This window comes from Hoplias malabaricus, chromosome 7 (genome assembly GCF_029633855.1).
Source record: "Hoplias malabaricus isolate fHopMal1 chromosome 7, fHopMal1.hap1, whole genome shotgun sequence".
Classification (NCBI taxonomy): Eukaryota; Metazoa; Chordata; class Actinopteri; order Characiformes; family Erythrinidae; genus Hoplias; species Hoplias malabaricus.
Window position 1 is genome coordinate 16704885 of NC_089806.1, and position 141799 is coordinate 16846683.

The 141799-nt window shown below is 38.4% G+C and overlaps 11 protein-coding genes and 1 long non-coding RNA gene across 21 annotated transcripts in view; 8 read left to right on the forward strand and 4 right to left on the reverse strand.

Annotated features, from left to right (window-relative positions):
* The first annotated feature begins 1934 nt into the window (after positions 1 to 1934).
* On the forward strand, positions 1935 to 16495 carry LOC136702207 (E3 ubiquitin-protein ligase pellino homolog 2). The gene is made up of 6 exons (XM_066677161.1): positions 1935 to 2220; positions 8451 to 8580; positions 8770 to 8871; positions 10232 to 10429; positions 10550 to 10735; positions 12040 to 16495. Exons 1-6 carry the CDS (start codon positions 2147 to 2149, stop codon positions 12637 to 12639), a joined length of 1290 nt encoding a protein of 429 aa, XP_066533258.1. The 5' UTR covers positions 1935 to 2146; the 3' UTR covers positions 12640 to 16495.
* A 23038-nt stretch (positions 16496 to 39533) lies between these two features.
* LOC136702317 (homeobox protein OTX2-like) lies at positions 39534 to 44205 on the reverse strand. 2 transcript variants are annotated; one of them, XM_066677328.1, is made up of 3 exons: positions 44053 to 44205; positions 42159 to 42310; positions 39534 to 40430 (listed from the first exon to the last, which is right to left on the reverse strand). In XM_066677328.1, exons 1-3 carry the CDS (start codon positions 44147 to 44149, stop codon positions 39864 to 39866), a joined length of 816 nt encoding a protein of 271 aa, XP_066533425.1. In that variant the 5' UTR covers positions 44150 to 44205; the 3' UTR covers positions 39534 to 39863. The 2 variants fall into 2 exon arrangements, with proteins under 2 accessions (XP_066533425.1, XP_066533424.1); XM_066677327.1 differs by having other exon boundaries at positions 44029 to 44205.
* A 14411-nt stretch (positions 44206 to 58616) lies between these two features.
* On the reverse strand, positions 58617 to 61867 carry LOC136701774 (uncharacterized). 2 transcript variants are annotated; one of them, XR_010803863.1, is made up of 3 exons: positions 61719 to 61867; positions 59110 to 59181; positions 58617 to 58848 (listed from the first exon to the last, which is right to left on the reverse strand). It is a non-coding gene; the product is annotated as an uncharacterized lncRNA (long non-coding RNA). The 2 variants fall into 2 exon arrangements; XR_010803862.1 differs by lacking the exon at positions 61719 to 61867 and adding an exon at positions 60463 to 60607.
* On the forward strand, positions 61112 to 67564 carry LOC136701773 (N-alpha-acetyltransferase 30-like). 2 transcript variants are annotated; one of them, XR_010803861.1, is made up of 5 exons: positions 61112 to 62058; positions 63469 to 63592; positions 63799 to 63854; positions 64083 to 64287; positions 65098 to 67564. XR_010803861.1 is itself a non-coding variant. In XM_066676477.1 (4 exons), exons 1-4 carry the CDS (start codon positions 61276 to 61278, stop codon positions 64218 to 64220), a joined length of 1101 nt encoding a protein of 366 aa, XP_066532574.1. In that variant the 5' UTR covers positions 61112 to 61275; the 3' UTR covers positions 64221 to 65079. The 2 variants fall into 2 exon arrangements, 1 of the variants encoding a protein (XP_066532574.1); XM_066676477.1 differs by lacking the exon at positions 65098 to 67564 and having other exon boundaries at positions 64083 to 65079.
* A 136-nt stretch (positions 67565 to 67700) lies between these two features.
* On the reverse strand, positions 67701 to 80266 carry LOC136701772 (armadillo-like helical domain-containing protein 4). 3 transcript variants are annotated; one of them, XM_066676476.1, is made up of 9 exons: positions 80174 to 80266; positions 78270 to 78833; positions 76454 to 77457; positions 74652 to 75032; positions 73575 to 73706; positions 71669 to 71815; positions 71073 to 71104; positions 70862 to 70996; positions 67701 to 70171 (listed from the first exon to the last, which is right to left on the reverse strand). In XM_066676476.1, the coding sequence occupies exons 3-9, from the start codon at positions 77382 to 77384 to the stop codon at positions 70100 to 70102; spliced, it is 1830 nt and encodes a 609-aa protein (XP_066532573.1). In that variant the 5' UTR covers positions 77385 to 77457; positions 78270 to 78833; positions 80174 to 80266; the 3' UTR covers positions 67701 to 70099. The 3 variants fall into 3 exon arrangements, with proteins under 3 accessions (XP_066532573.1, XP_066532571.1, XP_066532572.1); XM_066676474.1 differs by lacking the exon at positions 80174 to 80266 and adding an exon at positions 79214 to 79388; XM_066676475.1 differs by lacking the exon at positions 80174 to 80266 and having other exon boundaries at positions 78270 to 78901.
* A 245-nt stretch (positions 80267 to 80511) lies between these two features.
* actr10 (actin related protein 10) lies at positions 80512 to 87250 on the forward strand. The gene is made up of 13 exons (XM_066677009.1): positions 80512 to 80717; positions 82162 to 82234; positions 82321 to 82403; positions 82517 to 82625; positions 82740 to 82847; positions 83502 to 83569; positions 83933 to 84012; positions 84453 to 84488; positions 84600 to 84679; positions 84775 to 84848; positions 86064 to 86145; positions 86313 to 86514; positions 86608 to 87250. Exons 1-13 carry the CDS (start codon positions 80641 to 80643, stop codon positions 86787 to 86789), a joined length of 1254 nt encoding a protein of 417 aa, XP_066533106.1. The 5' UTR covers positions 80512 to 80640; the 3' UTR covers positions 86790 to 87250.
* A 5588-nt stretch (positions 87251 to 92838) lies between these two features.
* Positions 92839 to 97531, forward strand: pgfa (placental growth factor a). Its single transcript, XM_066677964.1, has 8 exons — positions 92839 to 92905; positions 93193 to 93269; positions 94493 to 94526; positions 95632 to 95828; positions 96263 to 96342; positions 96430 to 96459; positions 96548 to 96625; positions 97292 to 97531. Exons 2-8 carry the CDS (start codon positions 93213 to 93215, stop codon positions 97311 to 97313), a joined length of 498 nt encoding a protein of 165 aa, XP_066534061.1. The 5' UTR covers positions 92839 to 92905; positions 93193 to 93212; the 3' UTR covers positions 97314 to 97531.
* A 1659-nt stretch (positions 97532 to 99190) lies between these two features.
* On the forward strand, positions 99191 to 108753 carry cipcb (CLOCK-interacting pacemaker b). 2 transcript variants are annotated; one of them, XM_066676970.1, is made up of 4 exons: positions 99191 to 99313; positions 102291 to 102438; positions 102532 to 102707; positions 104294 to 108753. In XM_066676970.1, exons 2-4 carry the CDS (start codon positions 102330 to 102332, stop codon positions 105146 to 105148), a joined length of 1140 nt encoding a protein of 379 aa, XP_066533067.1. In that variant the 5' UTR covers positions 99191 to 99313; positions 102291 to 102329; the 3' UTR covers positions 105149 to 108753. The 2 variants fall into 2 exon arrangements, with proteins under 2 accessions (XP_066533067.1, XP_066533068.1); XM_066676971.1 differs by lacking the exon at positions 99191 to 99313 and adding an exon at positions 99593 to 99640.
* A 3078-nt stretch (positions 108754 to 111831) lies between these two features.
* On the forward strand, positions 111832 to 117095 carry znf410 (zinc finger protein 410). The gene is made up of 12 exons (XM_066676716.1): positions 111832 to 111987; positions 112648 to 112736; positions 112840 to 112892; positions 113760 to 113892; positions 114059 to 114229; positions 114324 to 114515; positions 115074 to 115233; positions 115437 to 115618; positions 115998 to 116087; positions 116394 to 116513; positions 116733 to 116852; positions 116961 to 117095. Exons 3-12 carry the CDS (start codon positions 112860 to 112862, stop codon positions 117059 to 117061), a joined length of 1302 nt encoding a protein of 433 aa, XP_066532813.1. The 5' UTR covers positions 111832 to 111987; positions 112648 to 112736; positions 112840 to 112859; the 3' UTR covers positions 117062 to 117095.
* Positions 117096 to 117154: 59 nt separating this feature from the next.
* entpd5b (ectonucleoside triphosphate diphosphohydrolase 5b) lies at positions 117155 to 127434 on the reverse strand. 2 transcript variants are annotated; one of them, XM_066676719.1, is made up of 14 exons: positions 126717 to 127434; positions 124542 to 124818; positions 124274 to 124353; positions 123849 to 123992; positions 123572 to 123647; positions 123018 to 123053; positions 122273 to 122361; positions 122059 to 122138; positions 120673 to 120734; positions 120450 to 120551; positions 120190 to 120333; positions 119776 to 119832; positions 119152 to 119267; positions 117155 to 118637 (listed from the first exon to the last, which is right to left on the reverse strand). In XM_066676719.1, the coding sequence occupies exons 2-14, from the start codon at positions 124762 to 124764 to the stop codon at positions 118554 to 118556; spliced, it is 1293 nt and encodes a 430-aa protein (XP_066532816.1). In that variant the 5' UTR covers positions 124765 to 124818; positions 126717 to 127434; the 3' UTR covers positions 117155 to 118553. The 2 variants fall into 2 exon arrangements, with proteins under 2 accessions (XP_066532816.1, XP_066532815.1); XM_066676718.1 differs by having other exon boundaries at positions 120450 to 120557.
* Positions 127435 to 132588: 5154 nt separating this feature from the next.
* On the forward strand, positions 132589 to 136273 carry LOC136701460 (sterile alpha motif domain-containing protein 15-like). 3 transcript variants are annotated; one of them, XM_066676012.1, is made up of 5 exons: positions 132589 to 132672; positions 134746 to 134844; positions 135388 to 135549; positions 135993 to 136045; positions 136130 to 136273. In XM_066676012.1, exons 1-4 carry the CDS (start codon positions 132601 to 132603, stop codon positions 136011 to 136013), a joined length of 354 nt encoding a protein of 117 aa, XP_066532109.1. In that variant the 5' UTR covers positions 132589 to 132600; the 3' UTR covers positions 136014 to 136045; positions 136130 to 136273. The 3 variants fall into 3 exon arrangements, with proteins under 3 accessions (XP_066532109.1, XP_066532107.1, XP_066532108.1); XM_066676010.1 differs by having other exon boundaries at positions 135997 to 136045; XM_066676011.1 differs by lacking the exon at positions 135993 to 136045.
* A 656-nt stretch (positions 136274 to 136929) lies between these two features.
* lrfn5b (leucine rich repeat and fibronectin type III domain containing 5b) overlaps positions 136930 to 141799 on the forward strand; it is an 11060-nt gene continuing 6190 nt past the window's right edge. The window contains exons 1-2 of the mRNA XM_066676709.1: positions 136930 to 137881; positions 138002 to 138196. The gene's annotated coding sequence lies outside the window, so the exon portion shown is untranslated. The remainder of the gene's footprint in view (positions 137882 to 138001; positions 138197 to 141799) is intronic.

Consider the following 141799-nt stretch of genomic DNA (forward strand, 5'->3'; position numbering starts at 1 on the left):
AATATCAAGAATTATTCAGTCATATCTTCAAGATTTCAGCTGAATCTATGACTTTCTGTATGTCTACAGAAAAACATAGCTGTAGCCAATATAATGGGTATCTGCTTGTAATGCTGTACATGAGCCTAAGGTCATCAGGCCCCATGTTGAGCATCAGTTGGAAGGGTATAAAGCAATGGACAAGTGAGGAGCACCTTCTGATACCTTTGGGATGATCTGAAGTGGAAGATCTATGAAGTTTATAATCTGTGTCTGAAAAACACAGGGATGTAATTAGTGCTGTTGGTGAATGCAGTGAATTCCACAGCACCAGAAATCCCTGTCATGTACAATGGTGTCTAATACAACAGCTATTCGTACTGTGTGATTTTATATGTTCACACTGTACAGAGAGATGCATCTGTACAGATATGGTTTGCAGGGTTTGTTCTTTATTTTCTTGTACATTCTTTAAAATCACTGAGATAGACCTACAAAGGTTACAAAGACAATGTTTGCATGTCAGGGGTTATGAACTCTGAAAAGAAGGAAGCACAAAACTGTCCATGACGTCAGCATTCTCTCTTTCCTGGCTTTAACCAGACCTTGTTCTCCACAGAGATTATCAGGGCTGTTGACTCAATGTAAGTATGTTTAAATACAGCTTTGACTGTTTGTTCAAAGACCACCTTTTCCATTCGCATAATCAGCCATTTCTGATTTCATGATGTTCAGGATGTTGTAGTAACAGTGTATCAGTCTTAAATGCCCTTGATCAACAGGCAATAATTATAATGATTTACTTGTCTGTTCTCCGAGGAGGCTTTTGCTAGTGAAAAATTGTGCTTATAATTTAACTGATTAAAAGTTGGGTCACTTGAAGATGAATAATGTTACACTAACATGGTCCTTGCAGAAAATAGCAGTACAACAGTAGTTGAAATGATATAAAATATGACACCCCACCCATCCACATACCACATACACACACACACACACACTTTTGTCGAATTAAAAAAAAAACTTAAAAAGACATTCGGTGTCTTCCGGTATTAAACTGTCACTAATGCAGGCCTTATTACTGAATTCCTCTAGAACAATAAAAAGCCTGCTTTTGGGAAACTTATTTATTTTGTGGAGCACAAAGCAAACCCAGTGTGTGGCACACAGTGAATGTCAACGTGTCCAACGTGGACATTGAGAGCTTTATGTGTTGATGAGTTGCTGCGCCTCCCAGTGGACAAGACTCTCCTTTTCATGTGCAAATGCAGCATCTTTCTACCTGACACGAGATGAGATCAGACTATTAAAGTAACTGAATCAGTTCTATCCTTCTGAGACGTGTACTTAACATAAATCATTCCCCTATGCCTTAAGACTGACTGCTGATCTCCGTTTTTCTGAAAGCGTATGAGTTCATCTAATGCAGTATTTACTCGGAAATTTTACAATTCTATGAATGGACCTTCCTCGTGTATTTTTTCAACTTACCAAACGCAGCTAATTCTGAAAACAGAGGTTTTTAAGTTTCTTGAACTTGTTACTAATGAAAAGCAACTCAACGTAGACTTCCTTTGGGAGGGAGTGAGGTTTATTCAGCTGTAAGGCGGCCGGATTTATCACCTACTCCATAGCTGAAGCTTACTATTAGAGACTGACGTAATGGTTAAAGGCAAGTTTCGCACTCAGGCCTCAGCATTCAGTCCACTGGAAAGGGAGAGACACAGCTTTAAAATAATTAATGAATACATATAAGAACGTTTGTTCCTCATCACAGTGTGTATGTGCCTTATAATTATTACTTTAATGAGAAATAATACCTAAATCTAGCTTTAAAAAGAGTATACGTTCTTTTATATGTCTCACTCGTGACTCTTTCACCCCTACAGTGATAATGGTTCGGTCCACTCTTTTCTGAGCCGTTTTTTTTTCCCTCCGCCGCTGAGACTGACTTGGTTCGGGTATTGCTCCACGTTTCCCGCACAAATTCATAAAGGGAGATGAACCTAAATAAATCCGCCTACCACACCTGAATCCTCTACTCCGCTTGAAATAGACACCCAGCCAACGACACCTGGCATTTCAAGTTACTTATTCGTGGCTCTAGACGGTTTATTTGGTCGTTTGTTGTAGAGGAAAGCGGAGGAAAGCGACACTCTTGAGTCCCATGTTGTCGCCGAACCAGGACGAACATGCCCGCTCTAAAGATCCGGTGAAATACGGGGAACTGGTGATACTCGGGTAAGTAAGAGCTCAGTTTAGTCCACATGGCCACCCTCTCACATTAACCCACTCTAAAGACTAGAAGTGAAAGCTAAGATAGTGTCTGATATCCACGGTTTCTTCGTTCAAGGAATGGTTTAACCGTTAGTACACGGAGCTTTAACATTAACGTTAGCTAGCAGCGTGTTCAGAAGTAACGTTAACGTTAGCTTGAGCCACTGCTGTTTGATATGCTTAGTTGTATATGGTGTATGATAGCCTGCAGCTCATATATTAAAGGGTGTGTTAAGTAATACGATTAATGTTAACACTATTGACTCATTGGTCAGTTTCTGTCTGTAGTTGTCTATTTAAATATTACCAACTTCAAAGTAAATAACGTAAACTGAGGTCATTCTACATGCAGCTAGAGCATAGCCATTACACCTAGGGCTAGGTGATCTTCTGGGGTCAGTAATAACCCAGTGCTAGTTTTTCGAATAACGATATACATTTTAATATTTTCTGAGGCACATGTACAAATAAACAAATCGAAATTGATATCAGAACATCAATGGAAACAACTGGGATATCACATTGGACTGATAAATATCATGCTGCCATCATATTTTTGTAAAGTAGAGCACAAACTAACGCTGGGTAAAGTGGAACATGAATGTAGTGAAACAGATTTGAGTCGTTAGAATATGGTTAGTCATGTTTTTCTGTTCATATAGATCCATCTAGATACAGATTTTAATGGCATTTATTTACTATAGAAGCAACTTCTTAAAGGTGCATTAGACAATTTAATTTAGTTTTCTAACTAGTTCTATTAAACTGTAAAATATGAAGGAATTGATTAAAAATAGTTGTGCTGCTGCAATTGCTAAACAAACAAACAAACAAAAAAGTAATAATAATAATTCTCCGCTTGAGAAGACGTGTTTGGAAAACAGCACTCCAGACCGGAGTGCCTATTTTTGTTGTGGTTTGCCTACGTGGTCACTGGTATGTATCACACATTTAAACCTTGCTTTGTTCAGGATTCAGGATGTGCATCCTTCTGGTGAATGTGTGTTGGAAATACAGTCGCACTGGCATGACGGTGAAATTGAGAAGTGCACCTTAAAATCATAAGTTTTACGTGTACAAGTCACTAAATTATTTTAATCTTCCTCTTTCTTGTTGTGCTATGTCACCATCATGAAACCTGTTAACAAATCACAGTATGAGTTGGGTTAAACCTCAGCCTCCACGCGTTGGGGTTATTTTTAACACTCTCCAGCTAAGCCTTTCAAAGTAAACAATATTAATTGTTATCCTCCATCTCTTTCCATATAGATTCAGATTGTCAATTTGGAAGTTTCAGTTAAGACTAATCAACAGTTACAGATGTAGATATCAAGCAGCCTAGATAAAATAAGTTTCTTCCTCAAATTATTTAAAAATTACTCAGCATAATATCATATGGGCTGTTTTGTACCTCATACTGAACAAATCTCAAACATTTCAGAACATGTAACAAAGTTTTGTTCCTTTTCTATAAAAATGCAATAACTATAATGCACAATGTACACATTATTGCAAACCATCACTGCAGCACAAATATTGTGATATTGGTCACTCCTAACTCTTCAAGCGGCACAATGATAAAATCTGGGATATTGTTCTGGACACATTTCTCTGTTAAAATTCTCTTCTAAGATTAGTTCATGCCTCTTACTTTACTGTTAATAACATTTAAATTTGTGTTCTTACTCTGTGTGACACACATGAGATGTCTACTGCAAAGTAAAGTGTACATGAGTTGGCACCATGACAGAAAAGTGTCAATTTATGGCAGCATGTTGGAAAAAGACGTTAATCTCCCAGAACGAGATCAACCTGCAATGATTCATTACTTGTTAAAGTGTACTTTTGTGTAAGGCAGTTGTGTTAATAGGCCTGTAGCCCCACCTTTTTAGCCTCTGGTTGCAGTACCAGTTATTGGACCTTTGGCTAGGCCTGTTTTAGATACAGATGTTTTGAAGAGTCTGTCTATGTAGAAAATTGACAGTTAAACATAGAAGAATTTGTTGCTTATACATTTTCACTGCTGCTTAAGACTTTAGGACACACACTTCATTTTTTATTCCAGATCTTTTCTTTGTACTTGAAATGTGTTGCTTATTGTCTTGTAGGATATCATACTGATATGACAGTAGGTGGATGTGATGTATTTAGAATTCAATGTGATAAAATGTTAAATCCATGTTAAGGGTTTGACTTGATGTTTTATTACCAGTTTCAGGCATCATTTTCTGTTGCCTAAGTAAATGAATATCACTCTTAGTCAACAGGAAACCATAACTTCCTAGAGCTGGCAAGCTCAAAATGAATGCCCCTCCATTTGGAGTGAAAATAAATTGAAATTTGCCTTATTACTTCCCATTAGCTTCTGTAGCCTTATATTTAAATTCAGGCTCTTTGAAACCCATATTTCTCTTAATCTGGTCATACACTTTGTAATTAGTGTTGTAATTAAGCTATTGAAACTCAGTATTATGTTGCCTAGAATATCAGTTTCAATAGATCATGTCTCAGCAGTCTTTCAACATTATCTAATTTTATTATATTTTTAAAAAGAAATAAACAAACTTCCTCATGTCAGTCCTTTAATAAACATGTCAGCCATATACGAGATTGTTTGAATGAATGAAACTATGAATAAATCTTCACTTCTTAAGTAGCCTGAGTACCATTTGCTTTAATAATGTTAATTGTCGCAAGTTGTGGGAATTTGTATTTTCTTAGTAAGATAAGGTAATTATTTATTAGTGCCAAGCTAGCACTGGTGTGCATCTTTTTTTAAACTGCAAACTAATTGATAAACGTATTGACCAAGAACACTTATTTTTAATTGATTAATGAACACTTGCATATTTATTCTCAGTGAAGAGATCTCAATAAATTAAAGGTCTTAATAAATATTTTAAGGCCTACTGGGAGTATGGTGACATTTCAGGAAGCCCCTCTTTCTTAATGTACTTTTGGGACATGCTGTAATCTTTAAAATAAACAAACAAAAAAAATATTCCTAGACAATGCATAGGTTCACAAACGTCCTGATATTGAAGTGAGTTTAATTTAAGCCATAGCCTGAATCCAGTTGTGTGCCGGAAAATGTCCAAGCAATACTGTGGCACAAAAATCGAATCTAATGACTAATTGGATGATGCTGTGTATTGAGTGAGTGGGCTGGATTTCAGCAGGGTGCATGCCTGTTTTAAACAGTTGTATTTTTACCACAGTCCTAGATTTAGACATGGAGTTAGAACAAGTCCAAACAGACAGTTAATATGTCAGCAGATTGTGTTCCTTACTTTACAATAAAACTTCAGCAGTTTAATTGTGGTAGTGCGCAGACATGCTGTAATTTGTTTTGTGGACACAGAGGTGCAATATTGTGGTAACTATAATTAGAAACATAGGTCATAGATTGTTGCATTGGTGAAATCTGTTAAGTTATTTTAAGAAAGTTTCAGAACCAGTGCGTATTTGACTTCAGCACAGCAGTGAAACATGGTTTTTATAACTATTTCGTGCGGCCAACTTGTATTTTCAAGGTTGTTTCTCTAATAAGAAATAAGACTGTCTTCTGCAGTGATTCATGTAAACTTGTCTGTGTTGATATACAGAAAAATGGTTCAAGGGAGCTAAACAGTACCAGAATCAGAAGTAGAGCAAAATTAAATGAAAGGGTTCTTTGCTAGAAGAGGTTTTCTGTTAGAAACATTAAATCCCCATTGTGAAAAACACTGATGTGGGTCATTTTAAAGCTGCCTCTCAATTCCCTTTTAACAGGGGTTTGCTAACTTCGACTGTAGTCGAACATGCATGAGAAGTGTCTACTATAATAATAATAATAAAGTGGCTACTAGCAACATAAGAGGATGAGGGGACAGGGTAGAGGTTGTATATTATCTGAATGAACTCATTTTGCTTGGAATTCAGTCTTTGCTGTGCAACAAATTTTCAGCAGAATATTGAGCATAGTGTTTAGAATTTGTAAATAATTGCTCTATCATTGTACAGGCCTTGGTAAATACCAAGATCAAGTAAATACCAAACTGAATCCGGGCAAATTGCATGTTGTAGTTTAAAATAGTAAGTAATATTACAGACGTTTACTGCTATGACTTCAAAACAGTTGTCTTTATTATTTGGAAACTATTGCTTTATGTTTGAGGTGTGCTGGTGACAGTAAAGGCTCCTGTAGTAAACTACACTTGTGCTAATAATCTGATCGTATGAAACGTGATGGCATTAGGGAAATGGTCATGATAAAATTGATCAAGGAAGGTTTAATCTGGTATTAAATATGGGCAGTTGGAGAGAAAATGTGTGTGTGTTTTTTCCCTATAGAAACAAACTATTAAAACAGCTATATGTGTCTTCATATGTAATTCTGATATATATATATATATATATATATATATATATATATATATATATATATATATATATATATATATATATATATATATATAGACACACACACAGGAGGTCCTCGGGTTACGTCAGTCCCGAGTTAAGATGTTTCACGGTTATGACACATCTCCCATTTACTGTATAAAGCCTTGTTTCGATTTAAGTGGTTTCGTGTCGCAAATGTCGTAACGCGAACTTCGTGTTTGGTGTGCGCGGCGAAAGAATACACGGTTGCGCGGCTCGGACAGAGGTGTTTTTTGATAATTACTGTGTTAGGATATGTGTTAGGATAGGATAAGTGCTTACAGTATGTTATTTACGTACAGTATGTACGTATGTTCCAACTTGCACCGAAAATTGGTTTACGATCGACATCGTAAGTCGAGGACCCTCTGTATATGTTTCTGTGTGTATGCACTCGTCCATATGCTAGTTCTGCTGTGCTGCTCTTCTGTCTATGCTGTCTGACTGTACATTGCTGAACTGGCACATTGAACAGTCTGGACAGTGAATTCATTTGCACCACTGCTTACCATGCAGATATTTAAAAAAATAAAAAATAGGTCACACAAGTGGCACACTGAAGCTTGTGTGGGAGATGCAGCAAATTTATATATTTAAAAAATGTGCTTAAACAACTTCGAAAGACAAATTCACAGTTGAGCCACATTAAAAGGAACCCTGTTGTCCACATGCTTGATTTATGCATGCTGTCTTTTTATTAGTTTATAAGAGGTTATTTAGTGATAGGATTTTGAGGTTCCTTTTTTAAAAAGGAATTCATTATTTTTAACATTTTTTAAGTTAACAGTATGGTGTACTGACATCCAATCAACTGTTACTGTACTGTATTTATTTTGGTCTATACGATAAATCTGTTATTGCCTTTAGGGCCTTTAAAACAGTAACTGGGTAAATGTCTCATCATTTTCCCATGCTTTGACTCACTTGTGTTGTTTGTCACTGATAGCTGCAGGAAGAACAAAAGTCTTTCTGTGGCAGCAGCAAACTGCAGGCTGTGGAGACTGGATGCCAAACTGAGTTAATGTGTACAAAGCATTCAGATCCCTTTGAGAAATGAAGCACATGGGACACTGAAGCTCTGTATATCTATTAAGGGTGCCACGTGCATCTGATTTGCTCAAAATATCTCAAAACCTCTTAACTGAAACTTTTCCGTGGTCTTATAATCCAAGGACTGGCAAAAATTCCCCTGTTTATTTTGTAAAGGCATGCAGCCTAACCACTAAGCCTAAGACGAGATCAGACATGTTTTCTTTCTAATACCATGTGAAGTGGCATTCAGTGTGTGGCCAGGTAACACCACCCAAGTTGTGTAATGGAACAAAGGTGTTTTTTTTTTTGTTGTTGTTTTTTTAAGATAAGATAACATTTTTCAGTTTCTGTCTGCCTCTTTGTATCTGTGTGTGTGTGTGAGACCACATCAGTGGATTTCAGTTGTCAAATGCCCTCCTTGAAATTATACCTTGTCACAGCACATTTATGATCTTAATATGGAAAAATACTTGAATATTAAAAATAGCAGAAGATAGTCTGGTGGCATTAAGCATACCATTTCATAGCTTTGTGCATATTGGGAGTGTTTGTTTCTAAATGTGTTAGTAAATGACTTTAACATAACAGTAGCAGTATTAGTAATAAATGAATAGTCTCTGTATATATATAAATGTATGGTAGCCTTTGTGTAATTGTAACACACACTTTATCCAATATTAAAGCACCCACATTTTCCTAGTAGGATTAACGTCTCTAAATTTTTGTTTTTTGATCTCCAGGTACAATGGCTCCCTCCCTGGTGGAGATAAGGGTCGAAAGAGGAGTCGCTTTGCACTGTACAAGAGAGCAAAGGCTAATGGCGTCAAGCCAAGCACAGTGCACATCCTCAACAACCCACAAGACAGCAAGGTGGGTAGCTTAATGTAGCAGGAGTGGATGGACAAGTCAATATGAAGTAGTTTGAATAAATTAAAGGCTGTTTAATACACTATTATCTCCTGCCTTTTTAAAAGAATGTATATGAAGTTTTGGCCATAATGGATTATAATAATATAGATCTGGGTTTTGTTTAATGAATGGCTTTGACCTTTCTTTCAGGCAGTAAACAGCAGGGGTCAGCACAGTATCTCCTTCACCCTCTCGAGGAATCAGACTGTGGTTGTGGAATACTGTCATGACGATGACACAGATATGTTCCAGGTGAAAAGCTGAAAACTGTAAAACAGCATATGTCATTTCAGAAGTAATGCTTTTTAAGGCTTTGACTGATTTATTTATTACCTGTATATTCTAGATTCATTGCTCAGTTGTCTAGTTAGTTTTTAGATTTTTAAGAAAATGTAAATCACAATTTAACTCCTTCCAAATAACAATAATTCATTCATTCATTATCTGTAACCGCTTATCCAATTCAGGGTCGCGGTGGGTCCAGAGCCTACATGGAATCATTGGGCACAAGGCAGGAATACACCCTGGAGGGGGCGCCAGTCCTTCACAGGGCGACACAGACACACACACACACACTCACATCTACGGACACTTTTGAGTCGCCAATCCATCTGCAACATGTGTTTTTGGACTGTGAGAGGAAACCGGAGCACCCGGAGGAAACCCACGCGGACACGGGGAAAACACACCAACTCCTCACAGACAGTCACCCGGAGCGGGAATCGAACCCACTGTGACTGCGACACTACCTGCTGCGCCACCGTGCCGCCCTTCCAAATAACATTTGTTACTAATTTATTTTTCTTACTTATTTACTTACTTACATATTACACTCTTTATCCAGCAGTTATCACAGTTCTGGGGTCTACATGAAATTCCACATGATATGCTTTGTTTAAACTACCACAAGGATCAAACACAACAGTACAGTTCTTTCCCTGAGAACAATTGAGCATCTTTGTCATCAGTGGGTGCATTTAAATAAATGTAATTCACTAATTTAAATATTTCTTGTCTAAGTTACTGTTTAATGAAATGTATTCAGAATACCAAGTGCTAAATATATTTAAAAAGTCAAATAACCTAAATAGACTGATGTGCACTTTTATTTTTTACATTTCATCTGTACAGTTTTTATACTGCAGTTCTGCTGCATGTTTTAAAACATTGTCAATACTTCATGTATAATGAGTTCAAACCATATTAAGAAATTCTGGTATCTAGTTTTAATCAATGCATCCAGATGTACATACATTATCAGTGACCAAATAACATGGAGATGTTCAGTGATTTATGTTCTCCCAGTGTCCGCGTGGGTTTCCTCCGGGTGCTCCGGTTTCCCCCCACAGTCCAAAAACACACATTGGTAGGTGGATTGGCGACTCAAAAGTGTCCGTAGGTTTGAATGTGTTTGTGTGTGTTGCTCTGTGAAGGACTGGCGCCCCCTCCAGGGTGTGTTCCCGCCTTTCGCCCAATGATTCCAGGTAGGCTCTGGACCCTCCGCGACCATGAACTGGATAAGTGGTTACAGATAATGAATGAATGTTCAGAGATTTATTTTTTATATTTGAATAACATGTTAATAATTCACTTTTCTTGTCCTTGCCTTTAGATTGGCCGTTCCACGGAGAGCCCCATAGACTTTGTGGTGACTGATACACCTGGAGGATCCAAAGAAAGTGAGGACTCTTCAGTTGCCCCCAGCACCATTTCGCGCTTTGCCTGCAGGGTAGTCTGTGAACGGAATCCCCCCTACACTGCTCGTATTTATGCAGCTGGCTTCGACTCTTCTAAAAACATTTTCCTTGGGGTTGGTATTCATGCTAAAATATTAGAATCTTTTGGTAAAATATAGAAAAGTTTTACTACACACAATAGTGCTGCAGCATAATAATAGTCATTCTTAGACTGATTTGTCTCATTCTTGCAGGAAAAGGCCACCAAATGGAAAAACCCAGATGGACACATGGATGGGCTCACCACCAATGGAGTGCTAGTGATGCATCCTTTGGGTTTCCCAGAAGATTCCAAGCAGGGCATGTGGAGGGAGATTTCTGTCTGTGGAGATGTCTACACTCTGAGAGAGACCAGATCTGGCCCCATACGTGGACAACTGGTAAATGTTTTCACTAAATTTCAGAAATTAATCATTACAATAATTCCTTGAATACTGGCTCGGTAGTCTTAAATAGATACAGGTCAGGTTTGTTTATGGTGGAATCACAAAAATTAAGAGTTTTCTAAAAAATGGAATGGCAGTGAACCTAGACAATATTCTTTAAAAAAAAAAAAAAAAAAAAGAATGAACATGCATAACAGTTTTGTGAACTGTAATTTAAAGGTGTTTGAAAACTACTCAACCCTTAACCTCAGTTAATAGCACCTTCTTCCACTGTTCCAGGGGCATGGGGGGGGGGGGGGGCATAAGGCAAAATCTGCATTTTTACATGAGCTTTGCATGCTTAAACAAACATAATCTAAAATAGAGTAAAATTTATAGAGAGTATACAAATAACTACACCTTAACTGAATTTTTAGACATATAACATATAAAATGTATGAAAAATAAGTGTAATAAGTGTTATAAAAAAAATTAAAAACAAGATGTGAGGTCAGTTTAATATCAGTTATGTGTTTTAATCGGCTATAGGTTAAAACAACGTGGCTCAGCGGCTCTACGCACTTGTATCAGTAGGTCAAGGCATGGAGCTTATAGTGTTAAACTGTTTTAGGATTCTGTTGATATATATATTACATTACATTGTTATTTACACATTTATTAATACATTCCTTAATAAAGTAGATATTTGTCTTCCCGGATACAGCTTCCTCCTGCTTTACTTACCAACAGTTTGCAGTTTAAGAACCACTGCTCTAAAGTTCATTTTTGACATGTTTGCCACCCATGCCGGTTCTGATACATAGCAAAATGGCTGACACTGAAACTTCATATCTTGTTATATGCCACCACATCCTTAGGATATCCTGTTTTTCTTTTGAGAATGACGTACAAGGAAAGCCACAAGCTGGTCAAGAGTAGTATGGTTTAAGACCTTAGAATCTGGGTCCTAGTACAGTACAAAAACAAATAAGAAGGCTCTGTGCTATTGTGCTCATCTTTTCTCTTCTCTTTTCTGTGATTACCACAGACATAATTGTAAGAGCATTAAAATAACAGGTTGTAAGAGACAGGGTAGTTGTTGCTGTGTAATGATCTCAGATAAAGTCATGAGGATGGTGGTGAGGATTTGTATTATTATTATTATTAATTTATTTATAACTAAAAACAAAGTAAAGAAAAAATATGGAGTTGTGTTAAACATTTGATAAGATGAGAATTTCAAAGAGATTCTGATTTGTGATAAAAATGTAATTTGGCTCTTGGTAGATTTGTTGATCATATTTCCTGGTCTCTGCTAGGCTCAGGGTGAGAGCAGTGCCCTTCAGGATGGCTCTTTGGTGGACCTGTGTGGAGCCACCTTGCTGTGGCGCACAGCTGAAGGCCTGCTCAAAGCACCGACTTTGCGGCACCTGGATGCCCTGCGTCTGGAGCTAAATGCAGCTAGGCCCCAGTGTCCTGTGGGCCTGAGCACTCTGGCCTTCCCCAGTCTGCCACGCAGCCACAGCCTGGAGGAGAGGCAGCCTTGGGCTTACCTTGCCTGTGGCCACGTCCATGGCCGGCATGACTGGGGTCAGCGGCCAGAGCGCAGCCGGGAGAGAGAGGAAGTGGCTGGTGGGGGCACAGGGGGACGAAGAGAGTGCCCCCTCTGCCGAACCGTGGGGCCTTATGTGCCCCTGTGGCTGGGCTGTGAACCAGCTTTCTATGTGGATGCCGGTGCTCCCACACACACCTTCGTGCCCTGCGGCCACGTGTGCTCAGAGAGGACGGCCCGGTACTGGGCAGAGACGCCACTTCCCCACGGGACCCACGCCTTCCGTCCCGCGTGCCCTTTCTGCTCTGCACCACTGTCAGGAAGCCCGGGCTTCACACGCCTCATTTTCCAGGGGCCAATAGATTGATGACGTGGCCACAGGAGGGTAAAAAGCAGGACAGGAGTGCTGTCGAGACCAGTGCTTGTCTAAGGACTGTGTTCATTCTGTAGATGGACATGCTGCAATTTAGGTTCCTATGCAAAAGTTTGGACATTCCTGATCATATTACGTATTACAAGTACACATCCTCTACAGAGGATAAATCTCTCACATTTTAATAAATAATTACTGTTTATTTGTTGATACTTAAAAAAAATGTTTAAACATTTTTAGATTTTTAATTCTTTATTTCTTCCAATGTGTTAAACTCAGCGAATACATTTAAATTTTGCATTTAAATGTGCAGAGAATGTTAATTCCTGTCAAGGATGTATTTATTTTTTTCTATTTAGAAAGTCAACAGAATGTAAATAGACAGGAGTACCCAACTTCTTGCATTACACATAAACTTGCCATTGATGTTTTAGGATTTGCACAAACATCAGTTTCTGCATTCTACCTTTGAACACAGTCCTAAATAGCCTGGTCAAAAATCTTGAAATGGTTTACACTACGTTCTTTAAATTGGCACTGACCAAATATTGGGAAATCCTGGCTTTGCTTGCTTCATCTTCAAAGGGTGAAGTGACCACAGTTGATGTAAAGAACAGTCTTAGGACTGTGTTCATACTTTAGATAGACATACTGTAATTTACATGCAAATCAGCCATTACTTCTTTAAATTATGCACACACTCTTCTCAGTATGTGTATTCTGTTTGATTACAGTCCTGATTTAGCCTGGTCAGGTTTTCCCTATTTCCCTTCTTTTCCAGCTTTCTAGGATAGAAAAATAGGGAAGCGAGCACTTTCTATTTATTTTTGTTTTTTTAGTTATTAGAAGACATGAAATCAGAAGCTAGCCTGCAGCAATATAGTCAAATTGAAAGGAATAATATTGGTCCTCTCCCAAAAAAAAAAATGCATCTCCAATACATTTTACAGGGGATGGCCAACTAATTCTTAATTTTAAATGGAAGTCTGTGTAATCAGGTTTTGTAACGTTACATTTACCATTAAATGTTCACATGTAAGGAACAATTGCTGTGTTCATATATTTCAAAAACACAAAAATATACATGGAGATGCATTTTTTTTGGACAGAGAGGAAATGGGAGTTCATCAACATTTTAATTTTATCTAACGTCTAGTCAGTCTATGGAATGAAATGTCCATATTTTTGAACTCCCTCCTCTATAGCCTCCTTTTTACCCATCTATGGCCACTTTTAATGCTTTCAGTACATGACCTGTGATTTCATCTCACTACACACTAGAAAGGACACAACCCCTATACAACACTCATCTTAAGCAATAAGCATTACTAGAATTAAGCTATAGCTCAAATGAGAGATGCAATGACTCGAGCGTGTACTACCTGATTCAAGTTTAAACATGGCTGAACTCGGCCTTGCGTCGAAGGGCTTTGCCAAGTCATGTATAATGTAGCCCTTGTGATTTCCTTTGTTTGTTTGTTTGTTTTTTAATATCTCTTCGTATTATGATTGTTTTAGCATTTAAATGAGAATTGAAGTTGTAGCTGCAGTATATACCGTAGTTGTTTGAAAAAGTCAAGATGTCATATTTTTCTACATGATTGTGTTACTAAACTTTGGCCGAAGGTCAAATTTTTTTATATACAAGTGTTTCACATATAGCAGTATATTTACAATATATATAAATATTATTTTATTGTGCAAATATAATTTGAATCCTGGAGAGCTTGCAGCTGATAGTAGGTTTCACTGTGTCACGCAAATGGCATAGGAATCCCTAAACACGAAAATAATGATGAGTATGATGAATGTACTATTCCAGTGCTTGGCTAATATCTCTGCTCTCCCTGGTGCTATCATTGATCTTAAATGAGTCTTATATATTTTTATCTAAACTTCACTGCACTCCTTGATAGTATTTGATTGTTTTGGTTATCTTAAACTGAAAAAAAAAACCACTCACCCAGTGAATCTCCCGTAGACATTCAGGCCTTGCACTGTGCTTCTCTAATTTTTATTTCTATGTAAGCTGATCACATGAGAAAGCTTTTTAATTGCAGGGTGTAAAGACAGATAAGCTCTCCTTTACCTCACACGCAAGAGAGGAAACCTCAATTTAACATATTTTTATATTAACAGAAACATCGCTGATATTTCACATTTCCTGCTTGTTTGACTGTAATTACAACTGCTAAATTTCCTCCTCAATTTTTTCTCTCTCTCTCCTCCCTCCGGGGCTGAGGTGTTGTTGATATTTTATGCATCGTGCCAATGAGAGTGTGCATTTACTTTTGCTCCTGAGTTATTCTGCCATTGCAGGCCACTAAAAATCGGCTCAAACAGAAACCGTGTTTTTGCTTATATTCTTTCCACCCCATTAATATTTTCATTAGTTTTATGTCTGAGACAGTCTTTGTTGCATGATTTCAGTCTTTTGCCAGTGTAGACATGGGCTACATTCACATTACCTCCTCAAATAAAAAGAATGCACTTTGTTGCTTTACTGCAACAAACATCTGATATTTTCACAGCAGTGTAAAGACAAATAAGACTTGAACCACTTAAATGTGGTTCCTGACGTGATATCTGAACTCTTTCCACATTTTTGGCCACACTATGATCATCTGTCAAGCTCTTCTGAGTAATTAGTCTTTATTATGAAGGCTTGTGCTGCTAGTTCATTTATTTATCGTTCATAATGCGTGTAACATTATTCACTGAGTATATACATGGAGTATAAAGTAGAGGTTTATTCACTTTCAAGGGATGCTGGTGTATTTCTTTTAAACTATTCAATCCATACATCTTTAAACGTGAGGAGAACCCACGTCTGATGATGAATATTAAAAGATGGATACACATTTTTAGGCCAGACAACTCCTTTAAAAACATATGATCACTGAGCAAAAAAAAAACTGTAAGCAAGCAGTTAGGTTTGTAATGTAAATGTAGCCCAAGTCCAACATGTTTAATGCTGAGGTGAGGCCACGTAGGAGGCTGTTCCTCTGATACTGATCATTTCATGTCTTCCAAATGTCTCAGAAATGCTGTTCTGCCCCCATTCTTAACCTGCTATGGGCACTTTAACTCTTTGGGCCCCTGCAGACTGATAATGGGTGACCTCAGGTTTACACAAGTCAAAGTTTACACTCTTCCCAGGGTCTCTTTACGCTCAATGCACAGGGCACTGTTAGCAGGGCTAGAGATGTGTTTGCGCTTGTATGTGTGTTTGTGTGTGTATGCTGGTATCATTTAATATCCCCCATTGCTCACAACAGGGTTTTACCTCAGAGGAGAACACAAATCTGGGGCGTGTTCAAGATGTAAGAAATTGCTTATTAGTTTAAGTCCAGTGCAGTGTCTGCTTTACGGTTGTTTTCTCTTATCCAGAGTATTTTGCCATGCTTGAAAGCCTTGTTACCCACGAAGGAGAGTATCCTTATCCAGTCTGTAACCAATATTTCATAATTTAACTCTTCTCACAAGGGTCCATGTTCTTCAGTTGGAGAATTTTGTATAATCACAGTGGATTATTTTACTGATATAGTCCCACACTGGATGAAAGGGGCCTCTTAAGAAGGTTCATACCTTATGAGTGGGATTGGTGATAGTAGACACGTGATTGAAAATCTGAGTGTTGTCAGTATTGGTGTGTTCTATTTGAATGATGATTTTAAAAATGATGCACCTTGTGTTTGACCCCTGTTAACAGTTTGTGACCTTTCAACTGTCACATTCCACTGAATAAACTCAACACTCAAGCAACCAGCTCTCAGACCACACAGTCAACACAGATACACAACTATGCTTAAACCCAAGGTGCACTGACAATCACAAATCAAAAACTGAATAAAAGATGTTAAAAAATATACTGTGCAGTTTATTGATCGTGTTACCTGTATTTGCTGAAAGAAAGTTATTCGCCTTTTCTTCCGCTAGGAGGCAGCATTGCTTTGTTCTCAAGTGATGTGTGAGATAGATATATAACATATATCGCTTTTCAGGAACTCAAAGACGCTTACAATAATTAATACATATAACACATTCAAAATAAACAGAACAAGCATGAAAAGATTAAGTTTGAGGTGTATTATAAGCAAGGGTGGTAAGATGTTTTTCTGAGGTTTGATTTCAATATAGAGAGTTGTAGAATATTGGATATAATTTTGTATATTTTTGTATAATATATATATATTTCCCCTTTCACAAAAAGTGAATAAAGTTGACTTTATTGGGTTGTCCCAAACCACACAAACCCAAAGGAAATAAATGTATATGCATGTGTGAAAAGAGTTCTGGGCTAGGACGTTGGTAAAGTTCGGTTGGATACCCGTGTTTCGTCTCTACTCATGCTCACAAACCATGTCCTAAAATCTGTGAAGTTTCGTTGGCGGAACAGAGAATATATTGTAGTCATGTCTTCTCAAAAACAAAAGTCACACACACTGAGTTTCTTGGCATTTTTATGCACTATTTCCTTGAGTTACAGGTCGTACAATTACCGTTCAGTCTTGAAAACAAAGAAGGCAGGACTTTTTTTTATTTATGAATGTCCACTGTACAAACGTAGCCATTTTATGTAGCCAGTCAAACTGCAATAATTTTATAGTTCTATATTATTTGCCTTAAAACACTTCTTCACTGACTGGGTTTTTAAAATATTTCAAATTTGCACGTTTTCCTTGTAATATCACCAACAGCTCTGACTCAGTAAGTTTCACTTCAGACTGCTCTATAAAACTAAGTTAAATGAATTAAAAATGCTCCTATAATATTTTGCAGCTTCAAAGAAAAATCGCCTTCGTTTATCTAGTTTTCTCACACACTCGTGTGACGCAATAATTTGCGTCACACGAGTGACGATCACTCTAATGAGAGCTTGCACATGATCGTCACTAGAGGGCAGTATTTGAAAGGACACGTTCTTTAATAACGGTAGAAGTGACTTTAATTTAGTTTGTTATATTTATTATATTTGTATTCATCCTGATATTTTTATAAGTATTTATGTTGGACCAGAATATTTAATATGTATTTATTCAGGATTATTACTAGACTGATAAATGTTGGTCAAGAAGATGATCGTTTTTAACGTAATGGTTTTGCAAAATTTCTACCTCCTAACATTTTCACACCTCCACACCCCATCTTCCCTACTTATTTATTCATCTAATTAAATTCTAGTGCTCATTTTATTCGCTTGAAATGATCAATAAGTCATTTTAAGTAATTAATATTTTCATGTTAGCAAACAGCATTATACTGACACAAGAATGTGTCAAATGTGTACTAAAATATGGCTATCGTGAGCAAGGCCTGCATTAACAGGTTAATTTAATATATTTAATTCTCACGTTGATGTGAATTGAATAAAAACAAAAATACCACTTCACTTTCCTAAATTTTTTTTGCAAAATCTGGTTAAAATGAATTCTCCTTTGGTAACGCCTAGGCGTATGTGCCTTATATATATAGTGCTGAGGGTCTGATGCTGGATAAAGAGAGAAGACTTTAGATGTGGTCTCTGTGGGAGGATTTGTGTCCTTATCCACCCTCATTACTGGCAGTATTGATGTGGGGAGAGGCTGAAGGGTGGCAGTGATCTCTCCTGCTGTCCCCACGGCCCCCAGTCGGGAACAAATCAGGGACAGCGGGTATTAGCTCCATTGTCCCAGCAATTTGCTCATTAACGTTTAGAGGAACGTTCAATTAACGTGGGGAAAAGAGCAGATTAATTATCTTTAAGTCAACTTCCTGCTCTTGTTCTGTGAAACACTTCTTTCTACGCTGAGTCAAAGTCACAGAAAGTGTTAATTTAACCTCACACTAAATAAATCCAATTAAATTCAATGGCAGAGCTTGTACAGCCAGTGTTACACAATATAGAGTCTTACATTATTATTTTCCTCTGTGTATATTAGAGAATGTGTGTGTGTGTGTGTGTGTGTGTGTGAGAGAGAGAGAGAGAGAAGAGAGAGAGAGAGTCTTGGTAGATTGAGCTAAACAGGGTGAGTTTATTTAATAAGTTTAAAATTAAATAAAGTTCATTATGGAAGTTATAACGTTAGTAAAACAGGTTTGTGGCAGTAATCCTATATGTTTTGTAGATATTTTCATTAGCAGTGTATTTATAGGCCTCGCTCTTTGGCTCCAATGTTACATCTCACTCTAATCCATACCTAGCCTTCTCCAATGTGTCAACATAATTTACTTTCATTATAGGTCCAAGCGCTAAACTGCTGCCCTTAGAGAATTCCTTCAGATCTTCTGAGTGTCTGAGTGCCTGGCATTTAGAGTCCTAGCTCTTCAAGATCTGCAGCACTCTTACTGAAGTTGAGAGGAATAGACTTCTGTTTACAAAGAAATCTGTTGCCTAATGCTGTGACATATCTATTATTGAGAAATATGTGGATTTTATTTTCTCTTAATTATCTCATAATTTATCAGATCTGTTCATGTATAGATTTTTTTTTCTCAGATGCTTTCAGAAGTAATTTAATGTTTATCCTTATATTGGTTGTATATTCCTTACTGAAGAATGGTCTGATTTAGGGCTGTCAGTTAAGTAAGCAAAGGTGATGTGAAATAATAATCAATTAGATGTACCTTCTCCATAAATGAGCACAGTGGTTATTTAGTGAATATTAGCAACAGAGTAGATTTTGTAAACACCACTGAAAGCAAGGAAACTGACAGCGGCAGGACCTCACGAATATGCTGATCCTTGTTTCTTTGCTCTTTTATCTCTTTGTCCATTTTATCAGCTCCACTGATCATATTGTTGCAGACTGACAGACTGTAGTCCATGAGTAGCTCTGCATACTTTGTTAGTCCTTTTCACCAGTGGGTTTAGTTTGGGTGGTGGACTATCATCAGCACTGCATTGACACTGACATGGTGTGTTAAGCTGGGGGTACACTACACGACTCTGACAATGATTTCCAGTCGGGCTGAGTCTGTGCTCTCAAGTCTGCAGCCTCTGGTGCAGTTGCAGGTGTCAGTTGGAGGGGAAAAGCCGTGTAATGTGCAAGGGGCTCTGACTCGACTTTTTTTTGACTCGACCTGGGACGTAATCCTGTAGTGTAAACTCTTCACGAACCCAAGTCTGAAATGAAACAGCCAATGAGAACAGAGCACAGAAAGTAAACACAGGGGCATGCAGTGGAACTCCACAGTGGTGGATGGATTCAAAGGCAAAACTGCCCTGTGATAGTCCTACGGGGCCTTGACCATTAAAGAACAGGGTGAAAGGAGGCAAAGAAGTATGAAGAGCAACACATGGATTACATTATATAATCCTCAAACTCCATTGTGCACTTTTGGTCAGTTGAGCTGACAATAAAATGGACAATGAGTTTTAAAAGAAAAAAAAGGAGTGTGGTTTTAATGTTATGGCTGATCTGTGTATGCCATTGTGAGCAGTTTTGTTTACCATGGGTCTTAATAAAGGTTTGTGACATACTGTAGTACCCTCTCCCCCTGTCTGAACAGCCCTGTTTAGAGTTGCTTTAAAGGTGAACAAGCCACAGCTCAGTTCAGTGTGAGAGCCCAAGAGTTAGGAGCCGTTTTAATTAGGGGTTTCCTTCTCTGTGCTCGTTTTTCACTGTATTTAATGAGTACTCATACCTCGCCATTTGTTTGTTTGTTTTACTGTGTTTAACTTTGTCTTTGAGCTCTCACATAAATGTAACCACAGCACTGATCTGAGAGACCCAAGGAAGTGGGTCAAGTCTAAAGTGCCTGCAGTCTAGATAACACTGTATATAGTAGAGCAGTAGTTCTTAACCTTTGTCACACTGCGACCCTTTTATAGGGTTAAAAATATTTCATAACCTCCATCCCATTTAACCCCCGCCCTCCAACAAACACACACACATAATGAAAATGTACTGCTGTCGAATAATAATATAATAATACCATAGTCCAATTACTTTTGCAATGAAACGGCTCTGAATAAGATCCGGATCGGATTTTTCATTTTGCGGAATTCATAAGTGAAAACGGCACATTCTAATCTCCATGTGTTTTATCTGCAATAAACAATTATTACTGAAAAATAATTTGGATGCATTACCTGATTGTTAATATAAGAACCGAAAGACTATTAACCTCACACATACTAACACAAGGCAGTAAGCAAGTGCCCAGTGCATTCTGCATGCAGAACACAAGAGAATAATCTTCTAACATATAGAATGATAGGTCTTTGTGTGAGGATTTGTTTCCCTCAGGACCCATTCACTAATGCAGTGCAAATGAAGCTTAATGGAGCTGTTATTTCCTCATTAGAGAGCAGCACTGCTCCTTCAGATGGCATACACTCAATGCCTGTGGGCTAACATTTCATATTATACTTGACTCTGAATATTAAACATTCTCTCTCTCTCTCTCTCTCTCTCTCTCTCGCTCTCCCTCTCTCGCTCTCTCTGCCTTTGGTCTTTAGGACATTTTCTTGAGACAAATATAATCGCTGTAAACTAGATGTCTACAAGATTGTGTATAATATTGTCTTCCACCCTTTCTTCCAAAATCAAAAGGGTTTGCCCTCCTTTGCTGCACTGAGAACCTCTGTCTAAAAAGGCTTTACACTGGATGTTGGAGCATTTCTGTGTGAGTACAATAGCATTCAGCAGTCATTTGTGAGGCCCTGATGTTTGGTGATGAGCTTTGGATACCAAACCCCACTCAAGCTCACGCCACAGGTACTGAATGGAGCTTGAAAACTCCACTGAACACAAATACAGTACTTTACACTGGAAATGAAACCCCTCTGTCCCGCATTTGACACTGGGTATGATGACCACTGACTTGTGTGCAGCTGCACTAGAGCATCAATAATTTCATATCGTCCTGTTTCCACTGTGTCTCTTGCACTTAAAAAGTATCCACTGCTTCTAATGGGTACATCCTTTCCCTGTTAATGTGTCCATAAATGTGTAGACAGCTGTTTATCCAGTTTTCCTGTTCAGGTGTACTAATGTGTGCAGCAAGGTGTTGTTACAAGTAGAATTGCTGGAACAAAGCTCCAGGGTCCTGTGGTAGTGGGTCCCTTCCCTCGTGATACAATCTCTGAGGAGCTGCTGTTTCTTCCGACAAGCCAAATGCATGTGCTGGAAGGTGGATTGGCTGTGGAAATTTAAACATATAGGCGTGAGGGTATGAGTGACACTGAGAGTGTTTAGTAACCTGTGATGTACTGCTCAAGTGTCCAAGGTGTGTTCTTGTTTTGAGCACAGTGTTTCCATAGGTTCACAGCACACTATGTCCATAATCAGGATGAAGCAGTTGCAGAAAATCAGTTAATGGATGATGGTATTAAAGGTGACGTTCATGCTTTTAATAATAACATTTTATAAAAAAAAATTAAATAAAGAATACATTTCTGAGGATGTTATTCACCATTTTCTGCTTTAAAAATGCAGTGGGGTTTTTTTTTTGTTTGTTTGTTTGTTTGTTTGTTTGAATGTTTGTTTTTTGCATGCTCAAAACCCATGTACTGTGTTTATGAAGCTCCAGTGACAGGAAAAAAAAGTGTCTGTCCGGCATGCTAGGTTCTCTCTCTCTCTCTCTCTCTCTCTCTCTCTCTCTCTTTCTCTCTCTCTCTCTCTCTTTCTCTCTCTCTCTCTCTCTTTCTCTCTCTCTCTCTCTCTCTCTCTCTCTCTCTCTCTCTCTCTCTCTTCTCAGGGCAGAACAAAAGGCATCCAGAGGGGTTTAGATGGTAATGAGAGCTCCAAACATTGAAAAGTACAAACCAAGATAAGGGTATTACTCTATTCCTGCTTCGTAGGTGTGTGACATTGATGTATTTTTTCCTGTCTCCAATTATTTAATGTGGAAATGTCTCCAAATTGGGGAGAGTGCTAAGTACATGCAAGTAAACACAAACCGAAAGTGCTATAGAACTAAACAGCTCCCACTACAAATGAGTTTCTCTGGTAAGCAGTTCAACTCCACCCACATACAAACAACAGTCATCATCATTCCAGAGAATGTAATCAACCCCTTTTAAGGATTCTCCAGAGAGATTTGAAAATGTAGCCCGGATTACAAATCATGTAAACAAGGACACTCACCTGTACAGCGCTTCCGCCAAAGTCTGTACTGAGCTTTTCTAAAGCAAACATGAGGGAAACCCCTTTGATAATGCAGGGTGTCTGAAATGGTTGCTGTCTGAGATGTGTTCAGCACTGTGTTGTGATATGCATTATTAATGTGGAAATGATGCACATATCCGAGTCAAATTCATTACTTTGCTGCTGCTCGTGCACTGGTTACTGCTTTGCCTCGCCGGTGTTTACCAGCGTGTCGAGGGTTAATGACTTTCGCAAGAGCTATTTGAGCGCGAGTGAGTAGTTTTGAGAGTGGGTTGGAGAGGAGAGCACATTGCTGGGAAAATCCCCAACCTCCTGACTTGCAAATCCTCTGACAAAGTGTGTGTGTGTGTGTGTGTGTGAGAGAGAGAGACAGGGGGGCGGAGGGTGTTGGGGGCGGTAGCTGATAGAGGACAGAAATATAAATGCTGTTTCTTAGGCCCATTACATGTAAATACACTCACGCGTGCGGTGTCGGGTGCCTCTTTTTCCGCGCTCCGTGCTAAACGCTGCAGATGAGAGCCTGCTGGTGGCGGGCAGCAGACGCCTCTCGCGCTATCACTCGGCAGATTAATAACGGCGGTGGGCCTGTGATAACAGACCGCGCGCTCAGTTTCAGATAGCGCTAATGGAATCTGTCCCGCGCGATTGTACTGCGAGGGAGATTCATTTGCTACGGAGCTCGCAGCTGTCATCCCCGCCGAGGCGCGCGCCGAGGATGCCACTCCTGCTCGTCACCGCTGCCGGTGGGTTACAGATAGCCAAAGCCCCCGGAACACACATAATATTTTCTTAAAACCCGTATTTATTAATAAAACATAGCAAAATAGTATGAAAAAAAACTATAAATTAACGCCCCTTGTGGAGTACTTTCATAAATGTGAGTAAGTGATTTAAAAACAGTTCCAAAAGGGGCCTCAATTTAACAATAAACACCTCAGGACCTTACCTATCTAGTGAGTCTTCTTTTTACCCTCCAACAAACCGTTCAAAGTATAGCAGGGTAGGAAATTTTTTGTTTTTGTTTAATAAATTCAGTCATTACTTTCCTATAGAAGGTTTCCATCTACTCTTCCAATATTCAACCCAAAGTTACGCCCCTGGTGATTATGTGGTAGTGGGGGTGGTGTGTGGACACGTGAGGGGGGCACGGTATGGGGTCAGGAGGGAGATGGCAGAGGGTTTTTGGCCTGCAGCGCCTGTATCAGGCTCTTGTGAATGGAGCAGACTTCTCTGTCTGTCAGTGAGCTGATAGGCTGCCTTGCGCTCCTAAGCCTCTGAGCGCTGTCACTCACTCCTCTCCCGAGTGCCAGTTTTGGCCCTTTGTGAAGTGCTTGTCCACGGAAAACGCTGAGCATACGGGAGTGCCAGACAACAGGCGGAGGAAAAGAGGACACACACATCAAAGAAAAAATATAACAGAAAAGCACTCCTGTAAAGTGTTACTAAACTGTAAATAAACAGTGTAACTGATGGGAAATGTGAAGTGCCAAAGCTATTTAAATGCTAATGGTGCCCCCTTGTGGAGACTCTTCAATGTGCTAAGCATGTGTGAGTGAGTGAAGCACTTTTCAAAGTGTGTGTGGACACAAGCAGAGGAGTGAACAGTAACTTACTTACACAAAGCTGAATGCAGTGCCTAGATATTTAGCCGCTTGTGTGTGATCAGAAGCCCATTTATATAATTTTGTTTAATTTCACGAGTGAATATTGCATGGTTTATTTTGTACTTTATGTTGTAAAGTAATGGCAAAAACATTCCCCACTGTGTGGACATGGCTGGATACTAACATGATACAGAAAAGCAGAGTTTTCTGATGTGTTTCCAGTGATTTTTAGAGAGAGAGAGAAAAATGTGTGACTGTATTTTTGTTCAACCACTGCTTTTGGTCTCGGTGATATATATTTACCAAAATACTAAATATATTCAAGGCTGTTCGTGTAAATTTCTTGATAGATTTGCTTTACGTTTTCTCCTAAATCTAACTTAAACCATAAGCCAAAATGTAACATCCAGAAGTTTAGAAGATGTAGTTTGTTTAACTGTTTTGTTAAAACCTAACCCTAACAGAAACTATATAACCTTAAACTGAACTGAGCTGTAAACCCAACTCCTAAAGCTTTTAGAAATGGCAGCATTTGGTGTTTGTATATTGCTAACACATGGCCCTAAACGTAAACCTAACCCCAAGCATAACCCTAGGCCTAACTCTAAACTTAACTGTAGAACTAATATTAAGTTTCAAAAGATTAGAGACTGCAGTGTTTTGTGTAGCTATTCTTCAGGTACATAACAGAAAGTTTGAGTGTATTTACCACAACAGGAAGACTAGTGAACAGGAGTTTGCTAAGTGTACATTAAATGACTACAACTTATAATGATTCAGAGTGGGTTAGGAATATCTGGAATATTATATTACATTCATTCATTATCTGTAACCGCTTATCCAGTTCAGGGTTGCGGTGGGTTCAGAGCCTACCTGGAATCATTGGGCGCAAGGCAGGAATACACCCTGGAGGGGGCGCCAGTCCTTCACAGGGCAACACAGACTCACACACACATTCACACCTACGAACAATTTTGAGTCGCCAATCCACCTACCAACGTGTGTTTTTGGACTGTGGGAGGAAACCGGAGCACCCGGAGGAAACCCACGCGAACACGGGGAGAACACACCAACTCCTCACAGACAGTCACCCGGAGCGGGAATCGAACCCACAACCTCCAGGCCCCTGGAGCTGTGTGACTGCGACAATACCTGCTGCACCACCGTGCCGCCCCATTATATTACATATATTAGAAATATATGTAATAATTTTAGGATAATGTTTTTGTTTTGTACATCGTTCAGAAATTAAATTAGCAATTACTTTGCTCATAATGTTTTAGACTCTTCAGGAAAAATACTGAAAATAAATGAGTTAACCTAAAACACTTGCTAATCGTATTAAAAATGTCATTACGTGTTTGTCTGAGATTTGAGAAATTGACACTAGGATGGATGGATATTCCTTGTCACGGTTTTTCTGTACGATCTGGTGCTGTTTCCTGATTATATTTAATATAACTGCTTCAAAATGAAACTTTTAATTAATCAATTAAAATAAAATGTATTTAAATTATTAATTTATTTATATAAAAGAAATCTTGGTGAACTTTCTGAAGGCTCAATAAACAAATGACACATTAAAATAAAATAGTGACACACTGCTCACAAACTTTCCTTTCTCTCTGAGAGAATTGGGAAGGAGTTCAAGGAGCTTGAGGGATTAGATTATAGGGCGTTAATCTGGAGCTGGATTGGAGAAAGTGCCACTGATTCTCTCGTCCTAAGTTTACTATCAAAGGTCACTGTAGTGAACACTGGTCTGTCTGCTGTAGCTGTTTCTGATTAGGAGTCTTGGCTTCTGCTTCGGTTTTGCTTTTTCTGGGCTCTCTTTTTTCTGGGTTATGGCTCTGAGCATCCCAGAGTCGTTCGGCTTGTGAACTGTTTGCGAGAATTGCACTCTTTAGATGGAAGTCAATCAATGGGTTAATAAATTAATGTATAAGTAGTTTCGATGCCTCATTTGTGTCAGGGACATAATGGTGTTGGAAATGAAGATTTTCACTGTGTACAATTTCAGTAGAAAAGTTAATCATTTAAGTCAATGAAGTGTAGATTTCAGACAGATGTTATACCAGAAATATGAATTAATTCTCTTGTGAAACTGTCTGGAATGAATGAGAGCAAAGAAGCTGTCATTGACCATATAAATATAAAGGGGCTTATTCTACACTGGATCCTTCACAATGAACATCTGCTCCATACACAGTCAGGAACAGTACAGTTTTGTTTTTAAGTATACAGGGGTTAGACAATGAAACTGAAACACCTGGTTTTAGACCACAATAATTTATTAGCATGGTGTAGGGCCTCCTTTTGCGGCCAGTACAGCGTCAATTCGTCTTGGGAATGACATATACAAGTCCTGCACAGTGGTCAGAAGGATTTTAAGCCATTCTTCTTGCAGGATAGTGGCCAGGTCACTACGTGATGCTGGTGGAGGAAAACGTTTCCTGACTCGCTCCTCCAAAACACCCCAAAGTGGCTCAATAATATTTAGATCTGGTGACTGTGCAGGCCATGGGAGATGTTCAACTTCACTTTCATGTTCATCAAACCAATCTTTCACCAGTCTTGCTGTGTGTATTGGTGCATTGTCGTCCTGATACACGGCACCGCCTTCAGGATACAATGTTTGAACCATTGGATGCACATGGTCTTACTGCTGCAATGTGCAATTAATGAAGATTGGCCACCAGACTGCTCCAATTTAGCCATGAAACCCCCCACACTAAAATGACAGGTGTTTCAGTTTCATTGTCTAACCCCTGTAACCACTTTAGTACCAACACTCTTCACCACTTCTATGAAAGTGTGAGCTAAACTATGGTTGGATGAATCTGTAGGTATGTGCACATACAAACATGTTCTTGTGTACGAGTTTAAGTCTGTGTTCAGATACTAATTCAACATGGGGTTGATTTTCTGAATGGACTACATTTCCATTCATAGATTTAGAGATTTCATTCATAGACTGGTGCCATCTGAAACTACAAAACTACACTTTAAAGATACATAAAGCTTAAAAAAAAGCAATGCCGTGTTCTCGGCTTTGCTTTAAAGATCTCCCAGCCTTGAAGCTGCGAAGAGACTGGTCTCAAACAGCTTTCAATTGAACACAAATGTGAGTTCGATAGTAATATAATCAGTTTGTAGAAAGAGTGAGTGCAATTAAATATTATTAATGCTGAAAGGGGAAAAAAAAGAGAGAGCAAGAGTTGAGTGCAGAGTGAGAGAGGGTGGGGGAGGTAGAGACAGTGAGGCTGAGGGAGGGAGGGAGAAGCCGAGGCTGCTGGAGATTTGCAGCAGCGAGGAAGCCTCTGCCTACTTTGCATTTCATTTACATGCCTGGCCATATCGTTCAATCGGATTGGAAGCAGAGCCGGCAGCTTAGGAAAAGGAATAAAGACTGGAAATGCCATCACTGCTCTCATCCCTCTCTCATCCCATGCTCATAATACCCTGTCTGCTTCTCTTTTCTTTCGCTCGGCTCTTCTCGCTGTCATAATACCCATTCTTCCTCCATTCTCCTCTCCCCAGCACAACTCCGCACTCTATAAGTAGATCCTGTCCAAAGAAACCCAAGCCTTGCAGCTGTGAATGGGAGATAGAGTGGGAGAAAGAAAGAGGAAATGGAAAAACAACACAGCAGGACATACAGAACCTTTCCAACACTTATGGATGTGTTTGTATGCATTAATTCAGGAGCATGATTCAGTATTGAGTCACCATCACATCAAGTCAAGTCTGAAAATGTTATACAGGCACCATACATATTAGATCACTGTCTCAAATTCCACTTTAAGAGTGGAGCACTTCTTGTGCACCTTTAGGTCTTGGTGGTGTTTTAGTTACTCCTAGGATAGCCATAGCACCTCCAAGAATGTGTGTATCATATATATTCATTTGGAAAACAATAGTGCATTTATGAAAACTAGCAATTATTTTTAAATGAAAAACATAAATCCAATGGGTGCAACCCTCATTGAACTTTTGACCTTACGTTCACATCCTGCAATCCAGAGCACATTCAATTTGTAACTTAGCTTTAGTTAGCGCTATCATAACCGAACGTTTTTTTTACTTAATAACATCCATAAATAGAGACTCAAGCAAAAGCAGTCAAGAGTGATGGTGAACCTAATATTAACAAGTCTCATAAAGTGCTTGGTCAGAGGTCAGAAATGGGGAAAGCAGCAGTGGGGACTCTCGAAGCAGAAACCTAGCACAGTTGGCTATAAACACAGAGAGAACAAGCGCATTGATGTCTTTGCACTCAACCACAACAGGCACATTGTTTCTTATGAAGGTGTCTATGGTTAAATGCATGGATTTTTTTCCCTCTGTTATGAATGTAATGCATTTGGCAGTTGAGTCACACATTCACACCATGTAGTTATCTCATTCCTATAAAATTAGGACTATGGAATAGAATAATGTTGATTCAATAGTCAAGTTGTTGGTAACTGAAAGCATGAATTTGTGATTTCAGAATCTGAGGCTGAAATTTGCACAAAGCTGTGTCTGTTGCTTGCTGCTGGTGAGCAAGCCTTGGCCATAGTGTAACTACAGTATCTTCAAATTTGTGTTCAGAGCTGTGAACCTTACATGCATATCTCTATAACTCAATGCCATTGTAGTTGTTGCAGAGCTGGTACTGTGTATGTGTTCATGTGTAAGGGATGTTTCAGAAGTTAAACTGTGGCGACAAGGACATTAATAGGTAACCCTAAATATCAGAGCATTCTCAAAGAAAAATGAAGCTTCCACATAGCACCAGCAAAAGATAATCTGTACTTTAAATGCCCAAGACATGTTTTTGGGTCCATGTTTCTATTCCTCACTCATATAAAACAAGAATAACTTAGTTAAAGTGTTAAAGTGTTGTACTTACATTGCCCTGGGATTAGGATTCAGTAGTCTACCTATATGGGGTTTAAAGCTTTAATTGTCATCCAGCGCATGGCTTAAAAATTAGGTTAAATGACCTTAAGTGGTTGCAAAGACTGAGGTTTTTGTGAATACTCATCTTATACAGCTTTTACTTTCACCAGCTTTTTGTGGAATGTTTCAGAACTCGAATATTTAATGAACTTTTCCCTCAGTGTGTTACAGGCATCAAAGTTTTATTTGTTAATATTTACAAAGTAAAATTGTTAGTCATTTTTGTTTAACATCATCTGTCGTGAAGGTCAAGAGCTATAATTAACCTGTGCCATAGAATATTTTTCTCAGTGGGTCGTCTAATCACAGTCATTAAGCATTAAATGTTTTCATGTTAAATGTGTCTATAGCTCACACTTTACAGACATGCACTGTGTTTCTAACACTAACCATTTGATATTCAAATGTTTGTATGGATTTAATTACAAAGCACTTTATTATCTGTGATGTGGGGTATGATAAAAAGCTGTGAATGTCATAATTGAGGTCTGACAAAATCAATGGCTTCAACAGCTTGACCCTGCTGTAGTCCCTTCATGCTTCAGTAACTTCAGTAGAAGAGAACAGGAGGATCCCTCGTCCCAAGACCACACCGCCACCGCTATTACTAGCACACAACAAAACAAAGCTATATACGACAAGAGTGCGATGTTAGGGCTGAGTGTTCACTTTACAGCTGTTATGACTCTGTCCTTCTGTCAGTTTAACTTATACATACGCTCATCGAAATGATCAGACTTTCAAAGACAGTTGAATGGAATATTATACAATGATCCATCAGAGTTATGGCACCACATGGTAGTAGTAGCTGAGAATGAGACTTTTTGTTCTACAGTAATCAGAGCATCACTAGAGGTCCCTTATTCTAAAGCTAAACACTCATGGTACAGAGTAAACAGTGCAACTAAATATGTGACTAGAACAATGCCCATAAATATCTTAAACATCAGAATATTATGAAGCACACATTGGTGTACTGCAACAATGCTGAACTTTTATTCAATTTCTCTTATTTTACACATGTATTATTCTGTTTTTTTTAAATAACTTGACCCCCATTACTCATACACTCCTTGACCGCCATCAAGCGTTTTTGTCTCTGAATGTAGGCCATGGGGTTCTTATCAGTCACAATTAGACCCCTCACGCACCAGACATACAAATCCACACAAGCCAAACAAAAACTGTCTGAAACCTGTGAATACATTTCTGTTTAGTGCTAATTGCTAATTGAAGCACTTTAGAGGTTTGAAAATAATGTATATATTTGCACTCATACACTAACAGTTCACAGTGGATTACCAGCTCTTCAGTAAGGCTGATGAACATCAATAATAACAGTGTAACTAAAACAGACTGAAAATGTATTGTTTGAAATGTAGCCATAAAAATTAATGCAAATAACTGTGAACTATTATCTGCAGGATTGATACATCGCAGGGGCCTGCTGTAAGGGCTTCCTTTGTTGGTCCATGCGGCATATTTTCAGTAGTGTATTTCTATTGTGACGCGTGTAATCCGCGTGCACCCTAATCCCAGAGCAGGTGGCCAGGCGTGTGGCCGCAGCGGGGGTCTGGAGAGGGCACACTCGCCCTGCTTCAGTAGGCAGGGGGGCAGGGGGGACGCCAACCAGACCACGCACTTATATACACAACGCACAACCACACTCAGACAAACACATTTAATATTAATATTAATATGTACAGTACGTCCTATATGTATTTATTCATGCAGTTTTTTCTATGGGAATTAAAGCAGAGAGTGTATCCAAATAAACACAAGCAATAGAAACTTTCTAAATCTAACTGTGAATTTAATAAAAATGCATTTTCCTTTCATTTCTATTAAATTAAATATGTAATATAGGTCTGTTTCCTTAAAAAAATGCTCAGGTACATTTCTAAACCTCACTCTCAGGAGTTGGTGAGATTATTTGCTTTTCATAAGACTTTTTGAATGGTTTGCCAGTTTTCTTTGTTTTGGTTGGAATTAATTTTTTAAAATTTTCTGAAAATGTCAAACAGTTACTGTCCTGAATATGTACAAAAACAAACCTCTCTCACACTGCTCTGACCACTACACACAGACGCATAGCCAGGCCCCCTCTCTCTCTCTCTCTCTCTCTCTCTCTCTCTCTCTCTCTCTCTCTTTCTCTCACTCTCTCTCACACACACACACACACACACACACACACACACACACCCTCAAACTCCATTAATAAAGTCTACACATGGCATGAGCAGTGCCGCCACGCTGACATAAGGGTCCACACGTGCCAGCATTCATGAGCCTAACATCCAGACATACACAGAGCCACAGAGACATGAGGGCCATCCACAGCTATAAACAGGTGGGCCAGAAAAGGAGGGAGGGCTGGAAAGGGGCATCTGTTGACAAACCCAAAAACCAGCATCCCTCCACTATGACCTCTCCATCTGTTCAGATGTAGACGTGTGTGTGTGTGTGTGTGTGTGTGTGTGTGTGTGTTTGTGTGTGTGTGTGTGTGTGTGTGCGCACAAACTCAAGATAATAAGGTACACAAGGTCACAGTTATTTAGTTTTACTTATTTTTGCTTTGACCATGTACTTGTACTGTACAGTACTGTGTAAAAGTTTTAGGCACCAGAGATTATGAGATTTAAAAAGTTATTTATCTGAGCAGTAAGTGTTTATTTGCTACAAACAAACGAACATTCAACAAATAACGGCCAACATTAGAATAAAACCAAACCAGTGAGTGTGATACTCTGTGTGTGAATGTGTTGGTTTAACTTTTTCCAAATCTCTCCTCGTGGAGTCAGTATTATTTGAGATTATCTTCCAGTACCTAGTTTTACTGGTTAATAAATAATGATTATAAATAATGTGTGCTGTTGATTTAACACATTCATCCAATCAAGGAGAATCTGAACAAATCATTGTTCTTCAAAATCACTCACACCCTCTACTTTATAGAAAGAAAATGATCTTATGTTTCTTATTAGTTTTATATTATTATTATTTTTTATTATTTTTTTTTTTTACTCTGATTATACATATCTTTATACAAGCACCACACTCATATATATATATGTGGGGTACCTAAATAGAAATATGGCTTTGTGAGAATAAGCATGACCTCTTTAATTTCATCCTGGAGACAGTATTCTACAGTAAATGTTACTTTCATTATCCATCCATTATCTGTAACCGCTTATCCAATTTAGGGTCGCGGGGGGTCCAGAGCCTACCTGGAATCATCGGGTGCAAGGCGGGAATACACCCTGGAGGGGACGCCAGTCCTTCACAGGGCAACACAGACACACACACTCACACCTACGGACACTTTCGAGTCGCCAATCCACCTGCAACGTGTGTTTTTGGACTGTGGGAGGAAACCGGAGCACCCGGAGGAAACCCACGCGGACACGGGGAGAACACACCAACTCCTCACAGACAGTCACCCGGAGCTGGAATCGAACCCACAACCTCCAGGCCCCTGGAGCTGTGTGACTGCGACACTACCTGCTGCGCCACCGTGCCGCCCTTACTTTCATTATGAATAACAGTATTTTTTCTAGGTCACCAGCATCACACACACTATCGTGAGTTAATTGTCCATGGACCTAAGAAGCAAAGACAAAAAAGATAATAGATTTTTTAATATACCCACCCTTTGCCTTTTTTACAGTTTTCATTAATTTCGGTTAACTTGTGTTCAGAAATCTGCAGGTAAATTTCCACACCTATAAAGTTCCTTTATAGAAACTTGTTGCATTTTGTGCTTCTCATGGTCCAAGTAACTCAAAACTCATTCAATAATTTGCTGTTTATTGCCAGCGTGTTCCTTTTTTTCTACACAACTTCCAGTGGATTATATAAATAAACATATTGTACTTAATAACAACTTTGATTGGAAATTAAATGAAGAATGGATGAATTCTGGCTTATACACATTACTCTAGATCAAAAATTCAGTTGGCATCTTTATTGTAGAAATGAAGGATGTATTTAAACTGGCAACAGCTTGGAACAGTCCTTGTCTTTGTGTGCAAGGACCATGTTTTGGACCAGCCTTATTCACAGTGTACTGAATGTCTGGGTACGCACAGTGGTGGCACAGATGATTGCTCTGTGTGTCTAAAGCTTGGACATGAAAATGGTACTGAATTCCAACAGTTCAATGACAAAAACTGAGTCGTCCTGAAGCACATGGACCATTTATGTGTATCATGTCTAAGCCGTTTACTGCGCAATCCTATTACAGCAAAGAAACAACTCAAAAGTGTCCAATAGCAATGTGCAATTACAGAGCTCGACCTGACCTTTTATCTCCATATCGAATTACTTCTGTGAGATCTTTGGTAACAATTACAATTCTAATATGTCAGTTATATGACACTGAAGAACTGAGGTGCAGGCCAAAAGACAAGCCCTTAGGAATATTAATGAGTCAAAAAACTATCTGTAAACTCGTGGTTTTCTGCTTTGGTCCCAAATTAAAACTTGGTTAAAATCTATTAAAAACAAAAAAGGCTGTCTTTTTCAAAAGGTCCCTTGATTGTCCAGGTTTATAGTTCAATAAAGATGGGTTGGACAAAATGTGGAAAGCTTTTCAGTTCACAGTAACCTCAGGCATGGCAAATTTCACCCATTAGATGCATGAAATCTGCTATGAGCCTGACACTTCATTTTGCATTTAAAGAGATTTATCACTCTCTCTGTTTTTTTATTTCCCTAATGGCCTCAGGCAACGATGGTCCAAGTATTGATCTTGGCTTGACTATGTACTCTCATGCCCTGTAATCCCAAATTTAAAGGTTTCCACACTCACCACTCCTCCCCAGCTCCTCAATAATGAGGTATTAACCTCTTTAAAGCTCTTCCACTCAGATGGCATTCCATTTTACATATGTTGAAAACCTGTAATCAGCTTACAGCTTTGTGTTTTCCTGATCTGTGGCACAGTGTTTTTTATTGAGTGCATATGTGTCTGTGTTTGCGAGGATAACAAGCACAATCCTTTAAAAGTACCTGCTGTAAGTGCATTTCAGATGTAAAAAGCAGCCTCGAAATAAACAGAGATATGTGACCTACCTTCACAGATTGCTTGGGCTTTGATTACCATGCCATAATTAACCTATGACATAATAAGACACTATTAAATGAAGCATATTTAAAGCCACCCTTGTTGATAGCTATAATGGTGCTAACATTATCTTTGCTTATTGGAGGATTACACCAGCCACTATCAGCAGGATTACTGAAGAACTGGGCCTGTGTTGGGCTTGATAAAGCTCTTAATAAATTGCCTTGTAACTGTTGAGAGCTTCCATGGATTTTTCTCCATTTAGAGTCCCCCTGCGCTCAACACCTTTAGAGCTCAGTTATATTGAAATGGATCTGGAAGTCATATGGAGCGATCATATATACAATTCTTACTGGCAAAGCACCAAAGATTACATCGGAATGTATTCACTTTTGTAATCTCCAAAGAAAATAATGAAATGGGACACTTGACAGCAGCCAGGTATGAACCTAAGGCCACCATGACCAATGCCAAGTTTGGGCTACATGGGTATGAATCCCCCAGCTTTGTAATAATTTAACTCCATTTTCTGGAGTGACCTTTGAGATTGAGTTGTCCCTGATTCTGAAATCCCAAACCAATCATCCAACTTCAGTACCTGACCTCACTGATGCTTCTATGGCTGAATGCAATTAAATCCTCAAAACAGTGTCGCTATATAAACATTTCTGAAAGAGGCCATAGACTTTTACTTAACCGTAAGGAGGTTGTGGGTACAGTGCTTGCCACAGTTTGAATAATCTTGATTATGGAAAAAATATTGGGTGTGTCTATTGGTTTTGAAACAGTATTTGAGTTGGAGGATTTATAATTAGCTTAAAATCACATTCAGTTCTACAGTTCAAAATGTTTTTAGTTGTAGTCATGCATTTAACCACAGTCTTCGTTTGTCCCCTGAGAAGGAAGCATTTTTGTACATTTCCAGATGTTTGCATGTTTGAAGTGCTTCCCACTGATGAGTTTTGGAAGGATTTTCACATACTGTATATGTAACTGGCTTAGGGTTATTTTGGCAGCATAGAAGAGTGTATGAGTTATGATTATGGAATTTGATTTCTGTTTAAAAGGCAGTAGCCCTGTGACTAAAGAAGAATATTGAATGTGATGTACATGATTAAGTTGGTCAATTTTGTATGGTACTGAGACATTTAGTATGGCACAACTAAGGCTTTATTTGCTCAAATAAAATATCTGAATCTGTATACATGTATAAATGGCCTTCAGAGCTATGTCCATATCTGAAAATATTAAAAATATTAAATTGATAGGGGCAGTACATTGTAGCATTATATTTTTTCCTTTTCATTGTAGAGCATACGTGTGATATTATTTTTATCATTATTTCCTACCAGCAGTCACACAGCTCCAGGGACCTGGAGGTTGTGGGTTCGAGTCCCGCTCCGGGTGACTGTCTGTGAGGAGTTGGTGTGTTCTCCCCTTGTCCGCGTGGGTTTCCTCTGGGTGCTCCGGTTTCCCCCCACAGTCCAAAAACACACGTTGGTAGGTGGATTGTATTCTCAAAAAATTGTCCTTGTGTGTGAGCGTGTAAGTGTGTGTTGCCCTGCGAAGAATTGGCGCCCCCTCCAGGGTGTGTTCCCGCCTTGCGCCCTGTGATTTTGGATAGGCTCCTTGAACTGGATAAGCGGTTACAGAGAATGAATGAATGAATGAATGAATTAATGAATTAATTAATTAATTAATGTGTTTTGTACTGTGATGGTCACAAGGTTTTAGTCTGAGCAATGGTAAGTACCTACCAAAAGTGGTTCCAGGAAGGAGAACCTGCAACAGGGTCATGGGCGTCCAAGGCTTACTGATGCCCGTCTGGTCTAATCCCACAAGAGCTACTGCAGCATAAATTGCTGAAAAGTTCGAGCTGGCAGGTTTTAGAATACACTGCATCACAGTTTACTGAGTATGGGGCTGTGTAGATGCAGACTGGTCAGAGTGTCTAGGCTTACTGCCAGAAGTGCTGACATTAAGCATGAGTGCATCAGAACTGAAGCATGTAGCATTGGAAGAAGGTGGCCTGGTCTGAGGAAACTGGTCTGAGGAATGTTTTCTTTTACATCATGTGGATGGCTGGTTGCGTGTGTCGTTTATCTAGAGAAAAGCACAACAGGATGCACTGTGGGAAGAAAGCAAGCTGGCAGATGTAGTATGATTCTCTGGGCAAATTTCTGCTGCGAAACCTCCTGTCATTAATGTGGATTTTACTTAGACATGTACCATCTACCAAAACATTGTTGCAACAGTATTACTTGCAATGGCATTCCCTAATGGAAGAAGCTTCATTCAGAAGTGCAGTGTGTTTTGAGTGATTTGCAGAACAAATATGAAGGAAGGTCAGTCTACATGCCCACTCTCACCTATGGTCATGAGCTCTGGGCAATGACCGAAAGAACACGGTCATGGATACAAGCAGTTGAAATGTGCTTTCTTCAACGGGTTTCTGGGTGTACGCTCCGTGATTGGGTGAGGAGCCTGGAGTAGAGTCACTGCTCCTTCGCGTTGAGAGGAGTCATTGAAGTGGTTCGGGCATCTGATGAGGATGCCTCCTGGACGCCTCCCACTGGAGGTATACCAAGTATGTACAACTGGAAGGAGGCCCCGGGGTAGACCCAGGACACGCTGGAGGAATTATATCTCCCGGCTGGCCTGGGAACGCCTGGGATCCCCCAGGAGGAGATGGTGGAAGTTGCGAGGGACAGAGACGTCTGGGCTTCTTTGCTCGCCCTGTTGACCCTGAAATAGATTAAGTGGAAAACATGATGATGATGATGATGATGATGAAGATGAATTACTGAATAAAATTTGATTCCTTGACTCACACATGATGATTTTAAATTAATTTTAAAAAGTATGGTTTGATACTCAGGAACACATCTAGTACAAATCTATCAGTATTTTATTAATGTTCATGTACTACAGTAAAAACCTATACCTAGGTGTATGACCTGAATCAGGAGTTATTTATAAAGGGTGCAGAAAGCTGACCTCTGTTTTGTGAACTGTGTTTACAAATGATCTGAGGTGTGTGTCTTTGTGTGTGTGTGTGCGTGTGCGTGTGTGTGTGTGTGTGTGTGTCTGTGTGATGTGCAAAGAAAGAGAGATTCCTGGGTGATCCTCCCTTTGAAACTGGATTAACTTCACTTTCTCACACTGAACACTCCCTGAGCTCCCACTTCATAATGAGGGTCCTAAGAAGACCTTCTGAGATTAAACCCCACTTTAATGGAGAAGTATGTAAATTCCAAACGTTTCCCCTAATATTTTCTACAATTTCTAGGTGTTTCAGACATCAGAAAAAAAGAATGTATCTCCAAAATACTGACGTTAAATGGGAAGTCAGAATGTTCTTAATGTTCATTTAATGAAAAAAGATTTTAGCATTTTTATCATTTTCAGTAATTCAAAACAGATCAAACCAAGGGCATCTACTGTAATGAACCCATGTCCCTCATGAACCCATGAAGGATATTAAGAAACAAAATGTTACGTTTAAATAATAATAACATGGAACAGGAGTGGAGAAAGCCATTTTCTCAAATTAAGAATATTTTAATATAAGTCTAACATTCGGGGGGAAATGTACAAGTCAAAGAATAATTTATCCTTATCAGTAACATAAAACTATCAAAATTACAGCAGGTCTTCACTGAGGAGAAGCTTGAAAAGCCTACAACAGATCACAGTATAAAACCAAAAATAAAAATATACAGATGTACACAATAGAAACACGTACACTGATTGTCTCTTACAGCAGAAAAACACCTCTAAAAGTTCCTCATAAAATGTGCATTAAAATTCGGCACTTTTTTTCCGGTTTTCTTATATTACACCTGTTTGAGACAGGCTCCGCCCACCTGTGCTGGGATTGGTTTATGATGTTTAACCACTGACACAGATGAAGTCTGTCTGAAAGGAATACATTTTCAAGAGGTTTTAAAGGACCCATATCGTCAGGTAAAAATAATTTTCCCTACCTTTTTAATAAAAGGCTTTAATGTTTTTACGGCTCTGTCAAACTTTTAAAATGTAACATTTACCCCACAGAGTCCACATATGACAAAATATGCAACACCTAATTTTGAATTAATTGTATTTGTGATTTCAAAAAACAAAAAGAAAAACAAAAAAAACAATGCATTCACATGTCATAGTCATATGCAAAAGTTAGGGGATTGCAAAGTATAATGAGTTTTATTTCATATGGATGTTTTTCTGTTACATTCAGTGAATATAAGTGGACATTGTACACTACAGTTAGCAGAAAATCTAAATGAAAGGCAAATTAACGCAGGACGTTTCCCTGTTGTATACAGAATATGTCGATTTTTTGTATTATTATTCCAGATATCTCGTGTTCCAAAAAAATATGTGCTGACTTTTCTTGTTAACTGTGTCAAGCTCCAAAAGTAAACTGAATGTTAAATTTGCCCCCTAGTGGAAAATCATCAGCTGCTAAATGTGAGTGAGTGAGTGAGATCCCAGGACAATGAGGTGGTTCATATTTAAAGTTTTTAGGTTTCATTTGTCTGTGGTGGCATGGATATTTACCATGACAGTGCAAAAAGATTTTTTTTTTTATTTTATTTTTTTGATTTTACAGTATATTCATTTAAAACAAATCCATAACATGTCTGGGTTCATTCATTCATTCATTATCTGTATCAGCTTATTGTCTGGGTACAATATATATATAAAAAATATTCTATATTACTGAATATTTGTCTTTGATCATAAAGTACTGAACCACCATTTGATTGTAAAAGAAACATTTTTCACAACTCTCCATTAGAGAAGAGATACACTCTCAGAAAAAAGATATGGTAGAGGTAAATTATTGTTCACTAAATGTAGTGGGAATTTACCTTTAAAGGTACAACAGTGGTGTTAAAGTCCAGTACATTACATTCTCTTCCCCAGAGGAAGAGGTGACTGTTTGTAATCTATCATTACAGAACAGTGTAAAATAAAAGCACATGGTAAAAATCCTGGAGATGAAACTGCGTGTATGAAATCAACACAATTTTAAAATCTACAATTATTATAGCATAAGGTACAAATACGCTCCCTAATTCAAAGTATTGAATATGTACCCTTGAGGGTGCCACCGGTTTTTCTGACAGTGCATTATCCCTGGCAAAAGTCATGTATCCATTCTGAGTATCATAGTTGTATTACTGTATGTAACCAATTAATCACCTTTCAAGAACGTCCTTTTTGAGGAAGAGAGCGGACTTATGGGGTGGGGAGGGGTGGGGGGTAATGTAAGATATGGGCCCTTTAAAAAAACTGAACCCTGAACTGTTCAACATCTCCCCCGTTGATCAATGATTATATCCGTGTTTTAATAACAGAGAAAACGTTTCAATAAGTTAAAAGGTGAAATACTGAACTCCATTGCATTGGTTTGCCGGTCGTCCTCGAATGCAGGCTCGCGGATATTTCCTACAATGTTTGCCAAGGCGGTTTTTAAACTATTGTTGTTTATATTTAACCACGTTACAAAACCTGGAACTTCCACGAAGGCGCGTGCTCTTTGTAATCCACGCAGTCGGCCGGGAAACCGAGTTTCCAGCTGTGCTCCTTGCTGTACTCGGGACAGGGTGCGGTCTCGGGGAAGAGCCCCGGAGCAGAGTAGCTGCACTGCGGACTGAGGGCAGCGCTGTGGCTGCTGAGCTGCGGGGGGACGGGCGCGAGGTAAGGGCTGCAGTCCGCGCCTCCACAGTACGAGCTCGCGGCAGTGTAGCTGTGTCCGTACGGCGACGCCTGCGCATGCGCGGCGGGGAAAGAGCGCTGCATGCACGCGGAACCCGAGAGAGTCTCGGGTAGTGGGGAGATGGATGCCGGGCTCCAGAGTGACGCCGCCGGGCCACCGCCCCCAACGCTACTGCTGCTGGAAATGACTGGCAAAGAGGCGCTGGAGGCCGGAGTGAAGGACCCCGGAGCCTCGGGGTTAAGGTCCCGTGACGGAGAGGACTTCTTCTTCGCCGGCCGGACTTTGTTGGGGGTTCCAGGCTGAGTTTGCTGCTGCTGACGACACTTCGCTCTGCGGTTCTTGAACCAAACCTGAGACGAGAACGGAGAGGAAATTAGTCATTGCTCTCATAAGTGATGGAGGGAACTGTTCAACAGGGTTCAGGGGCCTACAGCCAGAAGAATGTGACAATGATGAGCAAGTAGCCTGTCAAAAACTCAGTCTCACCACAAGGCTGTAAATAGCCTGTATTTCTAATATGTTAACCGTTAATTATCCACAGATTATCCACCTCTTCTCAGTGATATTGAGACACAGGCAAAATCTGTCTCGGACAAACCGGAATAAAGGCAGGCAAAATATTTTAATATTTATCAACATGTATTAAATACATCTATCGATATTGTGAGATTTACGAACTTGTTTTTGGTGGCTTAAGACGTAAGATAGAATTACGTAAACCACGCCAATTACTCCTCCGTGACTACTGGTAATTGTTTATTGGGTAAATCATGTACCTCTCTGTATCATTACACCACTATAAGCTTTTGGAAAAATGGGTCCTGGTCTTTTTCGTAGAAATTGGTGAATTGGAGAAAAAAGTGATAACGTGATAAATGTAAATCGGTCTAAAAAGATTCCCAATGTTTTCATTTGCACTTTGTGAACGTGGGAGGCTTCACTTTTGATTATATTCTACAGCTACATTTTTATTTAACCAAAGTTATTCAAATAATATATAAATAATAATCATTATTATAATCCCGGTTTTGTTGGTGTAATAAACTTAGTAATTTACTTAACGCTTAACTTAATTCTTTCACTCACCTCAGTCATACTTTGTATAAAACAATGTAAATCAATATAAATGCGTCTAATGACGAGAAGCACATGATTTCTACATTATGTTCGGTCTTAAAAATGCTCAACTTCTACCGAAATTTGCTGTTTAATATATTTATTAAACGTTTAATGTATTTAGCAAGTAAAAAAAAGAGGAGTGATTTGACTGATCTTAATGTATTTTTAATGTTTACAACCTTCTCCACTGACAGAAAACAGTGCTGGTGCCATCAGGATACATACTCTGTACCTTTAGTTAGGGAACATACTTATACCTTATTCTATTATAATAGTGGATTTTAAAACTGTGTTGATTCCTACGCCACATATCATCTCCAAGACTTTTATTATGTCCTTTTACAGAGTTCTATAAATCTTTAAAATATTCACCTCTCCTTCTGGAGGAGACAATGTATCTAATGAAACTATACTTTAATTCCTCCTTTGAAGGTACATTTACAGTTTGAACCTTTAGGGATCGTATACTTTACCCTTTTTCTAAGAGTACACTCTGAATATTTCCTAGAAAATATTTTTCTTTCAGGTTTAGATATTGAATTCAGTTCTGATCTGCCTGCTTGTTTCGGCCAATGCACTGCGTTTCTCTTATTCATTTTACAGTTTATTTGTTTCTTTCTAGACACAATGGACCCCCACAATAAAAGAGTAACTAAATAAATTAGGAACAACAGAACATATATTGAAGAGCTTTTAAACAACTCATTAAACCTTCATTAATGAGTATTATTATAACAATTATGGGATGTAAGATACAGTGTGTATGTTTGAATACAATTCATAAAAATATCTGTATTTTGTCATCATTATTTTTAATGTATATTTTATGTATATTGTTTATTTTATTGTATACAGTGGTAATATTGTTTATACAATTGTACAAAGACCCTCTGAGTGAATAAATGAATCTTTGACATCTTTGAATCTTTTAAGCCTACATTCGTGTTTTGTGCTCTCACCTGCACGCGGGACTCCGGCAGGTTGATTTTTAGCGCCGCCTCCTCGCGCATGAAGATATCCGGGTACCGGGTTTTAGTAAATAGAGTCTCGAGCACGTCCAGCTGCGCGCGAGTGAAGGTGGTGCGCTCGCGTCTCTGTTTACGGGGCGCAGCTGAAAAAAAAAAAATACAAAAAAAAAAAAAAAAAACATCAAGTGATTCTATTCATATTACATTAAATATACCACAGCACACAAAATTATATTTTTGCTTCACAAAACACACTACAACATACACCGGACTGTATTTGTGCTGCAAAAAAATATACACAACGTACACGCATTTGTGTAAAAATAAACACATAATTGAAAAATAAACTCTACAAAATAATACCACAACATACACGAGTTGCACGAGTCTATTTATAAAATATACCACATCACACACCAGGTAATGAGGACACAAAACACACCCAACACTTTAGATTTAAAATACACAGACAGCGAAAAGCAAACCTATCCCATGAATAAACAGAGTGTTTCCTTGGGGAACAGAAGTAAATGAGCAGTGATTGTTGCCGTCTGTAAAACTCATGTTTATTAATGGCTCTATGGGGCAGGGGGAAGGGGGGTCAAAATGCTTAGGGAAAAAAAAAGAACTTGATGATTCACAACCGTGTTCAGCTATTACTCTCTGCTGTCGATGACTTCACCTATTATTGATGTTTCAATATTGAATTCATGTAAATTACAGACATTTGAAAGCAAATCTACGAAGTCTACGAAACAAATCCCAGACAGAATTATTCAAAAAGCCCCAATATCCCAAAAAGAAAATATAAGTCAGGGCAAATTATTTTACCTAATGATATAAATACCTTATAAACACTCACTCTGCGTCATTAAGTTGATTTCTACTTTTACAAAAAGAAAGAAACGCTTCCTGACGCAGGGTTGTAGAAAAAAACTTTAATTGCTGTTTTAATTTCCATTGCGTGAGTTATTCAGATGAAAAAACGTATTCACATTTATTAATGAATTACTAAAAATAATTTTTTAACTTATTTATTTATGTATAAAAACACATCTGAAACACACACCCTTTAAAAAATTATTTAAAGGAATGTATGGCGTTGTATGCCGTAAGCAATCTTTATGTCACTTCAGTTTTTAGGGGTGTAGTGAAATTGTTTCCAAAATGGTTCTTCGTTGACCGTAAATAAAAGATTATTATAAAAACTATTACTTTATCTAAAAATCTAATACACAAAAATAGAGTTGTCTAAATAATTATGTAGTGGACATATTTTTAAAGTAATTTTAAGAGTTTGTATGCGTCAAATACCAAATCCTTTATAAAGAGTGGCGAAATAAACACGAGGGCTTAGTAACAAAACAAAACAAGTTCAAAACAAACTCGTATAATTATTAATTCTATAAAGAATCAGACGTTCAAAGTGTTGTTTATTTCTGCGTTCTTTAAAAACTATTTCGTGGCTGTCTCAACAAATGTATCACAACTGAACAGCAGCTGGGATTTTTTTTTACAATATGTGAGACCTTCAAAATATGGAATAAAATCCTATTCCAGTGACTTGAGAGCACTGTTGTCTTTGCGAGATTTTTTTTTTGACAGACACATTTTATACGTTCACCCCTTCAACTGTTTTAAACATTGAATATACGTCCTTTAAAAAGTCAAAAATTCAAAACTATTCAACTTTACAACACCAGAGCCTTTGGAGTTCTCCAGGCATCTTCTCCACACTCACATCATCAAACTGTTTACAAAGAAGTGTCTACTGAAATGTCCCTTAAGGGGCTTCGTTTGACTTTGCTAAACCCTTATCGGTTCCGTGTGTTTAGTAAAAATCTGCGCTAATAATCTCGACTAAAAGTAAATAGTTTGTCTTTACCTGGGTATCCGACTGTGGGGTGCAGCAGCTCCATGCCGGTGGCGGACAGCCCGAGCCCGTTCATTCCGTACGGGGCCTGTTTCAGATACGACATCATGCTCGCTCTAAGCGCGTGAGCGAACAGCTCCGAGTGACCGTCCTTCCGTGCGCGCACCTCCTGTCGCTCCTGTTTCTCTGTGTCCGAGTGCACGAGAAGAGGGCTGAAGAGCTGCTGAACGAGGGCGGGGGGCGGTACTGCTACACCCCCCCAATCATCATTACAATCACCCAGCAGACCCCAAACAACAACAACAACACTGAGACATACACACTCCCCGCGCGCGCTCCCCTTGCCACCCTCAGAGAAACTGCTCAACTGGGGGCTTCAGCAGAAACAAAGCCCACTGAGGGGAAGATAAACACACAGCTAAAGAAACAGTAACGCAACCCAGTGGCCGAGAGAGAGAGTAATTTCCACATGAATCAGCTCTCCATTATTAATGCGCCTCGCTTTCTGTCCTCGCTTATCACTCAGGAAACTGAAAATGTGCTGGTGGAACATACATTTCATATTTGACACATGCGGAAACCATCAAACAGAAAACAGAAAACAAGTTTTTGAATATAAAAACATCAGTTCATACTTACAATGATAGTAATACTATTAATAATAACAATAATAACAATTATAATAATTATAATCCTCTAACTTCAGCTACCAGAATAATGTCAACAGACGTTTTTGTGAACATAACTCTACAGTAATTTCCTTCATTCGTGTAGCAGTAAAATCAGAGAGTGTCAAGTGAATGATATTAGAGACTTAGACCCTGCTGTTCATCTCACAACTTCAGTTTTAAGAACCTGATTCACTCATTTACATTATAAATACCCCATCAGAGACCTGTGACTTCACTCTAAAGACACTGCAGCTCCACCCATAACAAGAAGGTCACTGACCTACCACTTATATTAGAGTCATATTAATCCACTTTACACTAGAAAGTTGAGTTATAAATCCATCCACAACAGCGCGGTCTAGAGTTACAACAACTTTTTATACTCACCATAAGAGTCACAGATTTACCTAACAGTCTTTGTTTTTTTTGTTTTTCTTTTACATTTTCTTATGATGAATTATAGCTTGCAGTGTATAATTTTTGTATTTTTTTAAATAATGCATTTGTCTTTTACTTCTGTAAAACTTGCAGGGAATCAGTTATTTACTGTAAAATATATTTCCATAATTCACAGCAAACCAAGACGACATTTTCTGTCATTAATGAAAACAGCATGGTACAGTAAAATTAAAACTGCACCTGAAAGCAGTGTAGTATTTTGCACATGGAAAGTTTACTGCTATAAAACTTAGTACAACCGTTGAAAAAAAAAAAATTAAATTATAAATTGATCAATCAAATGATCAAAAACATGCCCAGAATAAAAAAAAGTCAAGTGTCTTCAAAATGTAGAGCACTGTGTAATAATTAGGTGGAATTGATTTAAGAGTCCTCCAGTGCACCCATTGTTAATGGCCACTTAATTAAAAGACTGGGTGGTAATTAGATTTTTTCTAAAAAAAAAAAAAGTGTTGATTAGTGGAGATTATTCAGGCCTCAGTTAAAAAACAAACAAACAAAGAAACCCAACAACGATACAGAATCTAACAGAGGCTATAACCCCCCTTAAACACCCACAAACACATCGTTAACGTGCATGTAAAAGAGGTGAGAAAGGACAGGCAGAAAGACAGGGGCAACAATGAGAAAATGTTGTTTGAAAGTTAGACACTATTCACTGAAACGTGAAGGTGTGAAACAGCCAGAACAGAAGGAAGATTAGTGAAGAAAATGTGTCTCAGGTGAAAATAAGGTCAGGTGAATCTTCCAACTGAGTAACTTTAATAATAATAATAATAATAATAATAATAATAATAATAATAATAATAATAATAATAATAATAATAATAATAATGACGTTAGGTCTTTTATTTTGTAAGGTAGGTGTAGGCGTGTTAGGGGCTTTGTAAATAGTTTATAACGATACTCAGTACTGAAACCCAGACTGCCCTGCAGCTATATTTAGATAGAGTTACACCAGACAGTGGTAAATCTGTAAAAGTGTTTAAACTGACCTAGGATCACCGTGTAAACCGCACAACACAACCCTGAAACGATGGAGGATTTACTGTGTAATTATACATCTAATTTCACTGCAGGATAGTTCACAGTTGATTTTCTGCTAAATCCAGCCGCCTCTATTCAGGTTTATTTGGAGTACGTTGAAGGTGAACGCGGCACATAAACGAACAACTGATTACCTCGCTGTTTACACGGATTAAGTGAAATTCCTCATTCCTGCTGCTGCTTCTTTCATCTTTCACCAGATACAGAATTTATCCGTAAATACACACACAATTAAGGAATCACCCCTTCGCGTTATTTTCCGTCTTTTTTTACTCGTCTCTCCAACAGTTTTCCGAAAAACCCCGCCCCGTCTCAGGTGTGTGAGGATTGACTGGTGGTTCAGTGTTTGGGCTGAGTCTGGAGTCAGTCCGGGGGAAGATCTGGAGGTTTATATCGTAGATGAATCTTTGCTGTCTTTCCCATAAACCTGTGGGTCAGCGCCATCAGCAGCACACAGCGAAATAAACTGATAAAATAGCGAGGCAGCTCCCTTCTCTTCACAGCCTTAAAGTCAGTTAGAAATGGAAATCCGAACACATTTCATGTCCTTAACCGGAAGTGTTTCTGATTGAAACAGGACATGGGCGGGAATAATTATGGGCAAGGAATGATTGTATCAACTGAGATTTGAATGGCTATTGTTTTATGATTGTTTTTCAAAAACACATTCTTTTACATTTATATTAGACAAAGCAGGAGGTTAAAACGGTGCTAATGTTGATTAATATAACAATATATAACAAACATAATCATGATTTATAAACATTCATCACGATTCTTACAAGAACAAATCACTACACGTTGATAATGAATGAGCACATATGTGATGATGTTCCAGTTCAAAGAGCAGGTTTACTGCTCCACATGCTGAGGCCATTTTTAAAACACTGTTAACGCTTTGGCATTTGGCTTGGTGACTCATAGGTGGCTGCAGAGTGTCCCACTGGATTTGACATGCTTTTTTTATGGAGATTATACAAGGTTCATTAGCAAATGGCTGTTTAACTGATTGTGCAGATTAGAAAAGGATACCTGAGAATGTTGTTGAAGAACTATCACATTTGAATGTTGGGGGTATGTGAGTAGAGTGGGCCTACATTAACTTCAAAGTCTCCAATCCTGACTTCATATTGCCCACCTGACCTGCTCTTGGACTGAATATTCTAAAATACTGTTACAAAATTCCCATATAAAAATGAAAATGTAAATGGGTTATATAAATTACAATATATTTGCATATTGAAATATGTTTGTTTACTAAATAGTAAATATAGAACCGCAAAGACATTAAAATGGATGGTGGGTCACAGCCGTGTAAAGTTAATCTAATCTGAATAGCAGTCTGGCTGAAGAAGTGATGCCAAACTACAGTTTCTCTTTTCTATTCTTCTCTTTTAAACCCCCCCCTCTCTCTCTCTCTCTTTCTCTCTCTCTCTCTCTCTCTCTCTCTCTCTCTCTCTCTCTCTCTTTCTTTCTCTTTCGCTCTCTCTCTTCCACTCTTTCCATGTGCTCTCACTACTTTTCTACCTCCTTATCCTTTTTAATTAGAAACTCCATTCCACTGGTCTAATCCCCTCCAGACCAACAATGCAAAAAGCTAGGCTTTGAACAGCCGACCTGCACCCCCTTGACCCAAACCCACCACACACACACACACACACACACACACTATTACACCATTACAATCACAATCATGAAATCACTGGGAGATGCTCTCATGCACAATTATTACATAATTATAAAATAAGAATTGCCTCAATTATTATATAATTTTACAGGTTGCTATTTTAAACCTCCTGACGTTACTCAAAAGTATTATTATTATAATTATCATTAAATAGACATCAGATCTGTTTCACAGACTGAACAATTTCTGCAGAATTTTCAGCAAATATTAAAACTTAATAGAGACACAAGCTCGAGTGTTTGACTAATCGACCATGGCTTCTGTATTATTTTAATTACATTGTTGGCTAGAGAACACCAGCCTTTATTTAAAACCAAATATTTTTTTAGCAAACAGGCCTTAACATCTGGGGTGACAAAACACAAATTAATTCCTGTGTCATGACAGAATCTATTGTTTAAAATGAACAAATAGAATAACCACCCCATGCTTAAACTTACATAAATATATAAGCAACCGTTTATATTTGAAGAACATCACGGAACAGGTTTGTAACCCGTTCACTCAGTTATTAAGTCGCTGACTCACAATCACACTCACCCACGTTTAGGACATGCTCCACAAAGGGTGATTATCTGTGCTGTGTGCTGTTAATAGTTCTATACACAATAAAACCTTTGATCATCACGGCATGTACAGATATAACGCTTTACATTGCTGCAGTTTCCTCATTTGAATTTGAAATTCATTTTTAATAAAAATACTTACTGAAATTTCCTTTGGGAAGCTAACTTGAGAATTTCCACCAGGTTCCATCTGGCCTTAATTTGGGGCTTATTCAATGATTAAAAATAAAGCATTTGGCTGGGTTGTTTTTCATGAAAATGAAGAAATATAACCAGAGCAGCTGTACTGGGTACGCTTGTCTCAGTGGTCAGTTAAAGGCATGCAGCACATGGCGACCTCTGAACCCTGCAAGGTTGAGCTTGACCGGATGTTTGGAGACCCAAAATATAAACTGCAGCCAAAACCATTAACTGAAAACAAGAGGCTAATTACTTCATTAATACTCTACAACAGCAGCGGAGCTATAGACAGTTCGTCCCTCTTCTCTTTACCAGCCGTCTTAAATAATACTCAGTTCTCTGTCTCTTGTAGAGTAGCCTTTGTTTTGAACTAACTGTTTTTAGCCTCTTGTCCTTGTGGATATAGAGGCTTGTCCCTAATTAACTGCTGTGAAAAATGGAAACATGTGTTGTGTGACCTCACCTGAAGGTTTTGATTGTCTTTTTTTGGCTGTGTAAGTTAACAAAATGAGCAGACACCAGTCAGCAGCTCTCTCTTGCTCTCTGTCTCTGTGTTTCTGTCTCTGTCTCTCTCTCTTGCTCTCTCTCTCTCTCTCTCTCTCTCTCTCTCTCTCTCTCTGTCTCTCTTGCTCTCTCTCTCTGTGTTTCTGTCTCTGTCTATCTCTCTTGCTCTCTATCTCTCGCTCTCTCCCTCTCTCTCTGTGTGTCTCTGTCTGTCTCTCTTTCTCTCTGTCTCTGTGTTTCTGTCTGTCTCTCTCTCTTGCTCTTTGTCTCTGTGTTTCTCTCTCTCTCTATCTCTCTCTCTCTCTCTCTCTCTCTCTCTCTCTCTCTCTGTTTCTCAGTTTCTGTCTGTTTCTGTTTCTGTCTGTCTCTTTCTCTTGCTCTCTGTCTCTGTCTCTCTCACTCTCTGTCTCTCTCTCTCACTCTCTGTCTCTCTGTCTCTCTCTCTCTCTCTCTCTCTCTCTCTCTCTCTCTCTCACTCTCTGTCTCTCTCTCTCTCTCTCTCTCTCTCTCTCTCTCTCTGTCCAATAGCCCTTAATCTAATATTAAGCCCCGGTGTAGGTTTAATTGGAACTTTTTTTGTATTTAGGAGCACAGTGGAGACAGATAGAGCGAGGAAGCAGAAATTCAGCCAATCTGCAGTTGAGCAGCAGTAGAGTCAGTCCAGTCGGCCAGGCCCATGATACCCCCTCTTCCTCTGCTACCTTTAGGGGGGCAGTAATCTGTGAACCCTGAATCCTAAGCTTGGGTAAAGCCCTGTAATACTGGTAACTTGGTAAAGCAGTATTTCCCTCCATGAGAGGCAAAATCCTGTTGACTATTCAGTGGCTGAATCGTCCTAACAGTAATGCCATTAGACCAGTGCGCCACGGATCCCCTGCTAAAAACGCTGTTTAATTGCCAAGAGCCGCTCATTGTTTGGGCTGACGGGTAAACATTAGCTTGAGGGGGACTGGGATTGGGAACGGAGCGGGAAGTGTGTGGGAAAGATGGCCCCCATGGCTTCGGCCAGTGCGGAAGAAGAGAAGAGGGATTTAACGTTGGCCAGTGGAAAAACCCAAGCTTCCGAAATCAGCCATAGAGCTAGTAGCTTAACTAGAGTCTAAGAGGGAATATACACGGGCCAGCTTTCCTTTTTTTCATATGGGATTTGTCTAACAATGTGACTTAGGGAGGTCCTGTCTTTTCAGACCACATCTCTCTGGGGGAGAAGCAGCCTCTCAGCCTCAACACTTCACATTTATTAAAAGCTCCGTGTCCTTTGCTCAACAGTTTCAATGAAGCCTGGCTTTGGATGTTTTTAACCTTGCCCTCAATAGCTGTGGGCCAACTATTAAAGGCACCATGTTCTAAATAAAAAATGCGTACATCACACTTTCCCAACCTCTCTTGATCCCTTAGATTCAATCAGAGTGTTTCTGCTAATGTACAGATACCTGACTGGAGCAAAACCTGGCGTCTCTGCCTCATTTGGACATTCATTTCCATAGTCATAGCTGACCTTTTATCTTCAAAATAAATCATCAAGGCTAAACTGCTGAAGACTGAAATAATAATGATATTAAGCACAATGCTTTATGAGATATGACAACAATGAATGAAGTCTTTATTAATATTAAATACATTGCATAAACTGGAGAGCTAATGGTGCATTGAAACATTTAGAACGTTTACATCCTGTAATAAACTGTTCTTCTTAAAGTGATGGTCAGCTCAGATGGACAGGTGGCGCTTGACAATGTGAAGGTGGTAAAAAAAAAACCTTCCCCCCTTCTTCTAGCCATTATCATCCATTCCCACATGAATGCTGAATAGTTTGGATGAAGCCCCAGCTCACACCCCCATCTCCGTCCCCGTCCCCTCTCAGTGGACCTGTCCATGGCGATCCAAATTTGATGTGAAGAGTGTGGAGGGCATCGTCAGACGCCATTGTTGGAGGGAGCCTGCGATACGAGCAACGCTCCAAAGGCCTTAAATACTGATTGGCTTTGACAGGCCTTCGGGAGAGGCACGGCAAACCCTTTCTGTTTTCTCTTTCTTTCTTTTTCTCTCAGTTTCTTAGAAAAGAGGGCCTTTTATCAGTCTGATCCCTCTCTCTCCAGCCCACTCCGCCCTGCTGCTGCTGCTGAGTTTAAGCTGGGAAATTTAGCTGGAGCCAGGCTGATCATGGGGTTCTTCAATCCACCTTTCAGCTTCCCCCCTCGTTTTTCTCACTGGCTTTGTTTCAGGTTTCTCCACGTTTTCTGTTTAGGAGCACGGCCCTTGAAAAAATATTATTGATAATGACTGAACTTTGAGATATGTGATGAAAAATTGATGCTAACTGAGCAATTATTTTGCTGTTGACAACTCCTTTAAAAAAACAAAAAAAAGGGGGATGGGGGGTCTTTAAAGGATCTAATGCATAAGCAAAATTAAACCATGACAACAACCAAAACAAACAAATAAATTGACTATTATTATTATTATTATTATTATTATTATTATTATTATTATTATTATTATAGTGCATGATATCTAAAATAGAGTGCATTCTTTTTTATTTAATTTTTATGACGTAAAATGGACCAATTGTTTTTGTTTGTTTGTTTGTTTTGTGGCTATGTTAGTAGTATATAGTATATATATGTTAGTATATATACAGGACATCTGCTAAATGTGGTTCCTGTGAATATGAAAAACTGTGCAAGGTTTTCCACAGTGTAATAACTGTAAATGTAATAAGTGTTAATTAGTAAAGTAGGACTTTATAGTCAGCGATGCAGTGCGTATGAAAGCAACGATCTACGACAGATGGAATAATAATACATTTTATTTGTATTTCAAGAAAATCTCAGAGTGCTACAGGATAAACAGAAGCAATAAAACAATCCATTAAGAAACAAGTAAATAATAAAAACAAGATCAGTAGAAATGCAAAAAAAAAAAACAGTGTTTGAATGATTACATCAACTACAACTCACTAATATTCTCTAATCTGCTTCCAATGCCAACAAATGCTGAATCTATGTGGAGTCGTCTTGTCTTATAAGCTCATGTCTAAACTTTAGTAATCTCATTTGGACAAGCTGCTTCATGGCTAGAGCTTTATTGGAATGTGGTTAATTGATTAATCTCGCCTAGGGGCAATGTTTGCTGTTTCAGTTTTCTTTGGACAAGTTTTAGATCTTAGTTGTTCGTTGTACGTATGCCTTTGAATATGTTTGTATTTACATCTCACGCTGCAACAGAGAGGAAATGGTCTGAAATTCATGTTTGTTTTTGTTTGTTTGTTGTTTTTTTTTGTGATAGACCCCCCCTTAGTCCCAAAACCCAAACTCTGCACCTACCACCCCGGTGCAGCTTAAAGCTGAGACTGATGAAGGAATACAGTCTTTGTCACCCTGCCGTTTTCAGAGTTTAAGAACAAGAGGGGTTTAATCCTTATTGTTCATGAGGCAGGGCGGGGGGAGGGGGGGAGAGTGAGGGTCCGACGGCTGCAAAATGATCCAACTGGCCTCCCCTAATCCCCCTAACCCCCAACCTCCATCTTTAGCCCAATAGCCCCCCAATGGGCCACAAAACTAGCCCAGTGTCTGCTACAGAACCAGTAGACTCCATTCTAAGAAAAGACTGTCAGCAAGACAAAACACGGTTCTAAATGGGAATGATAGAAACAATGTGTGATATGCATAAAGACATGCATACACAGACCCTGCCCACCTGTCAGATACAGCACAGGGTTTTATAGGTAGCTCCTTTATTACACTTTTACCTAAAAGCCTAGCATGCATCAGTCAAAGCGGTAAATTGCTTTTGACAAAGAAAACAAAAATGAAAAGCATCCCAAATCAAAACGCACACTATGCCATGCCTTAATGAATCATCTTGTTCATGGAAATATGCTGTTCCTGACACGGCAAAGCATCCCTCATTGAAACCTGCCCTCAGCATTACAGCTTCATTCAGTTTGTGTATAAGGATGAAGGAGTGGATTAGACGCTGCTTAATCTACACATTTTGAAAGGTTCACTGCTGACTTTCACTGCTTATTGTCATTAAAACTATGAACAATCTGGGCCAGTACAATGTAAGGTTTGATCAGCTGTTGGTGGTTTAATGATGATTTGCTATAATATCACAAAATTGTTCTTTCTTTTCTTTTTTTGGGGGGGGGCACAATAACGTGTTTTGTAGTAAACCTTAAAGACTGTCCATATACATTTTGTACTTCAGCTAATTATTTCATTGTACACTAACATTCAAAAAGATATTAATTATCATATCTCCAAATGATACAATTTAATATTTTTACATTCATAATGAACCATCGAGATTAGCAGGATTATGAGGTATTACATGTTTGTTTACCAATCCCAGGCTCAGTTTTTAGCTTCTGCTACATATTAATGTACGTAACGTATAAGTCACATACACATATTACTTTTGTGATAAATCCTTATTTATCTAAAATAGTAACTTTGCCAGAGAAGTGAAAATATTCATAAAAAATGGAAGACCAAAGTATTGCATTTTTTTATTTTTTAACCCGTTTAGTTTTCTATAGTTTAAATTGTGTGTGTGTGTGTGTGTGTGTTTGTGAGAGAGAGAGAAAGAGAGAGAGAGAGAGAGAGAGAGAGAGAGAGAGAGAGGGGTCTTTTGGATTTCTGAGATCAGATTTCTATAAATTGAGTAAATTCCACTCTACTAAACACACAGGAACACTTTATAGCCCTACAATTACAGAGTGTAGTTCATCTGTTGTTCTGTATACTTTGTTTGGCCACTTTCACAGGACCCACAAAGGACCAGTGCAGAGCAGGTGTGATTTGGGTGATGAATGATTCTCAGCACTAGTGACACTAACATGGTGTGGTGTGTTAGTGTGTGTTGTTTTGGTACTAGTGGACCATACTAGATGCCCTGCAGTATGTAATTATAGGATAACAAAGTGCTCCTGTATGGTCAGTGGAGCTGAGAGAATGGACGGTGAGTGTAGATAAACGAGGGTTTCCGTAGCTGCAGATTGGTCAGTACACCCTGTCTTCAGCTGAAAGCACCTGCATTGGGCACGTGAGCGTCAGAACTAGACCTGGGAGCCATGAGAGAAGATGGCTTGGTGTGATGAATCAAAATTCCTTTTACATCATGTGGATGCCTGTGTGTTGCTCTGGTGGGGAAGAGACGGCACTGAGATGCACTGTGAGAAGAAGGCAAACCAGTGAAGGAAGCCAATCTTCTGCTGGGAAACCATGGGTCTGGGTTGTTAAAGAATCGTTTGAGGAACGTGGCAGGAGTTCTAGGTGTTGCCTAGAAATTCCACACATCTGAATCCAATCAATGATACCAGTGTCCAGGTGCCAGTTACTACAAAACATGTTCAGAATGCTTGTGGATTCCATGCCTCATTTGGGTCAGAGCTGTTGTGAAGACGTGAGGCAGACCAACATAGTATCAAGCAGGTGGATTTTTTGTTATGGCTGATCGGTGAATATGTCCCTGTTCCTGTCTCTCTCTCCGACAGCTCCATGGCCAGGCTCTCGAGGGCTTATCTAACACAGGCAGATGGTTGACTTGGACGTGTATGTGAACACCATGATCTGTGCCTATGATAAAGACGGCAGAGGAAGGTATTCTACTCCATTTTCCCCGTTCCCTCTTCCTCTTCTCTGGCCTCCTCCCCCAACTCATCTCTTCTCCTTGGACTCCTGTATCTCTTTTATCACTTGGCTCCTCTCTCAATCCATATCACAGCACCACTTCTACCCATTTTCTTAATGCTTTCACTTTCTGCCATTGCACTCCTTTAACAAGCCACTTCCAAGTCATTTCCTTCTTGCTTTCTGGGTTTTCCTATTGTTTTTGTGATTTCAGCCCTTGATCTCTTTCTTTTTATCACCTCTCCTCCATGGCTCCTTCACTTCTTTCTCTCGCCCCCTCCTCTCTCTCTTTCTCTCTCCATACACTGAGCCTGCTGCTGCCCGATTGTCTCTCATCCCCGCTGTGTTGGCGCCCGTCAAAAAGGCCCCAGGATGATCAGACAGTGAGGGGTCCCAAGTGTGCCAGGGCTGCTAGTGTTTGCTAGTATTTTTTTATCATCCCTGTTCTACTACATTATATATTCAAAAGTATCGGGGCAGTCAGGTGAACCCACTGATGTTCAGTTGCACTTCCAGTTTGTAAAAGCAACAATAATAAAAGGGATCAATAGGTGCAGTGACACCATAACTAATGTAAAACATCAGAAAGAGGAATATAAAGCACCTAGAACTGGGCTGTGGAGCAATGGAACCTAATGATGGAGCTCCATCCAATAACTTGTGGATGTGGTGTTTGAGATGCAGAACTAATTATCCTAAATCTGTACCTGACCTAATGTTGTTTTGGCATACAGTTATCAGTCCTCATAGCAATGTTGCTATGTCCAATGTAATGCCATTTTACCCGGTATTGATACCTTTGGCTTTATTTAATGGCTAGACGTTTCCCCAAGCATAGTGCTGTGAAGTGGAACTGTATTTTTGGGAGTGATGGAACTTCCATCCAATAAATTTGGAATTAGTGTGAGGGATGCTTGTATTCCAGAACTAATCATCCAAGGTTTCCTCGTTACATTAAGCCATATGAGCCTCTATGTAAGCCTTCTCATATGAGCCTTCCATATTTGCATAACTACAAAGATTCCATATTCCAAATCCAATTTCTGGATAAATTGGGACCTTGTGTAAAATTCAATAAAAACAAGAATCTGTGGTTTGTTGATAAACCTGAAATTTTATTTAATTGACAACAGAACAAAGAAAACATTTCCAAAGATTTCACTGACCACTGACTGTTATTTTGTAATAATCAAATATACAATTTGCTGCCTCCAACACAAGTCAGTAAAATTTGGGTAGAGGCAGGTTTACTGGTGTGTTACATCACCTAAACTTTTAATTACACTTTTTACTTGCTTCTAAACTGAGCATAAAAATTGCTGAAGTTTTACAAGTGAAATGTTTGCCTGCTCCTTCTTGATTCAAGACTTTACTTGCTAAACTGTCTGTCATTTTACTGTTGTTTGATTCTTTACATGATGAGTCACCATAGAAGAAGCATGCACACTGTGTCAAAAAAGCAACAATTTTGTATGAACAGAACGAGGCATGGTGTTGTCATACTGAAATAACCATAAACTTCCCCAGAAAGGAGATGTTATCTTGAAAACAACAAATTTTCCTCTAGAGTCCCCACATATCTTAGTTACATCTTCCCACATATGTATGTAACTCATCCTGTGGACACTGATTTTTGTTTTTCCTGAAAACAAGCTGAAATATGGAGCCATCTGAAAACAGCACTTGATTTCTCTTTCTTTCAGGTTATCATAATTTCTAAATGAATTGATGTATGACTTTCTCCTTGTGTAATAACTTGTTAGGTTGCATTTCTTTACAAAATAAACCTAAGCCCATGTGGATATATTTATAGCAGTAACATGACAGCTTCTCCTGTAGTGCTGTCTGAGGGCTCAACGGTCAGGTACATTAAGTAGTGGTTTCTGGCCTGGCCCTACACACACTCAGATATCTCTGCACTGCCTGAATCTTTGACAAACGTATGGTAGATGGTGAAAAACCTGAATAACTGGGGGTCTTCCACTGAGAAATGTTCTTTTTGAACTGTCTGATAAATGTCTCATCACATTTGACCCAAAGGGGTGAGCCATGACCCTTGACATATTTGCTTGCGAAGACAGGGCCCCCTTTATATCCAATTATTAGACTATCGTGTATAACCAGTTGACCTGCTTATTGTGGATTGTATTAAAATGGGCAATGAACGTCTTATTATTATTTTGCCAGTCTTGTAGATGTCGGTCATCAAATACCTAATTTGTTCATATTTTTAAAATACAATTAAATTTGACAGTGAAGACACTGAGAGTCATTTTAATCTAATTTTGTCAGTTTAATAATGATACAGGAAATAGAAAATTCAGATTTTACAAAATCCATACAAAATATTTCCATTACTGGAGTTTGTAGTTTCCTAATCATCAAGTAATGTGTAGTAATTAGTGAATAGTTATCTAAGCCTAAGGCCAGGACTAAAGTTAAACATTTAGGGTAAGGACTTTCCAATCCTTAAGTAAAGAGAGCACTTATCTCATTTTCAGTGTCTGTATAAAACCTTGTTTGTCCATTTTAGTTGTTTATTTTTTATTGACATTATTTAGAGTTATTTATTTCAAAAAATTTCATTGTTCAGACCTTCTCTTGATTTTAAATATAAAAATAAAAAGTGTTGTTCACTTCTTCACACCAAATGGTTCCAAAAAGCCCTACACATTCAATAAAACTGTTCATTTCACAGCAGAGACCCAAATGTGCTGGAGACAATAGTGGAGAGTAAGATCACATGGTAACAGAGGCTGTTCTCTCAGAACGCTGTGTGGGGCGTGAGCATGTGATTGATCAGATGACATATTCACTCCATAGACAGGGTCATTGTCAGCATTTAAGAAGTAAAATGAGGCACAGCTGGTAGTCGCAGTTATGTGTGGACAGCGACTAAGGACTATGGGAGGTCCAAATGACCCATGAACAGGGTAATGTATGTTGTCTCCCCTTTGTCATTCTTTGGACTAATCGGTAAAGAAGTGAAGCTTAAGGAACAATCCTGTTCTAAAATGCAAAACGAATCAGTGAAATCATCTTAAATGTTGTCTGTGTTTTGAATTGTAAGAATATTATAGAATAATTCAAATACATTTCTAAAGAATAATGTGGATAATTTTGTTTTCATTTCAAAAAATTATGCATGAAAACAATCAAAATTATCTACTAATTCAAAGGATCTTCTAGATGAACTCACTCTACACTGCTGTACAGCATGTTAGGTTTAGTGGATTTCATAGATTAATAACCTATAATAAGATGTTTATCTGTCTGCATGCTTTCATGTCTTTGTCAGCTGTGGCAGGAAGTGAGGACAAAAGTCTGCCACTTTTAATAGGGGAGGGTTTTACCGTAAGAGTCCCTGTTCCCTCTCCATCCGTGTGACAGGCTTTCTCCAGAGCCTCTCTAAAAGAGTCGTTTGAATCCAGCCAGTGGAATCTGGCAGACGTCCTAGAACACCTGCGAGTGGCTGGACCCGCTTTTGTTCAGCCTCAACCTCAAACTTTTCCCTCTTAATTAACTTAACTGAGACTAATTAAAGCCCCTGCCTCTTTAAGATCCTTATTCTGTTGCTCAGCATGAAATGTACAAACATAAATAGAGATGGAATGGACTATGACAACATCAGGAAACAGTGTTACACAAAGGTTCAGTGGAGCAAATCTTTTAGGAGGAGGTTCTCTTACTCTATTAATAGCAAATTTTCTATTTTTAATGCATCACTTTACAAGTTAATGGGAATGCATGAATGACAACATCTTATTATGCGTTGCTTTGCTTTAATAAAAATAAAAGCAACAAACAACAGAAATTATGAGTACTAGATTATTTCAGAAAACAGCCATTTGAAATTTTACCAATATAACTTTGATTCGTTTTTATGATTACAGATAACATGATGTAACATCTGAAATGGTATAATATGCTTTGGCTTCCATATGTGACTCAGGAGGCGAGATACAGCTTGAAAGGAAAGAAAAACCTGAAGGGGAGTGGGAGGGGGTCCCAGACGACCCACTGCCTTGGTGGTGTTCTCCTCCATGCCCAGTCACAGCCTGCTAAGTGCAAGAGAAAGTAATTAAGGAAAGACTGCTCAAATAGATAGGCCTCCAAAGGAGATTAAAAGAGGGGAACTGATTGTGCATGTCTGATTCCAGCTCATCAGAGGGGTCTCAGCCTGAAGGCTTAGCTTTCAAAGGGTGGTGACACACCAGTGTGTGTATATTCTTTCTTTCCCTCGTTCTTTCTCTCTCTCAAACACACACACACACAGTAACACAGCCTTTCCTTATTAAATAAACAAAAACACAAATTACCTTTAATTTGTATATCTTCACTGTCACAAAGATGCATTCATTCATTTATGACTCCATGATCTTTCAAAATGACTGGAAAAAATATAAGGTTTTATTATAGCAATTATTTTTTTAATAAAAATTTGAACATATTTGTCACAAAGTATATTACAAAGCTTACTTTGTGCACAGGGGCAGAGTCATGCTAGAATAGGAATGTACACTATCCAAACTGATAGCAAAGTTTGGAAGCATATTATTGTCCAACAAACTGCCAGATACTAAGGCATGATTCAGTCTGAATTGTTGCTTTGACAGTGCTGCATTTAACATTACTGGGCTCTTCAGTTGCTCTTTGAGTTGCTCTCAAATTGATATTTTACTGTCAGTATCTGTCTGTGGAAATTGTATGGCTATGTGTTTGGTTTCATTCCCCTAAGAATTGGTCTGGCTGAAACACCATAAGTAAATCATTGGAAAGAGTGTCCACATTGTTTGGCCATAAAGTGCATCTGTATTTTAAAAAGTCTTTTAAAACTTAAACCCAACAAATGTTATAAATGGACTTCAGGGAAAATGAAACCAGGAACATTTAGTATTTGAGATTTCTAAGATGTGATTATATAGAAATGGGAGTACAGAATGCATCAAAATTATTATTTTTTAATTACATCTTTCAAAGGCAGCCAGAAGTGAAGACGTTTCTGTCTCTGTGCTATGCGCTATTAAATTCTACATCAATTGTTCACTTCTACTCTGTTTTCCCTGACCTTGTATTAATACCCAAGCTCCTCATGAGAACAGTCAGGTGATCAGGACCAGGGAAATTATATATATACGGAATCTCCTGCAAAGGGGCCTGGGAACCCCCAGACTGGATTACTGGGTCTTTCCCCAAAACTGAGCAAAGGCAAAGGTTTGTTACAACACTGCCCTCCTCCCCTGCTTTAGCAGTACTGCAGCCTAAAGTACCTTCAATTTAAAAGGCAGAGATGTGGATGCATTTTATGACAAGATAATGTAATGGTAATAATAATAAAATATTTTGACATTTGAAACCATTTTGAAGGCACTAAATAATGCAATAATATATATATAAACTCTTCTAAAAATAAACATTTTCTGTAACCACTTCATCCTAATCAGGGTCACAGTGGTTCTGGAGCACACCTGGGATCATTAGGTGCAAAGCAGAACCATACTCCGGACTGGGCCAGAATGGGGCATTCACCCTCCCATACCTGTGGACATTTTCACACATAGCCCTTTTCTACCAAAAGGACTCTGGTTCTTGAAGAGGTTTCTTTCAGGATTCTTGAAACCTTCCAGTCAATCCACCTACTAACGTGTGTTTGGACTGTGGGAAAAGCTCACCTGGAGGAAACCCACACAGACAAAGGGAGAACACAAACTCTTGGACCCTGGAGCTGTATGGCAGCAACACAACCTGCAGCACCACATCAATTCCTTCAGTCTAAATGAAATAATTGCATGGACATTTTACAGTCCTCTCTGCACTTAAAGGCCTACTCCTATCTATACCAACTCCCAGGCTGCTTCGGCAAATACAGTTTCAAATTAAAGGTCCTTTATTAAAAATGTACTTGACCACAGGAAGATAGGTTAATTTGTGAGTGTTAATTTCTCCCCATTTTTTCTCGACGTTTAAGTGTGTTTTTCGTAGTGTTATTAATTTCGTTTTGTTTTAATATAATTTCTGTAAAGCTGCTTTGTGACACCATCTGTATTTTAAGTGATAAAGCTATAAATATAGCTATATAAATTGACTTCACAATATCAAAATATTTGTATCTTAAGAACGTTTAATTTCCGATCGCATTTATAAAAAGTAGGCTTTCAAGGAAAAGGGTATTTTAAGGCAATGTAGTGGCCTATGTAGGGAGCAAGGAGGCATTTGAAATGCACCGAAGTCAAGTGAACAGACTGTCGTAAAACATAGCAACGCCTTCACAGTAACAACGGCAGAGAGAGAGAGAGAGAGAGATAGCGCGCGCGCGTGTGAGAGCGAGCATGTGTGAGTGAGTGAGTGAGTGTGTATGTCAGAGAGCGATATTAACGTTTAAAATGAATGTGTTTTTCTTAAAGAAGCCGTGTTTGGGCTGAAGATCCCTCGCTCTGTGAATATTATCCGTTATAAACGGTAGTTATTTTTGTGAATGAGGCGGAATGGCTGCAGTGCCGTCGGGGCCTAGCGGCGCGCTGCCCTCGTCCCCGGCCCAGATTTGTCTCTTCCCCGGAGACAGGTGCGCTATGCCAGCTGACGACGACGAGGAGGAAGCGCTCAACTGGCGTCTCGAGGACGTGGTGATATCAGACCCTGGACACGACCGAGAGGTCGGCGAGATAGAGAACAAGCAGAAGAGCCTATTTACGGACGTTCACCCGCACTGTCACGGCTCGGAGCGGCAGGTGAACGGATTAAACTGCATCGGACTGCCCGGGTTTCCCCGCGACTCCGAGCCGAGCGCTGAGGAGTCAGACCTAGGCACGAAGCTCCGTGCAGTCGGCGTCCAGAAACGCAACGACCACAGGATCTGTCAGGTCACCCACCATGATATGAACAAAAAGGGGGACAGTGGCATTCGCGATGGACTTAACGTTAATATTACCTCCTCCAGAACTGAGTCCCGTCCGAATCACTGTAGTGATGTCTGCGGGAAAGAGTGTGGTCTGACTGCGGGGTTTCCGTCAAGGCCTGCGGAAGTGTCGGAGTTCATATTTCACAGTGAGGCCGATGGAGCTCTGGAGCACATCTCCAGCTTAGACCTAAACTCGAAACACTCGCACCCCAGACCAGCAGGGCGAAGTCAGGAGATCACCTATGTGCGTTATGAGTCTGAGCTGCAAATGCCAGGCATAATGAGACTCATAACCAAGGACCTGTCCGAGCCTTACTCCATATACACTTACCGGTACTTTATCCACAACTGGCCGCAGCTCTGCTTTCTGGTACGTAGTCAACAACCGGCTGATAACTTGGTGTGCTTGGTGTAAGGGGGTTAAGTTGCAGGAAGAACGTTTTCTGGTGTACCATTTGTGAAAATGTTCAGGGTGACAGTAAACATTTTATCTCAGGAATTCACAATTCTGGTCCAGGGAAACAAATTGTCCCCTCTGTTGTTGTGCTGTCCCTCCTCTGGCACAAATTGTTAGCACCAGGATGGGTCTTCAAGTTCTAATGAACAAACCTGTTATGATCAGAACAAGCTTCTTAAATGTGCCAAGCAGTGGCACTTCAGGACTAGGACTGAAATTCACATGGAATATTCTAGAAAAATTAGAAGCATATGGTGCAGAACTTATACCGTCTTATTCTGCCAAATGTTTCATTCAGCAGCCATCAATGTACTTACTGATATTACACACTATTTCTGCTAGAATGTTCTTGTTGTAAATGCTCCTCCATTTTATTTTCCTTTTTCCAAAAAAAAAATTGAAATATTAGTTCACATGATACAAATGTCATACCCCTGTTTTTGGGCGATGTTTAATATCAAAATCAGTGTATTGTTGGTTATTTATTTATTTGCCTAACTGACCCACTACACAGTATGTCTCTGTAAAACCGTGCCAGTTGTAAGAGGGATAACTGTCACATGTGCTTGTCCTCACTCTACCAGGTTGGCGGTATCGTGTTTGACTAGAGGAGATCTTGTCGTCTATCAGGTGGATTTGGCAATAACTCCTAATTGGAGAGAAAATTGGGATAATATTTTTTAAAAGAAAGAAACCCTGAGGATGTTTATATTTTTGCATTTTTTATTTGGAAACCACCACATACTGTTGCTGACAGCCTACACAAAAATGTCTCTGAAGAATTAATAGACATCCTATCAAAGGACCTCCATTCCACCCCCGCTGTAAACCTCAAAGGACACCAACTGAAACCTGAGTTGGTTCACTGGGTGCTGAAGAGTTCTGGAAACACCAGGGTGGATGCTCTATATAGAGTCAGTATACATTTACAGTTTTTGCAGGACCACTCATATATAGAGCCACCCTGTATTCATAGAACAAAGTTTAAAGGCACTTAAAATGATTTTTAAGATTGTTTGCCTAAGTTCTGATGCTTGGCTGTAAACAAAGTCTCAGTGTATTATTAAGTTTTATTTTTGCCAAAACCGTTTCTCGCAAACAATATCCAGCAAATAAGAGGAGAACTAATTATACTGCTGTCCTCTTTTGACAATATGGAAAATGTGTGATACTCTTGACCGTGGTCGTTGATGATTATGTTGTTATGTTGTATAATTTGAATTTCTTTTTTGTGAGCAGTTTCAACACGGAGCTGAGCTCACTATGCATAAGTTGATTTATTGTTTGTTGGGGTTTAATCCGTATTAATGTTGTGAATCTCAGGCAATGGTAGAAGAGGAATGTGTGGGAGCTATTGTGTGTAAGCTAGATATGCACAAGAAGATGTTCCGACGTGGATACATCGCCATGCTTGCTGTGGACTCCAAACACCGTCGCAAAAGCATCGGTAAGTTAGTTATTTTTCATGTTATTAAGAGGATGACTGTGCAAGCTGGTCTTTTTATATGATGTATTATTTAATATCTATTTTTGTCTTAGTTTAATTTAATTAATACAAATAGAAGAGGTTTATGTCTTGTGAGGAAAGACATCCTATCAGGCCACAGCTTCTGGAAAAATAGATTTCATGACTGACTTTTTGCTTCCTTTTAGGTACTAATCTTGTGAAGAAGGCCATCTATGCTATGGTGGAGGGAGACTGTGATGAGGTGAGCTGTTACTTTTTCTTTTTATGCATTTTAGTATCTTTATCATTTAATTTTAATAAGAGGGCAATGATATACATTGGATTTTTGCCAAATTATTGCCGTATTAATTACAGCAAGATGTCACTGATAGAAAATACGTTATTTCATTTTAATATTTATCAGAATTTTTACTGTATTTTTGATTAAGTATTAAATAATGTTTTTTTTGGGTGTGTGTTTGTGTTTAAGGTGGTGTTGGAAACGGAGATCACTAACAAATCTGCCCTGAAGTTGTACGAGAACTTAGGCTTTGTGAGGGACAAACGGCTCTTCAGATATTATCTCAATGGGGTGGACGCCTTGAGGCTCAAACTGTGGTTGCGCTAAGCTCTGTCCTCATCTCTTTTACTTCAAAATGGTCAACATGGTCAACAAAAAAGACTCCACTAATTCTGTAAGCCTGGCCATAGTTACTCAAGGTCTCATTTGTCTTTGCTGGTCAAGCAAACTGATGGACTGTACTTTAGGTAGTTAAAATTAGTGAAAGGATGCGGTGGTTAAAATCTCCCCTGGTACAGTGAGTGAGTGTGAACTAAAAATGAGTCTCCGCATCTTAGCAGAGTGAAGGCGCTCAAGGGGACATATGCTTAGTTGACCATCAGATAAAATAAGGATGAAATGCAGAAAAGGACTGGACTCATTTGTTGAAGTTTGTGTTTAAACTGTGTTTATACAGTGGCTTGAGAGTGATTGCTGAGTGCAGTTTGGTTCGTGTAGTCTGGTGTGTGTGGGAGTTTGCTTTGAGTAGTGTGTGGTAGTGATGTCCATATTGGTAAAACTGATGTGTGGTTCATTTATTCATTTTTTTCATAAGCTGTTCTTCAGCCGTTTTAGTCATGGTTTTATTAGAAGTTATACTGACTGATGAATGAACAAATACAGAACCATGCACATTTCAAAGACTACCCTAGTGTGTCCATCTTTGGTTTTATTATTTAACCTCTTTCTTGCAGGCTTGCTTTCAGTTTTTTTAAATATATCAGGGATAAATTTGTACACCCCCAATTCAGTCTTAGATGTTGGTATCATTTTCTGCTTCATATTTTCTAAATAATCCACTAAACAGTTTGAGGTAGAGGCTCTGAAAAGTCCAGCAGCTTACGTAGTTTAATTTGGTAATGTTCTAAACATTCTTACATGTCTCTTACATTTTTTATCTTAGTATTATTTTTCTTTCTGAAAGAAATCTTTGTGTTTTTTTCAGTGAAAAGATACACAGATCTTATGCCAGTGTGAGTATGGAGTTTGAGTGGGGTTTTTCTCTTATCTCTCAAAGATAAAAGCTGTAAGTAAAACCAGAGATACTAAAATCCACAGATGCTAAATCCCCTTTATAAAATGACATAGTACTGGCATATAAATTAGACCTATATTAATATCTAGATTACGTATAATACCTTATACAATAATGCTGTAAATGTTTGTTATACTGCATTGTTTAGGGAATTATGTGTAGTACAGACACAAGTAGTAAACCAATGAGACGTAAGGGAACAATGCTAAAACAAGTGCTGGAACGAGACTGAGGATCTGTGATTTGGCCGAAGGCTAAAGTAGGTTATGTCTACTTCATTTACTTCATTTACTTGGATTTAGTGTAGTGCCCTGCGTGTCAAATTCATGTTTTGCCTTTTGGAATTTTCTGAATATTTTCAATTGATTGAATCCAGAGATGCAGAACCCATGGATACAGAGGGACGATTTTGTAGTTGTAGTGTTGTCCCATGTCTTTCATGATGGTTTATCTACTCTTATTTTTTTTTTTTGGTTAAGCTTTCATTATGTAATAATTTGCTTTCATTCAGTGAATGAAATGTGGGCTATGACTTGCACAGTACTTCACCCAAAGTGGAGAACACAGGTAGTAGTTGATAAGCCTGATGTTGATGCTGCTGTTGTGCACAAATGTTTCAGTGTTAAAATGATTCCAGACTGAACATGTGGAAAATCATGGCTTCGCTCTTGCAAGGAACGATTTAGACTGTGAGAAATTCCACTTAAATGAAAAAAAGGATACGACTCTGTACTTTACACAGGTGTTGGTTTTTGTTTGAGTTGAGATAGTTGAGTTATTTAGACTTCAGAATAAACCTGGCCCTGACAGGCAATGTTCTGCTTATAAACATAATGATCAGAGACATTGTTCTGATGTTTTTTTTCTTCCTTTGTTTAAGAAAATTCACACAGCATCACTGTAGAGAGTTCCAACTGCAGATAAGTATTTCAAATACAAAAGACGTTGTGCCCTATCTCTGGATCAGTTCAACAGACTGTTGTGTTTCATGTTACCAATTAATGTAACCAGTCAAGAGTCCCTGTCAGAGCACAAACTCAGTTTGTTTTTGATGATACACGAAAGCCACACTTACAGAATTTTGGAGAGTTTGAAAGATGTAAAATGTGTCGTGTCAAAGTTTGTCTAACATTTTCTTTAGTACTAAAATACTATCAGCAGTTTCTTTTGAGGAAGAATATGGGAAAGTTTGTGATCCATGACATTAAACTCTAGTTTAATTCTTAAGAATACAGTCAAGTCCAGAAAACATCTTCCCAAGCCAGAGATAAATGCATTTTAATTCTAAAAGTATGCATTAGTTCTTACTTTTTTGGTTTGGTTGTTTTGGTTTTGAAGTATATGGAAAGATGTTCTATTGCACTTTGATTCAATGCTGCTGGTGTGTGTATGTATGTGCATGTCTGTGTGATAGTCTTTTGAAGTCTCCTGGATGATAGTATGTGGCACTTTACTATGTAATTGAGGAAGTTATCAGTGTCCAAAATACCCTCCAAGCACAAACGTGCAGTGCTACTGAATAAAGGTGGGGAGATCAATGAGGTTCCGGGCAGACGCTGTGCCATACTGTGATATGTGTGAAGGCCAGGAGAGCTTGGATGGCCTTTTTTTTATTTTCTTGAGTAGCTTTGTGTGTGGCAGTGTAATTGTGTATGGTTTAGTTGTCTTTTTACTCAGTGCGTTGAGGAGGGGAAAGAGGGGGTGAGGATTTATTCTTTAAGGTAACTATATGATCCTAATGTGAAAGCTAGACTCCTGCTGTCTGCCTGCTTTAACCATTTGGACTCCACCCTCAGGTTAATTCAACCCCCAGTGTCTAACCTCAGAGAACACAACCCGCTAAAGGACTTTCATAGGACTCTCCTTCAAGAAGGGGACAGGATACAAAACTGTGAAGCCTTTAAACAAACATCTTGGGGGGGCCATACATTAAGTAACAGCTCTCTGATTAGTATTTCCAAGTGAGTGTTTAATTGTGGATATTGATTTAACTATGTTTTTAGTGCTGAGCTCTAAGCCAACATGTTCAAGGCAAGTGAGACTTTATGAATTTCTTGGTGCTGTTGATTTTCCTGGGGTGAGTTAATAAAATCCCACCCTTTTCCCACCTGCTACAGAGCTTGACAAAGCAGTGTTATTCTTGAAGGAATAAAAGATTGCTGACAGTATGCCTTTATGTTCCTCAACTTCAGACCATCTAGAGTTGAGGAAGAGTGTGCTCCTTTATATTCTTAATGCAAATGTTTGTCTATAAATGCAGAACTGTATAGTTCCTCATTCTGTACTCTGGTGAAAAGAGAGGTTTTGCATGTCATTTTTATTATGCTTTGATTGACCCATTTTAATTTCATTTAACCCTAAAATGTTGAGATCTTTTATTTAATGTAGATAGAAAACTCAGAAATAAATTATTTGATTTTTTCAAAGATGTACTGTGGTCACATTTTGGTTCAGGCATTTACCCATTTTTGTACATAGATAATTTCTGTTTACAGAAATCTTGATAATATTAATTATACGTCGGATTAAGAGACAAATCTACAGGACAAGTCATTTCAAGTCAGAAACAAAATGGTTAATTCTTTGGTTCTTTAATAGAACAACCAAAATTTAGCTGATGATCTATATATGCACAGGCACTGGGTTTATAACCACATAGGGCCAGAATCAGATTGTCACAAAATTCATTAGAATATGACATTTAGTTTAACCGGTGTGAACAATAATAATACAACATAAAATATCCATGTGTTATATACAGTGGGTCTTAAAATGGAAATGAAACAGTATTGTACAAAGGTCACACCATTTTATGTTTGTGTAATATCCAGTCGTAGTGGCCATTAATTACAGGTTTTACAGAGTAGATGTAGACTCTCCACTTTCATAAGAAAAGAGGAAGTCAAAGAATAATTCGGATTCTTTCAAGATGTAGACTTACAAAAATTGTTCAAAGAAAGTACTCGAAGGGCTGATTATAACAGGTTATAATAAACGTAAGCGATGGATACTAAACACTGTAAAAGAACATCAATTTACTTGCTGAGGCTTTTTGTGCCTCTGAAATAAATGAAATTGGTCTGACATTTTTACAGTACTGTAGATGATAACAGCAGTTGACTCCCACACAGACCACAGGAATAAGGGTTGAGGTTTTCAATTAGTGCACAGTATTATCTTCAAATATATATACATACATCGTATACACAGACAATTGATTTTTCATGACAATTCAAAACTTACATCAGCACAAACTCAGACAAAAAGTTAACCACTCAAGAAGCTGCTGTATTATGAGTACAATATTTAAAGGTGCTTTGCAAGAGACATACACAAAACTTAAAACATTATATCCCTTTTAAACACAGTAGTATTTTTTACACCAAGTCTGTCATATTTACAAAAATAAATAAAACGAAATACAGAGATCCAGGAATATACCTTATTTATTGGTGTATCCATTCTTGATTCAAATCTATTAACCCATATCAACCAGCCTTCTTAGTGTTCATACATTAAGTTTATTAAGAATGATATATATACATATGTCTTTATACACAGCTAAATAGTCAGTGGGACACAAAATTTACATAGTATTTTATACTTATTTCAAATATGTTGTTTTTGCACTAGGATGAGTTTGATATGGTCAAACCTGTCTGTTTGAGAACTACCTGCACTAAAAAATGCTGGGTCTTTTCTACCTAAGCCTTGGAATGCATCAGTTGCCTCTGTGTAGTTTTGTAGGATTATTTCTCTCTTTCTGTCCTACATTTTGCAGGTAAACAGGTCATTTCTTTTTACACAGAACTTGGGTTACCACACCCCATTACCACTTATGTAATTTGTAACACCATACAATATCAAACAAAATGGCTGGTTCAGGGATTTAAGATGAATGTTTTACTTGTAATATAATGAATTAATTGTTATGAATGCATGTGTATGGAAAAAATAATTACATATTTTAAAGGTCAAAGTAGAGTTTGGGTGCTAGCGTTACTCAGCCAACTGAGCTATCATTTATGTCCTGACCCCTCAGGGAGCCCTAAGCCAAATTCTGTTAATGGGCCCTCCTCCTAGAAGCATGAGCCATGTAAACAATCTGCTGTCGTCACACACAGTCACACCTGACATGCCAGTGCTCCCACTTCACTCCTCCCTCCTTGAAAACAGTTTGCTCCATTTGTTGCTCTAAGAATAAATACTGCTATAAAGAACAAAATGAGGTATAAAGGAACTGAATTTGTATTTCAGTCTCACGTTTGTCAGGCACAATGTCCTAGAACACAGCCCCGGAAGTGCCATTCCATTTACTGCTAAAAATACATGTGATCTTTGTTTGTGAAATATCTTGTTCAATCATATTGTCATAGGATTAGTCTTTTGCCTAATGGCTTAATCTCAAATCATTCCATCCTCCACAACCAGTGCACTGTGAGGTGTGAAATTAGTGTCTTCTCCCTAAAAGCGCACTGTATGTCCAGGCGTTGAGGACCTATGGCTAAATCCTGAAAATGAAACAAATTACACATTAAGCATTAAACTAGTAGCACTTAAATATTATTGAACAACCTACGACCTTTTTTTAATTAATAGCTGAAATGTATTGCTCTTTAATAATAAAATATACCAGCCCTGCTGAAGCCCTCCTGGAAACCTGTTTTTCCAAATTCTCAAAATAACATTTATACTACAGTCAGTTCTGTCTCTGCTGCTCCAGATCAGCTCCTACGTTCCTAAAGTACAATGACAGTTATTCAGTGTTACCCTCCCCCTGTGACCGTACCATGCTCATAACCCAGCATTTATCAGTTTGTGCAAATAATGGTCTTGCATAGAGCTGACGTCCAGATAATTTGTATTTCAATTTAGGTGTAACATGGGACACACATGGCTGGTGTTAAGTGGTTTAAAGTTCATCCTCTGAGCTGTCAGCCAATAGCATTGCTTGGTCTGGTCCACTTCTCACTTCTTTGGGCTGCTACAGTGAATAAAACACATCATTAGAGGCACAGGCCAAGCACAAAAAAATCAAACACCCAAGAAAGCTTCACAGAGGAGAAGACTTTGGGTCATTTTCCGGAGAGGGATCAATCCTAGTTCTGTTTTGTTTTGTTTTGTTTTTTATAAATGACTCTTCATCCAGAATAATGAGTTCACAGACACCTTTAAATGTAAAGTTTTCTAAAATCTACGGTATGAATAAGGACTTGGTCTTCTCCTTTTTGTGGAAGTACCAGCTTCTACAGCCTTAGAAAGGCTTTACAGTAGATGTTGGAACGTTAGTGTGTAAAGCATTTTGATTATATGCAGGTACAGATGTTTTTAATGATTAGTTTTGGATTACAAACACCACTACAAATCATTCCCAGATGTACTGGATGGTCCTCCACCACTGAGAAGGCAATACCATTGCTTCAGAGCCTAATGTTGGTGTGGGGGTTTATGTTTTTAGTTGACACTTGCCATTAGGCGTGGAGGCTTTAAGCTCATGTGCAGCTGCTCCAGAGTATACACTGTGAATAAATGTCTCTGGAGAGTTTTGTCAAAATATCTACATTCCAATAGCTGAATTAATTACTTTGAAATTGTGTCAGAATACATTTGGATATATATATATATATATATATGTGTGTGTTTACATTATGCATTTTGTTTCCTTCTTTCTTACCTTCCTCCTTTGGTGCTTGAAGCTGTTCTTCCTCTTGCGATGAATCAGTCTGACACTATAAAGGACTCCAACAATGAGCAATGCCCCTGCGATACCGATACCAACAGGGACTAGCATCCCAGAGACATAGCCAGCCTTAAGAGAGAGAACAGCATTGTATTTAAAGCTTTGTCCATAGGTGTTTTCCACAAGATTCTGAGAAGCCACTTACCTTTTCTCGAATAAGTTCAACCCAGCTACGTACTGAAAAAAAGCAAAAGACAAACAACATGAATTATTAACAAGTATTTATTATTTTCTGACTTTTATAAAACCCAATGTTTCCCTTTTAAGATGCTTTAAAAGATCCAGTTAACACAGCCTAATCATACACTTACTAAATAATCACTCTTTTTTATATCTCTTTTAACATGATTACTAGCAATCCAATAATGTGCATTACAAAAATTACATTACTATACAATGAACAATCACTGGATTAGGAACACCTACCTTGTATCTACTCATTGTTCATTCTCTCAGCTCCACTGATCGTAGAGGAACACTTTGTAGGTCTACAGTTACAGACTGTGGTCCACCAGTTTCTGTGCATACTTTCTTAGCCCATTTTTACCCTGCTCTTCAATGGTTAGGACTTCCCATTGGACCACCACAGAGCAGGTATGAGTGGATCAGACACAGTAGTGCTGCTCATTTAGAGTAGTATGGCAAATTCAAGTTCATATTTCAGTCATTTGCCATAGTTCTGTCCTACCACACTTAAAATTCTAGTCCCCTTAATTCAGTTTTCTCTGTCCACTAACTCACCGAGGCCTTGGTTATGTTGCCCCCAGACTGGTGGAGGGGGGATGAGCCTATAGGTAGGTCGCGTAGTAGTATGGATAGTGGTCTCATTCAGGTCCTCTTCGCTATCCTCTTCCTCAGATTCTTCTACATCTTCATCATCTCCATCCTCTGAAACACAAATTAGAAACACCTTGTTTTTGTAAGACATAAGACTGTCACAGTTACTCAGTTGAAAACGTAAACTACACCCAACTGATAACAATTTATCTCATCTCTAAACAAGATGAATCCAGAGCATGACAGATTTTTACAGATTTTTATGCCAATGATCTCTAAAACTCTACCTCTTCAGAGTGCTTAAACATAAAAGCAGGACTGAAACATGCAGAGAGGAGAATTCTTAATCCATATGTAATAATATGGAGGTGGTTCCCACTTGGCAGCTATAAGAGCTTCCACTCTTGGAAAAAATTCTACCAGATTTTGGAGAGTATTTGTGTGAATTTTTGCCTATTCATCCAGAACAGCATTTGTGAGGTCAGACACTAATGTTGGACGAGGGGGCCTGGTCACAATCGCCATTCTATTTCATTCCAAATGTGTTAGGTAGGGTTGAGGTCAGGGCTCTGCATGGGCTAGTCAAGTTTTTCCACACCAAATTCACAGAACCATGCCTTTGTGGACCTTGCTTTGTGCACTGGGGCACAGTCATGCTACAACAGAAAAGGGCCTTCCCCAAAAGTTGGAAGCATAAATGTCGAAAATGTCTTGGGATGCTAAAGCATTTCCCTTCACTGGAACTGAGGGGCCTAGGTCAGTCCCTGAAAAATACCCATAGCATTATCCCTCATCCTACAAACATTGCAGTTGGCACAATGCAGTTAGGAAAGTAATGCTTTCCTGGCATTCGCCAAACCCAGACTGCCAGATAAGTGTGATTCATCACACCGCAGAACACTTTCCACTGCTCCAGAATCCAGTGCTGGTGTGCTATACAACACTCCATCCTTACGCTTGCCATGGAATCCCATGCTGATTTTTTGTACTGATGTTGATGCCAGATCAGGCTGGGAATGTTTACGCACCTCAGCATTCAGAAATTTGAACTGTACATTGTCTGCCACATCGCAGCCTGAGTTGATGTGGTTCCTGAATGCTTCCAGGTTTCAATAATATCACTCAGAGTTGATCAAGGAATATCTAAGGGCAAGACAAGTGACTAGTTGCAATGGTGGCATTCTATTTAGAGTACCAACCTCAAATTTGTGAGCTCTGTGTTTCACAGACTGCTTGGCTAGGTTACAGATTGTATGCACCTACGGCGAATGAAACTTCTGTTTTACATCATGGGCAAATTTAGAAACATATTGTGTCTCTTTACATTTTTGTTCATTTATTTATAAATAAATTTCAATTAGGCAAAAAGGGAGATAAAAGAACAACTGTAAAACGTAGAAAGTATTTGCCATGTGATAATTAGCCCCACCTCCATTTGCAGGTATGGTATCCTTGTTTGGTCTTGTTTTCCTCATGTCCTTTATTCCAAGGAAAAACAAGAAATACAGGACCAGACAGGGAAATGAGAACCAGACACTAATGAGGAGAGCCCAAATAGATATTCTGACAGCAACCGTATTGGATTTCATACAGTACATTTGTATATTTTTACACAAAGTCTCAAACAAAGTCACGCGCTTCCTACTTATCATTTTCCAATAAAATGGTCAGGATGCTTTAAAGGCTATGCATGATTTATTTTTACTCCAGGGTTGTTCAAGAATAGTCATGGAGGGCTAGTGTCCACACAGTTGTAATTCCAGGGAAATCTTCAAAATATGCTGGACACTAGTTCTCCAGTATCAAAAACCACCTCTGGACTATTTGATCAGTAATCTAATCAGGGGCAGCAGTCCTAGTAAGAACAAACCTTCTGATTCCAGTTCCTCTGTTCCTGACTTTGTTTTCAACGCTGCTGAGAGTGTTGGCTGGATGTCTGTAAACAGCTGAGTGGTGGCTGACACAGAAGAAGGTGATAAAGAAAGAGGGACCACATCTGTATCTGGAAGAATAAGTCATATTTTTAAACACCTTTTTACATTTTAGCTAATGTAAAAGCTTAATATTTCATTTGGACATCACCCTTTCCCAGCAGCATAGAAATCTTTCAAGTTAGCACAAGCACTGCAGAATGAGATTTACAGACGGTTTAGATGATTATAAAACATGAAGTCTGCCACCTTGTCCTGCCAACTTGCTCTGAGCTCATTTGGATATGACACATACATGCCTGATTGGATGAAAGACTGATTAAACTATAAATGTGCTGAAAAGTTTTCACTATTCACTACTTCCTCTAACCCAAATTTATTTTATCAGTCGAGGAAGTGATCTGATTAAGTTTCATAATTTAGCTAAAGACTCTTTAAGCAGCCATTTTAAAGCCTGAAAAGATTTTCACACCCAGACTTTTGACTTGACTCTTTCTAGGAAAATCCTACCTCCATTTAGTGAATCATAAACAGCTTCTGTAATCTAAATAAACATAAAACACAATGACTACGTTTATAATACACAGTTATAATATGTATTAGAGACCGTATAAGTCTTGGAAACGGGAGTCAGCTGGCAGCTCCTAATTAATCTTGGTGACATACCTCAAATCTGATTTGCTAAACAAGGCCTGAGACCTTCTCAAAAGCTTCTGAGCATTTTTTTGTTATTTAAATATTTTAATTAACACAAGAGGGAAGCTGCACATTAGGAGTTGACAAAATATTGTGTCTTAATTTTAATTAATTACAGAGGCTGGGTTTTTTATTCGCAATTAAAAATATGCCAAAATGCCATTTGGCCAAACGTGCACAAAATTTTGTATTGAACTGTTTAATACAAATTTGACTCAGTATGAATCCGTTTGCAAAAACGTAATGGAACTATATAAATATTACACACTGCATTAACTGTGTTCCTACAAAACACAAATTAGACACAAAAGCACCCTCACTCTGTTGCCCCTCTGTCCTCCTCTCACTGGGCTCCAGATCTGCTTCAGTGAAGGGTCTGTTGACTGGCATGTGGGATGATGAGACTGCATCTGAATTCTCAGAACCAGACATCGGCCACAGCAAGGGCCAATCAGATGGCCCCTGGAGAGTGGCATCAGGAGGAACATGCTCCGTATCCACGGACACCGTTTGCTCCAGCTCTGCGTCCCCAAGCATCCCTGTTGCTGGTGCCATGGCGACCGACAGCTCGGATGCCAGTGCTGAGCCGCTGGGGGGTGTCACATCATCGATCGGCTCAAAGATCAGAGGCAGGTCTTCAGAAGACATGGTTGCCTCTGTGCCTACCTCCTGAGACAAGGGCAAGACACTTGCTTCTTCCACTGTTTAAACAAAGGTAATACAAATGAAAATGTGATATTCTTAAATAATTTGTTTAATTTGTCATTGCCAAGCAGTAAAGCAGCACAAAGTAGTATGACTAAGCCACATAGAGCTGCATTTACATTTACAACTAGTGACTTAACTGTGTATATGTGTATTGTGCTAAAATGGGTGTAAATGTGAGCTATTTTATTTAAAACAGCACTAACAAAATGTAAAGATAAAAAATGTTCATTGTATGTACTAAAAGTACCCAGACATCCCTATTTAGTAGAAAATTCAGTTAATTTGGTGCACCAACAGCTGATACAAATGTACAAAGAGAGCTTGCACTGCCAAAAAGAAACAAGAAACCCTGGAGCACATGCCCAATGCCAAGTGTCAGCTAAAGGTGTGTGAAGCTCCCCAGGACTGGACAGCAGAACTATCTGGATATGATTTTTTGATATCACAGTATTTTTGTTTTTAAGGATATTGTAAGCTTTTTTAATCACCATACATGTTGCAATATTTGATCCTGAGGTATGATAAGCTGGAACAGATTGAATATCTCTAATGCTCGTGAGTACTGAAAATTGTTTGATACAAATAGGTTAGTGGCAGCTTGGAATTACTGCAGCAATAATGTCAAGTCATCTATATTACATGACGTGTTATCAGTGGTATGACACTGAGGCAGAATGTGTTCTGAAGGAAAGGACATATTACACTTTGCAGCCTATAGCACAGAATGTACAGAATCTGAATGTAAAATATCTGCACTTTATTTTCTGCACAGCACCTCCACTAGGACCTTTTTACAAGGATTGCCAAGTTTTCAAATTAAGCAGAGCACTCCCCACCAAGTCTTTGTCACAATACAGAGTAATCACCTGCCAAGCCTTTTAAAATCTACAAGCTTTTAGATCTAACCACAGCATGCTTTGGACTTGCTCCAATTTTTGTGCAGTCACTCTCACTTATTTCAAGTGCAGCCTCAAAAATAGAAAGTAATTAGGTTCCCTCAATCCCCCACTGTGGTTCAAAGTGGTGCAAGTAAAATCGTCTGCCTTCAGCACATAATCAAAGTCTATGTTTGTCACTCGCTGCACCGCTTTCATTTCCTCTCCTTTCATAATAAAACCTTATACATTTCTTTATAACCTCATGAACCAAGACTACTCCAATAGGTTGTTTGCCCTTATCTGTCAGTTTGTACATTATTTGTATCATATATAGTTACAATATACACACATTTATATAAATATATATTCATACAAATAACTCCTCAATAAATAAAATTATGGAAGACCTACAACTATAGCAATAGCAATTATATACATAAATATAAAGAAATGTAATTGCATGAAGCTCTCACCACCGCGACCCTGAAATGGAGAAGCGGAAAAGAAGATGATGATGACGGTGATGAAGCTCTCACCTCCTTGCAGATGAAGTGGCTCTGTCCAGGTGCCCCCAAGCTCTGGCAGTCTGGAGCTGAAGGTCAGGTCAAGCTGCAGAAGTCCAGGGGCAAGTGCTTTATCTTGGGGCTCTGTTGCTGCAAAGAGGCTTTCCTCCCCCCCTATCCTAGATCCTCCTGCTTCTTCATCAGAACCGGTGACAGTGGTTAAAGATGTAGGAGCTGGGCTGAGGATGGTCCAGGCAGCAGTGGATGCGACCATATATGGGGGTCCGGTTGGACTGAGCTGTGTAGATTTGTTCTTCTTGATTGTGTCTGCTTCCCGTCCTCCCTCTCGTTCTTGCGGAAGATCTCTTGGCAGAGACTTTACACGCTTCTTATCTTCCTCTAAATTGGTGTAAAGAAAGCTCCCTGACCTGACGTAGTCAGCGTGCCCTGGTACAACTTGTGTCTCTGCAGGTCTATCAGTGCGCAGCCCAGATGGGATCGTAGAGGGCCATACTTTCTTTCTTCCTTCTGTGTTCTTCTGTGGCTCCTTTGCATTTCCAGGTTCTAAAGTAAATCCCACAGTAAGTGATTCAGTGCGTGCTCTGGATAAATAAGTACTGTTCTCAGTAGATTCAGTGGAACCTCTCTGGTATCCTTCAAAAGGTTTGCCTCCTTTCTGAGGCAAGCTGGCCTGTCTGCTGAGGATTTTTGCTCCATCTGTCACTGCCACCTCCCCTACATTTCTGTCTCCTCCTCGTTTTTGCCACTCTTGTACATGAGAATTCAATGCTGGCAGTTGTGTGGAGGAGATTTTACACTTCTCTTCATGCTGTTCTCCTCCTAGATGTTCAGATGTTTCACAGTCCCTTGACTGCAGTGAGGAGGTACTCCCTAATGGAGCAGCCCAAGCAGAGAGGCAAGCCCCAGCCAACAAGAGAAAGCTGAATGTTTCACACTGCAACATAGTTTAACTAATCATCCAACAAGAAGATTTGATGGGACTGAAGTTGTTTACATCCAAGCAGAGTGAAAACAACCTGGGGGGGAAAAAGTATATTTTGTGAATTAGACAGACTGTAATTTATTCAAAACAGAGTTTCATAACGGAGCAAGATGCCAAAAAACCCTCTTCATACATCATTCAGTCTCTCTCTCTCTCTCTCTCTCTCTCTCTCTCTCTCTCTCTCTCTCTCTCTACCTTCTTTACTTCTCTATCCTGGAAATTCTTTCTTTCTTTTGCTGTCATTTTCACCATTCCTTCTTTCACTTTGTAGATACTCTTTCCTCATCTTTTTAACACCATCTTTCTAGCTACTCTCTCTCTCTCTCTCTCTCCCTCAAAATCTGACACAGCACACTGCTGCACCTTCACAATCACATGCCCTAAAAATAGCACAATGCTGAATTCACTGAGACAAAGAGCCCTAGAAACCCGAGGATTTGTTTTCTCTGAACTACATTATACAAATGACTTTAATAAAACAGATATTTGCTAAATTCATAAAAACATCTCGGTCTCCTGTTTGTGGAGAACTCACGACTGCCTCGTATTTTAATGCCTTGTCACTGCTGACTGAGGCACCTCGTTGACGATTGAGACTGGCGCTGTATAATCACTGAGCTATGCAAGGCGTATTAATGTGGTTCTCTGGATATTCGGCATTGCGCAGTATGCAAACAGACTCACAGCCACAGCTGAAAATCATCGCCAAGTGCCTCTGAAAATGGCAAATCCTTCTGTGTTCATCTGAGCGCCAGATATTCGCCAATACCCAGTGTTTACGCCGAGGTTTTATACGCACCGGTTTTTAAGCATTTTGAGATGATATGCAAAATAAATCACCCTTACCTGCCGTGCCGTGCCGAGACGATCCAGCCGACCTCATTTCTGTAGCGCTCCACACCCTCCCCACAACGCTGTCAAATCCCGTCTGCTATTCCTAACAGCGCAGACTAAATAAGTTTCACCCCTTTACCATTCACTCACACTGGGGCCACTCATCTCTCTCTGATTAATTAAGATCATTCAAATATATATTTAATTAAAGTATTTATAAATATTTAATTTTTAAATAAATAACACAGTCTAATATCAGCTGGTTTGAGCTGTTGTAATACATTATTTTTTCTAGAGATATCAATGTCTTCAGAACTGACCCCATACGCAGACCACCGTTACAACCTTTGGCACCAGAAAGAATAAACGATACTCATCAATGAGGCACATAAACATCCCTGTCACACGCCTGCTACAGCCTGGACAGACGTTTTAGATCGGTTTCTTCCCACGTTTCAACGCTGCAACGGCAAAAACACTGGTCTCCAATCAGCTCCAACTCCCGCCGCCTCCGCGCCGACCCTCAGCGCCAACCGACGAACTGTCTTCTCCAAACCCCGAGACTCCGGGAAACATCTGCAGTTACAAACACAAATGAAAGGGGAATGTATTTTCCTACGTCAGTTGATATCGAAATCATGCCAGTTTAGATAACTGTGGGCGGTGCTACCCCACCCAGGGTGCCACCCATAATGTGTATATAAACAAACACAGTTAAAGACGATTTTTTTACGATATTATAATAGGGATGTTGTCTTGTCATTTGCTAGATCAACAGCCTGTTTGCTCTATTCCTGTTCCATATGTGTTATTTATTTATTTATTTACAGAGTATTTACACCAAATTTGGGAGAACGCTAACTGCATAGAAAATACAGACTAAAAGTGCTACAAAACACGTAGCTTGAGTTACAAATGAGATTCTGTTGTAATTTCAACACTGAATAAAAACTTACAGACAAGTTAATCTACACACAAGTCGTTTTTCCACTCATACATACTGTTCCACATTAAAAAAAAGAGCTTCTGAATGTAAACAAATGAGGGAGAACAGTGTTTCCCCACAATCATACAGATGTTCCCTTTAACATCAAATGTCAATATAAAGGTTGGTTCAAAAGAGTCACAGAATAAAAAAATATATGCAGTTGAGCATCATTCGTCCTCTTGGCTACTGTGTTTCTGTCACTTTATCATATCCTCATTTATTATTCTTCTATTCTACTTTTTATTTCCTCCCTGCCTCAGTCTGTCAGCTGTCTCATTGCTGTATCCATCTGTCTCGTTGCTGGGGTTTCAGTTGCTACTCTCTTTCTTCATCCAGTAAAACAGTCAAGGAGAGTAAAAAGCAACGCTCAATAATGCTTTGTTATATTAAAGTGATGGAGACAAGCTCTCTCTTACTTACTTCCATGAAACACATATTAGCCTCCTCATGGACAGATAAAATCAGTTGAATAGCTTTAAAAACAATGTATGCACTTCTGTTTACACTCTCACTCTCTAGCTTTGCCCATTTCAGTGGCTTCCCTCTCTCCTGTACCCTGTATCTCCATTCCTTGACTTCTCTCTCCCTTTTACTCCTACTTTAATCTATCTTCACTTCCTCATCTCAACATCTTTTTCACCTCTCTAAACTTTTTGGACTTCAATCCTTTTTCTTATCTCTGTTCCTTCTTGATTCATTTTATTTATTATTGGATTTCATTCTTTTTCTATATATTTCTGCTCTGATTTCACACACCCACTCCCTAATTTAATTGTTCTGATATACAGTATAATTAATTTAATTTGAGACAGTACTAGAGGAATGCTAACTAAGGTGAACTTGAAAAAGAATTATACAGCATAGCGATACTGAAATACAAATATCAGCGCCGCCCGTGGTGGTAACGGGAAAACGTTGCAATACACACCATGTCCCGTGTGGGGTGGGGGCATACATATACCACCCTGCGAATCAGTGATGAAGATTCGATTCTTCACCGTGAATCAGAACGGTTCAGTTTGGTTCACTCAGAGGAATCAACTTTATCGGTTCCCAAACGGCAGCAGTAATTACCCTAATACAAATGAAAATACTGTGGGCATTAGATTTGTTTAGATGTGTTATTACGGCGGATGAAATAAAACCTTAGCGAACACTCTATTCTCTCTCTCTCTCTCTCTCTCTCTCTCTCTCTCTCTCTCTCTCTCTCTCTCTCTCTCTCTCTCTCTCTCTCTCTCCTGCGCGCGTTCCAAAAAGAACAAGCAGAGTCGACTCCGGGGCAAACGACACATCGTCGCTGTGTGGATATCTCTGTCTGGCCTTAGAGGTTCAGTGGATTTCTCTGACCGCGAAGCTGGTTTTAATCACTATTTTGTGTAAATTGATCTTTTAAAAATGCCACTATTCGAGGTGCTGGGGAGCGGAGGAGAGAAGACCGCGGTAGTGATAGATTTAGGAGCAGCCTACACCAAGTGAGTCCGTTTGAGTCAAAGAGCTAAACAGCTAACAACACCCAGCAGTGAACAGCGGGTTTATGTGTGTTTATTTAAAGTTACCACACGGTTACACCCTCATTTTACTATGTTCCTGTACATGATGCATGTTACTGTTGTGTTTAGCTTTGATGGTTATATGCCGTAAATATGTGATGGAAGATAAAGCATTAATAGGCAGCTAACAGTGCTAGCATAACTGACCAGTAATGGAAATGTCAGAAAGAAACAGTAACGTTATTAGTTAGCTCTAACTCTTAACTAGCATACTGTTTTGATACATTGTTCTCTTCTGATTGGTGTCAGTTAAGTTGGTGCCTGTAAATATAGTGTCAATGCTATTCTGTCCTGATATTTGATCATGTCCGTTGAAAGCTTAGCAGTGAATGAGTTAACTGGTCATACTGACCGATGACACCCATTTTGATTTTATATTAGGACCATTGTGCAGTACATTTTTAAATTTCCGAATATAGCTTTCCACAGTACGAATACAGTTGCAATATTTAATGTGACAAGGTAATGTTTCTGAAAAACCTCAAGACTCTGGATGTATTATTTAGGTTTATCTAACTGTTTTGATTGACCAAGAAACAGTGTCTTAAAGCGTTAACTTATTTTTCCTCTAACACTGTGGATGATAATTGTATGCATACTCTGATAAAAAATATGATATAGTTAGAACCATAGTTAATATTTCTTGGATAATATTATAGTTTATAGTTTTTTTAATTAACAATTTAATTTCAACAAACATTGACTTAATCTCATATCACAGTCATTCAAGACTTTTTCTCTGACCACATTTCTTTAGCAAAATTGGTGATTGACCACTTTCCTTAAATCACAATTCTAGTTGTTGAAGCAGTTTCCAGTGTTTTCTTTGCTTCATACAGGCCACTTATGTGACCAAACATCTTCTCCTTGACCACAATATACATATTCTGCCATGGTTGTTTAAAAAATGAGAAGATATTCACTGCATCAGTTTAAAGAATTGTTGCCTGCTGAAATATATTTATCACGGAAATAGTTACTAACAGCCAGTCATATGTTTTATGCTAAGAGTAGAAACTTTGCCATGGGAATTTGATTGCATTCTACCAGAAGATTTTTTATTGAGTTCACATACTAGTGTTGGGTGATGATGTTGATGATGGCAATGTTAATGATGTTAATTCTTCCTCACAATCACTCCAATTCATCACAGAATACTCCTTCACAGCCTAATGCTTGGGGGTTTTATACCCTCTGTTTGACACTTGTTTTATGGGCTTAGTGACCTTGGGTTAGTCATGTCACATTTGGAGACCCGTTTCTGCTCTACTGTTTTCATCAGTATTACTATTGCTACCTTTTATAATTCACTGGTTTCTTTATAGCTATAATTTTAATACAGATAACCAATGTCTGTAATCTACAGATGTGGCTTTGCTGGTGAGACTGGGCCCAGATTTATCATCCCTAGTGAGATCCAGCGCCCTGGATTACAGCAGGTGAGTTCCTGTGAAGCCATTGATAGAGTAAAAGTTGAACCATTCAGTATGGATTCATTAGCTAAATGTGACTTGCAATATTTCAGCCCGTCAAAGTGGTGCAGTACAACGTAAACACAGAGGAATTGTACACTAACCTGAAGGATTTCATTCACATGTTGTACTTCAGGTAAGAGATACTTGTCCAGTTTTATGTAATATGTTTTTTGCTTTTGTATTTTGGTCATGATAATTTGACTATATTGTGCTGAAAAAGTACACAGGGTTATACTTTGTTCACAGGCATTTGCTTGTCAATCCACGTGACCGGAGAGTGGTTATCATCGAATCCATCCTCTGCCCTTCACACTTCAGAGAAACACTGTCCAAAGTCTTCTTTAAGCATTTTGAGGTAAATAATTTTATAATGAAATAGTTTCAGCTGTGAAAGTTTCTTTCCAATTCTGCTACCCACAGTTCACATTATCGATTATTGTCTTTTGCTTTTAATATTTTTTTCCATCAGGTTCCATCAGTCCTCTTTGCTCCCAGTCATCTAATGTCCGTCATGACTTTGGGTATCAACTCAGCCCTTGTGATGGACTGTGGATACACCGAAACCTTGGTGTTACCTGTATCCCTTTGTAATGCATTGCAGGCACAAATACATGAATGCATTTCTATTTTTGACCACTTTTTTTATCTATTTATTTTTACACATTGATTTCATTAAGCTACAAGGATTTAGTCTTAGGATAAATTGAACTGTCATTATTTTAAATTTGTTTTACTCCATATTTAAGCTTAATCTGGGACTGAAACTGACTCTATATTTCCAAAACAGTTTACACCATCTCATTCAACCTTTCTTCTAAAATCCAGGGTAAAACCCCACTCAATTCACATTAGAGTTTTAAGGTAATTATAAGCTGTCTGTGGGCAGTTAAATGCCTGAGACAGCAAACTGCAGATATTGTTGTTGATGCATTATAAAGTATTTGAATTGATGGATTAAGAAGGGGAAGGGGTGCCTGCATGGTGTAACTGTACTGAAACAAATACTGCGGTGAAACAGGTTCAGTACAGCAGGGCAGATGTTCTGTAGTTTCAAATAACATTTTTTGAAAAGACATTCTCTTCCTTTGTAACAAATAGTAAAGCAATAACAGTAAAAAGTGCAATTTATCAAATTTTTAAAGTTTTATGTTTGTCGTTTCACAAATAATTTAAGACAGGGTTTTGTACATAATTAAAAAGATATGAGAATATTTGCCTTAATAGTTATTAGGTTTATGAAGGAATCCCCGTCCTGTCTGCCTGGGAGGCTCTGCCAATGGCTGGAAAAACAATTCACAAGTAAGTCAGTTGAAACCTCGAGCATTTGTTCACAAGTTTTGAAGATGGCATGATCAGTAAACAGTGTCAGCTGTGTGAATAGATAAAGTGTTCTTTGTGAAAGAGCAACCTTCAAAGGGTTCAGTACAGTGGTGTTATTCATTGCTGGGACCCCATGTAGGATGGGGTATTAATGCTTTGAGGTCTGTTCACTTTATTTTAAAATACTATGTTTAGTATTCAGTTAACTATTTTGTGAAACAAACATAAGGAAACACTAAAAGGCTCCAAGAGAAATGGCCATAAATGTCTAACAGAGGGGTGTCAGAGCATGTATGGGATAAAGGTATCATTGTTTTCATTGTCTTCATCATTTCTGTTTAGGGAGCTGTATAGTTTGATAATGGAGCAGTGTAAGGTGGACACAGACTCTGGGACTGGACATAGCTTGCCCACTGTGCTAGGTAAGATTATAATCAACATGTGAACGGACATCTTTTTTTTCCCTCTGTAATGCACGGTTAGTATGCCCTGAAGGAATGCTGCAGGTCTGTGTCAAACTGCAGGAATCTGAACCTTATACAGCTATGAATTATAAATATTTCTGCTGGCCTACTTTCCCCTTGTTCTCTTCTGAAATAAGTCAAGTTGGTCTCTTGTTAATGTCATGGAAGGCAGGTTTGTTTCATTTGTTCAGCGCCACATTAGTCAGCATGTACTTGGTTCCTTAAAAATAATGAATGATCTCATGGTTGGGTACCACTACTTCAAATTATTGTATTGAAGACTATAAGAAATATCAGGCTTTACTATTTTCATCACAATGGTCAACAAAATATGACACAATTAAACACACAATTAGCTTACCCTGCACTTGATTTGATATTAATACTGCATTTTTCAGGCTCAATCCCAGAGGATGTTGTTGAAGATATCAAAGGTCAGCTCCAGCACTAAACAGATTAGTAAAACACAGTTTTCACAGTTGTAGTTGCCACACATTAACATTTATCCAATTGCTATTATGATCTTTCATATTTTCTGTAATTAGTTAGGACATGTTTTGTCAGTGACATGCAGAGGGGTCTGAAAATCCAGGAGGCTAAGTTCAACATGGATGGAACTGCAGAGGTATGTTCAGTGTTCACTTACATATTGATATCAATATTTATACATCTTGTCTGTTCTTCCTTCAAAGTAATACAGAGTTGTCTTTCTCTCACAAGCGACCTGCTCCTCCACCTGATGTGGATTATCCCTTGGATGGGGAGAAAATTCTGCACATTAAAGGATCACTTAGGTAGGCCTGCCATGATTTAACAAAAGTTTGCTTCATTTCATAAATGTTAATTCACTATTACTTTAGACTTGCCATGATTCATTGCCAGACCGCCTACCAGGCTCGCCTTAAAGAGGCATTTTCTCTTACTGACTGACTGACTGACTGATGCCTGAAGTTGAAACGCACATGCGTGAAAAGGAACATTATTTCACCTTCTGCTGTTAGTTCAGCCATATCTCACAAGGTGGCGCTACTACACTATCTGTTCTTAGTTCAGCCACATTTCACATAGCGCTTTTACACCATTGAGGAACCTGAACGCTCCCAGTTTTTTGCCGCTGACTGGTTTGGACTGTGCATGTGCAGAACACCATGTTTATGTACACTTTACTGACAGCTCCGATATATTTGACTAATTTCTACTTTGAGTATAACTGTAAAGAGACATAGCCGTCTTTGGATGTAATAAATACACAAGCTCAGCAGGACGGCTCAGAACTCAGCAACATTTACAGATGTTATATCTCACAGAGAGGAGGACTGGTGAAATAAGACAAATTCATCTGTGTCTTTGCCTGACATATTATAAAGGGAAGTGGTGGGGAGACATTTTGTGGTGTTAGTGTGTTTATAAACTCCATATAGCTGCACACAGCCAAATTAAAAGTCACTTCTTTTTTTTTTTACTCTAACATTTTACATTGACTAAATAAGTAATTGTAATTCTTAAAATCAACAATGTTTTTGGTCTTCTTAGTTCTTTGGTGGTATATCATTTAGTATTTCATTTTAAAACTTTTCTTCAAAACTATTTGTTAAAAAACTGTGCTGCTTTTTCGTTTCTGCATTTATTAGTCCTGCCCTCCATATTTTCTGTACATCACAATCACATAATAAAGCCCACATGTAAACACAGACATTCAAATGAAGCCTCAAAGCTTCTCCAGACCTTCCAGTGACAAGGGTATGTATTTTGGGCTTTCCTGTTTTTGGAATGCCAGAAATACCTCTGTGACTATGGCTACTTGTTTTGGGGTTTTTTCATTGCCAACATTTGTTAGTATCTGCAATGCTTTCATTTAAACTTATTGATTTTACGGATTCTTTACATTTTATTTTTAAAAGTATCTGGCTTTTGTAAGCGGAATTATTCTTTTGTTGTGTTTGAATGTTAAACTACGTAAGGTGTATATTCTGTGCTCGTTTACAAAATTCTCTTGCATCACGTTACAGAGACTCCATTGCTGAGATGCTATTTGAACAGGACAATGAGGAAAAGTCTATTGCTACCCTAGTGCTTGACACTCTGGTGAAGGTAGAATGTTCTACATTTCCACCACAACACCACACTTCCAAGCTTATACATCAACACACCACTGTAGCTCAACCTAAACCACATTGTAGTTTATGTATAATTTAGTGTTGGTCATTTTAGTGTGGTAATCAGATCTGAAATATTTTTATTTACTTGTTCACGATCAGTGCCCCATTGACACAAGGAAAGTTCTGTCTGAAAACTTGGTGGTGATCGGTGGGACGTCGATGATGCCTGGTTTCCTTCATCGCCTTTTGGCTGAAATTCGTTTGCTGGTCGAGAAGCCCAAATACTGTGATGCTCTAGCTACCAAGAACTTCCGCATCCATAGTCCACCATCCAAGCCAAACTGCACTGCCTGGCTGGGAGGTGAGAGAACATGCCCCTTTAACATTAGTCTAAACACTAGAAGAATTTAGTTTCAAAGGTATTTTTAACTAATTTCTGTATTTGCGTGTGCAGGGGCTATATTTGGAGCACTTCAGGACATCTTGGGCAGTCGATCAGTGTCTAGAGACTATTACAACCAAACAGGCCGCATTCCTGACTGGTGCTCCCTCAGCAGCCCACCACCAGAATCAGTGTATGACCCTGGAAAGACACCCCCACCTCTCATGAAGAGGGCCTTCTCTACAGAGAAATAAATCTCATGTGGTCTGTCTTTTTTTTTGAGAAACAGAGAATTAAGTACAGCATCAAAACTCATGTCTCTCTTTCATTAAATGCTTCACTCAGAAAATAGTTACACATGGCCATTGCATTTTTTTGTGATTTTGGATTAGCATTAACCAAAATGACCAACAGAAAGAAAACAGAACCACTAGGGGGCAGTCATTGTTTCAGTGAACTCAGAGTAAACTCATTTTACTTGAGGGATGTTTAAACATTAAAACAATGAGTATATAGAAAACATAACACTGGCAGAGTGACTTCTAAACGGTAAAGCTGTAGATACTTCAGGATCTGGATTCAAACTATTTTTTTTCTTTCTTTCCTGTGCATGTTTATTTCATTAATATATTTGTTTCATTGCCTTGAGTTAATACTGTATTTAATTTATTTACATTACAGACCCTGTCATTTTTCTCACTTGTATATAATAAAAACAAACATTCCAAAGTAATTCTTTTATGTGTTAAATGAAAATCCTAGAATCATGGTTTTGGAGCTACATAAATATGTTTACAGTGAAGATATTTCAGTGATCATGCTTCTGAAGCTATAGTTTTTATTTGAACATGGGAAAAATACCCATCTTGTAGGCAATTTAGTTACAATTTTAACCAAAACATCAGCTAAAACAACCATATTAAGTGCTCATATTAAGAATGATTAACAGTTTTTATAGCTAAGCAACCTTGTTTCATGAACATACCTCAACAACTTTAATGGCTTTTCCCCAGATCATAAAAACAGCATGAATGTGGAATCTAGAAAATCACAATTACCACTTGGTCCATCTTTATCCAAAAGCAGCTGACAGACAATTTACAGGATTGAGCCTTGTCATGGAACAATTTTTACTATTTCCGCCATGAGTTTTCTGTCTGTCTGGACCATTTGCTGGACTTGTCATTGAGCAGATATGCCGTCCTTTAACACTATTTGCTCTTTGACACAATCTTTGTGAAACATGAATTCAACACCAAGCCATTTTGCTATAAATTGACTGAGCAATCCCTTATTTTAAATGAGTGAGTAAATTCTTCAGGCAGCCATCTTTGTTTCATTAAAATGGCACCAAGAAAAACAGTTCCATCATCACCTCGTTGGCCAACACAGATTTGTTTTCCATCACTGAATAACATTTTCTTCCAACCAGCTAGACTCCATGAAAAGAACTTTCAAGAGTAAGTGTTGGTTTATTTGACTTTATCTGTAATTCCCAATTTCATTCAGCTGATGTCTTACAGTTTCCTCAAAAACATGAACTGTTTTCACTCATTCTTTTTAACTAATTTGTCCATTTTTAAGCTACTTTCTTGGAGTTTATCTTGGCACTGTTTTCCTTGGTCTACTCTTATGGTCTCTTGTAACCTTCCTCATTTTTTGGCATTTGAAACATTTTAGAAAAGCTAAGTAGGAATCGCCAGCATCTTTTGCCACTATATGTTGGATTTCCTCATTGAAAGAGATTCTTTCTCTCATTACACTTGAAAACTCATTTAGGGCCCTGCTTATTTCAGTCAGACAAGTCCCACGGCTCACTGAGGTCGGTAAGCGCTTTCTTTTAACTGACACATTGTCACCCATTTATTGATTATAATCTGAAATGGGAGATAAACAATCATTATACACACACATATATAATGTATATATGTATGTATGTATGTGTGTGTGTCAAATGCATTGGACAATCACTGGCAACAGGAAATAAAAAAAACTGGAGCTCAAGCATAGAACCAGAAGGGGATGGGTAGGCTATTAGAAAAGTTTGCAGAATTGATAAGTAGTAGCAGATTTAATGAATTCTTCATATAATATTGTGGTCTGACCCTGGCCTCTATTTTATTCAGAGGCTTTTAATACATGACTCAAATTATTGGCCACTTGTAAATATTTGTCTTCGTTTACCAATACATTTTTTTCTTAATGTAGTTGCTAACAATCAATAATGTTCAAAATGCTTCAAGACCCTTCAAGACCATCATCCTAAACCTAACTTTGCATTTTTTCTTGTGTTATTCTCACTTTCCTAACATTTTGACTCAGTTGAGTTGGATTTGGCAAATTAAATCCTTCATGAGGAGCAAATAATCCACAGGTAGATTTCAGTTAGCAAACAACTGGGAATGTGAAGATTGTCCCATTAGAACATCCCCAGTGAGTGGCTCAGAAGAAACAAAAAATGACACTTACATGTTTTTTGTTGTTGTGGTTTTTACTCCACAGTAAGAGAGTGTTTCAACCCTGAGCCTGAAGGGACACTGCCCTGTAAATTTTTGTGGTTTTAATGATTTAACACACCCAATGCAACTCTAAAAAGACATGTTTATTAATTGATTAGTTGAATCATGTGTGGAGGGAGTAAGGAAAGCGATAAACGGGGCAAAGTGCCTCTAGAACCAGGCTTGAGAAACACTGTCCACAGTCAAGTGTCCTATTATATATATATTCCCAGTTTGGTTTTATTTTGTCAGATATTAGTTAGTTAAAGAATAGTTTAAAATCTTGTGCCTAAATGTTATTGCACCTGAATAGAGCTAAATCAATCTCTTTTAGTCTGAATCTGAAATGGTCTTACTCCTTACTTACTTACATATTTAGTGCACTACATAGAACATGGACCCTAACCTCCTTCACCTCGGCAGAGCACGGAATGCTAGATATGGAGTCTTGTATCTTACAGACGAACATAAATAAATTTCTGTAAGACGTTTTGCACTACTTGGGTTCTGAATTATGTCATGACCTACATAGTGCACTACACAGGGATTAGGCAGCTGAGGTGCAACCTGAGTTTTCCTGCTGTCATTCACCACCATGTTAATTAAATGTTTAATGTGAATTGGGTGTTTTAGGGCAGGCAATAAAAGTAAAAGCACCTACTTAAAACATTCTTGTTCTTGATAATGAGAAAAATTAGTTTAATACCTGTCAACAAGAGCTTTAAATTTAAGGGATAAAAATGTCAGCCCACTTTTAAACGTATGGCTACATTCAGAGGCATGAAATAGAAGTAAAGAGCAAATAAATTTAGTTTAATCAAACTATAAGCAAACTTCAAGCAGTCATTAGCTATTTATATTACATTAATTACACTAAGAAACAGTTCTTTCTTGCTCACATGAGCAGAAATGTCAAATGAAACTGTCACTGAAAACATGTATAAAATGTATAAACACTGCCTCCACTTATCCAGCCACATGAGTGCTGAGGTGGTCTGCATAATGTTACAGACAAGCTGTGTAAAATACAAAAAGAGAATTGAACGTTGGGCCCCTTTCTGTCAGATTGCTTTACTGTCAGCAGCAGTGACACAAGACTGTCTTTCTCCACTGCTCTATTCTCTGTACATCAATGAGCGCACCTCCTAAAGCGGTTAGAGAAGATGTGATAATGTCATGGAAAAGGCATTTGCTGTTTTCAATCTGAAGTTGTCTGTGAAATTAAAAGTGGGGTTAAACAGAAAGCTCCTCTCAAGCCAAGTCCTGTCTTTCCATATGCTTTCACCAAAAACCTCCCGATTCAAGAATGTTGATCATATTGTACAATTAATATGGGCTCATTACTTTTAGACTTTTTTTTAGTGCTACATGTCAGGTTGTGTATCTTTTATTTATTATTATATATTCTGTAGGAGCCAACAAGGAGAAGGCTGTGGCAGGCAAATTTCATACTGTCTAAAACTGAGAGCTACCCTGGAAATGCTATCTGAGTTATATTCATCGATTCGAATTCAGGGTCGCAGTGGGTGTGGATCCTACCCTTAATCACTGAGAGCAAGGCAGGAACACACCCTGGAGGGGGCTCCACTCCCACTCCCACATTCACTTACACACTCACACCTAGGGACACTTAAGAGTAGCCACTTCACTTACCAGTATGTGTTTTTGGACCATGGTGGGAGACAACCCCAGGACCCTGGAGCTGTGTGACAGCAACACTACTTGTACACGTACATAAGAAATTTCTAAAATAACAATCTAGACAAAAACAGCAATATTAATAATAATGTTTCTGTATATTTCCATTGTTTTATGTAGGAGATGTCAGACTTGGCTGATGTTCTGCCTTCATTCCAGAAAATGTAATTATTTGCACATACCTCACATCCAGATTAGCCTCTTTGTATCTACACTCACTGTCCATTCTCTCAGCTCCACTGACCATACATGACCACTTTGTAGTTCTATAATTACAGGACGGTACTACATCTTTTGCTCTGAATACATGGTTTGCCCCTTTTCACCCTGTTCTTCAATGGTCAGGACCCCCACGGAGCAGGTATGATTTAGGTGGTGGATCATTCTCAGGACAAGTGTAGAACATTATTGACTGACTTTCCTTGCCTGGGTGATGTATGTTATATAGTCCCACTGAAGAACACTGCCCTTTTAAATTTGGATGTGGTTTTGAGATCATCTGACAATGATCTGTTTCACAGTGTTAAGTTTAAACTTTTATTTAATGCCTTAATTTCTGCACAGTTCAATTGCTGGGAGGCAAACAAATAGCTTCGATGTGACTGAACTGACTGTAGAAAAACACAGTAACAATAAGGAAAAATAAGTAGGGCTTGCAATGTATGTGATGCACAAAGGTTTTCAATTTACAATCCAAAATAGCCAGTGAACATACAGCGTTTTAATTTATACGTCATGTTGATTATGATAAATTCCAATAATTTAACATTTACTCTGGGATGTATTTGTCTCTCATGTCTATGTAAAGTATTCTTAAACGTAAAATCATACGTCAAAACTATTATACAGCAATGTTGCATGCGTCAGGCTTATGTCCGACTCCTATCACCACCAGTTTGAACAGTTCAGTAAGTTTAAGTTTACTGTAACACTCCAAACCACTCTGAATGATTTTGTTTATGTCTGAAGTTTTAATTATTCTAAGATTTGGAGAAATCCTTGGATTTTCCTCTTTAACATGTTGTTGAATATAAGTGAGTCTTATGATGGAATCACACATTTTAATACAATATTCATGATCAGAGTTATCAGAGTTTTAGCATTAAACAAGAGAATAATGTATTTCAGATTTCAGAGCTGGTAACCTGTTCATTCAGAGCTTTCACTATTAGCTACATTTGTGTTATGGTTGAAGAGATCACACAGTTGTCTCCTGCTGGTTGTTTACATTCCTAGGCATTCTGTATATGTTCTCTGTCCAAAATGGTGCCTCCTTATCACCTTCTACCTCCTCAAACGCTGAGCCACACGTCAGTGGGGAATACTCCTTCATTCCACAGAGTCCTAAAAATAATTAGGAGAAGTTGTGTGCGCGCTGATGTTATCACAAGGATTTTTTCTTCCAGTGCAACAAGGGGCTGAAAGGAGCCACCACTTAACAGAGTGGCACAAAGATATGGGTGGCAGGCTATTAGCATCCACATACCACCAAAGTAGGTAAATGGATGCTGAGTGTTTTGTGGAAGTGAACTGGAAACAATCACTGAGTATTTTTTTTTATAAAAGCATGGAGTACTCCCACCTCACAATTAAGTCAATAATTAACACATATAATACAAATATAGTGATTTAACTAGCTCTCCGTGGAATAGGATTTTTTAAAAATCCCTCTACATAATTTAAAATATCTTGTTGCAAGGGTGTTTACACTTTAGAAATGTTTTCCCCATTCACATCTCTTTTACACAAATGGCCATTTAAAGAATTGTGATAGATTTCAAGTAAACTACGATTACATACTTGAAGTAATCATTTACATCAGTTAAACTGCAAATGTTAAAATGATTGATTCCCTGCCTGGGTAACTACACCACAGTATAGCAGTAAGAATCCTGGGGCAAGAGTCCAAATACTACATTCCTCCAGTTCTTAACAGCATTAAAACTGTTACTCACTTTGGATAAGAGCATATGATATGTATTTGGTCATTTCTACACATTCAAGAGCTACTTATTGTGGTTATGTGTTATATTTTTTTGCATGAGCTGTGGATTGTTCTGAAGTATTTGAGCCGCCTCAAGCCTCCAAATCCCCCTGGATTCAGAGTCTTCTGGACACTGTCCTCGGTGGTCCAGTCAGTAATCAGCTGCTGATTTGAGGTCATGCTTTGCTGGGTCAGTGCTGCAGTGGGTTTAGTGGGGGTTGAGTGGTCTGTGTTTGGCTGGGTTTTCTCACTCAGCTCAATTTAAGAGGGCGGTTTCGGGAGATTTTAGCACGTGGGTTAATTCAGATCTGATTTAGCAGTCGAGGCTGTGCCTTTAAACCCATTCGCTTAATGACGCCTGACGGCTTTAAACAGAGAGTCGTGTAATAAACGGAATGTACAGAGACTAGGACGATGTGGTTTTATGGTTTTACACATTCAGCTCCCTGATATTCGCACTTTCGACTTTTTTTTAAGACCTGGGGTTTTGATTCGACATGGTCAGTTTGGTCAGTTTGACACAGATTTTCACCACAGTCGCCCTGCAGATACAGGTAAGACATCTTATTCTTTGTTTATTTATTGAGGTTCCTGTTAAGAGTTTGAATTATTCAACGTCAAATACTGGAGGAAAACAAATTGCGTCGTTTCCGCCCTAGTTCCCACGCAGTCTCGCACATATTATTAAATAAATCGCATCATTAATTATTATGATGTTGCAGGGGGGCTGTTAATATAAAGTTATGAAAAGTAAAACACGCTCTAAAAATATTGTATTAAAAATACCACTGAGATTAATATATATTTTAATTAATTTATGAATTGGTTTCCCAGACATGGATTGTTTTTAGTCCTGGACTTTATCCTTGCAATGGGAAATAATAATTCAAAATGCTATGTAGTCCTGGACTAGACTTAATCCCTGTTTGGGAAACCACTCCTTAATGTGATTTGTTGGACACCTGCTGGTGACCTGAGAGCTTCATTTATGAGTCATCACTTTGTATTCACATAGCACCTGCGGGCTAAATTTATTCATAGACAATTCATATTAATCATGATTGCTATTGCTAAGATGGCTGTGACTTTAGTGTTAATGGTGTTAATGCAGTCTGGAGTGAGTTTCAGTTGTCAACAGTTCCACATTTGCAAACAAATCTTGATTTTTATTTAAAATTTCCATGGCTGACAGCAACTGAAATATCAAGTCCCCATTTTACTATTTGAGTGAGTGCTGTCTATTAGTTTATTAGTTGTTTTAGTTTGCTTTCCTTTGTAAACCCCAGCCTTATATGTGGCGGAGTGAATATGCTGTAGGCTTAATTTGTCTCTTTTGTGGAACAGCCACAATCCTCCTTTCAGTGTGTGGCTGGGGATTTGCACGTCCTCTTGCTAATGTTAGTTCCAGCCCCTTACTGCCCCTCACTTTTAGCAGTTTGAGTGCCCACATGCCCTAATTAGTTTACATGTTCTATGTGTTTGTTTGCAACTCATTTTGAAAATGAATGTACAGTCAGTGTATCTACCGGCCAGAACTTGGATCCTTCAGTCAGACTTGGTTCAGTGCACAAGGATAATCAGATATCTGACATTGTTCAGGAGGTATTCCCTCCCTTTTCGTCATTATTCATCCAATTATCTCCCACTCAGTGCTCATGCACTCTCCACAGTTTCATGAATTTCCCGCCTCCATGAATCAAAGTGTATGCACCCAAAAATAAGACTACACATATCCTGTTAGTGATTTTGATGAAGTTCATTTTATTGTGTTGTCTAGGTTTCAACTCCTCTACGAGCAACCCACTCTGAAGGTAAACATTTTTATTGTAATATTCCAAACGTACAGTCTTTTTTAACAGATGGTATTTGATTCCTGGTATTAGTATCAGATTGGCATCATCAAATAATTTTGAAAAATATGATGCCAATCTGTAACAAACCTGAAAGGGCACCTACTTGTGATGTTGCTAGATGTTTATGACTTCTTGTGGGATATTGAAGTATGTTGTTTGTATCATGACAACGTCCTCTTTAGTGAAGCATTTCAGTGGTAATAACATATTTACTAAAGCTTAGTAATTTTTAGAGGAAGGTAGTGAATTGATATTGACACGTATCAGTAATTATGTGCTCATCTTAGTCTTTATCCAATTAAAACAACAGGTAGACTTGTTCTAAAATAATGTATTACCTACTATTGTGCACAATTTAATTCTGTGTAGTTGATCAATTGTTCCATTTCAACTTGACTGCAAAAATATTATATTGCTTGAAAAAACAAATTGTGATTTGAAAAGCTTATTGTGAAATGATCACCAGGTTAAATCTTTTGCCACATTGCCTACTGTTACAAAATGCTGAATCAATATGTTGAGGAAAGACAAGCCTAAAACTATATAAAGGCTGTGGGTTCCCATGCCTGGACTTCGCAGTCACACAGCTCCAGGGACCTGGAGGTTGTGGATTCAAATCCTGCTCCGGGTGACTGTCTGTGAGGAGTTTGATGTGTTCTCCCCTTGTCAGGGTGGGTTTCCTCCAGGTGCTCCAATTTCCTCCCACTGTACAAAAACTCAAAATGTCCTTAGGTGTGAGTGTGTGTCGCCCTGTGAAGGACTGGCACCTCCTCCAGGGTGTGTTCCTGAATTGTGCCCAGTGATTCCAGGTAGGCTCAGAACCCACCAATGGATAAGTGGTTACAGACAATGAATGAACAAGAGAGAAAGTCTTACATTTCAATGTAATTAAATGGAACTGTTTTTTTTTTTTTTACAAAGTAATATTTTGCTAACTTCAGTTGGTTCATTCTTCATGAACTTCTAACTTTCTAAAGAGCGACTGACATTAGTCGTGTACTTAGTAATATATGCAATCATGAAGTAGACTCTACATGTGAAAATATTGTGATTGTTATTGCAGTGATGCTGTTTCATGACGTGTGGACTCGAAGTTTGTGTCGATCTCTGGAGAAGTTGGTATCAGTGGAGGAGGAGTACCCGGGCAATGTAGAGTACATATTTAGTCCCAGTTGTGTCCCTCTACAGCGCTGCTCCGGCTGCTGTAATGATGAGAAACTAGAGTGCTTCCCCACTCTTACACATAACGTTACAATGCAGGTAGTTTTACCAAGTCTAATATATAAACACTGCTACAGAGCTGAACTGGGCAGTAGTCAATATTAGCCTAGCTTATTAAAGTTTGCACATAAACAGTAAAATATAATAACAAAGTGCTATAGTCCTATATATGAAACTGTATATGTGTTATAATGTAATAATGTGATGTAATGTATATGTAATAATGGGTATATATATATATATATATATATATATATATATATATATATATATATATATACACAACCTTTATCATTTAAATTTTTTTTTTGTATACATTACTAAACCAGTTAAACAGTCCATCACTGTACGGGACAATACATTACCCTAGACATAGCAGAGTAGGGTTTTATAAGAAAAACAATTATTAATTCAATACTAAATTGTCCATATTCAAAATAAATTCACTCTGCCCCTCTCTGCTTTTATATCAGCTGGTGAGGATAAGTCCAGCTCAAAGGACCAGGCAGTATGTGCAGCTTTCATTTTTAGAGCATCACACCTGTGAGTGCAGGTATGGATCCAAGCCTCTGTACTTTTATTTAGACTCAGTGCTGTGAATTGTGTCATTAATATTGTGCCTCTTCTTGATTTATCATAGACCCAGATGGAATCATACAAAATATCAGAGGTAGGGATTTTCTGCCGTAATGGGGCTTTTCTGTTATTTATTCAAACTAAGGTAGTGGAATAACTGAATGTATGACTTTTCCTTTCAGCTACAGACAGCAGAAAAACAGGCCACGCAGGAGAAGAAAAAGGAAGCGTGGGAAGAGGAGAGCAGCAGACTGTGGCAAGTAAGCTCTGATATACCCTCTGCTGACCATAGGATATGTTTGGATTAGTAATGTGGGTCTTAAAGTGGAACTCCACTGCTTTTTAAAAATTTCTTCATAATTAAACAATTGGAACAATAAGATTAGATGAACTTTATTAATCCCTGTATTCACGCTTTCTGAGTTTTAATGTTGATATATGTAATGCTGAAAAGATAAATAGCTAATTTTTACTAAAACTTATTGCTTTACCATAGTTTTAATATGTCACACATCAAGCAGTATATTAATGTACAATTTTTTTTATTTACGTCCTTCAGGGCTTTTAGAGGCATTTTATCTGGTTCTTATCGTCTTGGAACAATTAGTTGATACTGTCACAGCTTTACTGGTGTAGATGAATTTGCATTTAACTGTTTTAGATTATGGCCTTTTATATATCATTTACAGAATAAAAGCATTGAAAAATACTTTTTTACTAAATATTTTTACTAATACACTGAACACCAATTCACCTTAAAAATATATTTAATGTTTGCAGTTTGTCAATAGCAAGATACATTTTAACATTTTTAATGTTTTTTTATACATTCTTCTTTGAAAGGAATAAAACGGGTGTCTACAAACATTTATTTTTTAATGTAACTAAGCTCTTTGTGCTTGTGTTTCTTTTGCATTTTGGTGTAGGTACCGTAATCAACTCAGCTAGGAGCATCTTCAGTCCCTCTGATTTTATTTTTTACACAAACCTACAAGGACATGGACTGTAGCCTGGACAACAAGATGCATCTGGGATATAAATTATAATAAGGACCTCACCCTTGCCTAAAATTGTGTCCTCGCCATCTGCTGGCATTGAAGCATTTTCTGGGAAGGATAGAATAACGAACAGAACCTATATTTCTATCTGTGTTATGCCTTTTTTGTTGTAGTGGGCCTTACCTTGGTCAAAAGGACAAATAACTTAATCACAAGTGTGAGTTTCACAGAACTGAACAATATGAAGATGTGCAGACTCTAACTTGCAACTCATGTCCACATCTCTGACTTTTCATAATTTGCTGTGTACTCTGTGCAGTAGCACTGAAAATATCTAAATATGGTATACTTATAATATGGTATACTTATAATATTGTCCATAATGGGTTTGTGTGGTTTTCATTACAAACATGAAGAAACATGCCTGTTTTTACTTGTCTTTAAACTTCTTTTATAAATAATAGAATGCAACCATTGCAACAAGTCAGTTTGTGAAATTTCTTCCCTCCTAGTTATTCCATAATACGTTGTTATTTAACACTACAGTAAATCATGCCATGTGAGAGACAGAGTGGTGTCTTTATGTACTGAGGTGCATAAAATTCACCAGTGATTTATTAACTCCTAACCTCTTTTGTCATTAACATCAGCACATCAGCTGTGCACCAGGAGCTTCATAGTTTGGGTTTGCATCCTCCAGCAGCTGCATGCAAGCCATACATCACCAAGCACATCAGGAGTGGTTATACAGGCCCCAGCCGCTGGTCCCTGGAGCAGCGCAAATATGTTTTGTGGAGTGATGAATCACACTTCTCTACCTGGCAATCTGAAGTATGAATCTGGGTTTGGCAAATGTCAGGAAAACGTTCTGCCTGTCTGCATTGTGCCAACTGCAAAGAATGGTTTCTCCACTACCCAAAGCAATAAATTTGAAGTGAAAGATATTGAATGGCCCATACATTTTACATTTTAATTTAACTTTTGCAGTCTGATCAGAATTATTATACGTTAAAAAGGACTTAGTGTTTATAATGTGTTTAATAAACAAAACCTAGCTAAATTTCAGAAAAAGAGATATGTTTTCATTTGACAAGGTATGATTTGGATATTTTAAACATATGGTTTTATCCAATTGGTTTATATTGGTTTTAGCTTTATTGTTTGTCATGTCGGTGAATAAAACTGGACACCTTTCCGTAAGTATGAATGAAAGCTATGTAAAATGTTGTTCCTGACTGATGGAATCGTTGCGTTTAAGGTGTTAACGCGTCTCAGTTTCATCTGTATTCAAATGTCTGGAGTGTAAATAGATTTTGAAGAAGAGTAACCGGTGGCCCTGCCTTTATTTCGAGGTTAAAATAAGGACAGGGCGCGGAGCTGTTACGTAAGGCAGTCGTGTACTCGCTCACTGTTTCACATCTCCGTGTGTGTATCTGCAGCTCGTGGCCGAACAACGCCGCTCTGCGGTTGAACGCAATGTTCTCGCACCGCCGCACATTTGTCGCGCGGTCACGTTTTTTAGCTGAACGTCCCAGGCGCCGACCAATAGGAGAGCAGGACGCGTTTGAGTGGGCGGAACTAGCGATCCAGAGTCTGTGACGTTTATTGTAGTTTATGTGAGGGTACGCCCATTTTTACCAAAAAAGGAGCGCATTAAAACAAAGACGTAGAAAAGATTTCGTCATTACATTTCGGCTGTTAAAGATAGACGTGCAATAAATGTTGTTATAGATTAATGCTCGCCCCAGGTGTGTTCCTAAGAGCGGAGAAACTGTCTAATGGCGGCTACTCGGGTTTAATGATCTCTCTGCATGTGCTCGGCTGTGTGCAGGGGTGGAACTGACGTACGTTACTCTGCCCGGTCCCGTGTACTGTATCGTGTAGTTCGCTCTCCGTGGTTTACGTGAGATACGAGCTACAGTCAGACGAACGGCGATACGAACATAGAAGGTAGGCCCGCCGAAATATGTTCTCATTTTCGGTATTTGTATTTGGTTTTGGGAGTGTTTTTAGGATTTGAGTATTAGGTCAGCTGAGCTTGTTTTAACTTCTTAGTTTAACAGAAAGCTTCGAGAGTAACTGAGTAAGGTTAACCAGCACTAGTGAGCTGAAGGCCAGTCGGCGTACCGTTACTAAGGTTACTGAGGTTCTGCTGTCACCTCTCCACCGTCAGCCCCTGGCCACGTCAACGCCAAATATCTTACACCGATATTTAAAACCCTGCAAGGACTGCAGTGAGATGAGAGCGTTAGTTGAGTGCCAGACGAACATTAGCAAGTGAGTTGCTAACGATAGCAGCCTTAATCCCACCCATGCTAAAGCTAAAGGGGAGTATCTCTAGAACATAGGATCATTATTAAACCACAGCTTAGATTGTAAGATGACATTTTCCCCAGTGTCTGCTCGCTTATTTCATTCTTAAACTGATCAAAAATCACGAACAGATGCTGATATACACAACGCAGCAAAACCAGATAAAACCAGTTAACGCTGTTCAGTTCCCCAACTATCAGGCGTTTTAGCCCCTGTAGACGTATAGCTATCACTACAGGGTTAACGTAGTTCATTTGCTGCTGCATATATTTTAACATTTGCATTGTCTTGCTGTTTTTATATTGTTTAATGTCAATATATCGTCCTTTAAGTTAAGCCTAATCCCACATAATAAAGTGTTTTTGCATTAACCTCGCAGAGTGAGCTATTCTTAAGGATATATATATATATATGAGAGATTCTGTATTATTCTAAATAATTTCTTAGATTCTTATAATCCATTTGACAGGCAATATACTCTGACATTGTGATTAAACTCATTATATATTGAAATTATTAATAATAATATAATAATAATAGCTTCTGATGAATTTCTTATAATTATGACTTGGCAACCCATACAGCGAGCATATATCAGTGCAGTGGATTAATAAGGTTGGCATACCACTGACTGTAGGCCAGTGCTGATCTGCCATTGGCCCACTCAGTTTACTGTCCTAGGTAAAAATCTAATTAGTTTTTAATCTCCTCAAACTGATTTTAAATAAACTGATTTTGATTATGGAAAATAAACTAATACGAATAATACCAACATTTGAGAGAGATGTAGTGAGTAGGCCTGATATAAAATGATTAGGTTGAAAAGGTTAATACTGTGCTGGATTACAATAAATCTTAATTTTATTTAATTAAAAGAATTGACAAATATAACGAGAAAGAAAGAAGACGATGTGCAAACCAATGGACCTTCAACTTTCCCCTCAGTAGACCAACCATTGTCTGCTGTCTTTCTGCTATCAGTATGACGTAGCATTTTATAATTATGACTCTTATCATTTCATAATTATGTGTATGCCACTGGCAGATACATACAGGCAGATGTACTCAGTGATTGCATTGCATTCAACTCACTTTGATCTCAACTTAATAATAGGTTCAGTATCTTGTAACATATGTTTATTGTTAAAACATTTAAAGAAGTGGTCAGTCTCAGCAGGAAATTGCTGCTGCTGCCAGCTGCCAGTCAGTAAGTGGCACCTTCCAGCAGCGCAGTGGCTGTCAACAGTCAGCTACTGGCAGTCGTCACATGGTTATTGGCGTTGCTTGAGTGAAAGTAACATCTGTAACATTGCAGCATCCACTGGCAGACTGAAACCAAGTAACAAAGTGTTTTGTTTGTATTTAATAAATACATAATTGATTAATAAATTCGTGTCATGATTTGCACTGTTACTTGGTTGAAATTTTTCAGCTGTCAGCTGTTTGTTTTAGGCTTGTGCTAACCAACAATAAAATGAAGACTTCCTTTAAATTAAATTTAATTCTGATACAAATGTTAAATAAAAATTGCAAAACACAATTTGTCAAAATTTAGAACCAGGGTTAAGTAAAATAACAAATGATATGTAAGAATACTACAACATTTCTCCCTTTATCAGATACATTCAAAAGCGCATCTAAAATAAGTAAATAAAAAACTGCTTTGTGTATTCTGTGGTGTACACTTTGTTACAACTACATTAGACTTCATGTCCATTTCATTTTTGTATTGAAATGAAGTAAAATCAGCATCTCTACATGGCCAAGAGAGGCTTGCTCTCTCCTGAAAGCAGACATTATTTTTTCAGATAATCATAACCTTCTGTGAGCACTACTCATAGTAAAGTTGCTCAAACACTGAATGTTTTGGATTAAACTATGCACGAATGTGGTCTTTCACTGCTGTCACCATGTTAAGGCATTTTACTGTTGTTAATTATTAAATTTGTTTGTTCCCAGTATCAATCTAAACAATATAGAGGCCTAGACATGTACTACCTATCCAATAATAAACGAGAGGGTGTCATTGGATGTTTTTACTGGTGTGCTGTAGTTGTAAGCACAAAGCTGAAGGATTGGAGACATGTTACAGTTATAACTATTTTCATAATTTATTAGTGTCTACAATGAACCCATTAGCAGTGATGTTTATATTTATGTAAAGTTCAATTAAATCACCAGATGAACTATGCAGTTTTGGGAGATATTGGCATTTTTGGAACGTCTGTTTTATTAGTGGCTGCCCTGGCCGACTGGTTGCAGCAACTGATAATTTGTCTGCTGCCCTGGCCAGCTGGCAACTACCAATAATCGACTGGCAGGTGGCACTTAATGACTGCCACTGGAAACCTGTGAAATCTTTATTTAGTGAAATGAATATAACAGCAATAACTGATATGATTCCTCTCAATATTTTGTAGTATTTTAGCTCAGTCTACCCTGTGTTCCAGGTTTGATAAAGTTACGGCTGATATTTATTATTCAGTTCACCACCACCACCTAATCCTAATATGGTTTCCTAAGAATTTGATAAAGATGATCAGTCTTTCTGTTCTTATAAGGTTTTGAAAATAGTTAACAATGACTGTGTTTCTTTCATCATCCCTCGTGGCAGGGTGAGAGTGGAGTGAAGGGGTCAAAAGGCGGTGGCAAGATGAGCATGAAGATGAAAGAAGACGGTGTATTGAGGACAATGTGCAAATCTAAAATCAAGAGACTAGAGATGTCAAAACCAGAATCTGAGAGGGATTCTGGCTTCTCAGGTCTGTACTGGAAAATACAGCTGTAGATATTGTTATCTATAAAAACAGAAATAGTTTGATTGAATAGTTGTCTTTTTCTTTCTTTTCATATAGATGCTAGTTCTGAGCACCTGAGTACAGTTGACCAGACGGACACAGAAGACGCAGGTCGAACAGTGATTTCAAAAGTGGGAGCCTCCAGGTCCCAGCCTACTCCACTGGCTGTTGTGGGAGGATCATTTCAGAGTCTGTCACCCATGCTAATTATGAACAATGTTCTTGTCAAACAGGTAAAGTACATTTCTCTTTATTTGAAAGGTACATGGTGCCTCAAGCAAAGATACATTTGTATGCAGGTATCACAAATATTTTAGAAAAGATTATAAGCAGTCTCAAGACTGTAATCCAAAAGACTCTGATTTACTAGTGACAAAATATACATCACAATGTATATGACTAAAACATTTCACCCATACTGCAGCTTAGTATGCACTGATCATATCACTTAAACTTAGTTCAAACTGCAGTTTTAGTAGTCTTCTAGCATATGTCACTGTAATAAATAATAATGAAACATCTTGGCTGAATTCCATGGCAGACTGATTCAAGGAAAGTACAACTGTCTGCTGACATGTGCATTCCAAAGAAAATGGGGCTGCATAAACAGGCTCTTGAGTTAATAAAATGAATGTTCAGCCTTGAAAACACAAATAAGCAGGCAAAGACAGGCAGTTTGAATTTGTTAGTGGTTGGGTACACATTTCTGTATTTTGGCAGAAAAATTATAAGTATGGCTGCAACAGCTAATTAATAAAAATCCATTATAAAAATAGTTATAAATATTTGAATATATGAATAAATATTCAATCCGAAAGTCACTCTGGGCATGTGCAGTTGCTTTGATGTGGCAATCCAAATACAAGCAGCGTAAACAGGCAGAAGTTTTCCTAGATACCACCACTGTGGGCTGTCGGCAAGATCTTGAGGGCAAGATCCCACCCACTCTAAATATTCAAGTCTACTCACTTTTAAATATGGTTTGTTTATATTTTTATATCTACGTATTTGCATGCCAGGAGGGATCAGCATAGTTGTGCTAGCAGTACACTGTTTGCGCTCCTAACGCTGCTTTCACAATTTTCAAGGAAAATGCTGTTTATGATCTGAGTAGTAACATTGGCTGACTAATGAAATGGCCATGATTAGCAGTACTTTCAGAAAATGATACAATCTTGATTGGGCTTGATTTTTGGCTTAAAAAAAAGACAGACAGCCTTAGCCCAGAACATGTAACATTTTATTTTATGAAAAATAAATTTTAGTTGCATCCCTAATTGTAATAACATATGTCTTAACATTAGTAAAGTTCACCTACTGGTTGTTTATACAAGCCATTTCAACAGTCTAACTGGTAGATCTTGATGTAAAACTTTGGTCCCTGGCAGTAAATTGGCTGACATTGTGGATTAAATCAGCAAAATTGTTATAAATACACAGCATAAACCAACATATATATAATGTTAGTTTATATACATGTTAGTTTCACTGAATGAACAAAAAAGGGTTGAAGTTGTGTCCTAAAAAAAGAATTACACCATTCTGGCTTGGGCAGAATTTTTGGAATATTTTCATATTTAATAACTAGAAATGATGCCCTGAAACATCCCTTTTGTGTTTTTCTTCTATGCTTGGGGATGTGTTCAGTTATTTTCACTTATTAAAGTAATAAAATACGTAACCAGTCATGTCCAAATGTTTATATACATCTCTATGCTGTAATCAGTCCTGTGTAACTGCAAAATTATATTAACAGCTAAAATCATCCAACTCATTATTCATCAGCCTTAAATGTAATTTTTTTTTTACTTTTGGGCAGCCTGGTGATAACTCTCCCTCTTTGAAGCCTTGGGGATTCAGTCCAGCTGTTGAAGTTGTTCAACAACCACAAGTAGTCTTCCTTCAACCAATGGTATCCCAGAGAACTTCTACAGTGCCAAAGGGACCTCCTAGTAAACGTCGTAGGCACAAGAAGTACTTCCCCATTCTGAAATCTTATCCCAAAATTGCTCCACACCCTGGGGACAACCAACGTAGTAACTGCAGTAGTAGCAGCAGCTCGAGCACTACAGGTTCAGTGAAGATCTCCAGTTTGTCTTCCAGCAGCCAGGAACAGCCTCACAGAGAGAAGCTACAATCTGGTTTACAAACCAGTGCCTCTTCTGGTTCATCAACACAAAACCAATTTCCATTAACCAGTCATCTGGCAGCATCGCCAAAGCCCCATGTGACACTCACTGATTCCACAACTGGCAGTTGTTCTGATGTTGAAACGCCAGCTAATGGAAGGCTGGAGCTCTCAGCAACAACCACTGACACACACAATAAGGCATTACAGAAACAGATCCAAACAGTTTCAAGGGATGATATCTGCCAAAGTAATGACTCTGACAACAGCAACAAGAGGAAGCGTTTCTGCAACACCTATAACATTCTTAGTAAATCTGGCTTGCTGGACATTACTCTGCGCACAAAAGACTTGATTCGGCAGAACCGAAGGACCCAGGCTGAGTTGGATCAACTTCGCAAACACACAAACCTTTTCATGGAAGCCCTACAGACAGGAGATTTGGGTATCTGGAGCAAACTGCAGCTTAGCATGCAGGAGGAGAGTGAGAAAGAGAAAACTGTAAATAATGGAATTGAGACAAAAACTAATCAGGATACAAGCTGAAGAACGGTTGTATTAAGAGACTTAAATTCTTAAAGCAGGTATTCACATTGCCTTTCTTCCAAGCTTTTTCTTACAGTGAATTTAATTATTTCCTAAGATGGAGACCTGCCAACACCTGTACTCTAAAAAGAGAATGATAGTGAGAACGGTTAGTATGCCTGATATTCTTTAAGAAAAAGAAAGAATATAAAATAATGAAAAAAAGATTCTGGGGGGATTTAAAAATGTCACAGCATTCAGCATGTTTACAAAGTATTCAGAAGGGCTTCTTTTTTGCCTCAGTAAAATAGATACACACACTAACACACTGTTGGCAACAATATGAATGTAGCTGGCTAAGTACAGAATAGCTTTTTCAGTTTGTTAAATATGTTCATCACTCATCAGCAGATAAAATATAAAGTGTTTAAATTTGAAACACTTTAAAATGCTGAGTCAGATAATGTAATGAGTTAAATGTGTATGTAAATATTTCTTTTTTTTTTTAAAGTAGAATTGTCCTCTGAATACTAGCTATCTTTTCATGCAAATTTTAGCAACTGTGCCTGTATTGCTTTATGGCAGGTTTTTAAAAGAAGCACACTATAAATGTCAACCATTTTGTTTGTTACATTCTTTATAGAGTTGGAAACTTTGGATTTTGAATTACAGTAATACTGCATGCAGATACAGACCATGATCCTAAACCATTTATTAATCCTCTCCAGCTGTAGCTTTTATCTTTTTTTTTTTTTGAAGGAGTGCAATTACCTTCTTTGAAATGGTGCAATATTATTACTAACATGCATGAAAACATGTATAAATCTTCAAGCAGAAAGTCACAAATATAATAGGCAGCAATTATCAGATATAAATCCAGCCAAAGAGGTTTCACCTTTGCAGAACATGAACCGTTTGACCAAATTTATTTCAATATATTACAAAATATATTTCAAAACAAAATTTTCTCTGAATTTTCAGTGTAACAGAAACAAAAGCAAAAATCAGTGTAAGCTTATAGCAAGACCAAAATCGAACCACCAAATTCAGTTATATTTAAAGCTGGAGTAGGTAATTCTGTAGAAATCAGTAAGTGTAAGCTATTAAAAATAAATAAACAAATAAAAATAGATCCAGTTAATAATCACACCCCTGCTTTCTGTCCTACATCCAAAGCCAGGAAATAGATTAAGGAAAAACTGCCCTAGAACCATTTTAAAATTAAAAAGTAGATTATATCAATACTGAGAATTTACTGAATGTCCCACATTCAATCCTGCGGCTGCCACCAATATCATCACAGTATTTGATTTATTGATTGCTCTGGGGATGTAAAGTTAAAATAAAATTATTTTACAATAAATTACCTACTCCAGCATAATGCTATTTATTGTTCACATTCCTTCAGAATTCCTTCTAAAGTTATATTGGGTTTTGAAAATTCAATTCCATTATGCAAAGAAATTTTACCAAAGATAGTTAAATATTATACTTGAGTAAAATTATAGTTAAAATGAAGCCTGCCTAATTTGGATTGAATCATGCATTTCATTAACTCAGTCTTAAATCATTTAAGGACAATAACAGTATTGTAGATTGTAACTTCTGATTCTGAATTTCAGAGACTATAGAGTCATACGCAGTTTTTAAATTATTGTTTTCACAAACTAAAAGGGGAAATACTGAACTCATACTAGACATTTAACTTGATGTTTTTCTTGCCTTTATTTATCCTACTTGAGCAATAAGAAAAATCTAAGAAAAGTTTGAAACTCTTGTATATACCTTTTTTTCTTAAAATTGCAGCAATCCTATGATTCAGTGTTCTTACTGTTGCTTGAGTCATCAAAATAAAAACACAGTACAATACATAAAGCCATCTACTTAAAAGCTTGATCATTTGATGATCAGCACATGCCTGATTTGATGCCTTTCCTGATAATGGAATATAACTATTACTGTGTCTTTAACAGTGCAGGGAGCAGGTGTTGGCATGTATTCAGTAAAGATTTCAGTTCTGCGTTTTTCTAACATTTCACTTTCTGAATGAGTAGAAGGGAACTTTTTTTCGAGGGTGAAGGTCACCCAGGTTATTCTTAACTATAAAAGTTGCTTCTCAATCTCAGTATGGCTATTCTTACTATGTTAGATGTGAGAGATGACTGTCGGTAAATTGTGGCTTACATTTACAGACATTTTAATATTCTTCAGATCCATAAAGTTTGGAATGAATGGGATTACATATTTTTATTTTTAATTTTTTTGTAAGCTATATACATGGACATGTATGGACATTCTTTTTTTTTGTGACAGAAGGGATCATTAAGTGTTATGGAGGTAAATAACTACTGTCATCTTCTGCAGGTTCATTTAGTAAATGCCACTCTTGTGAACATTTATCATAGTGCTAATCTTTTTTGTGGCAGCTATTCGTTAACCACTTATTATTATAATTTTTTTTTTAATTTTTACACACAAACGCGCAAACACAAAAAACATTTTTTAAACAATTATTTTTTTAAGAGGTATAGACAGCAAATCATTCTGAATTAAAGGTAGCAGCATTCTATTGCCTTTATGTTGCTTTCTATTTACATGTAACTAGATTTTACTCATTGTTACAATAATATAAATGTAAAACATGCAAACACATTCTAATGATTCCAATATTCTCTTGTACAGAACAGTATGGGAATTGTTTATAAAAATGTGGTGTGAGCAGCTGCTGTGATTGTCTTCTAAGGTCCTTCACTGTATTTTCTACAGTTCCTTGATTAACTAGCATTTTTTTTTCTGTTTTTCAAAGCCCATCAGCTTCAAAAATTCCATGGCACAGTTAATGTGTCTTATTTAAATTGAGAATATTACCTTTGATACTGTATGCTTAGAAACTATCATAACCTTACCCATGTATCAGCAAAGCAAGGCTTGATCCGTTAAGTCAAGGACAGTTAATTCTACAGTTTAGTTGCCTGATTAATGTTTATGATTTAACAAACAGAAAACCCTTCCTGTTTTTACAAAAAAGCAAAAAGTCCTCATCTTAGGGATTTCATTAATTTGTACAAAAGTCTAGACGTGTAAATTGACAAATATGCAATTTATTTTTATCGTTATCACTGTTCATTTATAGACATGTGCAAAGATCAGAATTATTATATTGCGTAATATATTGGCAGCTGTATTCTAATTTTCTTGTCTTTTTCATGTTTCTTTTTTATTCCTGTTGATCAGTCTGACATTTTATATATTGATCTATTATTATTTTTATATATAATTTTTTTAAAACTCTACATATGGTTACTCCCTGCTTCTGTAGTCTTCCATTATAAAATCTGTGAAAATACAATCCAAAAGATTGTTCAGGATATCAGCACATTGTGTATTAGGAATGAACCTCCCTATAATAATCCAAATTAAATATTGTCTTTTGCATTTTCTTTTTCTTTCAAGATAAATTTATTTTTATCCATTTGGCAGAATGGGACCTTACTGGAAATTCAACACCAAAACCACCAGTCTTTTAAAAAAATGTTTCTGCTTTTGATCCATTTTATTTGTTTTCAGTGAGTTTAAAGCATATTCAGTTGACTGATATGGGAAAGTTGTGCGCTTTGCCATTAAACACAAACTTAAATAAATCATTTTCATTGTATATATGTAGTCTGTATCTCAGTGTTCTTTGCCTCTATTTTTGAGATTCTTTTACAAAATTAGTGATTGATTTTAGAGGGTAAACTAATACTTCCACTCACAATGAAAGAAGATAAAACAATCACATTTCAGATATGAAATCATTACATTTTTCGAAAGAATGGATTATTTTTATTGATTTCTCTGCTCACAAGTCTATGTTGTATGTCTTTTGATAAATGGATGATGCACAAGAACAGAACAGCATCTTCTTGCATTTCCAACAGCCATTATTCGTAAACAGCCACTGATTCAATGCCCCAGACTTGGTAAGGAGCACAGAAAACAACACAGAAAATATTAAAGAAATCTAACCCTTCAGAAAGGCAAAATTATTCAAAGAATAGACCACTCCTTTAAAAAAAATATATATATATATATATATATATATATATTTTTTTTTTTTTTTCATCAGAAATTCAGGGGTTGGACAATGAAACTGAAACACCTGGTTTTAGACCACAATAATTTATTAGTATAGTGTAGGGCCTCCTTTTGTGGCCAATACAGCGTCAATTCGTCTTGGGAATGACATATACAAGTCCTGCACAGTGGTCAGAGGGATTTTAAGACATTCTTCTTGCAGGATAGTGGCCAGGTCACTACGTGATGCTGGTGGAGGAAAACGTTTCCTGACTCGCTCTTCCAAAACACCCCAAAGTGGCTCAATAATATTTAGATCTGGTGACTGTGCAGGTCATGGGAGATGTTCAACTTCACTTTCATGTTCATCAAACCAATCTTTCACCAGTCTTGCTGTGTGTATTGTTGCATTGTCATCCTGATACACGGCACCACCTTCAGGATACAATGTTTGAACCATTGGATGCACATGGTCCTCCAGAATAGTTCGGTAGTCCTTGGCAGTGACGTGCCCATCTAGCACAAGTATTGGGCCAAGGGAATGCCATGATATGGCGGCCCAAACCATCACTGATCCACCCCCATGCTTCACTCTGGGCATGCAACAGTCTGGGTGGTACGCTTCTTTGGGGCTTCTCCACACCGTAACTCTCCTGGATGTGGGGGAAAACAGTAAAGGTGGACTAATCAGAGAACAATACATGTTTCACATTGTCCATAGCCCAAGATTTGCGCTCCATGCACCATTGAAACCGACGTTTGGCATTGGCATGAATGACCAAAGGTTTGGCTATAGCAGCCCGGTCGTGTATATTGACCCTGTGGAGCTCCCGACGGACAGTTCTGGTGGAAACAGGAGAGTTGAGGTGCACATTGGACAGCACCATGGCTGGTCCAATTTAGCCATGAAACAACTTTGGCACTTCAATATTTGTCAAGGTAATATTTTCTTAAAATGCAATAGGTAGATATAAGGTAATGGGGAAAAACAATCACTAAATAAATAGATACATAGATAGCGGCTTTGTTTTCCTCGGCCAAACATTTACTTGTTTTTGCTCTTCAACAGCTCACACAAGTCCTCAGTGGCATTTAAATCAGGACTGGGATGACCACTGGTGGAAACCCATCTGGTCTGTATTCACAGCTTTATTTTTGGCAAATTACAAACTGACCTACATATTTTAAAATAAAAATGTTTACACATCCTAAACGTTTCATAGAAACTTTTAGCAGCTGGTACACTTGTACATTGTAGTACTTATAAAATCATCTAATTTCTCTTGTACCTTGTTGCATGCAATTGTTGAAAAGAGCATCTTTTCTTTTCTAAAAATATAGAACCATTTGAATATGCAAAGGAGCTTGGGAAAAGGGGGCAGGAGGGGGGAAGACCCACAATGTTCATACATCCAGAACACTTCTGACTTCCTCCAGGCAGATTCCCCACAGCTCCAGTTGATGGTAACATTGTTGCAATTTACTGGCCTAACTGGAGATGGGGATTTCAGGTATGAAAATTGACTCATATGACCCAATTCATATGTGTGCTCCCTGACTTCATGTGGCAATATATGACTAATGGTGTTCAGACTACAAACCTCATACCCCAGTGAAACAGGAAGGCATACTTTACCCATTACCAGACTCATGTCCTTAAAGGGTGCCAATAGATTTTGACAGATATATTAACAAATGATGTGGGTTTTTTTTTATGTAACCTCACAGAAAGGTTAGATATCCCATAGTTTAGTATAAGATAAAACTGATGCACAACACGTGTTTATTTCACATCATTTTTTTCTCCCATATCTTTACCAAGGGTACCAGTAAGGATGGAGGGCACTTTTTTGATGTTTCATTATTCGTCAGTCTTGCATCATCTGAGCATTTTGCCATTTTTATGTAATGTCACTAAAATGACTTCTTAAAAACATTGTTTCCTTAAATAGATATTTGTTGTGTTTCGCATAGAAGAAAAAATGTATGCACATATTTCTTTATATCTCATTTCAAAGCAGCATGACAGGCTCTCTTCACTCATTTTTCACCAGGGGTAATATCAGTGCCCTACAGAGCCAGGGAAGGGTCGTGTGTAAAATATATATATATTCATTTGTGTGAGAGATTTGTAATTCTTGCGCATGTTTTAATTAACTGGAGTGAACAAATTGCAGTTTGTTTGTACATTTTAATTAATTTGAGTTAATTAATTAGTAATTCATGTTTTACCCATGTCCACATGGGTTTCCTCTGGGTGCTCCAGTTTCCACCCACGGTCCAAAAAAACACACAATGCAGGTGGATTCGTAACTCAAATTTGTCCATGTGTGTGAGTGAATGTGTGAGTGTGTGTCGCCCTGTGAAGGAATGGCACCCCCTCCAGGGTGTGTTCCCGCATTGCGCAGAGTAATTCCAGGTAGGCTCTGGACCTACCGAGACCCTGAACTGGATAAGAGGTTACAATGAATAAGTGAATGAATTAGTAATTAATTTATTGTCTTTTTACTCTACTCTTATGCTTTTGTGTTTGGAGCAGATGCCAAAGCTTCAAAGATTTTTTTTTTCAAAATCAATGGAATTAATTTGGAGGTTACTCCACTGATCTTCTGCAAAGGTTTTAAACTAAACCTTGGAACATTATTCATTCATTATCCAGTTTAGAGCCCAGAACCTACCCAGAATCACATTATTAACACGACGTCTACGAGTGTCACTGCAGCTCCCTCCCTCCGGAAGAACACTTGCACTGCGCTTTTGTTTGTGTTGTTTTTGTCTTCTGTCTGAACCTGCTGAAGATGGAGGTATGAATGCAGTATAGCTGTTTTAAATTGAGTACGACACGTTAGGGTTTATCCATCGAACCGCTTAAAAGAAGAAATCTGAATTGGTCTTGTACAGTTGGCGAATTGTCTTGTTATAGCCTTAGCTAGCAGCTAGTCGGATAGCTAACAGCTACAGTGATTAAACGCGAAGATTTAGACGTTGTTTCACGATAGTGGAGGTTACATATTATTTAACAGTGCTGGCAATTGTCCGTTTCAATACCATGTTAAACGAAAACAGCTCAATTGGCTTTAAAATCAAGAATAAGACAATAACTGTCCGTTCCACCTTAAATGGTAGAGGGGTTTACCTACATTCCGGCGCTCATTTAAGGTGGTACTGCAAATTCATGAAAGCTACTGGCGAATAGGAAGCTAATTTTAACTTCGAAGGGAAGGAAGAACGAAACTTTTCAAAAAATATGTGGGGTCAACTGGTGTTATGTGAATTTAATTTGTATTATTTATGTTGTAAATAAGCTACAAAATTAATTGCAAGGCCAGTTTGGAAAACCATATTTATGTTTAACGTTGCACTAAAAAACAACAAGAAGTTCTCATGCCATCGTACAACCTGTTTACATTTGTGTTAGTTAAAAAAAAAAAAAAAAAAGGAGTTATTATTTTTCCTTCGTTTAGGCTTTAGGACAACGCTCCACAGACCCCTGATAGTTGTAATGTGAAGTGATCTTTCTGACCCCGTCTTCCCCTGTGTCCACGTCAGCAGGGTCAGTTTGTTCATGTTTCTGAATTTATTAAAAGTAAATTGATGCCCTTTTTCCATTTTGTGCAGCATAGGTTTACTAACATTTGTTCTCTTGCTCACCTCAGATCTTTATAAGACGGAATCCATGCTTTCTGATGAGCTTGACTCCAAACCTGAGGTATGGTTCCAAAGCACATCGGGTAAAGGTGGATTAGACATACACTACAAATTCAAATAAAGACATTCACACTGGTCTGATATAAAACGCTCAGTAGTGCTGAGCCCAAAGTATCGTCAACAAATGCGTCCAGCATTTTAGTTAGCCTACAGCATAAAGCACAGTACTGTCATACATTGTCTGGTGAAACATGTTACTGACAGGAGGAGGAGGTACTTGTAGAGGGACTGCTGTACTTTTACAGCTTTGTTGTAAACATTTACTTAAATGATGAAACCCACACGCTGACAAGTGCCTGAGATATGAACTGAGCTTATGCTGTCACCAATTGCACTTTAACCAAATTGTAAACAAATGGACATTGACATTCATATTTTTAAGTTAATGGTTCATAAGTAGAGGATTTTCTTTATTCACAGAGAGCTCAGTCAGTAGGAAATGTCTTCAGAGGATGTTAGACAACAATATAATGCTGTCATTTTTGTCAGTGTAATTAATTAGAAATGATTAAAATGCTGATACATACTGTCACTGTTTAAAGAAAAAAAAACTTTACAGCAGTATATTTTTAGTTTGATTGTAAAATCATTTTAACACTTAATGCAGGTTCATATAAAATTGTATTCCATGTCTTTCAACACATAATGTTTATTTATGATGACGTACTTTTATAATTTAGAGAGCAATTAGGTCCAACAAATATACAAAAGTCAAAATTAGGAAAACAGAATTTTAAGGCTTTCTCTGAGGGGGCTGTGATATGGAAAACATTATCATGTACAGCTGGTTAGACAGTGTCCTGTGTGATTGTGTATTTATATATATATACACACACACACACAAGTAAAAACATTCTTCTTTGTAAAGCTGCTGGTCGAGTTTGTGCAGAACGCCTCCATACCCTTGGGCCAGGGCCTGGAGGAATCAGACCCTCAAACACCGTGCCTACCTCTCCTCACCTCACCTGAAAACTCCATATGCAGCCAGCTAGACCTTCCAGGTACAAGATTTTTGAAGTTTTGATTATTATGCAGACATATTTTATTTTGGCCTTATGTTTTATATGCTGAGTTTATGAAACATATTTATTTACTGTTGGCCACTAAATGTACACCCACTTGCTTATGTTCTATTTACAAGTGTGTTTCTTTATTGTATGTCTCAAGAGAGTACTCTTAGCCATGCAGCTTCCCCGTCACTGTCAGAGTTCGGGCCAGAGCGAAGCCCCTTGGTAGTGCAGCTTCAGTCTCACTCTCCAACACCAACCCCACCGACAATACTTCAGGATCTCCAGCAACCAGACAGTACCTCTTATGTCCTGCTCAACCTTGCTAAAGGTACTGCACCTGCTTTAGTTATTGCCATGCATTTGTTTTGTATTTACAAAAAATATTCACTGATCCCAAGAGTCTTGTCTCTCTCTTTGTAAAGGGTTGGCAGCATCAGCGGAACCGCTGGTGTTTGTGCAGGATGACGTGGACGAGGCAGAGGAGGAGATATCAGCAGGGGAGTGTGGAGATGGAAGTGCCCCATGGTACCTGCGAGTGCAGGAGCTGGCCCACGACAGTCTGATCGCTGCCACTCGAGCCCAGCTGGCAAAGGACGCCAGGGCTAGTAGCAATAGTAATGTCCAGTAACTTATACCAATAAGAACCATTGTTTTTGGAAAGTGACCTAGTCCAATCATGTTAACAACTGAATATTTTTCAGACAGAACTGTTCAGTTTTTTGGGATTACAGAACTGTTTGTCATATTATTTAAGCAAACAGGATTATTAGGGATGTTCTGATCATGTTTATTTGCTCTCAAATGGATTCTGAGGCATTGAACAATGACAGGGTCAGGTCCAGTTATTTTATTATTTGGGTAAATGATACAGCAGTAGAGGAAAGTCAATAAAACCCTCCTCACTTTGTACCAAGTTTGAAGTTATTTAAAATACTATAACTTTATAGTTAATATTCTATGAAAGAGACATAGATGATTTGGATTGATTGGATGTTGTAGTGTCCAAATTAATTTAGATTAATGATCCTGACATGGCTGTTTATTTTTTTCCCTTTTTGCAATTTAACTATATTTGAATCTAAGCTCTGAGTAGAATTGGAACTTGCTACAATTTTTAAAACATTGACCAGAAGTTATAAGGGAATTCATCAAAAAAGTCTTTTGTTGCCCAGGTGACCATGTCCATAGCTACCAGTCAGAGGGTCCAAAAAAGGACGCGCCACCACGCAACAGTCGTACATCTGCAGATAAGATTCTTAGGTGTCCTTATGAGAACTGCCATAGAACTTTTACCTGGCCTGCACATCTGAAATACCACCTAAAAACACACAGGTAGGTAAAGGACTTATCTTTATTCGTTTTTTCTTTGCTAGCCCTTGATTTCCTCCTTTCTGTGCAACACCAGGGCATTATCCAAAGTTTATTTAATGAGTTGAATTTGAGCTTCTGTTGCAAAGCAATTACTTAAAGAAAAAGCAGTGTGCTTGATCTGAGGGCCTTCTGCATATTAACCTTTGTGTGTGGTTCCGCTTCAGGAATGACCGCACATTCCGCTGTGGAGCTGAAGGCTGTGGGAAGAGTTTTTACGTATTGCAGAGACTGCAGGTGCACATGAGGACCCACAATGGCGAAAAACCCTTTATCTGTAATGAGAAGAACTGTGGCAAGAAGTTCACCACGGCTGGTAACTTGAAGAACCACAAACGCACACACACAGGTAAGCAAAGTCATTCCAAGCTCACTGAAGATTTTTAGAAATTGACATTTATGTGTCTATATGTATATAATTCTGTTAAGAATTAGATACATGTTACCATTACATATTTTGCTCTTCTGCAAAACACAATAAAATTATTAGATATTTTTAACCATCAAAACCTTATAACACACACAACAGTGAAGTGCTGTTTTACAGTGAGCATTCATTATTTCCAACTATAGCTGAAGTCAAATAGCTAAAATCGACTGAATACTTTTTAGCTCCAAACTAATTTTATCATAAATCATGCATATAGATGATGTGGATGTTATACATTTCTCTCATATATACGTTATACATTTTCTCTCATCATTTTTCTTTTTGCAATGTGTCCAAGGTGAGAAGCCTTTCGTTTGTGAAGTAGACAACTGTGGACGTTCTTTTGCAGAGTACTCCAGCCTCCGCAAACACATGCTAGTGCATTCTGGTGAGCACGTGAACGATGAATTTAAATGTAAAAGTATAAGAAGAGATCATATTTAGAGTGATTTTATGGCCTTCACTATTGTGGTGTTTTTTTGTTTGTTTTTACGTTTTTAAACGGTGACCTCCTGGTGGAGTTTTGGTTGTAGTTGTTGTTGTTTACATCTATAATGTTTAAAACTGCCTGCTGCTGAAGAGCATTATACATTTTATAAGAGGAGAACAAAAAGCTGTTAGTCAGATCAGATTAGTCATCATAACAGCATGAGATGATCTCAGTTTGATTTCCGCAATCGTTTTTCATTACCAGGAGAGAAGCCTCATCATTGCTCCATATGTGGGAAGACGTTCTCTCAGAGTGGTAGCAGAAATGTCCACATGAGGAAACGTCATGGAGAGGATGCTCTAGGTTCTGAAAGTAGAGAAACAGGTAATAAGATATCTCTTTGTGTCATGTAATACAATTACCATTGAGTCTGTAATATAATTCACTTAAAATACATCAGGCTGTTAACAAGCTATGGTGAAGATCTACACATTGATAAATCACTTGAGTGTATAAGTCTCACACAGAAGAGGAAATGGGGAAGAAATCTTAGGCTCAAGGGCTTCTCACTTCATCAGATGTGGCGCTGTTTGTGATTGGCAGGAGAGGCACTGACTCACAGCAGTTTGCTTGAGGCTGATGGTGCCACCAATGATTCCATGGTAACTATGACGACAGTTGTGGAACCAGTTAATCTTCACCATGCCATGATGAGGGCACAAGGTACACAGCGTCCTCTAGAGCGGATTTTATTCAGATAGCTTTAATATAATTTGAATATTCTAATTTCCAGATTGCTTTATTTTCTAATTTCTCTCCTTTGTGTTCCAGGTCCTTCAGACCCAATAGTGGTACTGTCTCCACCTCATGACCTGGTCTCCATGACAGCTGGAGGACACAGCTATGGAGAGGATGTGGTGGCATTGCTATAGCAGTGTTTGTAAATAAAGTAATTATTAAGAATTGCATTTATGTATGTAGTCTTTTCATACTGTGTTGCTTTATGTTTAAGAAAATGAGACAATTCTCTTGTCAAAACCACTTTTAATGATCTCCAAAGGCACAAATAGTATGTATAAATATCTCTGCAAAAATGCATCCATCATGTAGTGAAGAACATTTAGAGGTGACAAGCAAGAGCCATTGATCATCATGTAAACCAGAGGTGCACAACTCCAGTCCTGGAGGGCCAGCCTCCAATAGTTTGGTGATTCCTTTGCTCACACACCTGATTCAACTCATCTGTTAATTGACAGGTTTAAGGGTTGTGTTTTAGCAGAGGAATCACCAAACTTTGCTGGACACCGGCCCTCCAGGACTGGAGTTGTGCACCCCTGATGTAAAATGAACCATTCAGTGTTTTAAGAGAAACATTGGGAACTTTAACATGTGACTTTCCACTTTTAATCCTTATCACTTGTGTTTCAAAAATGGTGACAAGTACAGGACAAGGTAAACCATTCAGCAAATAATAGATGCTATTAAGAGTGAACAACAATAAGTGACAGTATAAAGTATGACAAAACATGCATTCTAACTGCTAAATCAATGCTATGTATGTAGAGAACAGATTTGTTTTGAACACAGACTCCTGTAACTGCTTCATCCTGGTCAGTGTTCAGAGCCTACCCAGAATCACTGTATCAGTATTATTACTACATTATAATTATTTATGTATACAAACAGCATATCTTTAATTGTATAACTACAATATAGTATTTTTTTCCAAGCTGTCTGCCTACACTGCTGTCCACACTTCACACTTGGGCAATAGTGAAACGCCTTTACGTTATTAAAAAAAAATCATGGTGGTTTCTTGTACAAAAAAAAAAAACAAAACTAAAAACTACAGAAATATCAAGTAAATCTCAAAGAAAATCATAAAATACATGAAAAATGTACAACATGGGCAGATTAAATTATGCACCATACGTAGTGTAGAAAGATAAAACTAGCATCAGGAATTAGAGTTCTCATTTTAAACAGGTTGTGTAATAGTGTCCTACAACATAGATTAAAACCAAAAGCAATATTTACAATATTTGAAGAGGATCATGACTAGTGTCTGAGAGCAGCATTTTGTTGGTTTTGCCCTCTTTGTTGAGCATCCACAAAATAAATCAAATAGATTAGGATTATTTCCTATTTTGTACTCTGTCCATTGCATAAACATCAATCTCGCTGGTGTATACACAGTTTGCCTTCACTGCAGCTTAGTGTTTCATTAATAGCTGTGTGTGGCCGTCACAGGTAGTTCAACACCTTAAGGCACCTTAGTAAATTTGCTGTTTTGAAGGAATTCTAGATCCATGAAACAGATCAGTGCCGTCATTTGACAATGTAAGGTGGATTTTTCATTATTGTAAGCAATGATACTTCAAGACGAAAGGCTGACAGGAGCTAGTAAAGGCAGTCTTCTTTTTCTCACAGAATTTTCATGTAGTTAAAGTAATTAATAGTGGCTCCCAATGCCCAGCTGGCTTCCACATCCTTCACCTTTTTGGTCAGCTGTGAAAAAGAATAAAATGACAGATCATCAGTCTTCTGTGAAAAATAACCAACACAGAGAGAAAAAACCACGTTGGTTAAACTGTCATACACTATATTTCCAAATGAATACAGACGCCCTAAACACTGCCTATTTTGAATTGCAATTGTGAATGCAGCTTGTATAATCTCCCCAGAACTGCATGACATGGATCTCTGGAGCACCTGCACATGAGTACTGTCACCAGGTTCAATGCCATGAGTCAGATATAGGGATGTAAAGACACTGAATTTTGAGCTATGGAGTCATGGAACGAGTGATCCAGAACTAACGAACCAGTGTATTTTGACCTCACTAATGTTATTGGGGTTTAATTTAATCAAATCCTTATGTAAATGTTCCCAAAACAAGTTTTAAGACTTCTCAGACGAGTGTAGTCTATTACTATAAATGGGAGACATTTTTTTAAGAAAGTGTCAAGCAAGTGTTCACTGATGTTAGGCCATAAACTGCATTTCAATCACTACAACTTACCTCCAGGACTGTGTTTTCCTTGAACCCGTAACCATCCTTCAGCAGACAGGTTATGTATGTTAGATCCATACATAGGAAGGCATTGTCTGGTTTAAACATTGAGGCTTTGTTGCAGACTATTAAAAAAAAGTTTGTTTTTAAATTATTGTCATATACTTAAAAAATGCTCAGGTCAATTTTTATAATCTCAAACAATAAGTGATGTAGATGTAACTGCATACAGCACCAGTACAGAGAACTGAAATGCAGCTTTCCCTCTGTCAAAAAGTGCAAACTAAGCAGTGCAAATATATAAACGTAAAATGTAAAACGTAAATAAATGTAAAAGAGTGCATGGAAGATTCACACCTAATGATATGACAGAAAAGTGCGAGTTGGTAAGATGAACAATTTTTAGTAATCCAATGATAATTCTATTATTTCATTGAGTTGATTTTATTTTTCTTGAGAAAACAAACAGCAAGCTCTACAGTGGTAACTGACAGAGACACCTGTATGGTCCCTGAACACCTATTGTACTCTTTCAGTCATCAGTTTTTACCATTCACCGTTTAGCAATTACATTTAAATAGCTGAAATTAGGAAGAATCAAGGAATGAAAAACTACCAATCCTATTCCCTCACCCTCTTTAGCTCTTTTCCTGAAGTCCCGAACCATTACTGCTCCTCCGAGGTCTTCATCTGTCACAGAGGAAAGTGAAAAATTAAGTATAAAGGTGAGGTAAAGTAAAAAGCTGTTATTTTATAATTACTTACAATTATTCTTCAAATGTCAAAAAGCTTAAATGGCAAACTTTTCAACTTTTGGAATTTGTACATTTAAAAAGCAGCCTCAAATAATAAAACATGAAAAAGCTCCACAAAGTCATTAATAAATGGAGAAAACCTGCTTAATAAACATGCCAATCCAGAGCCCTCTGCTTGGCCTTCACTTATTTCTAACTAGAATAAGACAATTTTATGTTTAAGCAATTGATTTTTGTATTTAGGAAAGAATCTTTTTGTTGTTTAAATTACACAGAATTAACTGTTTCTCACCAATGAGGCCTGCCTCCACAGCATGGTCAAAATAGTAAGAGAAGGCATAGAGAACCGAACCATCTTTCAGCTCATATGGCTGCTGTATGACGCCTTTCACAACCTTCTGCATTTCCTGGTAACAGAACTTGTATCCAATGTGACCTTAAAATTTGAGAGAAAAATGTGAATAAAAATTGTGAAAGCAGCAAGTCTGTAATTCTTAATGAATGTTAAAGATTAATATATATATATATTGATTTCTCATGTCTGTAACTTACCTTCCTGATTGCCCCTGAGTTTATATGTTACACCTCCAAAGCTGAACTCCCCTTCGTAGTTCTTAGGCAGACAGGCAGTTTTGAATACTGTCCCTTCCTGACCTGAAACTAGGCCAAACAACACCTCAAACATTTGTTCCTGACAATCAGATTTGAATGTCACATAATGTACTCCTTATTTAACAACAACCAAATTCACAATGCTATAACTTCACTGCTGTACCTCCTGAATCCAAAGCACTAATAGCAGCAATTCGAGCTTCCTTGATTCCATTCTTCGGGTAACTGGAAAAACAAAATGCAAAATGTAGCAGTTGTTCATTCTTTTCTGTTCAACGTGTACATGAAACAGACACGAACAAGACAAGGAAAGTCAAAAAGAAAAGCATGTGCTTCCTCCAAGATGCATGATGTCAACCACCATCTATTGTCACACTGCCACCAATGCTTCTTAATGAAGTGCACCACGTGCGACTGAGATCTGTGCTGGATGGCACTATACCATGTCATAGGAGAAGGGAGGGTCTATCCCCACACCCAGAGACAGGGAGGAAAATGGCGCTCTCAAAACTGACAGCTTAGAACGCCTGAGGTATCACTGTGGATCTATGAGTCGACGTCGCAATGACAACACTTATGCCATTGACCCGCTAAGGAGCCCCAGCATGTTTGCTGTTTTTGCATTACCCCTTACACACAGTGATTTGTCCAAATTTCAAAATAGATTTGATAATAATTAGCATAATGGAGGATGAACCAACACTTTATTAATATTATTATTAATATTACTTATTAATCAATGTTATTCTCAAATTGTTATACTAGCTGTAGATTTTCAGGCAGAGATGCAAGCTCAGGAAAGACTATTCCTTTCTTTGGGGCCTCTTCTATGCAAACATGATTATTCATCATTTATTCATTCATTCATTGTCTGAAATCCAGTTCAGGGTCGTGGTAGGTCCCTGAATCACTGGGCGCAAGGCGGGAACACACCCTGGAGGGCGTGACTTTCCTTCGCAGGGTGACACACACACTCACACCTACGGACACTTTTGAGTCACCAATCCACCCACTCAAGTGTGTTTTTGGACCATGGGAGAAAACCAGAGCACCCGGAGAAAACCCACATGGACACAGGGAGAACACACCAACTCCTCACAGACAGTCACCAGGAGTGGGGCTCGAACCCACAACTTCTAGGGACCTGGAGCTGTGTGACTGCGACACTACCTGCTGTGCCACCGTACTGACACTCAAACGTGATTATTCATTCATTCATTCATTATCTGTAACCGCTTATCCAGTTCAGGGTCGCGGTGAGTCCAGAGCCTACCTGGAATCATTGGGCGCAAGGTGGCCATACACCCTGGAGGGGGCTCAAATATGATTAGATACATTTTAAAAACAACTTCAAAAAGTTCCTAGATTGAAGGTAGCCCTGTCCCTACTTTTTTGGGGCATGTTTTGCAGGCATCAGTTTCACACTAAAAATGTATAAACAATAAAAAAAATGAATAACCCCTACACATCATCATGGAATACTGTGTTTGGTTAGATGCTGTAACAACCTGCATTGGAACTGAGGTTTGTAAGAAAATTCTGCAAATACCTGTGAGTATACAGCACCTGGGTAGTGTTAAGCATAGTGAATTTTGCTTTGTAATCAGCAGAGACATTTTCAAATGTTTTCTGTAAGAAAAAAAAATTGAAGAGGAAATTAAATCATTGTTAGTTAAAGATACAGTACTGGACAAAACAACAACAATCTCTGTATTTTAAAGCATTCAAACAGCTTTTAAATCCTAAAAAGGATTTAAACTCACTTTTGATTTGGGAAGAAACGTAATTTGAGTTGAGCCTCCACCCAAATCTAGAATTCCCACTGTCTTTTTTATGTTGGGACAAAGGTGACCTAAAAGTATTAAAAGAAAGAAAGAGAAAGAAAGGGGGGAAATCTTAAACTGATACTCAATATCTGTATAGGGATTTTTCTCAAGGGAACCAGTGCTTTAGACAGATATCTGAAGTCTACAATAAATTATATATAAATATTTCTAAAGCTGTGTTTGTTCAAGAAAAACAAAGTCAGATTATTTTTAAAAGAGCAAAAATAAAAAAAAATATTTAAAAACAACAACAAACAAAAAAGCATTAAAATAAACTTGATAAAGCTTTAAAAACATCCTTCTGACTAATTAGGTATGTGAGGTCATTTGGAGAAGTGCTGTAGCAGTGCTCAATGTAAACTACACTACAGTATGACATTTAATAAGCTGATGTTCTGTGGTCAGACATTACAAAGGTTAAGTTCAGCTGGGTGTGACAATGTTTATCACAGTGGGAGATGTTAGCGACTCACACAAGTAAGAATTTGTCAAACTGTCCAAACACCATTAGCATTAAATCTAGCTCTGTGAAGCCTATCATAGACAAATGTCAGTCAAATTATGAATATTTTTAACTTGAAAATCAACAATACATTAATTCAGCACCTGAAACTAAAGGTTAAACAGAATAACACAAGTACCGGGCCCCATTTTCTGAGTTAGGACAAAAAAAATCTGTTACCTGTCAGAAAGTTGATAGTCACCCAGGCAAAGATCCCTACAAGAAAATGGGAATAAATGTCATGTTCGTTTATTGTCTGTTATAATTGAAAAGATTTCTCTCTACAAGTTTAACATCATGTCTGAGGGCATTTTAGTTAGCTCTCCATAGAAGCCATGGCTTATTTTTCCAGACAAATTATAATAAGCAGGTTTTACAACCTGACAGGGGCCCAATTACATTCATACATCTTTTAAAATATGCTGTCTCAACAAAACTCCATTGCAATTACCATAATTTAGTTAATCCACACTTATTATAGCTAAGGCACTTAAATTACCTCACTGCTGATGCTTGAGTTTCTTGTATGAGCACAATCTTTTTCAAAAAAATAGTTTACATGTAAAAGCAGACTCCCGTACCAGTGGTTAGTTTGTTTTCATGCGTTACCTAGATGCTATCATTGTAATTTTGTTTAGACGAACTTGCTCAGGTTTGGTTTGCTGACAATACCAATCAGTCATCTTCAACACATATTGAAAGTGTTTAATCAGTACCAGCAAAAGTGGGCATACCTTCATTTATTCCATTTAACATCATTACACTGTCAGCAGGCACAAAGAACGGAGACTCATCAAACACATCTCGAACCTGATGGCAAGAGCATATAAGGCAAGGTGAAAAAAAACTCTGAGCCCAGTTTCCCAAAAATATCTTGGTGTTTAGATGGTGTTAGAATCTTCTGTATTCTAAGATGCTTTCTGGGGGAAACCCAGCCTTGGTCAGTTCTAAAGAACCCACAGACAAGGCACTGCGTAACCAAAATGCATGCTTCAATTACAAGGATTTTACCTCCTCTAGAAGAGCATGAGCTTTTGCTGGTGGCAGATTTCTCAATCCCGCAGTAGCTCTGAGAACCACTGGGGTTCTTTTCCACTCGACACGAGGCACTGTGTTCTTAGCAACAATCATCAGTTGCCTCAAGGATTGTCCTGCCTTTAATCACACACATTCACAGCAAAACACACACACACACATTAATGTGTTTTGTTTCTTTGATTTTTACAACACAAGATTTTTATGTGCGAATAAACTGGCTGAACGCAGGTAGCTTGTTTGGTGCAAAATAAACTAACTAATTGGGATCTGGGCATTTCTTATTGTGCATCCTTTGATGAAGAACAAGTCACTCCAGATACTGGAAGCAGCATAACACAAACTTCCAAAACTTGTTAAAAGTGTACGTGAGAGTTTTGCATTAAAAGTGAAGTACTCACATTTTCAGGGTTGTCAACATAGGCGGATAAACCAGGCTTGGTTGAACGGAACATTTCATTGTCCAAAAGTGGTAATTCCTCTAGAGCGCAAAGAAATCAGAATAATAAGCTGAGTCTTTCACAAGACATTTACAGCAAGCCAAGAGGAAAGTGTGATTCATTTGACAGATTAACAAAATTATAAACTAAAGAAAAGAAAAAAAAGTGAATTCACAGCATGCAGGATGATCAAACAGTGTTGTAAGCCATGATAGAATCTAGTGCTCACCTATGTCTTTCTGTATGAAGGTGTAGACATGTATGCGTGTGCCTGTGCTCCCAGCGTCAAACATGATTCCATAGAAAATCCGGCTGGCATTTGCAGGACGAGTGACAGGGTAAATGATGTTGCCATAGTTTGCTGTAAAATCCAGGCCATAGCCCATGTAACCTTGGGACTCAGCATTCCTTAACATAAACCAAAAGAGAAGCAGATGCAGCAGGGGAGACATACTCTCTGAAGGCAAGCTGCACTATTGCTCTCTCTCTTTTTATCCTTGAGAAAGCTGTGGGATAGGAAACAGGGTTGTGAGGCACACACAGTGCAGCATCACTTATAAAAGAACACAAGCATAAAGGCACACCCACAAAACTGTCATTAAGCAATTGGATGCATCCCCGTTCCATTATTATACATCACATTAACAAACGTACTTAAAGATTTCCTCACATTTTAGAAAACAAACCTCTCAGCTCCAGTTTTTAATCCCCACTGCTTACACAGGATTGCGACTCTTTTAATTGATGGAGGCTTTAGTTTGTAGAATGTACAAACTTTGCCAATGAGATTGAAAATAGCCAGTGAACAGAACAGTGACCAGAGAGAACATCTGGCTGTCTTAAAAATGTGTTTCTGAAACTGCACTAGATTTCAAGCAGTCTTCCACCAGACAGATATTCCCTATATTAGTGTTATGATGATGTAGTGGAAAGGGGAATGTGCTGTTTACAACTTCGGCTGAATATTTCTCGTAAGTGTTAAAATGGGTTTTGATCTCTTAATTGTGAAGGACATGGATCATGGTCTATATTATTTTCAGACTTGTTAAAACTTTCAATAAACCACCTTACCTTGTGGATAATGGCTCTCTTATGTGGATAATATGTGTGTGTGTGTGTGTGTGTGTGTGTGTTCTACCATTCTACTGCCTTATATATATATATATAAGATATGGAGCTCACATACTCATGGTTTGTAATTGTACCACAAAGTCGCGTTATTTCTCACTCCTACATACAGACTGTTCAACAATTGTCGCATCAATAATAAACTGAGTTGGATTTTTATATCTGAAATTTCTGTATATTTCACTCATTCAGAAGTAAACTAATCATTCAGATTGGTGTGATGTGACATCATGCAACAAAAAAAAACTTACAGTTCCTTTACCTTGTACATAACCTCTACAATGCAAACAGCCCACCATTACTGTCCAAAATCATCAATGAGTCTTTTGTGTTTTTAAACATAATCATGATATTGGTAAAATTCTTTGGGTATTATTTTGCCTTATCCCGTGTGTACCTATGTTTTAGGCCAAAACATTCTCAAAACGTCCTTACAACAAAGTCTCAGAAATCAAGAAATGCAACAATGTATTGTAATATCTCTCTGTGGGACATTGCAGAGTTATTACATTTCTCTGATGTCTGGTTCCTATCACCATCACTGCAAACTATACTTAGCAGACTAAAGCATTCTGAATATGACTCTATTTCCATCTTAATGATCTAATTATTGTGGAAAATATCATTAATAAAAGTAATTGTATGGTTTGGTTTTAGTTGACATTAAAGTAACCCTGCAAGATTTAGGCAACATGAATACATGCAGGACAGTAGTCAAAACAGGAAGGTCAGGGGTTCATAGCAATTAATATGCTCTGTATATGCAGACAGTTAATCTTGAGCAATCTTGCAAAGCTTAGGCAATATGAGTAAGTGTAAAAAAAGCAGCAACACAGGACGTAGAGATGCAAAACAGAATGTTCAATAACACTTACATATCCAGACAGAAAAAGTTATACACACATAGCAACCGCCTAGCAACGCCGATGCGCACAAATTGAGGTCCAATCACAAACAGACACCTTGCTTAAGGGTCAGACAGAACATAGTGTAAGAAGAGGAGTCAGAAAGCGAGGTCTTCGGAGAACAGGAGGTAAAAGGCTAAATGTGTTGAATGTACCCCGGAATTCCGTCTAATAAAAACTGTTTTGATTGTTCACTCAAACTCTGTGTTAACTTCTGTTCCAATTATTTGTATCAACGAACACGCAGGACGGATTTTGTCCACATTATTCATACATTTTAAAACGTCAGTGGATTTCCCCTTTAATCGAGACGCGACGCTGCTGCTGGTGTGTTTATTAGACAGATAAACGACTTTTTACTGTGCTCTTACCTCTACATTTCACAGTCAGCACAACTGTGATGTGGTCGATGTCAACTAAAACCTCTGATTTCCGCAGCTTTGAGGATCACCTCTCCTCGTTCGCATTTCATCTTCGGTTTGGAGGCTGGGGCGTTGAAGTTGTCTGTAGTTGGAGTCTTTTTTTAGTTATGAAACACACCTATGGCAGGAGGCAGACTTTCTGCCACAGAAAGCTGCTGAAGTTAAGAGATTTCAGAAGAGCCGGAGACAGTCTGAGAGCTGAGAGAAGACATTCATCAACGTGTGGTTTTTAAATAATACATTAAGTTATGTCATTGTGCTGATCCAGAACATGAAGTAGGTCGCTCGGTGGTTAGCCAAGGAGCTGATGCCGCTAATTTCGGTAACCGAGTTGTAGCCTAAAGCTAACTAGAGCCCTGCCGTTAACCGCAGTCCGTTAACCTCAGTGTTTTATAGAGAATGTCGCTAAGCTCCGGCTTCCTTGCTTTCTCGCAGTCCAACCCACTTCAGTAAAAGGTATCTTATTCGACTGTACTGTAAGCAAGTCTCTCTCTCACACACACACCAGAACACCGGCAAAACACCCCGGAGTGTAATATTTGACCGACGACTCCAGCTGATTCCTGAGACAAGTGACGTCACTCCCCAAGCCCGCCGCCTCGCTCACAGTTCCACACAAACACCACTCATGTCTCAGTATGGACCCACTGAACAAAGTGTTATTAATGAGTAGACCCTGTGTCTACTGATAAAAATCATTAATACTTCGGCAAATAACAAGGAAGTACATAAAAAATGGCAACTGCCTTGTTACCCACATGAATTGTGGGAAATGTAGTTCTGTTACGAACAGTAATTACAAACGAGTATTTCAAGATTCCCTTGTCCCTTTCATGAAACATATCTTTAGTGTGCTGGGTAAACAACCGTTGAAGAAATACTTAGTATAAAAATATAAACAGAATATTAGATGGGTTTATGGTATAGTATGATAGATAAAACGGAATAAGACCACAACACTAAAATTTGTCACAAAATTTTCATTTGATGTCAATAAAATGTGTGAAATTTACTTTAACTTGAATATAAATGGTACAAACAGAGATGTGAGCATATGACCATATACTCAAACATGTGCACATACACACAGACACAAACACACACTCACACACACTAATACATGCACACAGGACTGCACACAAAGGCACAAACACAGGTGCACACACAGATACACATGCATGCACACACGTACACACAGGCACACACACACACAACAATATGTACACAGGTAAACGCACCCACATGCTCTCAAATGAACTCTCTGCACACCATCTACACAGACATTCATACACAGGTAATAATACGCTGGAAAATAAACTATACTACAGTTATATATATAATATAATATATATAGTAATAATATAATACGTTTTTTAATAATATATAACTATTGATATTGATGCATGACATCCACTAGAGTAGACTAGACTAGAGCTACATTTAAACAGAAATACAAAATGCACCTTGATTAAAATTAGTTAATATTTTTGTGGAAACATGAAAAAAAAAATCCATTACTTGAACTTAAGGTTCCTTACCCATTTAAACAGATTAGCAAAATGGTTCTTTATGGAACCAAAGGGGGTTCTGTTATGGCATCGCTCAAAGAACCTTTATTTTTTAGAATGTATATTTTTCTTACAGGATAAAAAGGTTGAAAAGATATTCCTGTCATGTCCACTGATCTCTGCTGTTTTGAATTTAGAACGCAATATTTCAGAGCAACAATATCAATTAACAACAAAGATTGTGACTCAAAGTTGTGTGCCTGAAAATTATGTTTGAAAATCCGTCCATGATAGAGGACACCATGCATGAAAGGGTAAAATAATCTCTTAGACCTTCAGTCATATTGAAAATATCAGATGTTTATTGCAGGCATACATGTTTGGCCTTTTTTATTGAATGTAAAACTAAAAAACAGGCTTCAGACCCAATGCCCACTGTATTAAGTATCACTGCTCATTAACAAATATAATTTTCTTCTCCAAGCTGACATTCAAGTGATTGTAACATTATACTACTTCAGAACATGAATGTGTGCATAACATGCCCATGAGGTTTAAGGACAGGACTGGAGGACTCTAGGTTGTAGGGCTCACTGTAAAAATAGGAATGAGAACTGAGTACTGAGGACAGAGAAGTCCTGCTGTCTAGGTGTTCCTAATCCAGTGATCAAACATTTGTTTTGTGTCTCAGACTGAAATTAGGCCTAGTTCTGGACTTCACAACATACTGAACAGAGATTTTCCATCAACTAAATCTGTGTTTGGGAAACAGAATCTATGTCTACACAAATATCCAGAATAAATGGACTGTCTTTAATAGTATTTCTTAGACATTTCCACACTTCACCCATAATGCCTTGTGCCCAGTGACTCCGGTTAGGCTCCGGACCCACTGCCACCCTAAACTGGACAAGTGGCTTCAGACAATGAATGAATGAATTGTTAGAAAAGAAATGCAAAAGACCTCACACACTATTATTTTGTGTGAAGATATAATAATGGCCCCCTCCAGGGTGTATTCCCGTCTTGCGCCCAATGATTCCAGGTAGGCTCTGGACCCACAGAGACCCTGAACTGGATAAGTGTTACAGATAATGAATGAATGAATGATATAATAATGAATGGAAAATATATGATGGACTGATTGCTTACAAAAACCATTATTTATACATAAGTTATATGTTTTTCCTTTCATCCCCATATTTAATCCACAAAGTGCAAAGTGCATTCTCTGCTCAGTGGAAATGTAGGCAGAGTAAACTATGGTTGTTCTGCGTGCATATAAATAATGTTTGCTCCTAAGATTCTATACATAGACAAACTACAGACATAACCTCTGTGGTTCTATAAGCGTCTCATGGTTGGCATAGTAACAGGACACATGAGTGTGGCATCCTTTTCTTTCCCCGCCAAGGAAAAAATAGCAGAAAGCAAATGACAAACATCTTAGGAGGATGTACCTGGGGAAAAAGTAATAAGCTAGCAATGGGGTTTGAAGTGCTTCAGAAAATTTTATTTATAAACCTTGTTTTTCATAGAAACTATTTTCTCAGTGCCAACGGATCCAGTGAAAGAGAAAATGAGAGGAGGATTGAGGATTTTCTGACTAGTGCGTAGTAAGGAGACATGATTATGATCAAGCAAAGCTGTGGATGGAAATCTGACCCATTCATGCATGACCTTCACCTACTTGAACTGTTGATTTGAGGCCATTTTCTTGATTGATTAGATATCAGTATCCTCTAAACCACTTAATGGCCAAATCATGACAGACATTAGTATAGTGTTACACTGGTAGTTATCATGAAGTCCGTTTTTATTCCTTGAGTGCTCACACTCTCATTACAAAAACATTGTGGTAAAAAAATAACGCAATTATTGTGTTCCGTCTTCCTGCTTACACATTGGCCTTAACACTGGAAGATCAGAAGTTTAATGACACAGGCATCAGTGAGCCAAGGTTCAAGACAGCAGGCACTTCTTCATGGCATCTGTTAGCTGATGTAACAAATCAAGATCAAATCAGGTCAAACAAAATGGTCAGATTTAACATTATTATATTTGAAAGGGTGGCATGGTGGTGCAGCAGGTAGTGTCGCAGTCACACAGCTCCAGGGGCCTGGAGGTTATGGGTTCGAGTCCCGCTCCGGGTGACTGTCTGTGAGGAGTTTGGTGTGTTCTCTCCGTGTCCATGTGGGTTTTCTCCGGGTGCTCCAGTTTCCTCTCACGGCCCAAAAATACACGTTGGTATTGACGACTCAAAAGTGTGAATGTGTGTTGCCCTGTAAAGGACTGGCGCCCCCTCCAGGGTGTATTCCTGCCCAATGACTCCAGGTAGGTTCCGGACCCACCGCGACCCTGAACTGGATAAGGGTAACAGGTAATGAATGAATGAATCCCTTTGAAATATCACTGTGTATATTATTTAGAATACCTGCCTGCATTTTTGGACATATCCCCATGCAATGGGGATAAAGTCAGTCTACAGTTCTGATAAGACTCCTTCATTGTGTATTTGTTCCTTGCTGTCTTCCTTGAGTGATCCCAGGTAGGCTCCAGATCCACTGTGAACTTATATCCTGAACTGGATATAAGTGGCTGAATACAATGAATTAATAAATAACAATTTGTTATTATTATTGTTATTATTAAATACCATGATAATATATGTAGAAATGTAACTGGGCATGTTATATGGGTCTATTAAAGTGTAATAGCAAAGTAACATTTTACATCGGATCATAATGTGTAAAGTACACATATACAATAATGAGTTCATTATTATTTTATAATAACTTTTGAGTACAGGGGACATCAATTTCAAGACGATATCCTGTCCCTGGTCAGAAACTAGTACAGGATAGAATTGGGTGGAAGAGTGGGAGATACAGTGGGTTGTGGGACAAACAGCAGGCCATTTGATCTTGTGTTTCAGTGCTTGTGTTTCATGTCTGACATTGACTTTAAACAGATCTTTAACTTTAATATTAAACCCCATAAAATCAATAGGGGGGGGAAATGTTACAAATATATATATGATGGAATTATTAGTTTTACATCTAACCTTTATCAGACTTTTTGTTAGACACATAATGCATCATTTGGCTGCAGAAGCAGTTATGGATTGACCTATATAGTGCAGGGAGCAATGTGAGATTGAACCCCAGTTTCTGATCTAACAGATGTGAGGACTCTCAGAGGGCGGGACAAAATAAAAGTCATGTCACGCGCTAGAAACGTGAGTCCTCTCCTTTGGTCCTTTCAGTACTGACCAATGATTGGAAGCGAGACCCAGGCTGCCCACATGCAAGATACAAGAATATCTTGTCCATTCGGCTTCATCTCCAAATTATTATTATCTGGGGGAAAATACGTAAACAGCAGAATCAGCCCTGTGTCGGCCCTGAGAGCAGCTCAGAGACACAAATAGGCACCAAAACAAAACAAAACATAACCACAACACAACACAGCATTTAAACACATATTGAGATGCTGAAGTCTAAGCTTTGCGAAAAAGTAAAGAGCTAATATGATATGTGTACACTAAAATTACAAATAAGGGGTATGTTGACTTGACATGACTTTTTTTGCCATTTTGCACGTACAACTCTTTGTATGCCCTTAAGGACAGTCAGTTTACTGCTGTGGTATACAGTACATTCCTTACAGTCTTTTCCCTCTTGTGCTTAGTTTTATCAAGATTTAATCTGTGTCTTTAAGCTTTTTGTAAATGTGTTTTGTATTGTCTATTGCAATACTGCATGATGTTTGGAAGAATTTACTCCCCATTCAGTACATCTGTTGTGACTAAATGACGCCTTATTTGACTATTGCATATTGACTATTGCATATTGCATATTGACTATTGACTTGATAAAAACGTGCTGAAAAAAAAATCAAAAAGGTCATATTAAAGAACAAGTGTAAATCTGTGTAAAATGCCAACATTCATTTCAAAATATTTATAAGAGAAAAAACTGCAGCATTTCTACTGAACAGATCAGCAACATCTGTGCCCAGTGCTCTATATTTCTCTCGATGCAGTGAGCCTGTATGTGCAACTCTGTGACAAATGGGTTATACAAATTCAGAGCAGTGTCTATATTTCGGTGTTTAAACTTTAATCAGACATTGCTCCATTTCCTGTTTTTGTCTTTTGCTCGTGTTTAGAGAGACCTAGTTCGTTACTGAGCTGTATGCTTGTTATTGTTCTTGTTTAACACGTGTCTCCGTTGTGCGTGTGTGTTTTAATTCATTTCTGATGAACTTGAGAAGGCGCCTCTGATTGGCTGCAGTGTTTCCATGGTGACAGAGATAAAGCACAAATGGCGTTCCTTCAGTGGAGGAGTCAGGACGTGGCCGAATGGATTGAGTCTATCGGATATCCACAGTATACGGTAAAATATGCTTAAAATCACAGTAGTCAGACTCTTATATTTCCTGCTGTGCTAATTCAACTAATATATTATCCACACTGCGCCCAAAACCACATTAAATATTTAAAATAAATGGTACACAGCCGTTAGTAATGTTTAATTTGTGCGTTGTCTATAGGTTACTCTAGTTTCAGGTAGTGCTACAGTTTACAAACAGGATAATCAAAGATGCTTAATGGTCCATAAGCTCTAATTCTGTACCTTAAATGCGTTTAAAAGTGGAGCTACATTCATTTCCACCACTTTCCACAAATTTTACTCCTACTTAACCTCGCGATAGTGATTTCTGTGCAGTGTAAGTGCAAGCCCATATCAACACCCTTGCTGCCTTCTTGGATACGTTACAATCACATAGCAATTGCATTAACAACAACATCTTACACCATACCAATATAGTTATAATTTGGGATAGCCTTGCAACTACCAAACACACTTGCAACTATGTAGCAACCACCTGGAATACCATAGCAACCACGTAGAAACTACCTAGCAGCCATTGGAACATTACTACTATCTAGCAACAATCTAGAAACCACAGCTGTGTCCTAAATCGCGTACTTCTGAACAGTATGCAAAAGCAGTATGTGAGAACAATAGAACAATAATAAGTAAGTAATTTTATGATTATGAAAAACATTAAGTAACGTTATGAGTAACTTTATGGGAAAAAAACAAACCAATGTTGCTTACTGTTTAAAGTGGTATTAACGTGACATGCAAATTTTTAAAACTGTTGTAAGTGAAGGCTAGTGATACTTACAGAGTTAGAACCCATGTGGGAAAGAGCTCCGGTAAGTTTAGCAAAAAATACAAAATTTAAACAATAGAGTTGGCGAAAAGGGGTTTTAGCAACTAGTGGGACATTTGTCGTTGGTGGTGTGACGTCATACGTCAAAGGACGTTGATAAGATTGCAAATGTATCATCACAAAGCCTTACCTTATGTTACCTGAAGGAGTTGGGCTATGGGTGGGTTTTCAGTTTTTTTTAGGATCATTTAACTATTGTGGAAGCCAGCTTTTCAGATATAGTTTACTGACAGTCTGTGTCATATTTGTTTCCACAACTTGCTGACAAGGACAATTCATTTAGGACAATTCATCCTTCCATCAAACACTGACATGTTTAGTGTGCCAAGGGATACCACCCAAGCCCATAGCGTAATAGATCCACCCACAGTTTCCAAAATGCCTCTGGCTTATCTAGATGATATTTTGCATATTTATATGTAAAATTATTTTAAGAGGTCAGAGGTAATATTTTTAAAATTATTTTTATATGCAGATATGTGTGTGCATGCAACACACTGTGTACCATGCAGCCTTGGTACTAGTCCTTTAGTATTAGTAACAACATCTCATCATTACCCTGAAAAACACCAGACATTCACATGAAAAAGAAATGAAAATCAATACAGGCAAAACTAGGACAAGCATGTTACCCAGACCAGCTATGAGAGCCTTTGTGAAAAAGAAATTAAATCATATTTTATGCTTTGGTTGGCATTTAGACAGAGCATTCTCTTGACCTCATTACAGGTTAAAGATGACTAAGATAATGCATTGGTGTCATAAAATGTAGGCAGTGTTATAGTTATTTGGAATAGGCTGGAGCCAGTGTCTCCCCTCATTTTAAAGTTGTGGTCTGGACAGATTTTCTTTAATAATGCTTTGTCATCATTGTCCAGATATGCTTTGCTAGCATCACGTGGGAAAGAAACTGCTCTCCTTTCCATCCCCATCAGCAATCTCTGCTCCTTCCATGCAATCTTAAAATGCTGAAAAACAAAGACATCATCCTACAATGTAAAGACATTAATATAGATGAGGACAATAAAGCCTCTGTGTTTAGTATTGCTTCCATCCAGTAAGAAAGACCTCTTTTAAATTACGATTCAAGGCTTGCTTAGTCTAGCCTGTCTCCTCTAAGGAGACCAAAGAGCCAAAGGCCCATGTTTGTTCTGATTAATTAAAGCAATAACCTGTGTGAAATTATATGTTTTAGCTTATATTTTAATTATTTAAATTGCTTACAGGCATGCTTCACTGAGAATCTCATCACAGGCAGAAAACTGATTTATGTGAACTGCTGTTACTTGCCACGATTAGGAATCACTGATTTCGATCATATGAAGGTAAGAAAATGATGGCGTGCTGTAAAGTGTACCATATTTCCAGACCTTCCTAACATACACTATTGATTTTTCCTTTCCAACATTTATCCAGAGGATGTTTATCAGCCAAGGTCAACTGAAACATGAGGCCATTGAGTCTCAAGAAAGCAATGATTTAAAGCCTCCATACTTAGGGTTAAATGCATTGTGGTTTGAAATGGTAGTTTACACTTTTCAGCCTGCCATTGCTGTTATTTGCAAGTGAATGGTTAACCTTAATATGATGAGCTTTTGCTATTTGTATTGGGTCTGTGTGCTTGTGGCATTTGTAATAAAACCCCCTAGCACATTTTGATCAATCATAGTGGCCTGTTTTGTTGTTGTTGTTGTTGTTGATGATGGTGGAGTCTGTTTAAAACTAACAATGACTATTAATGACAGCATGACTGAGTTAATTGAGCACATATAAAGTTAACTTTTACATGTGTATGTATCTATAAACTTCATGTGGTATAGGCCTATTAGTATCAGAGATGTATTTTTAACCAGTTATTTGGTCTGCAGGCTATCTCAGCTCATGTCCGAGAGCTGCTGGGCATCTCAGATCCTCTGTGGAGTCGAAGTATTGCAGACCCTCCCCGAGATGATAAGGGGATGTTCCTGGAAATGAAGAGCAGGACCGGAACCAGGGCTGATTCCCTCACCTACACCAAGTTTCTCACTGACGTAAATCACTGACGTTACATTAGTTCAGTTAAAAAACAGATTTTTTTTTGTTTGTCAAATGTTAAAAAAGAGTCTTTTTGAAGCAGTTTTTCATAGCATTAGTATCATGTACTTACTCACCATGGGACCAGAGAAGAATGTGGTCATTACCTTTTCCTCCAACTTTCCTCCAAATTAGTTAAATTTGCACAGAGAAGATATTAACATGCATTTTCCTGCCATATTATAAAACACACCCAACTGGTTCCCATAACCTTATAGTTCTCTTCTTCCCCAGACATCATTCATTTTATTCATTCATTCATCGTCTGTAACTGCTTATCCAGTTCAGGGTCAGCGTTGGTCTTGAGCCTACCCGGAATTAAAGGGCGCATGCCGTCTTTAAGACTGATATAAGTTAATTAACTGTTTTCTGTTTCTCTGTCCTGTAACTTGCTCTCAAGGCAGGAACACACACTGAATGAGGCAGGAACAAGGCAGGAACACACACTGTGAGGTGGGCACCCCACACTCACAGCTATGGAGACATTTGCATAGCCAATCCACCTACCAATTTTGTGTGCTTTCTCTGTGTTTCCAGGTGCTCAGTATCTCTCCACAGTCCAAAATCACAGGGACAACACACTAAACTTTTCACAATCATCTGAGTTGGAGATTGACCCCAAAACCCCATGACCATATAGAGCTGTGTGGATGAGACAATACCTCTAGTTCCATGTGCTACCCTCCAATAAAATAAATGTTGTTTAATGTTATTGCTAGCTTTCAAGTCTTGTCGCATTCAAATTATGACCCTGCAAAATCCACAGATGTGGGGGTGTCAGACTTTAATCTTTAAAAAGTATTTTTAAAATCTTTTAGTGTATGGTCAGCCATGAACTGCCATAGTTAAAATTTTGTAGGCTGAATGGGTGGTCACTGGATTAGGAACCCCTACCTTGTATCCATCCATTGTCTATTCTCTCAGCTTCACTGACCATACAGGAGCACTTAGTTGTTATTCAATTCCAGACTGTAGTCCATCTGTTTCTCAGTATACTTTGATACCCATTTCACACTGTTCTTCAATGGTCAGGACTCCCAAAGGATGTAAAGTCAGAGAGAGTAGCTCCTCTGTTTGTGTTGGCCGTCCTCTAGTCATTCATCAGTGGACAGAGGACGCTGATATTTTTAGTTGGTGGATTATTCTCTGTCCAGCAGTTACTCTAGTGACTGTAAAAACTCCAGCAGCACTGCTGTGTCTGATCCACTAGTACCAGCACAACACACAAACACATCATCACCATGTAAGTGTCATTTGCTAAGAATGATCCAAAATAATTTATTGTTTCAGATTGGTTTCCATAAAAATTTGTATGGAGTGGGCAGTGAAAATGAAACTTTAACAGTTAAGTGTTTACATACAGCACAAAGCTCTTTTAATTAAAAATTGGGAAGTCTTCCAAGTTCTGGTCAATGAAGCCTGAATGTGTGCACAATGCCAGGAATATTGTTTTTTAGCCTCAGTAAGGCCTCACAAACTCTGAGGGTAAAAAATATGAAAATATTTGGCACTGGGATGTTTTTCTATGCTTATTCCTCCAGAGAAGAACACATTTGTTACATTCAAACGATTAAAAAAATAGCTATTTATTCTCTTTTACTCTCAAAACTTTACGTGTCCCAAAGTGATAGGGTGAAAAAAGTCTTAATGCTAACTCGCCGAGTTGAATATCAAAAGCCTGAACAACGGCACAAACTCATGGATTAATGAAGTTCCCCCTGATAGTGCCATTTAATCTCTCCTTCCTGAAGCTGATTCGCTTGAGCCTTTAATGTAGATGCGTAAGTGGTCCCATTAGCGTTCAGAGCCCAGTAGAAGACCCTCCTGCAGACGCCTTTAGCAGCGGTGCAGATTAGCCACGCTCCTGCTGAAGCCTCTCAGACAACAACAGTCGTCAACAAAGGCGGGAAGAGCGGTGAACTGACTGGAAATGTGGAGAAATTAATGTTTTCGTGAAGCTCTTCAGAGCAGCGCTGTGAAGCATGCACGTCCACCTGCAGTGTGTACTGCGCCACAGCAGCAGAGGAGGGGTGTGAGGAGAAGGGGAGAACAGAGAAGAGAGGAAGAGCTAGGAACGGGACACCTGCTCAACATCCTCGCCTAACACCACTGGAGGCCATATTTAGGGCGGGAGAGCGGCGGAGTGATGTAGGGGTTAGACATGCGTGTGCTACCGTGAGGTGAAAACACCGGCGTCCGTTCCCTCGGAGAGAAACACAGAGAGAGACCGCCGCGGCTCTGTGGCCGAAGCTAAACGTGGTTTTCGAGGCGAACATCCACCTTTCTCTGGTTGGAATTGCTTTAGAGGGCTTCTCCCTTTTCTGTTGATTTTTCTCCTCCTCTTTCCCTCCATTCTTTTCTTTATTTTTCTCGCTTCCATCCTCTTTTCTCTTCTCTTCTCTTCTGTAGCGATGGGCTGCTTCTTGGAGGGCGCACTCTTGCGCGGAACGCATCTGTATTTTCTTATTTGACCATCATCGCCCCTCTTTATCTAACTGGGTCATCCCGAGAGGAGCTCGGAGCAGGTGGATGGACAGGGCGTGAAAAAATGCAGTGAGAACCCAGGCGTTTCGGCGTGCAGCAAGGCTCCTCTCTCTCCCCAAGGTACGTTTTTATAAGGCGTTGCAGCTTGTTTCCTTCGGCGCGTTGCTGCTGCACAAAAAAGATCCTTGCTTAGTGGAGGAATCATTGCCGGTTTTAAGGCGGCGGGAAAAACCACAGCTAGCAGTATATATCCTTATAGTGACTGTAGTCTCGCATACACTGCAAGGTCACCAAAAAATCCACCCTTTACCTGATGGAAGCGCGTTTGAAATGTAGGATACCACCGTGGCTTGCATGTCAAGTGGTCCTTCTGCACTACAACATCGACTTTTAACTTTGAATGCAATTCATGTGCCAACAAATTGAGTTATTATTAACACAGCCTATTTCTGTGCACCATCAGTCTATTTATCACCGTCTTGTCTTATTCCTTCTCCACAGAAAGATAAAGTAGGCAATGGCTCCAACCTAACCTTGGTCTTGAGCTGCAAGCAGATTCTCCTGTTCTTTTCCTCCCAAGATATTGAGGCTGGGATGACTTCCTCTTTAAGAGGGATCAATATTTTATGCACAGATGTGATGCTTGGCTTTTTATGATGTTATCAGTGTGAGCAGGTTGAGATAGGAGATTTTTTATTCTGGCTATAATGCTACCATCATGTATTAAGGGCTAATGATCTGTGCATAAACTGATGTATGCAATATTTGCATAGTCTGTTGTCTTATGAATTATTGTACAATATTGCATCAAATCTTGGTCCTAGTGCAAGGAAGAACAGATGCTGGTATGGTGAAAGCATGCACAGGATGGAGCTAGGGACATATGGTAAAAGCAGTCGATATATATATATATATATATATATATATTCACTTGCCAGTTTTGTATAAGCGCTGATATCTCTTCAAAATACAGGCTTTTAGCCTACCACCTGGTAAAGTCCTGCATTCAGCCATCTGCAGGTGGGTCATCAGTATCCAAATTCCTGGGGTGTATGGTGGAAATACCTGCTGAGAAAGATAGACCGCATCATAACTGACGTTGGAGCATATTACATATTCAGCAAAAAAAAAAAAACTCATGCAGGGTGTGATAGACCATGGTATTACAAGATGATTAGTGCTTGATTCTGCACCCCAACATGCTGCTAACAAGGAATGAAAATGGATATGTGTGCTTGATACCTGTGACAATGTTAGTGGTCGCCAGTGCTCCATTAGCCATAAACTCACTGCTTTCAAAGACAAGACGATTCATGAAAATGCCCTTTAAATAAGAAGCTTGGCAGTAATCCATTTGTCTAACAACCGTCCCTGAAAGGCCCAGTGGCGTTTTGAGTCTGCAGTTTCCCATTGAATCTTTTATGTTTAATCTGCTGGCAAGGAGGAGGGGGAGGAGGTGGTGGTGGGGGGGTGGGGGGGAGGAGGGGGGAGGGGGTGGCAGGGGTCACTCAATACAGAGGAATTTGGAACATTGAGAATTGTCTGCTGGATCTCTGCTGTTTGAGCTCTGAATCAACCAAGGATGCACCAGAAAGCGCCTTTCACAGCCCGATAACCCAAAGCGTCTGACTGCAGCAGTCTAAAACCTGATCCCAGATGACCCTGATACACGACAGCATTGTGCAGGGCAGAGGCTGTCTCAGAATTGGACGATATCTAAAAGGAGAGGTCAGATATAATAGTCCTGAAGTTGTGAGAATGATTCAATGGCCAGTTGTAGTTTTATCAGTGTGATAAACCTGAAATACCCCAACAGTAATAGGACTCAGTTGTGGAGGTAGGCTATAGAAATATGTTTTATCAATATCATGATAGGTTTTGTTATTCTAATAAAGGATTTGCGTATTTGAGCATACAGTGGATGTTGCTTTAATATTAAATACGGCCAATCTGCGTGCTTAATAAAAAGAGGTCCTAATTAATCACGTTTAACTCTTTGTAGTACATTATGTAAAATGTTAGATAAAATTCATGGTATGCAGAGTTTTTAATAATGACACTGCTTGTGCATTCTGCCTATGCCAAAGAGCCTTCAAATATTGCGATGTGGCATTTTTGCTTTTTGCCACCCCATTACATAGTATGGAAAATATTAAGCAGTAGGCAAAACTGATTTATTATTTGGCAGTCATTCCTCCTTTCTTGCCATTTTTCTAACTGCAATCATGCTCCGAGTCCTATGCTTCCAAAAAAAGAAAGGGAAAAAAAATCCTGAGAGATGCCTTCATGCTGTCCTTTTCACGTCTGACTGAATCTTTGTGGAGAAAAAAAAAATCTCCTCAGCTCTGAGCGAATCGATGCAGTGTTTCAGTGGAGGGAAGTAGCAGGTCCACTTCAGCCCAGTGAACATCCAAAAGCTATGCCAGCTAAAGCAGCCAGCTGGTTGGCACGCAGCACTGCTGGCAGTTGCTCAATAAAGTGGCACGATCTGGAGGGCATTTGACATGCTAAAAGAGTGTCATAATCAGCCCATTAAACGATTACATGATAGGCCAGCTTATTACTTGAGCCCCTGCAACAAAGAACCGTGATTGTCAGCATGAGCATGAGAACATACAGCCTAAAAAAATAGAACAATTGCTTTTGTGAATTTTTGCTTGAATCAAGGACAACCAACAATGTCATTTCACATTTAGGATATGTTTACAAAACCATACACATATATGTTTCATCCTTTCAAGGGGTGAAGGGCATCATGTGGCCATATGTACTGCTTCAAAGAAATGTACACTCCTCTGCTTTCCCAATTTCAGAACAGAATGTTTCTAAATTTAAAGCAAGTAGGCTTTTCTAAAAGGTGCCAGGTGGCCAGAGTTGTAGAGCATGCTTCAGATATATAAAGTGCATGCCAGATTTTATGTTTTTTCTTTCTTTGTAAGAATGTTTTTTACTCTACCATTTCACTCACCAACCATATGTATTAGATGTTCATTACTTTCCTATATTGTCCTCTTGCCCATAGCCCTGGTGTCATCCCTTAAGTTGCATTGCTTTCCTGGGCAGTAGAGTGGTCTCTCATGATCGTAATCGTGATACACGACAGTTATTATTTCATAAGCCCCAAGTCAAGCTGAGACACTCTGAGCATTTGTAACGACAGAGAAAGAGTTATTTCCCTTGATGGCACTTGACATAGTTAGATATTCAGATTTAAAAGATTTGGCTCTCTGCAGATTCAAATACCAGGAGTAGCAAAAACCGATCTGCTAAAAAATTAATGCATTCAGTGTATTTGTACAGAGGAGCTGGGAATTAGAGGATTTTCCACCTCAGAAAGGAGAACAAGATGGAAATACTAGGCAGGCAGTTATATTGTGTTTGTGTGTGTGTGTGTATATATATAAACATTAATTCTGTGTCAAAAAGTAGTAATTCTGTGTCAAAATAGGCATTTATCCTCTTGTGTACATTGCCTGTCAGTCTTACGGACATTCTGAATCTTAGATTTTATTAAATGTTATCCCCTTGTCAAGGTTATATCTCTGTGAGTCATGGAATTTATCTCTCCTCCTCCCTTTGCTGTTTTATAGTAAGTAACTTGAGCAGCAGTGAAGCATTATGGAAAATCAATATGAACAGAACGACGTCTCCCTCCTGACATGGCATCTGCGCTGATCCTTTTCCTTTGTCTCCACATGATCTTTGGAGACATCATCCTAATTT

What these genes read in the sequence shown, in the direction of transcription:
- znf410 (XM_066676716.1), top strand. Translation starts at nt 112,860, where the DNA reads ATGCTTTCTGATGAGCTTGACTCCAAACCTGAG. An exon ending in TTCTGAAAGTAGAGAAACAG is followed by an intron (nt 116,514 to 116,732) that starts GTAATAAGATAT and finishes TGTGATTGGCAG; the next exon opens with GAGAGGCACTGACTCACAGC. An exon ending in TGCCATGATGAGGGCACAAG is followed by an intron (nt 116,853 to 116,960) that starts GTACACAGCGTC and finishes TTTGTGTTCCAG; the next exon opens with GTCCTTCAGACCCAATAGTG.
- cipcb (XM_066676970.1), top strand. Translation starts at nt 102,330, where the DNA reads ATGAGCATGAAGATGAAAGAAGACGGTGTATTGAGGACAATGTGCAAA. An exon ending in GAGGGATTCTGGCTTCTCAG is followed by an intron (nt 102,439 to 102,531) that starts GTCTGTACTGGA and finishes CTTTTCATATAG; the next exon opens with ATGCTAGTTCTGAGCACCTG. An exon ending in ACAATGTTCTTGTCAAACAG is followed by an intron (nt 102,708 to 104,293) that starts GTAAAGTACATT and finishes ACTTTTGGGCAG; the next exon opens with CCTGGTGATAACTCTCCCTC.
- LOC136701773 (XM_066676477.1), top strand. Translation starts at nt 61,276, where the DNA reads ATGGCTGCAGTGCCGTCGGGGCCTAGCGGCGCGCTGCCCTCGTCCCCG. An exon ending in GGCCGCAGCTCTGCTTTCTG is followed by an intron (nt 62,059 to 63,468) that starts GTACGTAGTCAA and finishes TGTGAATCTCAG; the next exon opens with GCAATGGTAGAAGAGGAATG. An exon ending in ACACCGTCGCAAAAGCATCG is followed by an intron (nt 63,593 to 63,798) that starts GTAAGTTAGTTA and finishes GCTTCCTTTTAG; the next exon opens with GTACTAATCTTGTGAAGAAG.
- LOC136702317 (XM_066677327.1), bottom strand. Translation starts at nt 44,149, where the DNA reads ATGATGTCGTATCTGAAACAGGCCCCGTACGGAATGAACGGGCTCGGG. An exon ending in AGACAAACTATTTACTTTTA is followed by an intron (nt 42,311 to 44,028) that starts GTCGAGATTATT and finishes TTTTTTTTTCAG; the next exon opens with CTGCGCCCCGTAAACAGAGA. An exon ending in TGCCGGAGTCCCGCGTGCAG is followed by an intron (nt 40,431 to 42,158) that starts GTGAGAGCACAA and finishes TTCTCGTCTCAG; the next exon opens with GTTTGGTTCAAGAACCGCAG.
- LOC136702207 (XM_066677161.1), top strand. Translation starts at nt 2,147, where the DNA reads ATGTTGTCGCCGAACCAGGACGAACATGCCCGCTCTAAAGATCCGGTG. An exon ending in GGGGAACTGGTGATACTCGG is followed by an intron (nt 2,221 to 8,450) that starts GTAAGTAAGAGC and finishes TTTGATCTCCAG; the next exon opens with GTACAATGGCTCCCTCCCTG. An exon ending in ACAACCCACAAGACAGCAAG is followed by an intron (nt 8,581 to 8,769) that starts GTGGGTAGCTTA and finishes CCTTTCTTTCAG; the next exon opens with GCAGTAAACAGCAGGGGTCA.
- actr10 (XM_066677009.1), top strand. Translation starts at nt 80,641, where the DNA reads ATGCCACTATTCGAGGTGCTGGGGAGCGGAGGAGAGAAGACCGCGGTA. An exon ending in TTAGGAGCAGCCTACACCAA is followed by an intron (nt 80,718 to 82,161) that starts GTGAGTCCGTTT and finishes TGTAATCTACAG; the next exon opens with ATGTGGCTTTGCTGGTGAGA. An exon ending in CACATTAAAGGATCACTTAG is followed by an intron (nt 84,849 to 86,063) that starts GTAGGCCTGCCA and finishes ATCACGTTACAG; the next exon opens with AGACTCCATTGCTGAGATGC.
- LOC136701772 (XM_066676476.1), bottom strand. Translation starts at nt 77,384, where the DNA reads ATGTTGCAGTGTGAAACATTCAGCTTTCTCTTGTTGGCTGGGGCTTGC. An exon ending in GAGGACAGAGGGGCAACAGA is followed by an intron (nt 73,707 to 74,651) that starts GTGAGGGTGCTT and finishes TTATTCTTCCAG; the next exon opens with ATACAGATGTGGTCCCTCTT. An exon ending in AGAGGAACTGGAATCAGAAG is followed by an intron (nt 71,816 to 73,574) that starts GTTTGTTCTTAC and finishes TTTGTGTTTCAG; the next exon opens with AGGATGGAGATGATGAAGAT.
- pgfa (XM_066677964.1), top strand. Translation starts at nt 93,213, where the DNA reads ATGGTCAGTTTGGTCAGTTTGACACAGATTTTCACCACAGTCGCCCTG. An exon ending in ACGAGCAACCCACTCTGAAG is followed by an intron (nt 94,527 to 95,631) that starts GTAAACATTTTT and finishes TTGTTATTGCAG; the next exon opens with TGATGCTGTTTCATGACGTG. An exon ending in AGAGCAGCAGACTGTGGCAA is followed by an intron (nt 96,626 to 97,291) that starts GTAAGCTCTGAT and finishes ATTTTGGTGTAG; the next exon opens with GTACCGTAATCAACTCAGCT.
- entpd5b (XM_066676718.1), bottom strand. Translation starts at nt 124,764, where the DNA reads ATGTCTCCCCTGCTGCATCTGCTTCTCTTTTGGTTTATGTTAAGGAAT. An exon ending in CAGGTGCTGTATACTCACAG is followed by an intron (nt 120,735 to 122,058) that starts GTATTTGCAGAA and finishes TTGTTTTTCCAG; the next exon opens with TTACCCGAAGAATGGAATCA. An exon ending in TAGTGCTTTGGATTCAGGAG is followed by an intron (nt 120,558 to 120,672) that starts GTACAGCAGTGA and finishes TGTTTGGCCTAG; the next exon opens with TTTCAGGTCAGGAAGGGACA.
- LOC136701460 (XM_066676010.1), top strand. Translation starts at nt 132,601, where the DNA reads ATGGCGTTCCTTCAGTGGAGGAGTCAGGACGTGGCCGAATGGATTGAG. An exon ending in TCGGATATCCACAGTATACG is followed by an intron (nt 132,673 to 134,745) that starts GTAAAATATGCT and finishes AATTGCTTACAG; the next exon opens with GCATGCTTCACTGAGAATCT. An exon ending in CTGATTTCGATCATATGAAG is followed by an intron (nt 134,845 to 135,387) that starts GTAAGAAAATGA and finishes TTTGGTCTGCAG; the next exon opens with GCTATCTCAGCTCATGTCCG.